The sequence below is a fragment of the Talpa occidentalis genome, unplaced genomic scaffold, assembly GCF_014898055.3.
Source record: "Talpa occidentalis isolate TD23 unplaced genomic scaffold, MPIMG_talOcc4v2.1, whole genome shotgun sequence".
In the NCBI taxonomy this organism is placed as follows: Eukaryota; Metazoa; Chordata; class Mammalia; order Eulipotyphla; family Talpidae; genus Talpa; species Talpa occidentalis.
In genome coordinates, this window is record NW_026555331.1 from 35,686,152 (window position 1) to 35,830,330 (window position 144,179).

The following is a 144,179-nucleotide window of genomic DNA, read 5'->3' on the forward strand; positions in this document are numbered from 1 at the left end:
TCCAAAATGCTGGAAGATATATTGTCTTTTTTAAACCAGCCAGCTACTGCAGAGCTACTCATAGAAATAACATTTTAAAGAGAGATTGCAGCAGATGTAGCATGCGCTTTAGCTTACAGTTGTCCTTGATAGGATGTTCAAACCACCAGTTTTGACCTCTAGGGTTGTCTCAATAAAGTTCACAACAAATACGATTTTTCCATGAATTTTCACATTTTTAGGAGGGTTAATATTTAAATACAGACTAAATTCATTTAATTGAGTAAGCATTTCAAGATCCATTTTTTTTTTCAGAGGCATGTATTTTTTATTTATTTATTTGTTTGTTTGTTTATACATGCACTGGGTACAGTCAGAAGCTCAGGAGGGTGAGAGAATTCACCAGAGCCAGAGCGGGGAGCAGAGCAGGCAGAAGGACCGAAGTACACTGCTGAGGGGAGCAGCGGGCGGCAGGAGAGGTCTGCACGCCATGTGGGACCCTCCTCTGGTGGCCGGGGAGCAGCCGGGGATCGAACCGGCGCTGCAGAGGCTGAGGGTGGCTTCGCAACCAAGCGCTCAACGGCTGCTCCACCAGGGAGGCCCCTCAAGATCCATTTAAATGTAAACACCAATAATGCAAATTCCCAGGTAGGAGGCTGAAGGGACAGCAGGGATAAAACAGGCATTCTCTGCCCTATAGAAAACTTTGATTTAAAGAAAAAGGAATGGGCTGAACTAAGATTTTTTTTTCCCCCCAAAGACAATCAAAACAGCCAACAGACACATGAAAAGGTGCTTAAGTCACTAATCATGGAAATGCAACTCAACCACAATGAGATGTAACTCACACCTGTTAGGAAAGCTAGCCTCAAGACACACGAGAGCACAGGCACTGGCGGAAATGTAAATTGGTCCAAACACAAATGAAAGCAATACCCAGTATTCTCAAAAAAATTAAAAATTGTTCTATGCTATGATTTAGCAATTCCATTTCTGGATATGTTCCAAAGGAAATGAAAACAGGATTTTCAACTAAATATACGCACTCCCAGGTCTTAGCAGCATTATTCACAATAGTAAGAAAACAACCCAAATGTCAATAAATGAATAAGCAGATTAAAAAAGTGTGGGACATATACACAAAGGAATGTTACACAGCCATGAGAAAGGATATTTTCCCATTTGTAACAACATGAGTAGACCTTGAGCACATTATGCTAGTGACAAGTCAGAGACGAATACTGTGTGGTATCACTTTTTTGTGGCATCTAAAAAAGTTAAAACTGTGAAAACCAGAGTAAAATGGTAGTTTTTTGGATGAGGGCAGGATAAAAGTGATGTTTAAGGGTATAAACTTCTAACAAGTAATAAATAAGTCAGATCAAATGCACAGTATAATGAATAAAGACAACATTGTACTATAATCACATAACATAAATACCAGTTCCTGGTAACCACATCACAGCATATTAATGTATCAAAGCAACACCTATACGCCTTAAACTTACCCAGTGCTACACATCAAATGTAGTCTATAAAAAGTTTAAAAATCAGTCCCACAACAACTATTTAATCTTGCAAAGTTCTATGGTAGAGAGGCAACCAAAAAATTAGCTACTTAAAAGATAAAACAAGGAAATACATATAAGAGCTGCTACTCACCTCCCTCAGGACAGGACTTGTGGACTATGGCTTTTCCGTGCAGACAAAATCCCAATAAGAGGAAGTCTTTGGATCCAAGCTCCGTGACTGGGGGCGGGCCCTCTGCCCAGGGTAGAAGGGTCCCACTAGGATATGCAGGTTGGTGGTTCTCCCCCTTAAATATAAATCTTCATTGACATCACCTGGGCCCTATCCTCAGTGATTCTATTTGAATTGGTCTGGGGTTGGATATAGGGAATCAGGAACATTTCAAAGCTCCCCAGGTGATTTTAATGTGCAAACTCTCTCCTAGACTATCTGTATTTGGGTTTTCAAACTCAGCACGATTGATATTTTGAAATAGATGATTCTTTGTTGTGGGGGCTGTCCTGTGCATTGTAGGATGTTTCCCGGTATCCTGACTTCTACCCAATAGATGTCTCCAGTGACAACTAGTCAGTTGTGTCTCTACATATTGTCAAACGTCGGGGGTGAGGGGGGATGCAAAATCGCCCCTGGTTGAGACTACCATTGTACTTGCAATTAGTTGCCTCCTTCCAGCATAGAAAATTTATCAAAATGCATCCATATTCTACGTCAAATAAACTTAATACATCATTAAAAAGTAAAAGGGAGGTTGTTTAGTGTAGTAATGGAGAAAATGAATTAGCTATCTTTTTTTGAAAAGGGTCAGATAATAAATACCTTAGGTTTTGTGGGTGATATGGCCTCTTATAATACCCAACTCTACTTTTGCAGAATGAGAACAATCCCAGGCAATAGAAAACAATGGACTGGTCAAGTTCCAATAAAACTTCATTTACAAAAACAAGTAGTGTTTTTGTAAGATTTGGTCCATGGGCCGTAACTTGCTGACTCCTGGTTCAGAACAAGGTCTCTGCCATCAGACAGTTTATTTTACAGCTCTCATCTCTAACTGCAGGACTTTAGGCAATCCACTAATTCTTCCAAGGCTTAGATTTCTTAACTATGCTTGGGAATGAGAATAAAAGCTGCCTTGAGGGATTGTTCTAAGACTGAATAAGATGACTTAGAGCAGTGGCTGTATTATGTTAACAATTACCACTAAGCCAGCCATGAGCCCAATTAGAAGGCGTTCTCTGGTGAGGACGTGTGGTGATAACAAGTATAGAAGCAGAGAAAGAGAACCGTAACATAAAGTGTTGTAAACAAGTTCCCTTCAACTTGCACAGGTTCTGGCATAGAGGGATGTGAGGATCAGATAGCCTTCTAAGGCTTTCTCTGACCTCCCCAGACAAATGTGGCTGCCTTTTGCTCTGCTGTCATCATGCCTTGCGCAAACCTTTGTTTAGACTTTGGAGGTACCCATTAGGTAATGATGGTGCATCCCTACTCCATTAGGGGTCCCTTTTTCTGTGATCCCAGGACCTCAAGCAAGACAGGGCTCAAATTAGGGTGATTAGTAAGTATTGTTGTGGAATATTTTTCAGATTTTAGAATTTCATATAGGTAAAGACAACATCTGCTATAACAGCTCTGAACGCCACAAGACCAGTGCAGGTTAGAGGGAATTTTGGAAGGACCCTTCAAAAATTGCTAACATCTTCCATTTTCTGCAGCTCCTAAGCTGGATCTTCACCATTTTCTGCATGTCTGTTACCATTCTTTGTAAGGGTCAAGGATTGATCTCTGTAATGCTTACAGGATGTTCTTGAATAACCAATTGCCCTCTGATTATTGTGTGAATAATCTTTTACTCATAGAAATGGAAAACAAGTTACAATGCCAAATTTGAACCATCTGAGCATGGCAAGTCTATGACAGAAGGAGGCCATGCCACCGTACAGACCCAGATAAACAAAGTGAGTGCAAACCAGACAGCCAGCTTTCCATCACACATCCAGTAGGCACTCTCCAGTGCCTTCCTGGCACAGACCAGGAGGGAAGTGCCAACTGGGGACACGGCTGACATCCACCTCAGTTCTAACAGATGCAGATCAATGGGCCCTGGCACCTGGTTCATCTCTTATTTGAATTGCTTTTGAAAGCCCAGGGTAGAGAAAGCCAACAAACGCTGCAACACAATGTGCTACTGGCCTTAGCCAAATGTGCTTCAGCTGTCTGCCTCTTTATTATGGTGAGTCATTCTAGATGGGGGAGAAGTGAGAAGGAGGCCTCTTTACAAAGAGTTCAGAGGAACTGGGGCCACCACGTACTAGTTCTTTGTACAACCTAGGCATGATTGCTCACTTCTGCCTAACTCACAGGATCAGGAATGTAGCAGAAGGAAAGAATCAGATTCTGGGAGGAGAAGAAAAATTAACAAGTATTGGTGCATGGGCAAGCATAGTACTAGATGCTGTGGCACATTATCACATTAAAATGCTCTTCCTGCCAGAGTACTTCTCTAATCCAAGTTTTAAACAATCTCTGCAAGCCTCCAAGAGATTCTAATGGTCGCTCACGCTGTCTCCAAAAGCAGAAGCACTTACTATGTTGGCTTTCTTCAAATGGCATTCTCTCTTTGCCACTGGACCTTTGCACTTGCTATTCCCTTCATCTGGAGCTCCCTTCTTCCAGTCTACCTCAAGTCTTTTATCTAGACAACTCAATACTTAGATCTCAGTTGCAGTTTCCCTTCATTAGGAAAGACGCCTAACCTTTCAGGGTAGGTCGGTCAAGTATCTTAGTTACAAAGTGCCTCTCTTCTCTTTAAACGCATGTTTATTTAGTGGTTAGTAGTCAATGCAGTGAGTGTTTTGTCCCTATTGTTAGCATAGTGACTGCTTCTGGAGTAGGAGCACTAGAATTTAAATCCTATCTCCGACACCTACCAGCTGTATGGCTATGCGTAAATCAGTGCATCTCTTGAAGCATCAGTTTCTGTAGCTATACAATGGGAATTAGAATGGTGTTGGTGTCACAGAGTTGTTGGGAGGATTAAGCAAGATAATACCTTCTGAGGTGCTCATGCTGCTTCTTCCCTTGCTGTTGATTCTTGATTGGATTTCTAATTTCACACTTTATTTAGCTGCTCTTCACTTCTTGGTTTTACTGTTAGATTGGTTCATTTTTGCTTGGTCAGCCTCTAATTTTTCTCCTTGATCCCTAGCCCTGTTTCCAGCCACAGAGCTAGTGAGGCCATCATTCATCCTGGCTCTAGTCCACACTGTGACCACTGCTCCTGAGGCAGAATTGGATGAATTACCTGGACATAGCACCATCTACTGGCTGGAAGTCAATGACAGCCCATCATCCATACTTGGAAATGCTCCAAAAATCTACCCTTGAAACATTTCCTTTTGTTTTCTCTCTCATTTCCCTCCTCATCTGGGCAGCATTCTGTCAGTGCTTACTTCATTCTTGATTGCTGTCCTTCAGTCCTGAAAAAAAGCACCGAGGAGAATTATGAGGGAGTGTCTTCCATTCTAATCATTCTAATATTGCATTGGGATTGCATGATTAGAGTTTTATTTCATTTAAAATATAAAAGCAACTTTATTTAAAATAATTTTAAAAGCAGTTTAAATTATTAAAAAAAAAATACCATGCACATGGTTTAAAAATAAAAGTGGTTGGAAGGATAAACAAGTCACTAAAAAGTTCTCCAACTTATACTGGCATAGCCCATCTCATGGGGGTGGGGGGAAACAATATCAACACTCTTTTGTATGTCCTTCTAGAAAAAAAATTGCTGAATATACAATTTACACAAAAATGATACATTATACATATTGTCCTGCCCCAGGGAAGTTCTTTTAATGAAACTGTAAATTCATTTTATTTTAAAAGATAAGACTGAGGGAGAAACAGACATTCACTTGTCGATCTGTGCTCATTCTTCTAGTGCTATTAACAATTCATCCCAAGGTAATAAAATTCTATTCAGAAAAGTTTTAAAAATCTTAACTTTAAAATCAAAGGAAAACATTGGTATTAAATAGCTATTTAGAAGTAGGTGTTAGTAAAATGTAACTATTGTTACTGTCATAATTGTTCTCAGTGTAACAGGGTGGTTCCTAGGGAAAGGGGAGGTTCCAGGTTCCCTGCCCCACCCAAGGAAGGGTGGAGCTGAGTAGGGAGGAAGGGAAGCTGAAGAGGAGACTGGGAGAAGGAAGGAGAAGGATGGAGAGCCAGGAGGAGACCTGGAGGAGGCACATGGAGCAAAGAGAAAGATGAGGAATTTGCACTTGCTTCTCAGCCTTGGACTTGTACCAGGGACTTGAGGGGACATGGAAGAAGACACTTGAAACTGATGTGGGTGAGAGACCCATGGGGAGGTTAACAATGGCAGTGTTGATCTTGATCTTGCTCTTTCCTTCTAGAGTTGGCTGACCCCTTCTGCCCCTTTCTTATGGGTCCCCACTAAGAGGTACCTTAGATTTGTGACAGGCTTTCAGGCCTCAATAGCCCTGCTTTGCACTAACTCTGTTTGGCTGGGTAACTTTTGGTGCTTGATTTGGAAACTTCCCTTTATTGCACACTAATTGTATTAAAGTTCCTTTCCAGTACAGGTCTTATGCACTAGAGTATGTTTTGTTTTGATGAGGTGGATGGCAGAATATTTACAGCAGGCAGGTTTGGGGTTCCTGGGGTACCCCTCACCCTGCCCAGTAACATCAGTACTATGCAAGAAGGGAAGGCTGCCCAGAGGAGCTGATTACTCCTTCTTTTGTGCCACTACTGCCCCATAAGCAGACACACGTGTCTATATATGGTGGTCATCCTACTGTTCTAGAATGTATGTTTGTATCTGTGTCCTGTTGAGTCTTACTTCTCTTTCCAACCCCACGAACACAATAATACCTGGATATAAGACATGATTAGTTTTTCAGCTGTCAGTCCCCTAGCAGACATAGCCTTCTCTTAAATATAGACAGGTAACCAGGATCACCAGACTTGAGGGAAGCTATTATAAAGGATGCAGGAAATAAGGGACCCAACACAAGAAGGAGATGAAGAGACTAACCAGGATGATGGTGGGAGTCAGTTCCAAGACAGTATCTCTGCAGCACACCTAGAGTGAAACGCGAGAAGATGCAGTGTCTCCAAGGAAAACGTGTCCTCAATAGGTTCCCTGATGTATTTGAGCATACTTGAGGGAAATTTACAGTTTTGTAAGTGACTGTGGCTATAAATTAATGATAATTACCTTAAAAACTAAGGGAATTCTTTAAAAACAGCATTAATTCTTCACTGCAGGAAAAACAAAAAGTTCTACAGTCTCATTTGCTTTCACAAACTAAATAAACAATGCTTAATTATAAAAATATAAATTCAAAATAGTAATTTAACTAAAAGTTTAAATATATTTGCTTGAGAGTCAAAAGTAAGGAAATTGAGATCCAATGAAGTACAATAAAACTTATTTTCCAGAGTATGAAAGCAACAGATAATATCTATAAAGTAGAAAGGATTACAAAAAGCAAGAAATGTCTGTGAATGCACATTACTTAGATAGTATTGGAGGTTCTTCAAAAAACAAAAATAGAATTACTGTATATTAGTCAGCAATTCCACCCTGCACATATATTCAAAAGAAGTGAAAACAGGACCTCAAAGAGATTATTTGCACACCCATGTTCAGAGCAGCATTACTTATAATAGTCAAGAGATGGAAGTAACCCAAATGTCTATGAATGAATGAATAGATAAGGGAAGTGTCATATATACATACAATGGAACATTTTGAACCTTAAGAAGGAAGGAAAGCCTGTCAATTGCTCCAATCTGGATGGCTGATACTAAGTTAAGCAAGCCAACTACAAAAAGACAAATGCTCTATAACTCTATGAGATATATACAAAGTAGTAAAATTAGTAGAAACAGAAGGCAGAATTTTGGTTGCTAGAAAAGGAGGGGAGAGGAGCAGGAAATGGAGAGTTACTCTATGGGTTATAGAGTCTCAGTTTTGCAAAATGAAAATTTTCTAGAGATCAGCTGCACACCAATGTAAATACAGTTAACACCTCTGAACTATACACTTCAAAATGATTGAGAATAAATTTTATGGGTTTTGCCACAATTTAAAAAAAGATTGAAATGTACAGTTAAAATATGAGCACTTTGTTGTATGTGAATTATATCTTAATAAATTTGAAAGGGCAAAAAATAAGCATACTATTCAGAGAAAACACTAGAAGAGACAGCTCTTTAAAGAAATCTCTAAAGAGGTCACGTCTGGTGATGGGGAGTCATGGGGCAGAGCTACTAGTTCATATAAATTTTTAAATGCTAAATTATGTTCATAAATTACCAAGAAGAAATAAACATTAAATTAGAGAATTCATTCATGTACATCAGAAGACATTAAGGTTTCAAAGAAAAATGGGTCAAGGTTACGATTTAAGAAAGAAATAAAATGAGCAATGAAAATAAGAAAAATGCTGAGGGGTTAGACCTTGACAAAAAGATAGAGACTGGGGCCCTGGGAAATAAAACAGGAGGGATAGGACGGGACTGGGGAGACTGGGAACCCCCTGGAAACTTGGGGCCGCCAGGGAGACATAATGAGAATAGTCAATAAAAAGAAAAAAGTCCACGACACTATCACTGGTTAATCTGTTAGAACATCAGCCAAGGTTGACCAATAAAAAAAAAACTGCACGGGGTCTCCCTGGTGGTGCAAGGGGTTAAGACGCAATGTATGGAGCTATCCACAGCCACTGCAGCACGAGTTTGATCCCTGGCCAGCCAGAGAGCTACCCACATGGTGCAGCAGACCTGTCCTTTTTTGCCTGCTGCTCCACTCAGCATTGTATTTTGTCTGTCTGCCTGTTCTGTTCCCCACTCTGTCTCTGGTGAGTCCTTTCACCCCCCATACCTCTGGCCTGTACCCCAGCTCTTGTATACATAAATAATCTTTAAAAAAAAAAAAAAAAACATTGCACCATCACCACAGCTCATCCCCTAGACCCAAAATATGAACATAGCTATAAAAATCCCAAAGTTGTTTTCAATATCGCAACCAATTTGGGACCCTTCCCGGGTGCATGGGAGCTGTAAAGCATAGAACGTCTGCGCTCTGGTCAGACAGTCTCCTTTTATCTGGGGCCATCCCTGGCTGGGGGTTTCTTGAGTACAAGTTTATCTCAACTTGCAGGCCTCGTTGGAGGCTTGTTGAAGTTCCCCATTGCAGGGCTGGTCTAACAATATTTGGATATTCCCCCAGCCCCTGATACAATGTTCTGCAACAAACACATCTGCCTAAAGAGTAAGTTCAAGTCCATGGCCTCTGTGAGCTGTCTCTTGCTGCTCTCTGGCCTTTGCCCCAGGCTACTAGGTTACTGGTGAAAGCTTTGCTTCATTCGGGTGCAGGCCAGTTTAGGTTTTGGTGCTTTTAAAAAATTTCAAAAACAGAAAATGGACATTGGAGTCATTGCCTCCTTCCCACCCCTGCCACAATGTCTTGTGTGTCTCAGCCCCCTTCACAGAATTGTCACAGATGAGAAGATGTAAAATCAGGCAGGAAGGTAGGGCACCATTTAGAGAACAAGTTTACGTGAAAGACCTTCAAAATATATCTATTTTGAAACACTGAGGCTGCTGCAGGGTTTGAAAGGATGTTGTGCTGGAATGCGCACTTCCTGTGACAAAATAGGAGAAATAATTGCCCTGCGGCTCCCAGCCGGCAGCACTATGGAAACCAGTGACTGGCCACGGATGGCCTATGACTAATGCAAACTGAATTTTAAAAGGCATAATTTTGCCCAAAAAAGCAGGACAATAATAAAATTCATAAACCTTTTTATATGACGTTTATAATGTTTCCCCTCGTGTGCTTAAAATAATTTCTCTCTGCTGAAATCCAGGGCACAGAAGCTAAGATCCCAACTATGCAGAATTGAAGAGCCCAAAGTTTTGGGTTTTTTTCCTTTCCTACCCTCTTTGCATTTCACTCTCCAGGTATCCCCTCTGTAGCCTCATAGAATTGAGGCTACAGTCAGATTTCTTGGTTTTGGTTGATTCAATTTTGTTTGGTTCTTTTATTTCTCTATATTCCACATATGAGTGAAATGACCCAGTATTTATCTTCTTCCTTCTGACTTACTTTGCTTAGCATAATCCCCTCCAGTTTCTTCTGTGTTGTCACAAATGGAAAGATTCCATCATTTTTTTAATAAGGTTTTTTTTTTTTTGTTTGTTTTTAAAGATTTATTTATTTATTTATACAAGCACTGGATACAGTCAGAAGCATGGGAGGGTGAGAGAATTCACCAGAGACAGAGCAGGGAACAGAACAGGCAGACTGATGAAATACACTGCTGAGGGGAGCAGCAGGTGGCAGGAGAGGTCTGCGCGCCATGTGGGACCCTCGTCGAGTGCCAGGGATCGAACGGTGCTGCAGAGGCTGCAGGCAGCTTCGCAGCCCAGCGCCCCACCGTTGTGCCACTGGGGAGGCCCAAGATTCCATCATTTTTTATAACTGAGTGTACTCTATTGTGTATATATACTACATCTTCTTAATGTACTCCTTTGTCTTTGGGAATTTAGGTGGTTTCCACAGCTTGGCTCTTGTGACTAGTGCTGCATTGAACATGGGAGTGCACATATCCCTTTGAATTAGTGTTTTTACATTCTTTGGGTATTGGCTTAGGAGTAGAATTACTGGATTTGATGATAGAGGATCTCAAAATTTGAATATTATTAATAAGTGACAAAAAAGCTGGGCAAAAGTAAAACTTGTAGCTTCACACTGTAACAAAAAATAAAACACAAAGCAACAGTGTTCTTACTAGTGCCTTTCATTAGAGCCTGCCTGCCTGACCATCACAGACACAAACTGGCCAGCACCCTGTGGGGAAAGCCTGGGTGAGTGGCCCGCCCAGACCCGTGGTGCTCCAGTAGGTCCCTCAAGGGTGCCTACGAACTGTCTTCCGCACTAATTTCCTTTGACCTCGCAAGCAATTTGAAAACAGATGATGTTTTGCTATGGAAACTTCTGCTCTTGGAAATATGCCCAAGCTTTTGATATGGGAAAATTTTACATCTATTGCTTAATAATTCCCAACACACATCATAAACCCCCCTCAGTTTAGGGTACTTTAGTTCACCCTACCAAAAATAAATTAATTAATTAAAAACAACAAAGGAAATGTATTTCCCACAGTAAGTTAGAGGGGAAGAAACCAGAAGAGCTTTTTTTCCTTAGGGTGGGATAGAGGTTTTTACTCCTCTCTCCCCATAGGGGAAGGCTTTCGTCTCCCTTCTGTCTTTGCTCCCTGACCTGGCTGGCCAGACTCTAGGACACTGATTGCTTCCACTCACCAGGACAAGGGTTTAGGATTTAATACTCTTTCTCCGTCTGCACGTCACTGAAGCAGTAATTCAGTAATTCAGCAGATGAATACCTGCTCATCTTCCCTTCTCCTCTCTGTAGTAAGAGAGCTGAGGACTTATTCAGGCTCAGAGGAAGTCTGGAAATCTCTCTTCTGAGGGTGCTTCTGTCCTTTGCTGCCAACTAGAGGGTGAGAAGCCTGAGACTTGGATCTGGTCTTTGGAGGAAACTGAGGCTTCCCTTTCAGGCTTAGGCCTTGGCCACCTTCTCCAATCATTTCCACTGTTGTTTTGCACAGAGTAGCGGGTCCCTTGCATTAGCAAGCACCAGAGTCATGTGAGGGGCTGGTTAAAGCACAGGCAGGGGGTTCTGCCAGTGTGTGATTTATCAACAGTGGGTCTGGAGAGGGACCTAAGAATCTGAATTTTCAACTCCAGTTCCGGGCACTGATCAAAAGTGAAGAGCTGGGGGACAACAAGGACGATCCTGGGAACCTACGGAGCAGATAAAACCAAAGAAGGTGGAGAGAAAGGAAACACAGCTCACTATTTGCCTCCTTCACAATTTTGCTTTGGTCAGATCTGTTATTATTAAGATTTGACTGGTTCTTCATTGTATAAAGAAGGATTAATAATACTTCTCTGGCTGGTTCTTCTGAGGGATAAATGAGACAATGTACCTTGTACGCCTGCACACAAGGCAAGGGTTCCCCTCCCCCCCAACCCAGGAAACTTTCCCCTAAGGGGACAAAAAAGGGCTTACCTTATACTCATACCCTTACAAAGTCTTCCTATTACAGGGTGTATCAGAGGCCTCTAAAGGACCACTTCATAGCCTCCCATCCTCATTTGTTTCCCAGGTAACTTGCTGCAGCCCCCGCTCGCTCTGGCTGCCAGCTCTTTGTGGCTCCAGCTGATTTCATGCAAAATTAACATAATTGTCCCACTTCCTCCTGCACCTGCCTTGCACCCACTCGTGTTGCTGGGAGGTTCACTCAGAGGCCACCTTGGAGCATCCAAGAAAGGAAGAAGCAGTATCTCCCCTGGGATGAATTCTGACCACAGGAGACAGGGCAGGTGGAGAAACTCTCCCTCTTCACCCCACCTGTAAATGAAGCAGTTAATCATAAAGCCTCTTGGAAGGTAATTCTGTGAGAGGGGGCACTGATACCGATAGGACAAATAGTTCAGTAATGCCTTCTCATCGCTCTCCCCTCTCCCCTGCCTTGGCATCCCTGACAAAGTGGACGCATAGAAGCCTTTGCCTCAGCCTCCACCTTTGCCTCAGCCTCCGCCTTTGCCACACCCAGGCTGACACCAGGAAATTCTTTCCCTTATTTTAGTTTGATAAAGTACTATTTGAGGAAGACAAATTGCTCTGAAACAGCATTCAGTTGGTGCAGTTTAGGGTGGTTATAGGGGTCGTTTTACACAATGGGTTTTTCAAAGGAGGCAGATTTAGTACAGACGGAGTCACAAATCGAGGCTATGATTTCACAGTAGCGAGCCCTAGATATCATCGCAAACGGGCCTTTTAAGGATCACTCTAAAAGGCAGTATGGATAGACAGCACAAATACATATTTAGAAAGTGAACAAAAAAAAAAAAAAACCCAACAGGACTGTCTTATGAAAATGGATAGTTAGGGCTTAGGGTAAACTTTCAACGACTGCATTTTGTATGGCTTCAAAAATTACTGTATCTCAAAGCACCTTCGTAGAGAGTAAAGTCGATGTGCTTTAGAAAACTGTTAGGGACTCAAAGAGTGACTTAAGTTGTGACAACTAAGACATCCAGGAGTTACATGAAGAGTGTATGTTAAGATTGCCTTGTGAACATGAGATGGAGAATGTTTACAGAATTTCTGAAGTACTAGAATTTTAAAATAAATATCTTACAATCACGATAATCAAAATGTAACAGATATTTGTCTGTTTTAGCCATATTTTTTGTCAATCCTTGAAAGTAGATACTCGGGCCTCCCTGGTGGTGCAGGGGTTAAAGTCTCAGCACTATCAAGCTATTGCCAGCCACTGTGAATGAATTAGATCCCAGCCAGGGAGGTGACCCACATGGTGACCTCTCCTTCCTCGCCCGCTGCTCCCTTCAGCAGTGTATTTCAGTCAGTCCGACTGTTCTGCTCCCCACTCTGTCTGTGGTGAATCCTCTAACCCCCGCACCTCTGACCCCAGTTCTTGTATGCATAAATAAATAAAATAAACCTTTTTTTTTTTAAAAAAGTAGAGACTCATTTCTTGACTGCTAGCTGCATATTTGTATTTTTGTGGTACATAAAGGGTTTGGCACAAAAAAGGGAGTTAACAAATGCTTGCCCCTTTGCCTTTTCCTTCCTAATGCATCGCTTAGTTTCCCTTGCTCCTTGCTGCTCACATTCCACCAGGAGCTAGTTTATTTTGCTGTGTTTGTTTTCTCTAACAGGGGAGCCAGGCATGGGCTGGAGAAGTACCTGGCTCTTTTTACCGTGGTATGTGCTGGTTGTCTTTTTCCCATACAGACGATAGGGTGCACTGGTTAACCTGGACTGATCTAGTTACCGTTGATGAAAATGAAATTTCCTTTTGCCTAGGAGACAAAAGGAGACCCTGCTTCAGGAGACCCTGCTCTGCTTCTCTGCAGCAGCAGGCCACCTGCTGATTGCAAGTCAGGGTCACGCAGAGCAAGGGCGCAGGCAATCTCTTTTGGTCGCCAAGGAGGCATAGTGCTCAGGTGGCTGAAACCAGGCTGACACTAATGTGGCTGCTCTGGGTAAATTGAATCACCAGTCTTTGCCCTTTCTAATGAGGGACGTCGCTTCGAGGGCATCAGGTTGCTTCATTGTTAATTGCCACTTCCATTTCCAGTCTTCTCTATCCCAGCTCCTTCAGTAGCTTGTCACTTGTAGACAGGACCCATCCGTGGGCGCTACAGCATTCTTAGGAACCAGCGGACAGAAAAGTTACCATCTGGGTATCTCCTAACAGCTGAAAAGGGGAAACAGTTGATAATGCAGCTGCTCAGACCAGGTCATGAATCTCTGGGTCACCAGGCAGGTGAGCCAAGAGCAAGGCACTGAAGCCAGCTCCCAAAGACAACAGTGAAGTGGCAGCTGCTTCTTTTTAGCCCAGAGGTCAGTGACGGCAGAGTGGTAAAGGGCTCCTTCGCTTACCACGTGCCCTGGATAGATCAGTTAGCCTTTTCGTTTTCCCTTTCTTTGGTTCCCATAAAGTTGTGAGGATTAAGGAAGATAAATATGGAAAATGATTGGCACATTGTCTAGGACCAAGTACTTCAAACATGTGAACTATCAGGGTTGAGTATATTACAGTCATTTTCCCTAAATAGCATTTGACTGTATGCTACCAATGTGTTTATTAAGTCAGTCCTTTTCTGTCGACACACAAATCGCTGCTCTCAGTACACCAATCTCCTCACCCAACTGTCCCTGACAAACTCTTAGAACTTCCTTCCCTAATTGCTACCCATGAGCAACAAGAAAAATAAACACTAAGTCAGAATTAAACACCAAATACTTCACATGGGCTTAGGGAATGAATTAATCAATGGAAATTGGCTGACAGGAGATTAGATAAGGAGCTCTTGAGAGAAAAACAAAGAATGCTATAAAAAGAGGCAGTTGTTTATTATTGTCCGGTTGCTTTATAGTGATCTGGTGGCAAGGCACTACTCAAAGAGACAATGAGAAAATTTCTTAGATAAGAAAAACACTCGCCTTCATTCCTCTCAGCAAAACAGATCCCACTGCTGAGACTGAAGAAATATTGTTCTAGAGTCTCTCAGTGAGGCCATTAAAAATTGAAATACTATCCTAAAGGACAGCCAAAGAGAGAACCTTTATCCTTTCTTGGATCCCATCCCCAAGCCTTTCAGTTTCTGTCCCAAGTAGCAACCAGAGTTATGGGTTTCTTTTGAATTTTTCTTGATTCTCTGTATAAAACCAAACAAAATCTCCTTTTTTATATAAATACTAACAAGCCAAATGCATTGTTCTGTTTTAATATTCCAGTTAACTTGATAATCATTGGAAAATAAATACATGAGATCTCCCTCATGCTTATTTATGGTTCCACAATCTTCTGTCAGATATATATACCATAATGCATTTCGTGAATCCCCTTTGGGTGGACATTTATGTTCTCTTTTGCTACTACAAAAATCTTTTGTTATGACAAAAATGCTGCAATAAATAACCTTATACTCACAGCATTTCTCACTTGTAGAGAGAGCATCAGCATTTCTTAATCTTTTGGGAGTGGGAGTGACAGACACTCTGAGAATCCTGTGGAAATGACTCATGTTCTGCCTGGAACCCCCCGCCTCCCCCAAAGCCCCTTCACAGGGCCAGTGCACAAAACCCCCAGCAGCTGTGAGTGAGGGCTGGGTTGCTAATGGCTCATCACTGTCCCTATCTCCAGAGAGCAGCCCTATTCAAAAGCTTAGGCAACTCCCAGCTGACCCCCATAAGCCTTGACTGACACGGGGTACAAAACTACCGCCAACTCTGAGGTACAGAGGTCATCTCTATGAGAAGAGCCACCCCTACTCCCACCCACCCACCCAGAATACCTTGCCTAAAATAATCTTTTTCCCCCTAATAACTTGTATCACCTTCTTCGTGATGATAAAAATCTTCCAATGTGTGCAAATTCTCGAAGTTCCTTTCTATTTGCTAGATGGTATGCTGTCAGCTTACAGATGGTCTAATGAGAACAATTAGATCTTTAAAATAAACTGGGTTGGATTCTTGTTATTTAACACAGGTAATCCTGTTCGGGGCCAATTCTGTAGAATTCATATAGAAAACTTCTCAAAGGGAAGTCTTCAAACACAGCATCAGCTGAAAATTTCTTTAAATGTGGATGCTCAGGGGCCTCCCCAGGGGCACAGCGGGTTGAGCGCCACGTTGTGAAACTGTCCGCAGCCTCTGCAGTGTGGGTTTGATTCCCGGCCAGGGAGAATCCCACATGGCGCAGCAAACCTCTCCTGTCTTGCCCGTTGCTCCCCTCAGCAGTGTCTTCTGTCCGTCTGCCTGTTCTGCTCCCCACTCTCTCTGGTGAATTCTCTCACCCTCCTGCACCTCTGACTTGTACCCCAGTTCCTGTATCAATGAATAAAATCTTTAAAAAAAAAAATGTGGATGCTCAGATGCTTACCCTAGGCCTGCAGAAACAGAATCTCCGGGGAGAGGCAGGGGGCAAAAGCTTGTATTTGAAGGAATTCCTCAAGAGATCTGAGCTTCTCCCCACTCCATCTGGGGGGCTTCTCTATGACACTGTTCTTCCAGCAGCATGAGATCTCAGTGGTCTCCTCTCTGCATCTCACTGATCAGTGAGTCCCACGCATCAAAGAGACTTAAGAACTGTTTTCCAAGCACATTTCATCACGAAAACACAAGCAGTGTGTGTCAGCGTTGCCCTAAGAGGCTTTGCTTCGTAGCACGCCTTTGAGGAGTCCTTCAAGGTGGATGTCCATCCACATCCCTAAAGGGCTGTCAACACCATTTTCTGCTTTCATAGTGACTTTGTGAAACATGAGATTTGGGATGCACCTTAACACGCTTTTGTCCATTTTGTCCTGGAAGCCACTCTCATGATTTGTCTCCTTCAAGTATGTGCCGTGGGAAGGAAGGAAGAGGCAGGAGCCCCAGGCACCGTGCCAGGCTCCTCCCAGAGCCTCACAGAAGTGGGTTCAAGGTCAACTTGGCCTTTAGAGTTTACAGTGGTAACTGAATTTTACAGAGAATATTACTCTCTCTATCTTGTTCCCTCACTTGTCTCCCCCAGCTCTTACTGTTACCAGAACCCAGCCACCTTAGCAGCGGGAGCCAGCAGGAGCAGTGCTGTTCTCTCACCCTGCTGCTCCACCACAAGTCAGCTGTGGCAGTTGCTCCTCAGAGCCCAGCAACTGCCATTGTGCCAGTTGTGGCAGTTGCTCCTCAGAGAACTTTTATGTAACAGTGTACTTTCCAGAATGGACCAATCAGGTGCCAGCTATGAGCTGATTGGTGCTAAACGGTCCAGTTAGTCACAGGATTGAAAAATGGTCCAATCAGACTTGTGGGTGGGGTACCCTGAAAGAGGATATAAGAGCCAGAGTCAAAGGGAGCTGAAGGAGAGACGATGCCAGCCCCTGAAGAAGAGGGAGACGAACAGAAGAAACAATGACTGAAGAAAAGCCCCTGAAGAAAAGAAGACGGTTCCAGCCTCCAGAGGAAGAGCAAAGAAGGGGAAGACTGCGTTCCTGGCCTCCGAAGAAGAAAGAAGAAAAGAAGCAGCCAGCAGCCAGCCTCCAACGAGGGAAGAGAAGCCGAAGGACTCACAGAGACTGGGCCTCCAGTCCTGTCTCTGACATCGCCTAAAAGGAGCACCAAAGGCCCTGGGCCTGGTGTCTCAAGAATTGTTTGTTGTTGGTATAACCTAACAACTCACAAAAAGCTGTTAACACTGGGGTCTCTGGCACCGCCTCTGAGGGCTCAGTAGTGGCCATCACATCACTCCTGGCCAGTGCTGTCCAGCACTCCTGGTGACCGGTGGCGACCATCACTGACGCTATCTGCGTGAGATAGCTGCCACTGGTGGCTACAGTAAGCTCTTTGTTTCCCCTTGTTTGTAAAATAAACCCTATGGTTGGTCCTGGAGGCTGAGGTCTCTTGCAATTGTGCACTTGGGTGAGAACCCACAGACAGTGACCTGTGCTCTTATCAGGCACTGTCCTTGGTTAGGTTATAGCCCAGAGGCCCCTACTGTGTGGGTGTTTGTTGTATTGTTGTAGCCCTTGGTTTTGGGTTTTGGTCTTTTGGGGCTTTTTGGCAGCTCTCTGGTCTCAGAGCCCAGGCAGGTGGGCGGCCGGTCCATCCTTCCATCCTGCCTTGTTGCCACTGTCTGTCCCTGTTTCATTACTAGAGCCTCAGAGGTAATATCAAAGAGAAAGCAAAAATGAGATTTTATACATTGGTTTGAATCTCTTGTTACCCATTTGGAATTGTTACCTAGTTACCAGAAGAGTCTGTCTTGGCTTTGAAGAAAATGAGTTTGACACTGAAACTTAAAAATGCCAGGTAGAGTCCAATGTTTGCATAGGCGTGGCAGAGAAACATTGCAGAATCAGAAAATAGTACCAGCATGAACCCACTCAAAATTCACAGACCCTGCACTAGTTTTTCCCCCAACTCTCCTTGTTTTCTTCTCTAAGTCATTGAACCACAGGCGGCAAATGTATGTTTGGCCAAACTTGCACTCAACTGTCAGCGATGACTAAGCATGTCTTTGCCCAAAGGCAATTCTACTTTTCTATGAAATTAAAAACAAAAAATTATAGTCCCTGTTCAAGAAAAGGAGGAAGGGGAATCTAGATGGAATGCACCTACTTTTCTGTTTCTAGAAACGCACAGACAAGAAAGCACTGTCATTTGTAAAGAGGTTTGGTGTGTTTCCCCTGCTAGATCAGTGTTAACACCACAGATGAAATGCCAGCCAGTCTTCCTGGGGTGGGGCCTGAGATTTTGCATTTCCAGCAAGTTCCCAGGTGAGACTGATGCTGCAGGTCTGGGGACCGCACTTGCAGAAACACTAATCGAAGCAATGATTGTCTTATCACTCTGTTCACGCGTGAGAAGCCCCCGGGAGGGGAGGAGAAGTGCTCTAAAAAACTTAATGCCTGAGTCCACACAGAATAAATAATTCCTAAAAGTCACACCAGTATTTTTCAATCACTCCAGGTCCATGGTTCTCAATATTGGCTGCATGTTTCATTACCTGGGGAATATTTTAAAAATCCTGGTGCCCAGGTTCTCTCCCAGATCTGTTCCCAAGCACGGGTAGTCTCCCAGGCTCCCTAGAGGGGGTCCCATATGCAGCCTGCATTGTGAGAGTTACTGGAATTCAGGACCTTTCCTGAAGCAGACGCCATGGCTCTGGGAGGGCCCATGAGGCAGGCTGCCCAGGGAAGGCACAGGATTGCTTCCCTCTGGGAAGGACTGCTCAGGAGATGTGCTACGTGGGCATGGCGCCCTCTGCCCACCCCACCATCTGGATCCCATTCAGACATGCTGCTCATTTGTAATAGCAAAGAAGGAGGGGCACGCTGGGATAAAGGGAAGGGGCCTTGTCACTCTGGAGCGAGTTTGCAGGAACTCTGCTGAACCATAGGTAGCAAGCCTTGACCTCCCTCCCCCATTTGTGTGGCCAAGGGGACCCTAGAATGTTCACAAGCAGTGAGGCAGAAGGACAGGAAGATACACAGATGCATAGAGTGGGGCATGGCCCTGGGAAGCCGGCACCAGAATGTGAGTCTCAGTTCCTGACTCATTTGTGATTCAGTAGTCTTGGACGACTTCTCAGCTCTGGGCTTCCTTCCTCATGAGCAAGAGGGGATTAGAAATAGGGGGTAGTGTTGGTGAGGATGGAAGTGAGTGGCTCACACAGAGCTTGAAGAGGGCTGTTTGGGGTGGGGGGGTGTTTGTGAGCAGTCATTACGGGGTGTCTATTAGTGTCTGGATACCACAACTAGATTTCATGTCTGGAGAGGTCGGGGGGAGGGATGATAAGGTCCCCCTTGAGAACTACTCAGCTCTACCGCAGTTCTTGCCTCCCTTCTTGCCCTTCTTATCTCCCACTGTACCCCTCAAAGAAACTTTGGGAATCCCCAGAGCTTGTACGTGAGGCCACACTCATTTGTAAATGGCCCTTTGTCCCAGGAGGAATGGTACTGAATTCTGAAAAATCTGTAAAAATACATTCCAAGGCTCCCTTTTTTTCAGGTAGGATTGGCACATGAAATTGGCGGACAGAAATCTATTATTTTTTTTTTTTACATGACATACACCTCAGCAACAGCTTTATTTATTTATTTATTTTTCTTCTCTGTACCTTTTTTTTTAATGTATTTATTTATTTTACATCACTGTTCATTTTTAAACAATATTTGCTTCCCCCCACCCCCTCAGGTGTAGGCCCCATAGAGTTTCCTTCACCAATGCACCCGTGCACCATCACCTCAGTCCCCTGTGCTCCTCCCTCCCTCCCTCTGATCCCTCTCCCGCCTCCTCCCCTGCAGTATGTCTCTGATTTATAATTGTCCGGTTTTGCTTTGTTGTGTTTTGTACTGTTATTATTTTACACTGATGTCTGATTGGGTTCCCCTATATTCCTGCTATAAGTGAAACCATGCGATATTTTTCTTTTTCTTCTGGCTTATTTCACTGAACATGATTCCCTCTAGTTCTATCCACGTTGCTGTGAATGGCATGAGTTTATCTTTTTTGATTGAAATCTATTATTGTTATATGTAAACTTTGGTTTCAGAAAAGAAGCCCATGTTTGGGGGCAGGGAGCAAATATCTGAAACCACCTATTGAGTGTTCACTCATTTTATATTTGAGAAAACTCAGCCCAGGGACATGAGATTTCCCTGACATGGTTATTGAACTCGCCTTTTACCAAAGAATAAGTCTTGGATTTCTTGTGAAACAGTTGAAACAGAGAAAGAATTCAGTTGCCATTCCTTCTAGAATAACGTCTAAAATGGTGCTCCCTGGCCCACTCCTTTGTCCTCTTTGAGGACAAAGTGTGGCAATAGTGAGACTTAACATTGTTATTTCAAGGCTATATATAAAGCCAGAACCCGTCCAGCTTCAATCATTCTCCCTGCTGGGCTGTTAGAAGGCCTGGGTCTTAGATGTCTATATGCCACAAGGCAAGGTCTGGTCCTCTGGAATGTAGCTGTTGTTCTTTTTAGACTCTGGAGCAGTTTGTTCAAGATAAGGAGATGACAAATAGGCTGAATTTGGAGTTGCTGATGGAAAGATTGAAAAAGCAATTGAACAGTCTCTACCTGTCCTAGCACAGATGACATAATCCCTGGGGGGGGCGGGCTGGGAGGGAAGGGGCTCTCCCTCTAGACGCCCCTGGTTACCGCCATTCTGAAGAGAAATTGGCCTGATTTGTTTTCTGTCTTTCTCTGGCAATGTCCCTATATGGCTAATCCTTACTCCAGGCAACCGTGGGATGACAGGAACAGAGGCAAAAAGAGTTCAGCTTCAAGCCCAGTTCTCAGTGATCTGGTCATCTCAGGTCTCTGCTTTCTCATCTTTAAATTGAGTGAGAACAAGAGCTCCTTCACATCATAATGACAATTTTAAGCAAGACAACACAACACTTCTGGAAAAACTGTCATCTATTTCAGCTTCCTTGTCCTATTATGTCTCCTCCGACCCCTTCAGCTGCTCTTCTGATTCTCACACACTCCACAGGCTGCCTCCCCCTTTGTCGAGGTCACCAAAAGTCTGTGTGTGGCCTAATTGGAGGTGGGGGGTTGCCTGTCTATGAGCATCTTCCTTGACCTGTCTGTTGTGCTCAACAGCGCTGCTGCTCCCTCCTCCTTGAAGGCCCTTCCCCTCCTACCTGTTCCTCCTGGTCTTTCCTTTTCACTGTCTCTGCTGTCTTCTCCTGCTCCTCTTCCCCTCTCCTCCTCTTCTCCACCCCTCAATGCTGGGTCCTTCTCTCCCTCCTCCTACATCTTCCTCCAAGTGAATTCCATCTAGTCCCAGGGCTTTAAGTATCATCTGGAAGCCAGTGACTCCAAAATCTATATAGCTACCTTTGATCTCCTTCTAGAATTCCATACTTAGATGTACAACTTTTACAAGACATGGTCGCCTCAGTGCCTAATTGTCATTCCACACTTAATTAGGCTAAAACAAGACTCTTAATCAGACTCTCCCACCCCCAAAGGTCCACTTCCTTGGGCTGCCTTTAGGAACTTATTTTGGTTGTCTTTTCTTTCTAATCCCCTTGTCTTCCCCCAAAGCCCCTCTTCCCCTAGCATCATCGTCACATCCACAGCGTGTTCTGTCAACTGCATCTCAAATCCCTCCCTTCCCCACTTCCATTTCCACCACCACCCTAATTCAAGCCTCTTTATCTGATCACCACTGCCATCATCTCCCTGCTGACCTTGGTCCCTACTTTTCATCTTGCTCCCGGTAATCATCCTCCTTACCTTGGGAGGATCTAGCCCTCGCCTACCTCTACCACCTCATCTTGCCCATTTTATTTTTTTTTTAAAGATTTACTTATGCATACAAGAACTGGGGTACAGGCCAGGGGTGTGGGGAGTAAGGGGATTCACCAGAGACAAAGCAGGGAACAGAACAGGTGGATTGACTGAAACACACTGCTGAGGGGAACAGTGGGCAAGTCAGGAGAGATCTGCTGCGCCACCTTACCATTTTCTCTCTCATTTCTGCTGTGGTCACAGTGATTCTATTGCTATTTTTTCTTATACATTCATCCTCACTTCAGAGCATTTGCTCTAGAAATTTCCTCTGTGTGGAATGCTCTCTGCTCTGACAGAGTAAACAACCCCAACCCCTACCCACAAAGCATTCAATATTTGAAGCAAAAGGCACGTGCATTTTAACACTATCAGGCACTTTAAATCATCTACACCATGACAGCATTTCTTCACCAGGGATGATTGGGAGCCAGATGTAATCTCTTTCAAGAGAGAAACACATGCAGGCAAACACCTTTCCTGTTGAAAAGGTGATATGAATCCAAACTGAGTAATTCTATGAGGTCACATGATCCCTGACTCAGAGTGACTCACACCCAGCCCCAAGTTTGCTACAAATCTGATGGGAAATTTCTCTGGGTTATTAAACTAATTGAATCCTTCTACTGTGTCACCACCACATCTCTTCTTGCAAAAATTTATTCCTCCCACAGTCTCAACCACGTCTCCTAAACTCTTAAATTGACAATGTGCAATACCTCTACAACAGGCATTAAGGAAAAGTTAAGGGTTCACAAAGGCTGAATCCAATTCTCTTCTATAAAATGAGACACAAAGGAAATGGCACAAGGGAACCACATTTTCCTGGATGTGACAGGCCTGGTGTTCCACCAAAAGGGCCTTGATAAACACTTTATCCTACCAAGGGGATGGCTGAAGCCAGGTGGGTGCAAATATCTTGGTTGCCATTAGACATCCTGGTGCTTGCTGGTGACATTTGAAGCTTTCTGCTTTTTGGTTCTAGAGGACATGGCTGCCCTTCAGGCTGAGTTGGTGCCAGCTGGGAACATGCCTACCATGCTGAGCTATCCCATTCGGATAGGTGCCTCATTCCACTGAAAGGGGAAGCACAGAAAAGGGAAGGAACTCTGTAGCTCTTGAAAATACTCCACAGCAGGATTCTCTTGTCATTCTTTTATCCAAATGTCTGCGTGTTTCTTTGTTTCAGACATTGAAAAAAACAGCTCAATTTTCCCAAAAAATATTTTTAATAGTCCTTAAAGATAAATCTCTACCTTACACATCTGTTTACAAAGGTGAAAAAAAATGTTAAATTCTGTCTGACTCATAGTAGTAGGACATTCAATACATTTAGTATCTTTAAAATGCTCAGATTAACTGAGGTGATGGGGGAAAGCAAATATTGTTTAAAAATAAAAATAAAAAATTAAATTAAAATAGATAAATAAAATATAAAAAGCTCAGATTGAGAAGGTGCAAAGTATTTCTATTTTCCCCTGTGACTTAGAGTCCAGATTTTCCTTTACTGCTCCCTACATAGATAGTTAGAAGCCTGATGACTCTCTCATCTTTACGATTTTAGTAAAACCTTAAAAGTCTGACCTTAAATCTGATGGGCTTTTGGGTAAAAACAGAATTCTTTCATCTGTAAAGAGGGGGTTCTCACATCAACCATAATGCTTAAGAGAGGATTATGCTGCCAGATGCCAGTTTAAATGAAGGCACTTTGTAAACTGTTTGGAGCTATGGAAACTCTATTTTTTGTGGAGAGCATATGAAAATTTGTTTGGAAACATAGAATTCAAAACTTGGAATTTTCCTAGGAATGTTTACTATTTGTTTTTCTAAATTCTGGGTGCTAAAATTTTTGATGCCTCCTTGCAATTTTACTTCTGCTGAAATAAGCATGGAAACCCAAGATGCGAATTCAGCTTTCTTATAAAAATCATCACCGTTTAAAACACTTTGTTAGGTTAATGAAGAGCAGGTTTAAAAATCAAAATAGCAAGCTAGCTCCCAATGGATTGTTCCTGATGGCTTTGAGATTCTAAATGAAAATAATTGAAGCAGGGCCTGCACAAGGTTCCTCCCAAGGTTTATGGACAGGAACTAAAATACCTCTGCAATTCTGCCTCTGTTTAATTGCTCCATTGTCAGTGACCCCCCACGATGGAAAATGTGAGTCTGAGACAGTGGGAGGGCTCTGAGTGTTCACAGCAGCTGGGCCTGCAGAGCAGAGGAAGTGAGAAGCTTGCTCTCAGAGAGGCACCAGTGCTGGACACATCAGCAGTAATAGCTCTTGAATTAAAAGGTGAAATTGTGACAGGAGACCTGACCACCCACAGATATTTTTAGTATACTGTATGCCCTATGCACATTGCTTTAAATTAATATTTCTTGTCTCAATGTTGACCACAGCTTCTTCCCCCACTAACATATATACGGAGGCACGTGCTTAACTTTCCAAAATAGAACAATTTGTCACAAGAAAGCTTTGGAACATATGTTGTTTAAAACAGCATCCATTTCTTAGAATTAGTACTAATCAAAGCCAACAGTGACTTAATGTTTTAAAACTGCCACAGTAGACATTTCCAAATTCAGTCTACAGGACATTCACATGGTAGAAAATAGAGTCTCCAATTATAACCCAGCTCATCTCAGTAGAAGCGGTATGTTTAATTCAGAGAATTGAATGCATGAACGCAAGCTACATTAGTATCAAATCTTTCCATTTTTCCCTTTGTTTTATATTTTTCAAAAATTGTTCTAAATAATGCTTACATAGTAACCAATATAAATAACTGCCCCCCTTCAGCTGAAAGGCTTCCTACAAGAAAATATGAAAATAAGCACTCAGAGACACTCTTGCTTTCCCTTTTTAACGGCCTCATAGATGTACCTAAATCTAGCGTTTGGCTCATACACAGTGCCCACTCACGATCAAATCTTTCCACCCCTTCTGAAAGAGTTCACAATAAGCTGGGATACCTTTTTGTGAAGAAATGGAGAACAGGGAAGCTCCTTTGCATATCCAAGAGACCAACTTTTTTAGCTTTGGCCAAGTGGATTTAAAGATCTGTGAAAAGATTTAAGGTGAATCTTTATCAGTTTTCTCTGGAAGCCCATTGCCAGTTATCACTGGGGTTCAAACAAGTGTACTGGTGAAAAATCACATAAAGATGAGGGTCAGCAATTCGACCCCCAGGTGTACACCCAATAGAACTGGACACAGGACTGAAACACATACTTGTACATGGTGACCACAGCGGCACTATTCATACCATTCAAATGGTGGAAACAACCCAAAAGTCCATCAGCTGATGAACAGATAAACAAAATGTGGTGATATCTAAATGTAAATATACACAATGTGTTGTGATGGGAACTTTGTTGCCGCTTTGAGGTGGGAACAAGATGAGGGACACAACAGTTGTGGGGCAGATTTGCGAGGCAAGACTCTGTTACTTGAGCAGAAGTCCTTGTGCCATTTACTGAAAGCATGTAGGCTAGTAAAAGCTGATCATGCGACAATGGTCTAAGGAATAAAGTCCAGAGGATGAGACTGGAATGCAGGACAAAGTTCTATGAGGAACAGAGAAGGGGACATCATGACCATGTGTCAAGAGACATTGGCATCAGAAAAGTATTTGATGTTACCATGGCAGAGTTATCCCGAGACCACCGTGGCGATAGTCAAATAATCAGATCAACAGTGGCCTAGGCGTCCCCAGGCTTTCCTCAAGGAATGCTCTGCTGTGACTTGTAGATAGCAAATAGGTCACAGTTGCCCATGAATGGCAGCTAGTAGCCAGCTCATAGGAACCCACATGTTCCCCCTTTCTATTATATTGTCAAGAGGGAGATAGGGGGAAAGATGAAGAGTGGTCTAGCAGATCAGCATGGCTTGCTGGCGGCCACGTGATTGGATTTAGAGGCAGCACCAATGTCCTGTGTCACGGTGGAGGAGAGATGGAGTCCATAGAACTTGTTGAGTTCAGAGTCCAGAGGATTTATTGACGTTAACCAGGCCAGGATATAGCAGTCTCAAGGGCATCAAGTCTTCATAAAAATTTCTGATCAATAGTGGTTTGAGTTATTAATTTTGATGTTCCAGGGGACTGCACAGTCGATGGAAAGGGAGTCTCTCTCTCTCTCTCTCTCTCTCTTTTTTTTGATTTGTATAGTTGGCACCCCAGGTGGTAACTGAATCACTAATAGCTGACAATGGAATATTATTCATCCTTAAAAAGGAGTACATGCTGATATGAGCTACAACATGGATGAACCTCAGAAACATTGTATTCAGTAAAAGAGGTAGACACAAAAGGTCATATGTTGTATTGCTCCATTTATATGACATGTCCAAAATGGATAATTTTTTAGAAACAGGAATCAGATCATCCTGGGGTTAAGAAGAGGCAGGTAAATGGGAAATGATTACTTAATGGGTAAAGATTTCCTTTCAGGGTGAGGAAAATGTTTTGTAATTAGATGGAGATGATGTACATGTACCAAATGCCATTGAATTTCATATTTTAAAATTATTAATTTTATGTCATGTGGATTTTACCACAAAAAAAAAGAAAAGAAAAGAAAAAGAATGCCCAGAATGAGATACATATTTCACCAGAGAGGAAAACATGTTGTTACTGTCTGTCCTGTGTCTCTAGCCCCGGGATCTCTCTGCCTCCCCTCACCCAAGATTTCACTGAGTTGTTATGCACAGGTAGCAATGCCTGGAAAGTTGAGAAATCTCCATGCTACCTGCCCATCCAATCCATCAGTTAGTCCATCAATTAGTTTCCAGTCAGCTGCCGCCCCAAAAGTTGCATTTGCCCTTCACATGTGATGAGAACTTTTGTGCTGGGCTCTCTTCACAGGGAGGGCTTGCCATCACCCATCAGATGGTAGCCAGTGTGGCCCCGGGAAGCTGCCGCTCCATGATGGCCACTTGCTCATCCAGTTTGCCTCAGCAACTTCCAAAGATTCAGGGAGTTAGAAGACTTGGGAAGATTTCATGTGCCCTTCATGTTGCAGAAGTTTCTAACCTATATACAGGGTTTTCTAGAACACGACAGTGTGTCTAGATTCGAGGTAATGGAAATTAGATTGTCATTTTAGCCTGGGCTGCCCAGAAAGCCATACCAGAGACAAATGCATGTACCAGATAGTTTGTGTGGAAAATGATCTCAGGGAGGAATTAAGAATGCCGAGGTGGACCTAGGAAACAGGAAAGAGGAACCAACATCAGGAAGTGTTATCAAATTGGCCGTTGTTATAATAGGGTGACCGCTACTTGATCTTGCCCGAACTTTCTAATTTTTCGCATTGGTTCTTGTTATGCCTTCGAGTGAGTCAGTGAGTGGATGTAGGCACTTACCACACAATTGCCTTCCCATGAGCCTGGAAAGTTGGCCAAATGAAAAAAATGAAGGAAGAGCACTGTAAGTTGAAGGTCTAGGACAATAAAAAGACAAATCATTAAGGCTTAAATGGAAACATGGCTAAAGCTTAAGGTGTGAAGATGTGGATAGCTAAGAGATAAGGAGGAGGCAGGCCACAGAGATCTTTAGCTGTCATGTGAAGGGCAGTATTTTTCAGTCAATGCACACAGTGAATAATTTTGGGAAATGTCAGACGTCTTCTTGTTTCCCATGGTCAAAGTCAGCGCTTGAAAGCTACATTCTGCAATAGAGCATTTGCTATGTATCAATTCTATTACTAAATGTTTGCCATGCCTGAACTCTTACTTGAAGCTTCCCAGCTACTCCCAGATGAGGAAAATGAAGCTTAAAAACATTAAGTCATTTGCCTATAGCCACACAAATAGTAAATGGCAAGTCCAAAATTTGAGCCATCATCTCAATAGCTGTTCATTATTGCCTCCTATTGCCTAACGAAGCCGCAGAGGAAAGGCTCTCCCTGTTGCCCTGCCCCAGCAACCCGATTAAGACATTTCCTCTCATCACTTCTGCCCCTCAGGCACCTACCGGCTGCCTGCTGGGACCTACCTTCTTACTGGGTTACTTCAGGGGATGATGAATTTTGCAGGGTCCCAGCTAACCTGCTCCTTGCTGCCACACGGTGACGCTATCCTAGCCTAGCTTCAGCCTAATCAAATGCTTCATTTGCCCATTTCACAAATGAGATCATTTGAGTTGGGAAAAGACAAGAACACAAAACAATAAATTACAGCATGAAGACTCAAAGTTTAATCTCCTGTCTCTCCAGACACCAACATTTCAGGGCTATATTGCCTTTCTCAATGATCAGTCCCTTGTCCAGGGAGTATTCTATCAGAGGGTGCAGGATCATCTGTAAGAAACTTTCAAGATATGGGTTAATAATTCTGCCTAATGATAGAGCATATAAGATCAAATTGTAAAAAGAGAGAGAGGGCAATGTTGAAAGGCTCATTTTATTAACAACATAACTCACAGCTGTCAACTTTTCATTGTCTTCTTACCAAGAATATAGATAAACTGAACCAAAGGTCAGGAAAAAGACAAAACTAGCAAGCTGACCATATATCTGAGGCATACAGCAAGAGAGGTGGAGGGATGGGGGTCAAACAGGGGAGGAAAATGCACAAGGGTCTATGGTGATGGTTCTTGGGTGCTATGGAGGTTGGACCTGAGGGGAGAAATCAAATACTGTCCAAAAATTAACAATATAAGAAAACAAATAAATTTAATACATAAAAAATTAAAAATAATAAGCTTTGAACTATTTAATAATAAAAAAGGAAGAACAGTAGAAAGTTGAGCGGCCAAGACATGGATTCAGCACTAAATAATCCAAAACAAAGATAAATGAAAGGAAGCCATAAACTGCTGATTCAGTCTTACAGACAAGAATCATGCTGCCAAGTCAGCATCTATTTCCTCTATCTGATAAGATGAAAGCCCATCTTGGAAAAGAGATAGAGCCAGGTGAGGCAAAGCAAGGCCACAAAAGCCTGGTTTGCTGGGAGTGAAGGAGACAGAAGCTGACTTTTACTTCTGTGCCCAATTTGCTAAATTTACCAGGCAGGCAAAAATCAAAAAGCAAATCTTTATTCCACATCTTGCCATTTGTTTCTGTGAATATGTCTGCATACCCCCAACCCCTGGATGGCAGAGTTCCAGCCCATCCTTCTGCTGTTTTGACAGCTTTTCTGCTGTGCCCCATGTGCTGGCAAGCTGGAGAGCTGTGTGCAGTGGCTTGGTCTTAGGATGTTAAACATTTCCAACATGGTGAGATATTTACAAGCTGGAAGTGCAGCAGAGCTTCCAGGAATGGTGTGTTTAGCACAGAGGCTCTGATTAGGAGACACTGTGGATTTCGGCTGCTCCTTCCTGTCTTTGGTTGGGAACACATGAGTTTTTATGACTTTACCCAAGAGTCAGGAGCATGAGCCTGATAAGCAACCAAGATGGGATCTTCATCCAGATTGGTAAGTTCTCTATAATTCTCTCTACTACGGTATCAGAAAGCATTTTTGTAGAAGGCTTTCATAGATGTTAGCAATGACATGATAGAATAGTTACATCCCTAGCATTTCCTATATCATACATATTGCATAATAGCAAAAATAAAGATGAGAGGAGAATACAGTTGATGAACCAAGTTGCTTTTAACAACTATTCATTTACTTGCCAATCATTTCTTGATCACCTATTATATGCCAAGAACACTTACTTGCTAAAAATACAGCAATGATAAGTTCACAACTCTTCTTCAAGAAGGCTCATATTTAATGGGAGAAATAAATATATATGCAAATAATTGTGATCTAGTGGTGATTATGCTGAAGGTACTATGGTAGCATACAGGTAGGATGGATTTGCTGTGAGGCTAAGGGCAGACATCACAAATGAGGTTGCAATGAAGCTGCATCTGGTCTAGAGGAGTTCGTCAGACAGAAGGTTAAGGTGGAGTTCCAGGCACAGGAATTCCACATACTAAGGCAACGACTGAGGAGAGAATCAGTAAGTTTGGAAAATGACAAATCATTTATTATATTCTAGTACCTAAATTTTGAGTAATCAGTGAGAAAAGCCAAAAATCTTCATCAAATCACATAGACACATACTGATGCTAAAAGTTTCAGTCCAAAGTAATTTAGATGGAGCAGCCTGGATCCCAGGATCATGGAAAGAAAGCCATAAAATATAAAGGGTGACATATGATTATTCCAGTGACACTGGACTATGGGTTTTCCTTAAATTCTGATGTGAAATAAATGAATGTTATGTTAAAGTAGAACTTATAACAACATAATCAAGCCATTATGCTGCAAATATTAATTCTGAAATTCAGGATCAGCTATTCTCAGCAGATGCTCTCGCCACGTTTATAATGACATAAAGTGAAATACCTTTCTAGTATTGATAAGGAGAGGTGCATGGACTGGATAAGGAGAGGTGCACTGATATTTGCTAAGTGGATGGACAGGTGCTGTAGCATGGGTCTGCAAAAAGCCTGGCACAGAGTGAGCACTCCGTGAATGGTAGCTCAAAGGTATCATATAAAAACAGGTGAAAATTCACAGGGCAGTCTAAGAAAACCCTGAACCTGCTGTCTAGGATTTTGGGTAGGCAAAATCCAACTAAGGAAAATTGAAAATTGAGGTCTGTGAATGTGCACATCACAATCCAAATCTAGACTTCCATGTGATACCAGAATTCCTGAGAAATTAAAATAAGAAGTATAGAAACATTGAACCCTAGGGCTTCAGCAGATGCGAAGGTCAAACTGATAAGCAGAGACTATTCACAGTCCAATTTCATAGAACCTCTTGGGGTCAGGGGGATCCCTAGTTGAGGGATAAGATCAGAATCAAAGATTGCAAATAACAAGAAAGGACAAACTACCATAGAGAAGAGTTAAGAAATAACAGAATGGTCTAAAAGTGATTTGAGGACATGTTATTGCGGACAATGCAAACAATTACTTCTATAACTTCTACCCACACACTAGACTTCATTGAAAACTATTAATAACAATAAAAGATAACTCCATCTACAAATTCTTGGCATCTTTTGTGCTTCAATCTTGTTTTGTGGACTGACTCAAATATCAAAATCACAAAGTACAAAATCACAAAATATACATCTGATAAATCTACCCAATCTTCGAAAAGCCAGAGAGTTGGATAATGGCAAGCAGTCAAGATAAAACAGGCATGGAGAGAACTTACTTGTGCTGATCCACCCTAAGGCATAGGAATACCATTATAAGTCCTGAGGCCAAGACATTGACATGGTAATCAAGTCCAAGTGACTGTAAGTGGTGTGAACTCTCATGGAAGTTCCTAGTCTTCACCTTTAAGAATATTGAATAGATTTGTTGGCAAGACAGTCCTAACTTTTACGAAATCTGCGGTCTTCATTCTGAAAAAGTTTTGCACAAACAGGGCAAGCAACAAATATTTGTTGACTAAAATTGAAGAATGGAACAAATGAAATTGGACTCAAAGCCAAGGGTTTTCTACCATCTTCAAACTTAAATGATAATAAGATTTAATGATGAGAATTGTACTTTGTACAATTTAATCTTAGTAAATTTAAATGTTAGTACAATTGTAATCTTAGTACTGGTCCTGGGAGAGACAGCTTATTATTTGAGGGGTTAGACTTTGAAAGGAAGATAGGGACTGGGGCCCTGGGAGACATAACAGGCAGGAAAAGCCAGTAATGGGGAAGAAAATCAAAACATTGTGTTGAAAAAAATGACCAGTTTGCCTATATTAGAACATCAGATCCAAACAACCAATCAAGAAACTGTAGGCCCACCACTGCTTTCCTTTAGATTATCAGTAATTTATGCTACTCTTTAAGTCTCTCTACTTCTCATAGTTCAAGATATAATAAAGTCAATCATTATGAGAATTCCAGTAAGTAGATTAATTTAGAGAAAAATATTCTCCAAAATAGCCATTCTGAAAAGAGCATCAACTCAAGTTTCTTACTTGAGTTGAAAGCCACATTCAATTACTTGTTCTGTCTCTCCCTATCCTGTTTATTTTCTCCTAGCTGAAAAATAGTGGAAGGTAAGAACAAAAAAAAAATCCCCTTTCCTTTGCCCACCTCCCCAAGGTGGGCAAAGAATAACAAGAATCTCAAATCATAGGATTGCAAGACCCACATATTAAATCTGGGACCTTCTCCACCTTCCCAAGAGAGACATGGGATCCCAAAGAAAGCCTGTGTCCCCTAGGGAATCATCCAGGACCAACTGAAATTATGCACAGAGATAGCTGGTGTACAATAGTTTGTACCACACCTTGGAACAAACATCCTTGCAGCCAGGGTGACAGAAAAAAAAAAAAAAAAAAAAAAAAACGCCAGATGTGGAGGGGGTGCAGAAGAGTGGGCAAAAGAGGATTAGGTTTGAAAACCTGACCTTCCTCCTGACTTGAAATGTTGAGAAGGCCCTAATTCTGCAGAGATTTATTTGCACCAACAAGCTCTATTTCAAAATGTAATTACCCATGAGATGATTAAGCCCATAGTACTAAAGATTGCATTAAACTCAATTAAGTCTTCTGCAATCAAAATTTTCATACTCTAGTTAAAGAGGGATGAAAAAGAAAATGATCAAGGGCAGTGTTCCCCTAATCTGCTGCATAAGAATCATCAGGAGAGTTTGCTGAAGACACAGATTCCCTCTCCCTTCTCCCTACCGCATCCCCTTTCTGAATCAGGAAAGACTGCTGCCAGTCCAGGGATGAGATCTGAGAAACTACAGGCCTTAGAGACTGGTTTGTTGTCCTGACCGAGTATCAGCTTAATCCTCAGCTTGACAGACACTGAACTTGGTGTTGCACCAGGGTTGATAGGGGCTGATCTGATTATAAAGTTCATAGGAAATTTATGTGTAAATCAGAATGCCAAGTCACTAATGATGAGGCTGGAGCCCTTCTGAGAGCTCAAAATGCTCACGTCTGCCACGGGAAATACCTGGACAGCCACACTTTTAATCTAACAGATACCTGCTATTCACCTATGAAATCAGGTCAAAGGGATGCTCCCAGTGGCATTTTCATTCAGTCTGCTGGGAAGTGCAGCAAATAATCCTTGTACAGCATGCCCCACACTGGATCTCTTTAACCTTGACCAGAGCTCAAGAAACACTGTCAAATTCTTGCCCTCAAGACATTTTTCTGGAGCCATGAAGACTATCATTCGTTTGTGTTTAATGTTTATTCTCCCTTTGAATAGGACTTTTCTTAGTTGAAATAACATTCCATCTGTGCATATCTAGCTAGCTATGTTATACTTCATCTGTCCACATCACCAAGAGCTTGGTGATTCCTTAGAAGGGTAAATTTATTCTGTATCTCATTGCCCTCATATGATGATGCTCAACCTCCTGGAACTTACATTCCAGTGGGAAGGAGACATGTAATAAATATATCTTAAGAATTTTTTTTAAAGCACAAAACTTTAAAAATAAGAAAGTGTGAGTACTCTGAAGAAATAAAATTAGAGCAAGGGGGGAAAATTAGAGCAAGGGGTAGAGAGTGACAGGCTGGGAGCTGGTCAGGGAAGGTTTCTCTGCAGATATGGCATGTGGGGTGACAGCTGGAAACTTGTAATTGTACTCTGGAAGGATATTTATTTCCAAGGTCTCACAGAGCCTTACATCCCCATCATAAATACTGAGAGTGTTTAACTAAAGGAGTCAGTATATGTTTTTGTAAGATTTGTTATGAAGAGCTAAATAGGGAAAATACTCATCCAGATAGTTTTAAAACTCTTCCACTACTAAACACAAGGGATGCTGGATAAGATAGAACTATTTATAAGTATGCTATTTTTAAGTGAAATATATTTTTTATGAAGAGATGAGCTCAAAAATAAGAGAAATCCCCAGTCACCGAAAATAATGAGGGAAATGAAAACCAGCGAGGTCAACTTGAGACTTAAAGCTTCAGCTGCTATAGGGAAGGAGTTTGAATACTAATCCTGTATAGGAACAGGAGATAAAGTCTTAAGCCCTGGGAAGTTGGAACTGGAACCGTGGCTGAAAGCCAAGAAGAGGCAGTACAGCATTAAAAACAAAATGCATTAGCTTGGGGTAGGGGTTCAAAAAAAAAAAGAGAGATCCCTGAGGATTTATAACCATTTAACTATATGGTGTTCAAATTCATGCCATGGGCAAGATCTAGGAAGCTTTAAATTGAGATAATAGCATAAAAAAGTAGAAATATAACTGCAGAATTGCAGTTACTGGAGGGCAGGGGAGTAGCAGAACAGAGGGGGAAGGGGACCCGACAGTCTATGGTAAAGGACTTGCTTTGGTGATGGGTGTGGGTCATAACAAAAATCTCAGGAGGTCTGAACCTATTTCCCTAAATCATATACAGTATTGTAAACAGATGTTACCTGAAATAAAATAAGTAAATAAATACAATTTTAAAGTAATGTTTAGTCAATGATGTTCCTAGCGTGTCTTTCCAAAGCAAGTGCAACCCTCTCTTGAACGACATTCCCCTTAATGTTCCTGCAATCCCCATAGGGATTTCTAAATATTAAATTCCAGTGAAGGCAAGTTTACAATTTAAAATTGTAAAAGACATGAGGAAACGACTATAAAATTTAATGGAATGGTTTAACAACAGAAAGTCACAGAATAAATACAGAATGTGTTCAGCAAACTGAATAGAAGGCAGAATTTGAACTTCACATACTGTAATTTATAACTACTAAAAAAATTTTAAAGAATCAAATATAAAAGAAGGTCTTAAGGCAAAAGTATAAGTATCTGAAAAAAAGGTCAGGCAGACTTTGAAAATAGAACCAAATGGAGGGGCCTCCCTGGTGGTGCAAGGGGTTAAGCACTGTACTATGAAGCAATCCACAGCCTCTGCAGCACGCGTTCGATCCCCAGCCAGCCAGAGAGCACCCCACATGGTGAAGCAGACCTCTCCTGTCTCTCCCGCTGCTCCCCTCAGCAGTGTATTTCAGTCAGTCTGCCTGTTCTGTTCCCCACTCTGAATTTGGTGAATCCTCTCACCCCCCGCATCTCTGGCCTGTACCCCACTTCTTGTATGCATAATAAATAAATCTTTTTTAAAAAAATAGAACCAAATGGAAAACTAGAAATAAAAAATATGGCAATAACATTTAAAAATCATTAGAGAAGAAAATATTTGCATATCAAATATTTAACAGGGAACTTATATCCAGCATATATAAAGAACTCTCTAAATTATTGATATACAAATTTAATCAGATGAATATTAAAGGCATTATATTAAAGGCATTGAAAAAAGTCCAATCTCAAAGAGCTGCAAGCTGTGCAGTTAATTCCATTTCTATAAAATGACAAAATTATAGGGATGGACACAGATTTGTGGTTGTCCACAGTTAGGAGAAGGTGAAAAGAATGTGTGACTACAAAAAGGTAGCATGATGGAGTTCCTTTGTGGAAACAGAACAATCCTGTATGTTAATAGTGGTGGTGATACACTTGTGATAAAATGTCATAAAATTATACATAAAGACATAAAAATGTGAGCACATGCACTGTTACATAGTCGATAGTATTATGCTGATTCATTTCTCAATTTCATAATATACTCAGTCTGTAAGCATGGGGGAGGGGAGACCAAGTGATGGTATATATGAGCTCTCTACCATTTTTGCAACTTACTATGATATTTTTAAAATGAAAGTTATTTCATATTTTTAAAACTGTGGGGTGTGTGTGTCCGTGTGTGTGTTTACAAACTCAATGGAATGGTTAACAACAGAGAGTCACAGAAAAAATACAGAATTAGCAAACTGGAAGATTGATCTGAGGAAATCACACAAAGCCAGCTAGCCTAGGAAGATGGAGATGAAAAATTTTTAGACATTAAGAATCATGGCAGGCCAAATAAGCTATCTCATATAAATCTAAAGGGAATTGCACAAAATTGCTGAAAGCCTTTCCAAAATTACCCTTAAATAGAAACAATGAGGAAATGGAAAAAGATAGCCATACTCAGGCTAGGAAATGACTGGAAATTCTGACAATCTGAAATAAATATACATGTTTTACCTTCACTATACATCATACCAGTAAACCCAGCTGGCTGACATCACACCTGCTTTTGAAAAGTAAAGAGTGTGACAACAAATGTTCCCAGATGTCATGAAGGATTTTCATTCCTTAAATTTCCTACTCAGATGGTATGTGTGATCTGTGATATGAAGTTGGTTTTTTCAGTTGTTCCAAATATTAAATTATTCTACCAGGTTATATCTTTCATTTCCACAAACCTCAAGGCTCTGTTCATTTCAATACTCCTTGCAGCTGTTACTTAGATTTTTGCTACATAATTACTGTTTATTCAAAATCTCTCACTTGTTAGGGGATTTATCCACAGAGCTCTCACATTCAGTTTTCAAAATGTAATGATTCTTAAGTTCTTTGTGCTAAATATTGGAGGCAGCGTTTAGTCCCAACCAAAATATTTGCACAATGCTAATTATATTTCTGTGGACCATCAAAATAATGTCTGGATAAGAATAAATGCAAAAGTGCATCTAATTTCACAACTGCAATCTCAAATATTTCAGAACAAAGCACTTTAAAATTGGAAGAAGCACAAATACAGATACCATCTTGCTTATGGACAGTAATGGTAAAAACAGCTGAGAAATACGGAGCAATCTCCATGGGCCAGACCTGCTTTGAGAGCCTTTCACATGTAATCTGCAAACAACCATATAAGGTGGGTAGTATCATCAACCCATTTTATAGATGAGAAAACTGAGGCACAGAGTCACTTGCTCAAGGTCTTTTAGCTAGTAAGTAAAAAGTAACCTGAATTTAAACCTGGGCATTCTGACTCTAGAACCCACACTTGAACCACTACACCATACTCTTGTGAAAGCTATTTCATATTAGTATGTATTTTCAAGAAGTTCAACATACTGGATACAAAATAAAGAAGAAAGGAAGGAGCCTCCTTCCCTTGCACTGATCCTGTTTCACCCTTGCAACACATCAACTCCTCACCACACCAAACAAAATGAGAGAAGCCTCCATAGGGTAAACTTCCAGTTCTATGACAGCTGCCTTTTCTGTTAAAGGTTATTTATAAGATCTGGTCTCTGTCTTTTAAAAATGTATAATACAAACCCAGAACAATATAAAGAGGCATATCACACGACCATACAGGCATGGGGGAGGGGCAAAAAGGAGGGTATGAAAAACAAATGAGACAAACTTTATACCAAGTCTGACAGTAAAGCAATGAGATCTGAAGTGTGTAGCTAATGAGCAGCTTCTGAAAGCAATTCCAGATTCTAACAGGGTTCCTGCCAGTTCGTTGTAATAGCTGTGAAATGGCAGCCCACACTTAGAATATTCGTGCAAAAGAATCTCATTATTTTACACATTGTGCCTTGTTTATCAAATGGCTTTCACCTCTCTTTTCACCTCTTCACCTTCTCTTAGTATCTCCCCTTCTTCCTTTCTGCCTGCTTTCGTTTGTTCTGTCATTTACAGCTCCTAGGCGTGCTTGTCTTAGAAGACCTTGTTGCAGGCACTCTGAGGGCTACCAAAAGAAAGCAAAAGGCGTTCTCTTTTCAACAGGCTTACTTGCCACAGGACCATGTTTTAAAAAAGCAAATCTGATCCCGCCCATAACATTAAAAAGCATCCAAAAGCTTTCTATCACTCAGCCAATAAAGAATAAAATCTACCACAGGGCCTCCCTAAAGCCCGTAGTGGACAGCCCTGCCTCCTCTCCCACAGCATCCCCCACACTACCCCCTCCACTCACATCTCTCCAACTTGTCACCTCCTTGAATGTGCCCAAGAGAGCTGTCAGTTTTATGATCTGATAGCATCTTCTTTTGTCTTTCAGAGTCCTCAGTATGATTCACAGATGTGTGTTCCTGTGATGACTGGCTGGTGTCTCTCTCCCCCGCTGGACCATAAATTGCAGGGACTTGGGGAAGAGGCTAGAGCTTCCCAAAGAGATAAGACAGAAATGTCAGCTAAAGTGGGATTGTGAAGAATCGCTGAGGTGCCAGGTGAGGAAATTGGACATTACTTTGCATGCTTTGGGGAGCTATTACTTATTTTTGTGCAAGGAAGCAAGGTGATCATGGGTGTGCTTTAGGAATAGGCTGAGTCTCACAGCAATAAGGGAGAAGGGATGGAGGAAAACAGAGCACAGTCCATTTAGAGGCATGAGAGGTAGCACAGGATAATGAGAAGCGAGGGAGAGGAAGATTCAGAAGATCTGGCCAAAGCAACACTGGATACTTGTTTGGATGTGAGAACTGAGGGACAGGGAAAATCCAAAAGATCCCAAGTTGTCCAGTAGGAGTGTTTAAGTGATTATATGAAGAGAAACAGAAAAGAGGAGGAAGCCCTTTGAGAAAGAGATGACAGAATCAGAATCTAACACTGTCCAACTGGAACCATCTGAGTGCTGGACACAAGGGCTGGAACACAGGAAAGTATGTCTTGGCCCTGAAGATGTGGGTGCACTGAGATGGTCCTGTATTTACAGGGAAGGAGAGGAAGAGAGAAATGAGCTGGGAAGTAGGAAAAGCACCCCCAGGGAGAAAGAACATAGAATTAAGGAAGCTGAGGGAGGGAGGGGTTCAAAGAGACCATGATCAGTAGGAAAATTTCTCTGCCAAGAGATGTGGAAGAGGATGAAAGGAGCTGATTGAGATCGCCAGTTCTGGGAGGTCTGAGAGAGTAGTTTCTGAAAGTGGAGTTTGTGAATAAAAGGCAAATTGCAGGAATTTTGTTAGGGCTACAGAGGTCATCAGGGATTCTACTGCCCCCTGCTGCTGGACTCGATGTAATTAAAAAGAACGAACAACAGTATTTACTTGACACCTGAACCAGGTGTTTAATGCTGTTTTGTTTTTCACCAGAGTTCTCTAAAGAAAATATCTTGATTCCTTTCGGCACATTAGCATCATTTATTGCATACAGTTAAACATGGAGGGCCTCCCTGGTGGCGCAGGGGTTGGGAAGTAACCTATGAAGCAATCCGCAGCAACTGCAGCATGAGTTCGATTCCCGGACGGCTAGGAAGCAGTCCACATGGTGCAGCAGACCTCTCCTGTCTCGCCTGCTGCTCCCCTCAGCAGTGTATTTTGGTCAATCTGCCTGTTCTGTTCCCCACTCTGTCTCTGGTGAGTCCTCTCACCCACCACACCTCTGGCCTGTACCCCAGCTCTTATATGCATAAATAAATAAATCTTTAAAAAAAAAAAAAAAACATGGAGCTCCAGCAAGTTCTGTAACATAACTAAGGACATCCAGAGAATAGTCACTAGACTGTAAGTTCCACAGGGCAGTGTTATTCACCATCATTCATACCTAGGAAGCAATGCTTGGCACATAGGATGATTTGTTGGATGAGTGAATGAATGAATGAATGAATGAAGCTCAGAATCAAAATTAAGTCTAATTCCACAGTTCATAAGCCTTCCCACTGCTATTTATGTACACTTCTTCCAATAGAAAGGATTGTCCTATTGCCAATTTCTTTAAAAGTTTCTTCAGAAATAACAGGGAAAAGCTGATTTTGTGAGAGGTGTTTACTTTGCAAATTACCCCACTGATAAATCAATGAAACAATAAAGTCAATCAAAGCTAAATTGATCTTCAAGGCAATTTTGCTTTCTAGATGATATGTATGCAAAACTAGCAGGCAAGTAAATACATATGAAAATTTAAGAAACAGATTTTAGGAAGGAAGCATTCTTTTCCCATTGCAAAAAAAATTAAACATGGACCATATTGTTTTAAATTTAGGAGATAAATTGCCACTTTTTTTAGTCTATTTTTTTTAAAGATTTATTTATTTATTTATACAAGAACCGGGGTACAGGTCAGATGCGCGGGAGGGTGAGAGGATTCACCAGAAACAGAGTGGGGAACAGAACAGGCAGACTGATGAAATACACTGCTGAGGGGAGCAGCGGGTGAGGCAGGACAGGTCTGCCGCGCCAAGTGGGACCCTCGCGGGCCGGCGGGGATCAAACTGGCGCTGTAGTGGCTGCAGACAGCTTCACAGCGCTGCACTCAACCGCCTGCACCACCAGGGGAGGCCCTGTCACATGTTTTTTGAGACAATTATTTTCCTAAGGTGATATTTCTTCATATTTGTTTCAGAAGATAAATTCATGGGTAATAATATATTTGAATAATATATATTTGAAACAAATTATTGGAATATAAAAGAGACTCAAATTTCATTTTTACAAAATATATTTTTAAAATATTTTTTTTATATTTTTAATGAAAATATTTGGAAAAGGCATTTGCTAAGAAGGAAGGTTTGGCACATGGGATGAATGATGAATGAATGAAAGAATGAAGTTCAACTATCTGTTTCTGTTATTGAGACTGGTATCATGTTGATTTTCAGCTTCTTTCATTTAGTCTAAATTCAGCCTGGAAGTTGGGAGCCTGAATGGCCCATTAAATAGTACTCTAGTTGGAAATAAATTCCAGGTCTTCCTCTGAATTAAATGAAGGCCGGATAATCAACTAGACCTCCTAAATCTCAGTTTTCCCATCTGTAAAATGAGATTAAAAGTGTCTGGTCTACCTAATTTACAGAGTTGTTTTATAGATAAAAGCAGGCGATGTGAAAATTAAATTAATAAGAAATGTCAGAGCACTATACAAATGCACTATCATTGCCTCCTCCTGAAAAGATGCTTCTAATCCTTTCCCATTCAAACAGAAGAAACAGTTTTAAGTAGTGGTATTAGTTGACAGGTTTTCTTTGTGTCGTTGTTTTATGAAACACAAAACAGTGGTTTTTCACTGATTCTCCAGGTAAGGCTACTCTTAAGAAGCCTTCTCAGCCTTTTGGCTAATATCAGTTCTTACCAGTGCAATATCTGATGTGTTCTCTAACAGGAACAATATATTAAATCGATTTTTTGGCACAGAGAGATGGAGTAGGAGCTTATTCTGTTCACTCCATGCACTGACTTGGTATTGAAGTGTTTCTGGAATGGGGTGCACACATGAAAAAAGAACCCAGGAAAAAAATTGTCTTTCCTCACCTCACAAAGTTCTCAGAGTTCCAGGTATATGTTCTCCTGGGAGCTTCTAGATAATCCTGAAGTCTTGAACCTCCATGAAGTTTCCAGGTCATTGCTTCCCCTGTGGATTTGAGTTTTTGATCCTCTAATCCTGAGGTGGAAATTCCCATAGTGTCTTTCCCAAAGTGAAATTCAAGGTAATAAGTCAGGATTAGCTCTGTGAGTATTTTTCAAACCAGGAAGGCCTCTGACACCTGGAGTTTGGTCTGTGGTTCCTTTCCAAGTGCTTAACTGAGACTGCAATGTTCTTTTGGGCTAAGGAGATGGCTGGAAACAGGCCTGGCCACTTGCTTCTTACTGACTGAGCACCGAGGCTGCCATCTCTCCTGTTGCTAGAAGCAAGGTCTCCAGCCTTGGACTAAAGTGGATAATGACCTCTGATCAGCAGTTTCTAAATCAGGAAACTTCTTGAGTGGCTGTGAACAAAAACTTGGATGGTTAGAGGGTGAGTAGGAGAGGACAAACACAGCACAGGCAGCCACTACAAAGTCCTGTGGAAGTCCATGGGGTCAGGCCCCAGGTTCACATCTGAGGAGGACCTCGAGTATGGTAACAGAGAGGCAGTGGCACACTTGCCAACAAAAATAATAGTTACTACACAGTTACTCAATACTTCTAGGCCAGAAACTTTAGATATATTATCTCATTTAACCTTTGCTGCAGACAGGACCGCCAACAAAGTTCTCTGCCATTAACAAAGACTTGGAATCTAAATGAATTTGCAGTGGAGGGAGGCTGGAGAGAAAGCCATTGAGAGCAGCTCTGCCTTTCACTCTCCCAGCCCAAGTTTTTATTAAAGATATAAACAAAGGAATAAGAAAATAACGTGCAGTTGTGTTTTTGCTTATACAGATTAATAAGTTACTGCTGAAAACAAGTTTTCCTGGTTAGTAGGGAACATGTGCACAAGCCAGCACGTCCTCAGAGAACAGGAGTCAATTCTGGGAAGAAGTTCTAACGTCTTGGAACTTCTAACATCCTGGAACCCGTATGCAGAGTAAACAGGTGTACTCCAAAAACTCCAGCTCCCTTCAGGGCAGAAGGCTCCCAACAAACCTTCATAACAGTTCATCCTAGTAGGTAGATATTATGCTACCTCTTTTACAGATGGGTAAATTGAGGCATAGAGTCTCACCCAAAATATTTATATTATTTTTCAGACATGAGAATATAGCAAGTAATATGGTACATCGTTGCCACAGAACTTATGACCAAGAAGAGGTCAAATAACTTGTTTAGTACATTGTTACTGACAGAAATTAGAGGCTAGAATTTAAATGTAGCTCTGTTCAGCTCACATCCTCCTATCTGGCTTTCAATCAAGTGGCCTTTATTCATTTATTTCTTCTTTTATTCAGACAATAGTAATGACAACCTACTAAGTGCTAGACATTATGCCAAGGATAGAAAAGATAAAATGATGAATTAAATCTGGAGGAGTCGGTTCCTGCTCTCACGGAACCTGAACCCTGTTGTGCTGGCCCAAGGACCTTCCAGCCAGGGAAACCGGCTGCCCCGCCTCTCCCCAGAAGCTGCGGCCCAGCCACCCATTCAGGCTGGTCCTCCCAGCCTCACCACCATGAGGACATTTCTAGCTGATTTTTCTTTCCGTTTCTGAACAGAAACACTTTCCTTATTTGAAATAATGCCAATTCTGGAGAGAGATTGGTATAATTAAGTGGATTGTAGGCAAATGAAAAAAAAGTAAAGGATTTCTTGTGGAAGCACAGCAGGTACCCCTTGAGGTCCCAACTCTGGTTCTCAGGACCCGGATCCTCAGGCTTTGTTCTGGGTCTGCGTCAGAGCCTTCAGACGATCCACACCACATCACTGTGCCGTCAGCAGCCCACACGTTACTCCAGTTGGAAACGTATTTCTCTGATCACGATTAACAGGACTGTGTGTGGTGTGCGTGCGTATATATCTGATTAGCCTGTAACTGACGGCACTGGTTCCCTCACAGGCAGGAAGCAGATTTCTGCCAACGTCCTGCTCCCTGCTGAGAGCAAAAGGGTTAGCAGCCCCTCAGCTCCATCTGTTGACTACTTCAGGCAACTGTCATCTCCTCCCAAGAGTCCTCGTGTCCCAGGCACTCTGATTTTTTGTTCCACTTTCCTTTAGCTTTTTGGCCTCTGGATTAATTTTAGGACTAAATTGTATATGACTAACCACACTGCAGACAGACTAATTTCATAATTGCCTTTAGGATGGAGAAAGTAACCTGTTGCTGGCATTAGTTCCTGTTCACATTAAAGAAGTGGACTGATGTTTGTGTGGGTCAAACTCCTGATGGGGAAATTGCAGTCGTTACCCTGCCTGTTATTTTTGTCAACTCTTTCACCTGCTTCTCCTAGGGACTTGTCCTATTTTCAGGTTTCACCCACCTTTCTAGTATCCCTACAAAGTCCCTTCAACCCCCTCCCAGCCCCAGGGATGGCAGACCTTTTTTCCTGGGTTTGTCTCACCACAGCATTGAAATGTTTTCTTCACTGTTTACTCAGCTCTTTTTGTTAACTCTCCCAGTTTTTGTTCTGTATGTCACATCTCAAGCCAATCGGTTATTTTGAAGCATGGGTGAATCATTATCTACCTACTTCAGCCACTGCTATTCCACAAAAACAGGTACAAATTATGAAGACTGAAATTTTTCCTAAACTGCTTTAAGAACAAATTTAGTATTGTTAGACTGAGTTATCAGATTTAGGCTTGATAACATAAAGGAAAATTCTTAAGTCTATTTCCTGGCACATAAAGAAATTTAATAAATGTGTATTTCCTTCCTTCTTTAGAAGTCATTCAGCCTGTACTGTTTCAGCCTCTAAATTATGTGAGAGCTGCACCCAAGGTCAGAGAAATCAGAGCTCAAGAAACTTCCACCTTTCCAAAGAACAATTCTGATAAGTCAATATAGCAGAATTTGTGAGATAATTGAATCCTGGAGCTAAAATGGCCCTTAGAGATCATCTCTATTGACTCTTAAACAATTTGACTGACTTTAAATAGATTAGGAAATTTTAAAAAAAGCAGACAACAGGTCTGATTACTGGAAGATCTCAGCTTGACTTTTTCTTGAATATGAGCTCCAGTAAGCTGATGATATTGGCTTATTATGCTTCTTCTCCCAGGAAATAATCCTCTTCTCTTGGGTTCAGGTGCTTTGATATATTTGTTGCTTTAAAATCATAACCACTGACTTTTAGGGTGGTCCTTAAAGAGATCCTGCAGGTGCCTGTGAGAGCCGGTCACTGTACACTGGGATGACTTCCTTCTGAAATGACAGCACATCAAAACAGGTCGGCTGAAAGGAAGTGGCTGGGTCTGGGAACAGAGCACAGGCTTTGAAGTCAGACCTTCTTGGATTTGAGTCCAGAGTCTGGCACTTTCTGGTTGTGGGACACAGTGTCAGGAAGTCAGTAATTAAGTGCACTTGTAAGTAATTATTCAATGTGCATCTGCATTCTCTCCTGCCCTCCTACACCAGCTGTGTGGGTAAAATCTACTAGTAGGGTAAAATCTATTAGCCAGAAAAATATATCAGTACGAGAATCCTGTCTGTCATGTTCATTGCTAATTATAAATATGGGGTAAATGAATGAATGAATGAATAGGTGAAAATATTATAAAAGCATATAATACAAAGCTGTATTATATAAGTGTAGTTTTTCTTCCTGAAGATCATAAGCTTGACATCTAGGCATGTAGCATTTCCCCTCCTATGGAAAAATCAACATGCATCTCAAGAGGATTGAAATTTAATGATCTCTAAGGACACAGAAAAAAGCTTTTCGTCCTTTGGAGTGCTTGGAAAATTCTGACTTCTTTAGAAGGAAAAGGCAATGGTTTTGTAGTCAACATCTTTTTTAAAGTTCTTGTAAATCTTGTTTTTTGGTGCCTGGAAAGCTATTTCTGCAATATTGGAATATCTTGCCTTATTGATGATGGTCTAAAAGTGGCTGTTTTGCAAACAGATTGGAAAATCCCTCCCCCTACTTCCATTTGTCTTTTGTTGTTGTTGTTCTTTATAACAAAAACCAGAAGGGGATTTCACGAGAACAGCAAAACCAAACATAGCTGTGCAGCATTCATGGGAGTTTGTTTTACAAACTCATATTTCAAATGCTAAATTAACTGCAGGCACAAAAGAGTGAAAAAGAGAAACTTCTTAGAAAGGGGGGTATGGGGAGGGGGAGAGTAAGCCAGGGAAATTGATCAATATGCATTTCTTTTGATGTTCTTTTCCATGAAAACAGAACAGGATGTGAGGCACAGGAAAACTGGGACTTTTTCAGCCAGAACAGGGCTGAAAAATCTGGTTTTAACCTATGAGTCATTTGATGAGCAGATGCCAAATCTGGGGCCTCCCTGAGTGCTGCCCATCTCCCCCGCTTTCATCTGTCTGAGCAGCTGAGCTGGGCCCAGGCAGAGCACAAGCAGAAATCAGATTATCCATCATCCCTGAATTATGTCTCTTGTACTCCTCTATATATTAATCATGCTAAGGTGCCAGGATGTTTGCAAATGTTTCTAAGAGTAAAGGAATATCTACTGGCAATAATTGCTCATTGTGATATATTTTTTTAAAGCACAGTAAGAAAGAACTCTGAGTTGCTTCAAATTCCTGTGTATGTGGGGGGGATACACACATATCTATATGTATATATATATATGTACACCTACATATGTATACATTTGTGTATGTATATACACACATATACACACATATGTTACAAGTTATATACATGTATACATATGCATATATATAACTTTTTTCTTTAACAGAATGAATAATCTTGAAATAGAAGAATGCAGGTAAGCATGGATTCTTAGCCTCATAAATCAAACACCAGCATCTCAGAGCTGAGAGTAGCATGTTTTTTATTTGGATTTTGAGAACTGAGTTCAGCATTTATTCATTATAAATACCTATAAAAAAAGTCTCCAGACAACCATCTTGAAATAAAGGCTACTCATTCTGAAGAGCAGAATGACTTTCACTTTTTTCTTTTTTGGGGGGGCAACTCAGAAAGTATCTCCAGCTCTATGCCCAACAGCTCCACACACATTCCTCTATAAAACAGTAGTTGTTTATAGGTGTTTTCACCACCAAACAGGGGACATTTTCTTGAGCCTCAACTAATTTAAGAGGCAAATGCCTTCATAAAATTCCATCAGAGAGCACCTTCAATTGGTGTGTCTTTCCAACTAAAGCAAAAATTAAAGTGCACAGGAGCCTTCCTGGACTCTAGCAGCATTTGCCTCTGCATAGGATGCTTCCATTGCTGTGCTGTTGCCTGGCAACCTGCCACAGTCAATCCCACTCCTACCTGCTCAGTGCCTTGCATTGGTCCACACAGATTTTTTTCCCTGCTTATTTTCCCTGCAGTTAGCAACTGACTACCCAAAACTTACAAGGGTAGCTAGAAGTTGCTTAGGATAATTTCATGTCCTGGCCAAGTTGTGGGGTCTCATTTCGGGAGGTGTTGGGGAGTCACTGCCAATTTTTTTTTTAGTCTAACATTTGATATATTTTTTAATTATTTTTTTTTTATTTTTTACATCATTGTTCATTTTAGTCACTATCATTTTGAAGCAGTGACAGCTCAGAGCTTGCTCCTGCTTAGGAATTTATGAAGTAACAGACCCTAACGATGACCATGAAATGGAAAAGAGGGAGAGCCAAGTGGCTGCAGTGGAAGCAGCATAAGACTCAGGGCCCTGGAGATACAAAAGGTGCCAGCAAGGCTTCGGGTTTGGGGGTGGGACATCTACAGAAGCAGAGAGTCAGGAATATGTATGGAGAGAAGTGTAAATGTCATGCTGGACATAATGAATCAGAGTGTCAGGGGAACCGAGGCCAAGATGCCTCTCTGTTTCTCCTTAGTGGCCTGTCACCAAATGTACTATTCCAGGAGCTGGTGTTTTACTAAACACCTTCCTTCAAATCACAAAGTTACTTCAAGGAAGTAGACACATTGGGAGAGTTCTTAGTGATTCCCTTTTAAGTTCTGGTATGTTACTGCCTACCCACAAGGCTATCCCATCACCCCTGCTGAACCAAGCATATCACCTGCCCTCCTGCTAGTCCCATGATTGGGCCAAGCTGGTCAGCAGTCCTTGGCTAAGGGAGAAAATTCCCTAGACAAGTCTTTATGTTATAGGTCCACCTCATGAAGGGAGGTGCCTCTTCCTCACCCCCACTTATATGCAGCTGTCTTGGATTATAGGTCCTCGCATGACAGGAACCAGACTTCTGAGTGGGGAACTACTAGGAACTTGAGGTGGAACTGAGTGGACACGTGGACCTACATGACAGAGGAGATAGGTGGGCCTGCTCTTCTTTTTATGACTCCTGACTTGCACCTAAGGACTGGAAGGAGACACATGGAGGAAAGACACACAGCGACACTACAAGAGGTACTTGGAAGAGACAATAGCAGCTACTATCTTGGTTTGTATATAATTTTGAATTTTGATTCTCTCCTTCTGCCTCAGCTCTCTGAAACCTGCCTAACCCCTTTCTTGTGATTCACCATCAAAAAGTACCTTAGATTAGTGGCAAGTTTTTGGGTCTCAGTGGTTCCACTTCAGGCTGAGCCTGTTTGGCTGGCATTCGCCCATTAGAGTATAGGTAACTTGTGGTGTTTTACTAGAAATATCCTTTATTTTCTTCTCTCTTTATACACACTAAATCTATTAAAGCTCTTTCATACTAAGAGTATGCTTTTGTGCAGTGGATGGCCAGACCCCTTTTAGAAGGTTGTACCCCTTTATAATGTGAGGTTCCTGTGTGCCATCAGTCACATCCTAACATTGAATGGAAATAACAAACCTGTCTGCAAAGATCATAGTCAAGTACATATTCCCTGTTACCGAATGCAGCACATATTTGGAAAAGAATAAAATCAATTTTCAGAGGTAGGCAAAGATTACCTCTTGACAGAGAGCCCTGATGGTGATCTAGTCCCTGAATCCAGCTGGTTCTGAGGCTAGTTTTTCCATGATTAGGTTTCATTTGCTTATAGAGTTTCTTTTTCGGATTAAACAAGTTCAAGTTGGGTTTCTATTATTGCAACTTAAGGACTCTTAAGTGGTATACTGCCACCTGAGCTTTACAGACAAGAAAACTGATGTTCAGAAAATGTGACATGGTGATTTGTGGTAAGAAGCAGATCTTTAGTTTTTTTTTTTCCCAGCAACATAATCTCCTGTGGTGTTTTCACCCTTCTGTTTTTACCCCTCTCTACCCCTTCTCCTAGATGTCTCATATCTATGGTCAGCTTTCAAGGTTTGTCTTTGTCTGTCCCTTTTTGTGGTTTTTCTATATTCCACATATAAATGAAACCATCTAATATTTACCCTTTTCCTCCTGATTTATTTCACTTAGCATCAATGCTTCCAGCTCCATCCATGTTGCTGCAAATGGCATGAGTTTATCTTTTTTTGATTGCTGAGTAGTATTCTGTTATGTATATGTACCACATCTTCTTGATTCAGTCTTCTGTTTTGGGGAATTTAAGTTGCTTCCATATCTTGGCTACTGTAAATAGTGCTGTGATAAACATAGGGTTGCAGGTTTTCTTTTATATTAGTGATTTAAGTTCTTTGGGTAGATTCCTAGGAGTGCAATAGGTAGGTCACATGGAAAATATGTGTGTTGAGGAAACTCCATACAGTTTCCATAGTGGCTGGAGCAGTTTACAGTTCCACCAGCAGTGTAAGAGGGTTCCTTTTTTCTCTATATCCCATAATTGAATAAACCAAGGATGGAGAGATTGAGCAACTTGCAAGGTTACATGCTGGACTTGAATCTAGACACTGACTCCAGAGGCTCTTGCCTTACCAGTATTTCACTCAGTAACAGGGGTGGCGCATTTTGGGTTATGCTTTTACAGAGACCCATTTGCCATCATATCAATAGATTATGGTCCAACCTGTGGTGGTATTTGTTTTATGTTTTGTTGTTTTACTATTTGGCAAAACACATCCAAGGATTATTTTAAACAGAATTATTTAGAAATCCTTCCCTGTGAAGGCTGACCTATGTTCTTACATATGAAACTGTCCACATCTTGGGGACTACAACGGCCTTTCTCATAATGATAATACCAATTACATCCCATAATACACAATCAGTCTGCCCCACATATGTGTGTTCCACTGTGTCATCTGGGAGTAGGGCTTGTCCAAAGGGCACTCAATTGCGTATTCACATCACTAGCCTGTCGTCTGTAGAGGATGGTGTGGTGCATCCTTGTTGGGGGTTTGTGGTTATTAGAAGTTACTGCTTTTGTTGCTTTGAGTTTTTCCTCTGGCATTCTTCTTATGAGTTCAAATGCCATTTACTTGTTGAACTGGAACTTAAGTTATGTTCGTATATATCTGCAAGGAGAGTCTTTAGCCAACAAGCATGAATTTTTATGCATGCATCCGGAGTGAGGAATGGGGCTGGAGGGCTAAGCAGCCTCCTGTGCAGGTGGGTTTTCAAGCAGATCAACCGCCAGAGGGAGCTATATTAGACTGTCTTCGGGATAGGGAGCAATTCATTGTATTGACAATTTCACATGATTCAATGAATAAGATTTTTATCCATGAAGGAACATGGTCTGGGGCGACGTTTCTGTCATGTGAAAGATTTGCCATCTACTCCCTGCATGTTTGCCTAGTTATAGTTTCTCAGCTCCTCTTAATTACACAGACCAGATGCTTTATGACTAGAAATAAAACACAAAAAGAGAAAGAGCATCAAAGACAAATTGTCTTTCACAAAGAATCATAAAATGAAAGAAACTTAATTTGTAAATTTTCTAGTACTGTAATTAAGTAGTCTGGTCACTGGCACACTTCACTTGCCACAGTCCAATTAGTTTTAGTACCAAGTGCATTTAGTACCAAGTACCAAGTAAGCATTTTTTAAAATTAGCATTTTGGTTAATTTCTTTTTTTTGAATGAGCAGTAAAGGAAAACATCAATGCTGATTTCCAAATCTCTTAATGGAAAAGTTCATCAACTGGAGAATGTGCCACGGAAAATCCTTTGGTAGTGCTCACTTAAAAAATATCTTTTTTTAACTATACAAGTAACACATAATACATTCTCTTTGTCGAAAAATGAAATTTTTCAAACCCGTTTTGAAAAATAACGTCAGGCTCCCACTACCATCTATATGACCAAAGATAATCATGATTTCTAGAGCTTTCTTTGTTTATGTAGGTAATGATACTCCCTCTGAAGGACATGTTTCTCTTTTACCCTTCAAGTAGTCAAAGCATATGTCAGGTCTTATAGAATACCATAAAGAGCACTGGACCTGCATTTAGTAGGCCTGCATTTGAATCTCAACTCTATCCCCTGTAATGGGCTTGACTTTGCAGAGCCACAAAAATGTTCTGCACATGGAGCTAGCAAAACCGATCTCAGACATTGATTCATTCATTTATCCTACAGGTATTTACGGAATTCCTTCTAAGTGCTAGGTACCTAGAAAGATGTCTTACAAAAAAGTAAACAATTACAATACAGTATGCTAAGGAGCATGATAGAGAAATATGAGGCGCTCTGGCATCATAGCACCCAGGAGTCAGGGAATATTTCCTGGAGGAGATCATGACTAAACTGGATTCTGAGAACAACAACAACAACAACAAAAAACCAAATTAAATGGGCAAATAGGGGCTCAGGGTGTGAGTCAATGTGTAGAAGGTTTGCAGAAGTTGAAGCAATTTTCCAGAGAAAACATTATGTCTGAAGGTTCGTTGGCTAAAGAAAATTGAAGTATATTTTAGTTGTTTTTTTTTTTAAAGTTCAGATGAAGTATAGTTGAAATAGAGAAATTAAAGGGCGTATAACTAGAGATGAGGTGAGAAGTCAGCACTGGATCCCACCGACTATAAACAGCTCAATTTAAACAGGTGCATGCTATGTTCAGATTTGCCCTGGAAATGATAACTGATAAAAATCTTATCTATTATTAACACACTATTCCTTTAGCCAACAGCGTCAGCACCCTCATCAACAGTGATTGCTATCTAAAAAGCAATTTCCAAGGGGAACAAATAAAGAGAAGGCTGGCTGGGGTAGGTGGTGGGACAACTGACAATGGTGATCTGGAATCAATACTCCTTTACGCCTAACCCTTTGTCCTTTTGTAGTCTGAATGTGGCTCATCTTTTCTCTTCCCTAAAACCAGACACCTGAAAAATGAGTGAAGAAAAATAAACAGGAAAATTCACCCAAAATCCAGAGTCTTGGGATTCTAGATCATCACTGGCCCTATTCTGTTATGTGAATTTCTATTGTTTAGCTGGACCCCTGAAGTCTGGACCCCTGAGTGGAAGCATCAGGCTAGAGAGCCAGACTCCATCAAGCTCGCACGTGATGCCCAAAGCCTTTCTGTTCTCAGGATCTATTTCAGCAAAGGAACAGGAAATGAGAAGTGAGCAAAGGCTCCCCGTTTCTTAAATTTTCATCATTAAAGTAGAAGGGGTATGAGGGCATGAAGAAAATGGTAGACATTATCACCTTCTCTAGCTCACGCATTCACTGATTCCTACATTTGATGAACCTGTTCAAAAACAGCTCAGTAGGTGCCAGTTTCTCTTCAATTCCCTCAGGGAAAATCACTGCATTTGTAGGGGGTGGAAAGGGCACTGCACCCATCCCAGCTGAATGTCCACCTGGGGATGAAGCCACAGAAGCAACCAGCAGTAGGGCACAGATGAAAGTGTCATGGGACGTTTTGAAATATAAATTGATCCTTTTTCCTCTCTCATTATTAAAACCAGACAAGACATACTATGCCAGGAAATGAAAGATACAAGTGAGCCTCATGAGAACAGCTCCACTCTTGGCTTTGAGTTCCAAAAGTCATGAAGTCATGGATTTGCAAGAATCTAGCAACAGGCTGGGAGTTGGGAAGGATCAATTTCTTTGGCTTCAAGAAGCTTAGCTTTAAATATTTGGTACTAAGCCTAAAGGATTCAGAGCCTAGACAGGGGCTGGTAAATTTTCTCTAAAAGCACCAAATAGTCCTTTCTCAACTCTGCCATTGTAGCAGGCAGTTCACAGAGGATAACTAAAATAAAATAAAATAAAATAAAAAATGAGTGGAACTATGTTCTAATACAATTCATTTACAAATACAGGCTGTAACCAGTTCTGCCTCAGGAACTATACTTTGCTAATTCGGCCTAGAGTATATTTTGGGAAATTAAGAGGGCAGGAAAGAATAAGATCCTTTGTGGTATGGAGAAAACATTTTAAAAGGGATTGGAAAAGGAAAGCAAGAAAATTTAAATATTATTGTGTCATTAATCTCTTTGCCTCATCTCAGAGCTGAACCTGAGTGGAAGAGGAAGTTGCAAATAAAATCCTGGGAAGGGTTGGAATTTGGGAATAGAGAACCTTATACCCAGAACAATCTCCCTGATCATAGGAAGAGACAGTCCCGAATAATACTGAACTTTCCACACACCCAAGTGGGGTATGGAAAGTGACTCTGGTGGTTTCACTATCCTTGGCTGGTCCACAGAATAGTGAAGAATGAGGTGAGTGGATCCCAGGCAGAGCCAGAAGGTGGATAGCACAGAGAGAAATCACCATTGGTTGGAGTCTAGTGGATGCCTGGTTGGCAGAACCATCATTAAGACTGGCCTCACCAGATTAGACAAAGACATCAGTTGAGCATATGCAAGGAGAAAAGCTTGTAGAGGATGACACCATCATACATCTGATGAAACTTCTCAATGCTTGGATTCCTGCTGAGCAGGAGGAAAGAAGGGAAAAGAGAATGTAGAGACCATCTAAGTACTGAATCCAGAGAGACATATAGTCTAAACCGGAAGCAACAGAATTACCTTGAATTGTGAAGGTTAGTTTTTCTATCACAGCCAAAAAAAAAGGTATTTGAGAACTAAGCAAAGTTCAAGTGTGAGAAAATAAAATCATATTTGTGAGCATCAGACTTTGTGATTGTGTACCTGAATCTATCTATTTAGGATAAAAAGGGAGAAATCAAAGAATGAGCATGAAAAAAGGGCAGTGTTTGAACCTCAGAAAAGTACATCCAAGTCTGTTCTGGCTCGGAAGAGTTTGAAAAGGGTACAGTTTGGGTAGGCTATTTCCTAAACCCGTGGGTGTATCTTCCCTAAACTGACTGGAGTGCTTAGCCTATGTAGTTGTCATAGTTCCAAAGCAAGTGTTGACATCTCGGGACAGAGGTGGGAAAGTCCTGGGCATCTGTGGTCTACTGTTCCCTACACATCTCTTTTCACAACTTCTTATTACTTACAGGGTAAGTGATTATCCAGTATCTGGTGCAGTGCTTGCATGTAGTAGTTTGAACTAACTAATCAGTTACTGAGTGCCTCTACTATTTCCTCCTTGTTCAGTTACTTGCTCATCTCATCACTGTCCACAGCAATTATCATGCTGCATTGTAATTATTTGTTGAGTTGTTTGTGTCCCGTGATGAATGCAAGAGCAAGGAATAGGTCTTCTTAATTTTTATGCCTTCAAATTTATGTAAATAGATAAAATGGATTTTAAGGTACTTGATCACTGTTTCCCAGAGAGGTTGAAAGAGGAATTCAATTCTAAGGGAAAGAATAAGTTTGTTTTTTTTTCTGGATCCTTAGATTGGCCTTAGATTGGGCTTAGATTGGGCTCCTTAGATTGGATTTTAAAGTACTTGATCACTGTTTCCCAAGAGAGGTTGAAAGAGGTATTTGATTTTAAGGGAAAGAATGATTTTTTTTCCTGGCTTCTTAGATTGGCCGGAAACTGAACTAAATTTTTTTTAGACTTGCTGGGCTCATGGGCATGGGGTTATGCCTAGAGGTTAAGAAACAGAGAGATTATGGATGCACTGCACAAAGTCTAAGCTATTTCAGGGCTCAGGTAATAAAGTGGTAGGAACTGGGGAGGAGGTTGTTCTCCTTCATTGAACAAGCACTGCTCTAGTACCAAATAAGAAGTGGGAATTTTTGGAAGATCTATAGGGATAAAATTGATATAAATATTGGCACCTCTTGTGAGCAAGAAGAGCTCTCATTCAGGTGACTTTTGGAGGCTGCAGACTGGGAGAAATAGGAGTCACAGAAGAAAAGTGGGAGGATCCTGGATGGTTACAGCTGGATATGATTTGATTGGAAATTCATACAATCCCTACCCTTTGGGCTTCCAGATGCCAATGGGATATACTTCTAATTTCTAGTACTGCAGGTCTGTAGGAAACCAATACACTGGTTCTAAAATTCATATGGTAATTCAAAAGGTCAAGAATGGCAGAGGTAATCTTAATCAAAAGGCAGAAGTCTGGAGACTTAACACTCCTCCCCCACCCCAAACACCCACACACCAAGACCTATTATAAAGCTGTTAAGACAGTGTGGTCTTTCTATAAGTTACCAAGTAGACCAATGGAGCAGAAAATAGGCTTATACAAGAACAGAAACCTCCTAATTTGTGACAAATGGGATAGTGCAATATCCTTTTCAGATGGAAAAAAGGAATGATCTTTTCAATAAATGGTGCTGAGTTAAAAAAGGATGGGGAAAAAATATCTTAATTCCTACCTCACATCATAACAAAAATGAATTTCAGATGAATCACAAATGTAAATGTGAAAGGTGAAATAATAAAGGTTCAAGAAGATAACATAGAATGTCCTCAAGCCCTTAGATTAGACAAAAATTTCATAAACAAGATACAAGACACCATAAAAAACTAAAATTTTATTATGTTAAAATTAATAACTGCTTATCAAAAGATACCTTTAATAGAGCAAAAACAACCACAAAGTAGAAGACACTTGCAATCTATCTATCCAACAAGGACATATATCCAGAATACAAAACACAAAAAGAAAAAACACAGATGATCCAATAAAAGAAAGTATGCACAAGATTTTAACAGAAAAATACAAAACAAAATATTCAAATGCTCAATAAACATATGAGAAGGTGCTTACTTTCTTTAGACACAAAGGAAATGGCCTCTGAAACCATTATGAGATGGCATTATACATTCATCAGAATGCAAAAATGAAAATACCAAGTATTAAGGAGGATGTGGAATAAGCAGAATTCTCAGGCTATTGTTTGATGTAGAAATAAGTTCCAAGCATTGTGGAAAATTGTTTGATATCTTAAAAGAAACAATCTAGAACTAAAAGAAACACTGTGGGTCCCCCTAAAGCCCACCACCATCCCTTAATGTCCTAAGAAGTACTCACTCAGAAACTGTTCCTCATTTGTGCTTTCTCAAGGAAGCATGCAAGAAAAAATGAGGCAGCGTTTGAAGTAGAACTGAATCTGCCACATTGGGGCAGTGTAACTACATCCTGCTGCAATCCTCAATCTCCTGGGCTTCCAGGGGCCCAGCTAGATTCCCCAAGGAGGAGACCTGCTGTAACATAAAGCAGGCAAAGAGGGAGAGGGAGACAGAGGGCAAAGGATACATTTGTGACATCATAGTCTCTAGCTTAGGACAAAAATTGAACTTGAAAGATAGAGCCACGTTTTAAGAAAGAATTGTAAGGAAGGTTCAAGAACAGAGGAAAATATATTAGCAAGTGTTTTTCCTTTGGGAGTTAAAAAAATGGGTAATTTTCCTTTATGAGTTAACCAGGTAAACAACTTGTCACTAATTCTGTTGTGCTTTGGAAACAAAGTGAAGTTTGTTATTAGGAAGAAAACCCAATTTCTTTTTTCCACTTTAATAGAGCGAGAACTGAAAAAATAGATGTAAATCTACAAAAAGGTCATTTCCCAAAAGTATACTATTAGGCCAAGTTTTTGGAAGTGAGAATGCATTATTGTTGCTCAGAATCAAAGTGATGCTGAGAATTACATTTTCATGAACATGTCAAAAGAACTTAGCTAGTCCATAAGGATAGGAAAATATTACTTTTGCAATCAAGAATGGAAATAATGCTGTCCTTAGAATAACTAAGAAAACAACTGACAAACTGAATTATTAAATAGTAATTATCAAGTATTTGTTTTGTACAAGATGCTGTCAAAGAGAATTTGATGTTTAGAGGTCTGTGAAAGCAGGTTTAGTGGTGTGAGAAGAACAAAAGGCCTGATGAAAGTATTGAAGAAGGAAGAAGAGGCAAGAAAGAAGAGTCATGGCAGATTATTTTTTCTAGGACCTTGATTGAGGATAAAGGAGAATGTCGTCATGACAGCTAAAGAAGGATTCGAGATCAAGGAGCTAAGCTATTGGAGCTTTTGTATGTGCTGTTTAAGCTGTAATTATGCCAAGACAGAGGGAGAGGCAGCAAAAGACACTAAGGGAAAATATCTATATGGTCTCTGCTCCCAGTCCCTGGTACAGAGCCCCTAAAGTCCTTCTTATTTCCTAAGCGATAAGAGCCCAAGAAACATCTTTCATTCTAATATTTGGTCTTTGACTCTGGTTCCTATACAAAGTTAGTTCCTAAATTCTTTAGAATTTCCTGGGTGATGGGAATGTCCTTTATCCTAATAAGGTGACTCTTGGTGGCTCCTGGATAGGGGAAGGTCACCAGAAAGATCAGTCATGATTAGAAGCTTGGAATCTTCAGCTCCACTTTTGATTCTCCAGAAACGGGAGAGTTGTAATAATTCATGTCTAAGTGTTGGAGCCTCCATAAAAATACCTGGAGTATGTGATTTGGAGAACTTTTGGGGTGGTAAACCTGTGGAAGTGTTGGGAGACAGTGTCCTGAAAGAGGGCATGGAATCTCAGAGCACCTTCCCAAAGACCTTATCTTAGACATCGCTTCCATTGTATGCCCATTTGTATCCTGTATCATATATTTTTATAATAAGCTATCAAATGGTAAGTAACATTTTTTTTTAGATGGTTGCAAATGCAAGACCCATCTGTTTTTTTTTTTTTAACCCCCCATTCTGACCCCAATCCCTCCCCTCCCGCCCCCCACCCCCCAAAAAGTGTCTCTGGTTCATAGTTTTTTGTTGATTTTGATTTTCACTTTCTTATATTCATTTTCCTGGTCCCTTATTTAAGTTTTCTAGGTAAGTAACATTTTTCCTGAGTACTATGAGCTGTTATACCAAATTAACTGAACGAGAAAGGGAGTCTATTTATAGCCCATCGGTCAGAGGCTCAGTTAACAGCCTGAACCTGTGATTGGCATCTGAAGTCAGAGTTGGTGGGGGCAAGTCTTGTGGGACTGAGTCCTTAATGTGTGGAATCTCATATTAAGATAGACTCAGAATTGAGTAAAATTGTTAGGATACTATGCTGGTGTGACAGGATTGCTTGATGTGGAAAAAAACAACAACCCACATATCTGGTGTCAGAAGTGTGAGTATGACAGTAGTGTGAGAGTAAAGGAGAAACAGGGATGGTGCAGATTTCCTTTGACGGGGCATAATTAGTGTATCTGTGTTCTTGTGGCAAAGACAGTTGCTCTCTGCGATTTGATCTCTGCCTCCTTATCTTAGTAAGAGAGCCCCAATTATAATCTGGGTACCAATGCACTTAGCTAAAAGACTGCGTTCTCGGGCCTTCCTTGCAGCTAAGTGTACAAGGAAGATGGCCAATGAGATATGAGGGGAAAATTTAGGTGGGACATTTAGGGAGACTGCTGACTCAGCTGGTAGAAAGTCCTTTGTCCTTTGTATTGTCAAAACATATAAATGTTAAAAATGTAATTCTCCCACATTATCTGAGCACTTCAAAGTGTAATTGATTCATTAATGAGGGGAGCCAGCAAGATGACAAAGTTGTCTCAGGAAGGGAAAAGAAGTTCTGAAATAGGACTGCTAAGTTAGATACAAAAGTGACAAATGTTCTTTTAGGTAATAAAACCATCTCTCCAGAGAAAAATTCGTTTGCATCTTACTGGTTTTTTTTTTTTACAAGTTGACATACAATTTTAGAGTCTGAAAACTAATCAAAAGTAAGGAAAAAATCATTCTCCAAGTGTGATAGCCCTTGGGGGGAACTTGATAACACTCTAGTATGACAATGGCAGAATACACCATCTTCCTTGTGGTTTATTTTCCTGAATACCACCTTCTTTCTGCCTGCTCTCTGGATTGTAGAGGCAGTGCCTGGAACTGTAGCAGTAATGAGAATGGAAGCCTGAAGTAGGCTGGCAGGGTACAAAGGGAGAGGGAGCTGAGTCTGTCCTGATGTATAGTGAATCACCCAAACAGTCCAATACAACCCACTTCTATATTTCTTTTAATGAGAGAGGGAATTGGGAAGGAGGGGAGGGGAAAGAGTGAGAGAAAGAAACTTTTCTTTTTGAAGTCACTACATTTTGGATTATGTGGCCAAGCTTAATCTTCTAATGGAAAGAGGAAACAGACAGAGAAAGAAATGATTATTTAAATAATTCTGGAAGGACTTCCTGGTGGCGCAGTGGGTTGAGTGCAGTGCTGTGAAGCTGTCCACAGCCTCTGCAGTGCGGGTTCGATTCCTGGCTGGCCAGGGAGATACCCACATGGTGCTGCAGACCTCTTCTGTCTCACCCACTGCTCCCCTCATCAGTGTATTTCATTGGATCCGCCTGTTCTGTTCCCCGCTCTGTCTCTGGTGAATCCTTTCACCACCCCCCACACTTCTGGCCTGTACCCCAGTTCTTGTATAAATACATAAATCTTTTTTAAAAATAAATAAATAATTCTGGAATACCAGTGGATCACCGCACTTAATGAGTTAGGAAAGACTCTTAATGAAATCTTTCCAAGAAGGTATGAATGACTTAGGGAACTCCAGACACATATACAGAGTGAAATGCATTGTTGAGTAGGGATGACAATAATGGAATCTTGAAGAAGAAACTGAAGAACTAAGGACTAGAGAGAAAATGATGAAGTTATCTACAAAAACTTAGGATGGTGACACCAAGGGGAAGTCAGAATATTTACACATTTGCTAAAGTGTTCTAAAAAGCTTACTTAATTCATTTTCTCAATGTAATCCCTCTTTAGAATTACATGCTATACCTTACCATATACCTTGCACAGTGTGACCCTGACACCTCACTTATATATTACTTTTGTCCAATTCACAAGCACCTATATATTACTTTACACAACTATACTCCTAGAGTCATATTTGATCAACAGTTGTAGGTGATTTCAGAAATCTATTGGACTAATTTTGACCATGTGTGACTTTTACCTATGCACTGATCTAAGACTCTATCCTCCACCTTAAGACATGATTCCAAGAGACTAGCTGATCAACAAGGCTGATGGAGATATAAGCCTTAAAGCCAGAGGAGAGAGGTATAGAAGCAGATAAATTTGTCAGCTAGGAATTAAGATTAAGCAACTTCTCGCCTGATTAATGTTCTCAGCGTGAGACAAGCCATCTGCTGAGAGTGGATGAGGAATGGAAAAGGATGTTATAAAGGTTTACAAGGAAATGACAGAATAGTTACTCCAGAGAGTAGGTCTGGGAACTGACCAAGGACTTGCAAATTGACAAGCAAAGGAATATGCTTGAGCTTCATAGATGATTTGACTCCAAATTGACATCGTCTTCCTCTTTGTCTGTTTCCAGTACCCGTCAGGGGACCAGGGGGATACGGAGAGAAATTATCAAGCAGTTATCTATTAATCCTGTCTACTCAGAGTAAATATTTTCCAATCAGTAGATAATATCTAGCAAGTCGTGCAGTTTGTTTGCATTTAGCTAAAATAAGTTAAACATATTTTAGAATTAAATTCTGTTCATGCTATATTGAAGGCACTTAATAAATGTTGAATGATTGATCAAATATATGTCATCATTTTGTAACTGTCTAAGTTATACAGAAGTCATTGTTTTGAAGAAAAACTCTTAAGAACCCCTTAAATTTCAGACTTTACCTGCTACTGCTGCTGTTCCTTCTCTCTCCTTGAGGGTATACAATCTTCTTTCTTAAGCAATACTCCTTGTAAGTCAAAAAGAACCAGAGAAAGTCATCCTGAGAGAAAAGGATTAATCATGAATGTTAGAATAGTAAATAAAATATATTTAATACCATAATTTAAACCCAATATTGTGTTCTCTTAGTATCTATATATTTATTCTTGAGATACCATATTTTAAAATTGTATGCTGTGCTGAAATGCATTCCCTGTCTGATACACCCTGGAACTCTGATATCACCCAAACAGTTGGTTGTGTTTGTGTATCTGGAGTTCACAAATGCAAATGAAACAATGTAACATCAGTTGTGAAGAGACAGTAGGAAGCACCATTTGCCTTCACCTGGGTTTTAGACAACAAATCACTTCTCATAAAGATGGAGCTCAAGGGCCTCCCTGGTGGCAATGGTGGTTGAGCGCAGCGCCCTGAAGCGATCCACAGCCTCTGCAGCGCCGGTTCCATCCCTGCCAGCCTCGGAGCAACCCACATGGTGAGCAGACCTCTCCTGTCTCGCCCGCTGCTCCCCTCAGCAGTGTATTTTGTCAGTCCGCCTGTTCTGCACCCCGCTCTGTCTCTGGTGAATCCTCTCACCCTCCCGCACATCTGGCCTGTACCCCGGTTCTTGTATAAATAAATCTTTAAAAAAAAAAAAAAGATGGAGCTCAATTCCTTAGTGACTGATGGAAGTCTAAGTCAATTTGCCATAAGAAGGGAGTCACTTTTTTCTACAGAAAGTAAAGTCTGCTAACTAAAGGAATTTAGCTGGGCCAAAACAAGGAAATATTTCCTTTTCAAAATACAGCCAAAGGTCACCTTGAACAGAGAATAGAGTGGATTTAGGACAGAGACGCCAGATCCAATCAACTTAGATTGAACTCTATCCCAAAGTGACCAAATTGAACTTTGTACCCAGTTTGTATGATGGTGGCCAGCTTTCACCAATGCTACCTCCTCTGACGTTGTAAGAGAGCCAATGATGCAACAAAGAGATTGGTGATTTTGTTTTTCCAAATCCAAAATGTCCTTCCTCTTTCTACAAGACTGGTACTTTAGTTTTGTTGTTTTGTTGTTGTTGTTAAAAAAGAAAGTATACAAGTCAGCTTTTTTAGTATATTCAGTCAGTATGAGTACTGAATATAATATATTCACCATCAATTTTTGACCATTTTCATCAACACCCAGTCCTTCCCAAAAAGACCCATACCCATTAGCAGTCACACAGCAGTTCCCCCAAATCCTCTCTCCAGACCTAGGTAATCATTACTTTCTGTCTGTATAGATTTCCTTACTCTGAACATTTCCTTTAAGTAGAATTATATAACGTATGACCTTTTATACCTGACTTCTTTCACTTAGCATCATATTTTCAAGGTTCATCTGTGTTGTAGTATATAACAGTATTTCATTCTTTCTTATTACCAAATGTTATTGCAGTGCATGGATGTAGCACATTTGATGTACATATTCATCAGCTGATGAACATCTGGGTCATTTCTACTTTTTTGGTTACTGTGAATGCTGCTATGAACACTGGTGTACAAATTCTTGTGTGGACATATATGTTCATTTCTCTTGGGTATATACTTAAAAGTTGGGTGAGATACTTCCAGATGGTTTTCCAAAATGGCTGCCCCATTTTACATTTCTACCAACTATGTATCAAGGTTCCAGTTTCCCTGTCTTTTTATTATAAGCCACTGGCTTATGGTTAATTCTCATTTGGGTTTTTTGTTTTTTTTTTTAATCTTAAATTTTATTTTTATATTCCCCCATACAATTGCAAACGCCCCATTCTGACCCCAATCCTTCCCCTCCCGCCCCCCACCCCCCAAAAAGTGTCTCTGGTTCATAGTTTTTTGTTGATTTTGATTTTCACTTTCTTATATTCATTTTCCTGGTCCCTTATTTAAGTTTTCTAGATTCCTGCTATGAGTGAGACCATCCGGTATTTTTCTTTTTCTTTTTGGCTTATTTCGCTGAGCATGATCCCTTCCAGCGCCATCCATGTTGCTGCAAATTGCATGTGTTTATCTTTTTTGAATGCTGAGTAATATTCCATGGTATATATGTACCACATCTTCTTGATCCAGTCATCTACTTTTGGGCATTTGGGTTGTTTCCAAAGCTTAGCTATTGTAAACAGTGCTGCTATAAACATAGGGGTGCAGGTGCTCTTTGTAATTGATGTTTCTGTGTCCTTTGGGTAAATACCTAGGAGTGGAATTGCTGGATCATATGGAAGCTCTATGTTTAGTAGGTCCAGAAATCTCCACACAGCTCTCCATAGTGGTTGGACCAGTTTGCACTCCCACCAACAGTGCAGAAGAGTTCCTTTTTCTCCACATCCTCGCCAACATTTGTTGTTGCTAGTTTTTTTAATATGTGCCATTCTCACTGGTGTGAGATGGTATCTCATGGTAGTTTTGATTTGCATTTCCCTGATTGCAAGTGATGTTGAACATTTTTTCATATGTCTGTTGGCCATTTGCATTTCCTCTTCAGAGAAGTTTCTTTTTAGCTCTTCTGCCCATTTTTTGACTGGATTATTTTCTTTGTTGTTGCTGAGTCTCATCAGCTCTTTGCAGATTTTTGTGATCAGTCCTTTATCATTAGTGTTGTGTGCAAAAATGTTCTCCCAGTTGGTGGGGTTTCTCTTTGTTTTTGTTATTGTCTCTTTTGCTGTGCAGAAGCTTTTTAATTTGATGTAGTCCCAGCTGTTTATCTTTCTCTTCACTATCACTGCTTTGGGTGATGTGTCTGTAAAGATGTCTTTGATGTGCAAATCCCGTAGTGTTTCGCCTATATTTCCTTCTATGTATTTTATGGTTTCAGGTCTTATGTCTAGTTCTTTAATCCATTTTGAGTTGATTTTTGTGTATGGTGTGAGGTAGTGGTCAAGCTTCATTCTTTTGCATGTAGCGACCCAGTTTTCCCAGCACCATTTATTGAACAAACTTTCTTTGCTCCAATGCATAGTCTCTGCTCCTTTGTCAAAGATTAGTTGACCATAAATCTGTGGGTTTATTTCTGGATTTTCTATTCGATTCCATTGGTCTGTATGTCTGTTCTTGTTCCAATACCATGCAGTTTTGATGATTATGGCTTTGTAGTATAGTTTGAAGTCTGGGAGTTTGATGCCTCCTTTCCCTTCTTTTTTTTTCAGCAGAGCTTTGGCTATTTGGGGTTTTTGGTGATTCCATATGAATTTCATCAATAATTGTTCTATTTCTTTGAAGAATGCCATTGAGATTTTGATTGGAATAGCATTGAATCTGTATATCGCTTTTGGTAGGATGGCCATTTTAATAATGTTTATTCTTCCAATCCATGAGCAGGGGATGTCTTTCCATTTCTTTGTGTCTTCTTCTATTTCTTTTAACAGTGTTTTATAGTTTTCTTTGTATAGGTCCTTTACCTCTTTTGTTAGATTTATTCCCAAATATTTGATTTTTTTTGTTTCAATAATAAAAGGGGTGGTTTTTTTGATTTCTTCTTCTTCAGATTTATTGTTTGTGTATAGGAAGGCTACTGACTTTTGCGTGTTGATTTTGTATCCTGCCACTTTACTGAACTGACTGATGAGTTGAAGTAGTTTTTCTGTGGAGATTTTGGGGTTCTCTATGTATATTATCATATCATCTGCAAATAGTGATAGTTTGACTTCTTCTTTTCCTATTTGGATTCCTTGGATGTCTTTCTCTTGTCTTATTGCTCTGGCTAGGACTTCCAGTATTATATTGAAAAGCAGTGGTGAGAGTGGACATCCTTGTCTTGTTCCAGATCTTAATGGAATTGCTTTCAGCTTTTCACCATTGAGAATGATACTGGCTGTTGGCTTGTCATAGATGGCCTTTATGATGTTGAGGTATGTTCCTTGTATCCCAAGAATTTCAAGGGCTTTTATCATGAATGGGTGTTGCACTTTGTCGAAAGCTTTCTCAGCATCTATTGATATTATCATATGGTTTTTATATTTCTTTTTGTTGATGTGTTGGATAACGTTGATTGATTTTCGGATGTTAAACCATCCTTGTGCCCCTGGAATGAATCCAACTTGGTCGTGGTGAATTATCTTATGGATACATTGTTGGATTCTGATAGCTAAAATTTTATTGAGGATTTTTGCATCAGTGTTCATTAGGGAGATTGGCCTATAGTTTTCCTTTTTTGTGTTGTCCTTATTCGGTTTTGGTATTAGTGTAATATTGGCTTCATAGAACGTGTTTGGTATTGTCCCTTCCTTCTCAATTTTTTGGAAGAGTTTGTGAAGGATAGGCACTAATTCGTCTCTGAATGTTTGGTAGAATTCATTTGTAAATCCATCAGGCCCTGGGCTTTTGTTTTTGGGGAGTTTTTTGATTACCATTTCAATTTCGCTGCTTGTAATTGGTCTGTTTAGGTGTTCTATTTCTTCTTTATCTAGCTTTGGGTGATTGTAGAGTTGTAGGAATTTGTCCATCTCCTCTAGATTGTTGAACTTGTTTCCATATAACTGTTCATAGTAGTTACTGATTATTCTTTTGATTTCTGCTGTGTCCGTTGTGATTTCTCCTCTTTCATTTATGATCCTGTGTATTTGTGCTTTCTCCCTTTTTTCCTTTGTGAGCCTGGCTAGGGGTTTGTCTATTTTATTTATTTTTTCAAAGAACCAGCTCTTGGTTTCATTGATCTTTTGGATTGTTTTTTTAGTTTCAATTTCATTTATTTCTGCTTTGGTTTTTATTATTTCTTTTCTTCTACTGGATTTGGGGTTTTTTTGTTGTTCTTTTTCTAGATCTTTGAGCTTCGAGATTAGGTTGTTTCTTTGAGTTCTTTCTTGTTTTTTGATGTGAGCTTCTATTGCTATATATTTTCCTCTTATTACTGCTTTTGCTGCATCCCATACATTTAGGATATTGGTGTCCTCCTTGTCATTCAATTCAAAGAATTTTTTAATTTCTTCTTTGATCTCCTCATTAGTCCAGTGGTCTTCCAGTAGTGTGGCTTTTAATCTCCATGAGGTAGGATAGTTCCTTGCCTTCTTTTTATGATTTATTTCTAGTTTGATGCCTTCGTGGTCAGAAAAGATGGTTGGTATGATTTCAATCTTGGTGTATCTGTTGATGTTTGTCTTGTGCCCCAGTATGTGATCGATCCTGGAGAATGATCCGTGTGCGCTTGAGAAAAATGTGTACTCCGTTTTTTTTGGGTTTAGTGTTCTATAGATGTCTGTTAAGCCCAAATGCTCTAGGTCCTTATTTAGAGCTTTAGTTTCTTTACTTATTTTTTGTCTTGTTGATCGATCCATTGTTGATAGTGGTGTGTTGAAGTCTCCCACTACGTATGTGTTTTCTCTGATGTCTGTTTTCAGAGAGGACAACAGTTGTCTGATATATTTTGGTGCTCTTTCGTTTGGTGAGTATATGTTAATGAGTGTTATTTCTTCTTGAAGTATTGTCCCCTTAATCATAATGTAGTGACCATTGGGGTCTCTTTTTATTTTTTTGAGTTTGTAGTCTGTTTTATCTGATATAAGTATAGCTGTTCCTGCTTTCTTTTTTGGCCCATTTGCTTGTAGGATTGTTTTCCATCCTTTGACTTTGAGCCTATTTTTATCTTTTGTAGCTAAATGTGTTTCCTGGAGACAGCAAAAGGTTGGGTTTTGTTTCTTAATCCAGGCTGCAACTCTGTGTCTTTTTATTGAAGAGTTTAGTCCATTTACATTTAGAGTTAATATTGATATGTTAGCATCTGTATTTGCCATTATGTTTGTCTTTCCTTTGATTTTATTTATTCTTTTAATAACTTTTTTTTTTTTTTTTTGGTCTTCTTTCGTTGTTATTCGTCCCTCTGAGGTTCTGGCTTTAGGATTCCTTGTAGTATTTTTTGGAGTGGGGGTTTATTCGTAATGAAATTCCGGAGTTTCTCTTTGTCTGGGAAGGTCCATATTCTTTCTTCATGGAGGAAAGAGAGCTTTGCGGGATAGAGTATTCTTGGTTGGCATCTGTTTTCTTGGAGTCTGTTGACTATGTCCCTCCACTCTCTCCTTGCCCGTAGTGTTTCTTCAGAGAAGTCTGATGTCAGCCTGATTGGTTTTCCTTTGAATGTTATCTGTTTCTTCCCTCTTGTCAGCTTCATTATTTTTTCCTTGTCCTGGATTCTTGGGAGCTTTACTATTATGTGTCTTGCTGTGTTTTTCCTTTCGTCGTGGAAGTTTGGTGTTCTTCTTGCTTCTTGTATATCAATTTTCAGCTCCTTCTTCGCATTTGGGAAGTTCTCTTCAATTATCTCCTGGAATATTTTCTCTGTTCCTACATCTCTCTCCTCTCCTTCTGGAATTCCTATAACTCTTATATTTCCTTTCCTCATGGAGTCAGATAGTTCTCGAAGTCTTTCTTCATTCTTTTTCCTTCGTACTTCTCTTTCCTTTTCTGTTTTGGTTCTTTTTATTTCTGTGTCTTCAAGAGAACTTATTCGTTCTTCCATTTCATCTATTCTGCTTTCCTTGCTTTTCCCGGAGTTCTTTAGTTCCTCCATTAATTCTTTGATCTCCTGCATTTCTTTTACTTCCCTCTTTAGGGACTCAATTTCATTCTTCTGACCATTGTTTTCCCTCTTTAGGGACTCAATTTCCTTCTTCTGATCTATCACTTTTTTAATCATGGCAATTTTAAATTCTCTTTCTGGAAGGCTCAGAAGTTCTTCCAAGTTGCTGTCGTTGCAATCTGGGGAGTGGTTTTCTTTTTGTGGTGTGCTTCTTTCCTGAGGAGTTGTTAGGTTGCGTGTGGTTCTTCTACTCCCTACTGTCTGTTTTCTAATTTGTCGTATGCGTTGGGACACTGTGATGCTCGGACTGACTGGCATCTTGGGTGAACTTCTCCGCTCCCCTCTGGCTCTTCCAGGAGCCATCTCTGCCTTCTGGGGGAGCTTTCTGCTGGTTTTAGGCAGTTTTTACTGAAGAAATGTCCCTGTTCTCAAATGGCGAAGCGGGATGCAGTCCCTGCGCCTCCGGTTTCAGGCACACTCTTCTGCGCCCCCGGTCTGCCCCGGACGTGGGTGCCTGCTCCCTCTGTGGGCTCAGACTGCTGGTCGGAAGGGGCCTGGCGTGGAATAACTTCCCGGCTGGCCACTGCAGAAGCCTTCTGCCCTTTTCAAGCAGTCTTAAGAAATTTCCTGTTCTATGGGGTGTTAGTGACTTTTTTTTTCCTGGTCACTAGGTGGCGCCAGAGATCTCTCCTATTGTCCTTGGGGGGCTGTTTTTCGTCCCCCCCACCCCGTGGGACAGGGAACAGAGCGGGAATGGTAGGGTAACCTCAACAGCTTTGGGGTGCTGTGTCTGCCTTGTGCCCCACCGTCGTGGAGAACCCACGCCCCGAATTTTCGTGCCCCGGGTCTCAGTTCAAAGCCCTCAGTTCCAGGACGCGGGCTGTAGCCCAGTTCAGTGGCGCAGGAATGGCGCCTTTTGCACCGCTCCCGTGCCCGGGTGCCTGGTTCCTGCTCACTCAGGGAGGGACCTTCACCTCAGTGAGGACCTCCGCGCGTCTCCCCGCAAGCCTAGGTCGTCTCCCCGCAAGCCTAGGTCGCAGGCGCGGGTGCCTGGGCAGCCGCGATTCCGGTCTGCACTTGCTTTTCAAGCTCCCCGAGCGCGCCGCGTTTCCGCGCAAGCTTACCGGCAGCCCGGGCTGTGTGCGCGTCTCCCGGGGTCTTTGTTCTTCTCTAATGGCGCCTGGAGCCGTTCGCTCACCACCGCGGCGAATCCTGCAGGGTTCGCCTCAGCTCCCGTTCACGGGGTGTGGTGGCTGCAATAGTTCCTTTCCACTCACGGTCCCGCTTGCTGCGTAGTTTGTTCTTGTTGGCCGTTTTGGTTTGTTGTTTTCCTCCTCTCTGCCGGTCGGAGAGTGCCGCCTCTGTGGGTGGGGGAGGGGAGCAGGGTTCTGCGCTTCCCTCCCTTCTAGTCCTCTTTTATGGCCACTTTCTTCTTCGGGTAGTTTGCTGGAGTCACCTGTTTATCTTCCGTGTCCCAGTTCTCACTGGGACCTGCCGCTTTTCCTCCCTATTAACTTTTTTTAATGGGAGATCTTACTCGCAGCGTCTCCTCGCCGCCATGTTGCTCCGCCCCCTCTCATTTGGGTTTTGATTGGCATTTCTCTGATACTAATTATGTTGAGATTTTTTTTCATGTGCTTATTTACATGTCTTTCATATGGAGAAGTATCATATATGGATGCTGGATCTTGCACAATTATTTTTCTCCATTATCAAGATGATTATTGGAATTTTATCCTTCATTTTTTTATATGATATATCACATCAATTGATTTGTGTATGTTACATCCTTAAATAAATCCCACCTGATGAGGGTGTCTCATCCTTTCAGGATCTTTTGTGGTTCTGTATGATTTTGGTGAGTGTTTTTTCTGTTCTATGAAAAATGTCATTGGAATTTTATAGGTGTTGCATTCATCTGTAGTTCTCTTTGTGTAGTATGGACATTTTAACAATAATAATTCTTATAGTCTATGAACATGGTATATCTAAAAAGGCATTTGTCACATATTATTAAGTGGGCTAATCAAGTTACAAATCCATATTCACAATACAATCTGATTTTAAATTCATATATACATATCAAAGAATCTAGAAGGGTATTATTAAGACTATTATTGAAAGCACTTTATATACATTAGTCTATAGAATCCTTACCAAAAAATCCTATCAAGAAGGAATCATTGTTATCTCCATTTTAGGGATGAGGAATCTGAGTCACCAAGAGGTAAAATAATTTCTAGGAAGGGGTCCACTTGGGACACACTTTTCATGTAGCCATCTCATTAAGGCTGCTCACAGAATAAGTGATTTTAGAGAGTGAGAGCCACTAAGACAGCAGCTGTAACATCTAATAAGCTAATCTCAGGGGAGACATGCCATTACATCCGTGGTGTTCTACTGAATGAGGAAGTTAGGAAATGGGTACAGGTAGTTAGTTAGGATCAGTGTTTCCCAGGCCCCCAAGCCCATTTATCAAACTGAATAAGGAACAATCGTTTGGAACGAGGAGGGTGCCCCCAAGCCCCGGTGTCCCAAGTCCATCTATCAATTTGAATGAGAAACAATCAATTGGAGTCAGGGTACCCTAACTCAGTAAAAATTGAATGTTCAGAACAATAACACAATGCTAAAGCAATGGACCAAAGCTGTTTTGGGAAAGCTGGCCAGGTAACCTGGGAGACTCAGTGGGCCTCAGTAACCTTGGATACCCCATGGTCCTCAACCAATTAGCAAAAGACACAACTTTGAGACACCCAATGGCGGAACGCTGCCCCCACTCCTTGCCCACTGTATCCACATAATCACCTACTTCTTGCCTTCTCAGCAGCAACCCATTCCGGACTTCTCTCTGCTCAGTGTGCCAATAAACTTCTTGCTTTTTTTGCCTAACTTTGGCCTTGATGTTGAACTCCTTCTGCACAGAAACAAGAAGTGAGAGCCCTTTGAGGTCCAGCTTCAACACCCAGACTCCCAGGCCTGATTCACTACTGGTTGCAGAAATCAATTCTGGGATTAGATAACACAGGAGGCAGGGATCACTGGGAACTATTTTTGGCTAGTGATCACGAAGTCTACATACCTAAAACAAGGAGGAAGCAAGGCTGGAATGAACAACCTGGTGGCTAGCAATTCAATCCAGGTATAATGACCCAAGACTTTGAAGGATGACTGCTTAGGTGACCCAAGTCAAGTTGTCAAGTTGCCCCATACCTCAGAGAGTTCAGTGATCACGCACTATGGTAACCAGGAAATTGAAAGGAACGAAAATATGACTGTGTTTGAACTAAGTATATTAGGTTTACATACCAGGTGACTAAATGTGCCTACAGACACATGAATGACTAATGGCAACACGTAAGTCACACAGACATTCTCTTGCTTAACTACCAATCCTTTCTCATTTTGATTTAGTCAAGTCTTCCACCTACAAGTGGCTAGAAGCCAGATCTCAGCCCGGCATGACTCTGGCTGACCTTGTTTTGTACTTCTCCTACCCCCACCAACTCTTGCATTCCTTGATTGTCTTGGCTGTCTTTTGCCTTCTCATGTACTTCGATCTCTGAAGGCATGCTGGCTGCAGGCTGCTGCCTTAACGATGTGTGTACATATAGCCTTTTTCTGCAGTTCCTACCTTTATACCTCATCTCCTCCCTCACAGTGCATGGGTTCAGTCATAGAACTAGAGACGTCAGAGATCCTCAAATACACAGTACGGTTTGTGGTGTTTCTGTGCCTTGACACATGCTCTCCTTCCAGAAATGTGATTCCTGGGTCTTTTCAGCAAACAAATTCTTTTCTACTTTTCATCTCTCTCCTCAAAATTTCCAAAAAATTTCCCTGATTTTCCAGGGTCTGCGCTATAACTGTGGCACACCATTTTTTTTTTTTTAATTGTTGGAACTTGTTTCAATTTTGAACCATCTTAAGGGTATCTTTTTACATGTGTATGGTCCCAAACTGTGAGCACCTTGAAAGCAGACTCTACATTTTGCCCCTAGCACCTATCCTCATTGCTTAGATTATAATAAATTTCTCTGAATATTTCAACAAATGAGGTGGGGAACTGAGAAATCACGTATCTAGGTAATGCAGTGCATTGCCAATAGAGACTCCGTTGGTTCTTGCTCCTAAAGCGACAATCCTGAGTATGTCTTCAGCTGGTGTACTCTATCCATCTCTAGATAGCTCCATTCTGTATGTGCTAGACTAACTTCTGGGCTATATGAATCTTTGCTGCTGCTTCTGAGGAGCTTTGTCACTGTTTCTCAAGGGGTCACTTACCTATTGGCCATTTGACAGTTCTACGTCAGTTCTAAAGAAATCATTCTGGTTACACAGAGGGGCTGAGCAGTGTGATGTAGTGTCTAAGCATGCAGGCTTTGACATACTTGGGTTTGTTTGATGTGTGATGTAGGACAAGTTAGCTAGGCTCTCTGTGCTTGGTAAAAAAGGGGAAATAGTACTGGAGCTTCTTTTGAGGGTTGTATTGGTCAGGTCCCGGCAGACCTGATTTCAAATAAACTGTTTACAGAGGTGTGAACAAAGATAAAGGAGTCAGGCAGAGGCTAGCAACAGTAGGAAGCCAATTATGATCTGTAAGTCTGAAAGGACAAAGAGATGAATAGTGTTACTTGAGCCCACAGAAAACTGTGTCCAAGATAGGGGGGGAATAAGGGTGGACCCAAGGGCACTGTAGAGTGGAGAGACACAGCTAAGGCTGGAGATGCAGCCCAGAGCGTGAAGGAAATGAGGATGGATGGATGTATCCTAGTGTTTCTCTTGTCCCACTCTCGAATTGCCTGCTGCTGCTCTCCATTGGTTGAACAGAAACAGCAGTCAGGATGCAAATAAGCCTGGAAGGTGAAGTCTAGGATTCCACTTCCTGGTACACAGAAAAGAGCAGAGGTGATTTTAGAGAAGGGGTTGAAGGGCCTAAGAGACTAGTAAGCACAAGGATCAAAAGAGAAAATGTAGTTTTTTACAGGACCAGGCACAAGTAAATGCTTCAGGAACAGTCACTACCAGTCTGTATTGCCATGGCTGTAAGGTCAGTGAGTATTTGGCTATACCTGATGCACCTTAGTCCCTTTAAGCAAAAGCCACAGGAATCTGACTTGGTCACAAGACCTTCCTTTAGGAATGCGCCCTCTGTGGTCTGCTCAGTCTCACAGCTGTTTCTCCTAATACTGGGGCTTTATGACCCAGTCCGTTTTCACCAGGCTAAATTAGTTTAACCCGTTACCAGGGGTGGAGCAAGTAAAAGAATTTCTAAGCTAAGTACTTTTGAGAAAAGTGTCCATCTGGGCATCCCAAATCCTTTTCCATATGGGTATTTTCCTTTCCTCTCATGTGAGGAGCTCAGACAAAAGGAGGTGCTAATGGAAACCGTCTTGCATTCCAACTGCTGCCCTTAGCATAAAATACATTTCACAGGGGCTTAAAAAATGTTTTCTAAAATACTTTACTACGCCAATATTCAGCTCCCTGCAGTCTTTCCTCTGCTGTGCTTTCATCTGTCACTGTTCCAAAGCGCCAGAGGGGCTGATGCTCCCTGTCCCCGTGACTGCCTGAATGCCGGCAGTCACCACAGAGATTGCCAGAGACTTTCTCTTCCTTGCCTCTCCTCTTGGGTCTCCTGTCCCCTTTCCCATTCTGAGTTTTCAAGCAAGAAGCTGGCCTCTTAGTCAACACTGCCAGCCCATCAAACTGTTCCTGTCCGTCAAGGCAACTAACAGATTAACCACCACAGGCGACATAAAATCACTGGTTCTTTGACTCTCCTGGGCTGCCTGTTTGTGGATTAGTGCCCAGGGTATGGGGCTTCTGAAAGGCTAAATGTGATCACTAACTTCCTTGCACTGCAGTAAAATTTGTGCAGTTTGGTGGAGGAAAAGTCAGTCAGTGATTGGGTATGTCTTAGAAAAGCAGAGCAGTGTGACTCCGGGACAGGGTCTTATATGGAAAACTCTCCCCCCATCACCCTTGGGGACAGTAAGATGAACCTTTTGGAGTTAGATGTGAGATACTTCCAAATAGCAGTTAACAGTTCTTAGAAGGCCCTCAAAGGAACACATCTGCCATGCATAAGAAACCTCAAGATAGATGGGGACCATTTAGCAAAGTTCTATTGGGTGAACTAAATTGACTTTTTGGGTCCAATTGACTCACTTGACAATTGAATTTTTAGGTCTCTCCTAATGAATTTAGCAAGCCATCTTCTCTACAGGTCAATTTGTAGATGGCACTTTTAACTTTCCCTTTTAAATTAGTTTACAATAGGAAACTAGTTCAAACTTTAGAGCTCATTTTATCTTTACTACAAAATGAAACTATAGCAACATTAATTTTCTGCATCTGGATTGAGATTTTAACTTCTAACAGAAGACAGAGAAAATATATCTTTAAATTTCAATTAGGTTTTTTTTTAAAAAAAGATTGTATAAGGGAAAGTAAATGATTGTATAAGGGAAAGTAAAAGATTGTATAAGAGAAAGTAAATGCTTAACATTTTTTATTCAGTAATTGTTGACTCAAAGATAGAACTGAAATCCATGGGCTTTACCCTCAAAAAACTGAACATCTTAGATAAACAAGATAAAGTAAAAATTATCAGAACAATTTAACATCAACATGTGCATACTTTATGAACCTAAAGATTGTGTTGTCCCTTAAAATATGAGCATTGGATTATTAATAGCACACGAAATGCATAAATTTCATCATTCTTAATATATTCACTTTGGAGACTTGTAATTTGAGAGCTATTTAGAAAACAATGTTGTATGTTGTTAGGATTTAATCCAAGGTATAAATTTTGTCATGAGAACCATGCAGACAGGATTTAATAGGATTAAGCTTGGCTTCCAAAGTAAATACTTAAAGAAACAAAGGAAATGACCTTCATACTGTAACAAGTCAATTCAAACACCATTAATGTCTTCACTTATTGTCCAAGACTGAAAAATTCTATTTTTTTTTTTTTTTTTTTATGAAATAGGTCAGAGTTAGGTATGTTAATCTAAGGCTAAGGAGTGCATATCACCTAGGCCCTCTTGCTATACCCAAGGACAAAGTTAATAACCCATATTCACACATCTGCTTGATTAGCGAATAGGGAAGTTCATTCTAGGCAGTGTTAATATTGTTTAATAAAAACAGAAATACTCAAGTCAGTCAGCCATCCTATCCTGCTTAAAGAGTCAGCATTTAATCCACTTCCTTCCTCTTATCATGGCAGATGGAGTGATAAACTAAGACCATCAAAAACCAAGTTGTAGTCTGTCTTTTTCTTGTAAGATATTCATCGTTGATCTAGCGATCTTAATTATTTAACAAAATTCTCAGTGACATACTGAGAACTACTTCATAAACTCTCCAAATTTTCACCATAAAAATTTATTACTTGTTTAAACAATTCCGGCCATTAAAAAAATCCTGCCATAAATTATAGAACATAAAACTCACCTGTAATTGTATTTGCAAAGTGAAAGATACTCTACAAGTAGTATTCCTGAGAATTGCTAATCTAAGATAGTTATCTTTAAAAGACAAAAGGGAGGGGGCTAATGACAATGCCCACCAACAATGGATGAATTGTATATTCAAGGAATACTACTTGGTAATAATAGACTTAGGATACACTCAATAACAAATGAAATATCAACAAATTGAATAGTCAGACACAAAAAGGGACATATTTTACTTTCACTTTTATGACTTTCTAGAAAAAGTAACACCAATGGAGACAGATGTCAGACAAGTTATGTGGAGAAAGGAGCATGAGGGAATTTTCTGAAGCAATAGAAATGTTCTGTATCTTTATTTGAGTTGTGTTTACCAAATTTCAATCTCTACCAAAAATTCAAACTACATGTTTAAAATCTATGCATTTCACTGAATGTATATCTCAGCTTAAGAGAAAAAAAAGTGAGCTTATCTACTGGAGCCTAAAGTTAAGTATATTTTATCACTACAGAAAGAGTTTGTTGACTCTTGGCACTATTAAAAACCAACACAGGTCATTCAGAAAGCAGATATGAAGCTTTAATTCACTGTGGATGTTTCTCTTACCATTCACTATATATTATAATAAACTTTTTATGTTTTCATATAGATTCATCTTTATAAGACACAGGTTTCCTCCAAGAACTGTGTGCCATACTACTGTTCCATTAACCAGTTAATGGCATAAATATCATGATCTACTGATTAAATATAAATACAGAGGTTGATACATATTAGAAAGTTTAAACATTTTTTAAAAGCTTAAGAAAGGCTAAATACCATGAAAGTTTACATGTATTCTTTAATTCTAGATATCACATTACAGTGACAACCAATTACATACAATAAAATCACAACTGCATTCAGATAATACATTCAAATTTCTAACATCCAATTATTTTTATTCCCACAATGTCAACTCCACACTAGATTTTCACTTCCAGAGAGAATATATCAGCTTTCAAACTGTAGACAAACTTTCTTGTGTAATAATAAGAGTTACTAACTTGTTCATGATTACAGGAAACTATATACTGTACTACATAGAAATTTTATAAATATAGAATATGGAGCTTTTCAGTGGTAGTGTTGAAGAGAAATTCAAATTGTAGCCTGAAAATGGGTTTTGTTATTGTGGTTTATATATATTTCATTTAAAAATGAAGCCTCTGTCAAAACATTTATAAATAAATACATAGTATAGCCTTTCCCTTTCCAAAATACTGCCTGGAAGAAAGTTTCAAGCTGACTCAAGGAAAAAAAATTAAAACAAAAAACTAGACCTCAGAAAAAAATACTATATGATGTTCTGAGCTGCAATTTTCCTGTGTCTATTTTCAAATGAAACAGATTTTACAGCCAATTCTACAGTGCTTCTGTGTCCACAGTCCAGGGGGAGTGCTTGAATACCTAGTTCACATCCCACAGAAATCTGAAAGGATTCCTAATAACCCTCAACTAAACAAAGGAAAACTGATCATGTGTAGTATTAAAATCTATACAAATAGCAAACAGAGTCATTCTTTTAACAGTGATACTAGAATAAGTGACAAAAAGATATGCACAGCTGTACACAGGAAAAAAATACCATTTGATGCATATCAAATAAGCTTTCAAAAAGCCAATATGAATATATTTTCATTTACTTTGATACAGCATATAATTATGGAAACTGCTGCAAACAACACGATACTACTAAGTGTTCTATTAAGCATCAGGCATGCACCATAGTTACCTTTAAATTTTTCTCATACATATATATTTATATCTTAACGTTCATACTTATAAACTACAAGGTATCTAAAGCACTTCATAATTTTTAAAACAAGTATTTTAACTGACCTATGTTTAAGTGGGGAAAAACAAAAACTTCCTCCCCTGTCTGAACACCCAAAAGGTAATATTAAGCTTTATTTCCCAGTTTGATATTTAAACTTATTTTATGTATGTCATCTTAAAATTTCAAGAGTGATGAAATACTTATCACTACAAAATTAGAAGTATGAGTTTCTGGCAGCAGTCTACTCACCACACACTCAGAGCATGCGAACCCTTTGGGGATTACATAAGAGTGATGTGCTGGTGGCTATAGATGGCAATAAGTGAATATGTCAGTCTCTTTTTTTTAGTCTGGTTTTTATTTCAAACTAAATAAATAAAGCTTTTTATTAATACAGGCTAAAAAAATTCTTTTTTCCCTCTCTTTAGTATCAATATAAGAGTAAACTAAAAACCTTTATTGTCTTCAAGTGTGTGGCAAAATAGGAAATGTTTCAATTAGGCAGTCAGGAGCAGGGATGGGAATAGTTTGTTTTTCCACTTAACAACCATTCCAGTCAAATAAATACAATACATATTTAGATTGCTTGGTTCTCGGTCATTTATGGCTTAAAGTCTAGGATTTGGAAACCACTTCAGGTTAAAATAATTTTATATGAATAATGCATAGATTGTATATCTAGGAAATCATGCAATAAAGGTCCTCATGTACACTGGAATCTTGGTGATGATAGGGTGGCATGAACAGTAATATTTCTTCCCTTTTACCGAAAGAATATGCCCAGCAAGATCCTTGCTTTTGGCTCATTCAAGATCCTGTTTGCCAGGTCATCCTGATTTTCTCAAAGTGATAATAAAAGTCAATGTCACAAGACAACAGCAATAAGGAACTGACTTGCCTCAAGTGCAGGTGCTATGAGGTCCTACTCAGGCAGAATGAGACTTTCAGGATCCTGCCATTCTGCTGCAAAGTCAATACGAAATACTTGACTAGCTAGAGTAGCAAATGGGTAAATGCTTAGAATGACCCACTGGCAATGTTTATTATGTTACTATCTTTTAAAAATCAATATGCCCTTTAAATCTTTTGAGAATTGCTAGGGTAAGATCCACTCACTATTCCTGGTTTTGATATGCCCCTACAACATGAGAATTGAACTGAACTACAATGATTGTAATATCATCTCTGTACATCCGAGCAAGCTCTTCAGGAAGACTAAGCATTTTAGAGAGGCGTTCATGATCGACAGCCCCAAACTCATTGTTGCCCACAGCATGGCGAATGAGGTGGGTTGCTGCGTTCTGATCCTCGAATACTGAGGACATCTTGGCTCTCCTTTCTGTTAAGAGACCATGCATCTGTCCCAGAGTCACCTTGTAACCACCAACAGCTATTGGTTGTTGGTGATGCATGCCCGTAAGGTACTCACCCACAATCCTAACCACATCCTGCCTATGCATTGTCTCCCATAACCCATCAGTAGCCAACACCAGAAACTTATCCTGTGGCCTTAAGCGGTGGTAAGTTACCTCTGGCTCAGCTGTGAGATAAGGAGGTGTATAATAATTAGGAGGAATAAACTTGGTGTATTCATTGTCATTTAACTGGTCTGGACCAGATTCTATCACCCTCTTTTGCAGGTCAATGCTCCATTTGAATTTAACGTCTCCAAAAGCCCTAAAAGGCATCAGCAAGCCAAGAAGTCGATCCTGTTTCACCACACTCTTGGCCTCATTCTTTGGGTGTTCCAATTTCAGCCGTTCAAGTTCTCTTTCATTCTGAGCATTGTGGTCATTAGAGAGAGTAAGTGCTGACCAAGAACCATCCTCTTCCTGAACACCAAGCATGGCTCTGCTATCACCAGTATTGGCTACATGAAGGTCAACACCATCCACATGGGCCACACAAGCGGTGGCCCCAGAAAATGCCACTCGAAGCACCAGATAGTTGAGGAAAGAATTGGGATCACCGACTTGCGCCTCCAAGGAGATGTCATTATCTAGCCTCTTGAAAGCATTAATCAAAGCCTCTTTAACATCAATATCAGTTGACTCCCCAGTGTTGAGGTCTATAAGCTCTTGCCAGTAAGTCCTCAAGCTGTTGAAGTACAGCTTGGATGCCTCCTTACTGAAGTAATCGTTGGGGTGCTTGTGCCACTGGAGAATGGGCAGTAGTGCCCGGCCACTCTCCACAGCATTTTCAATCTCTAGCAAAGTTTCATGGGGCAACAAAGAGACAGCAATATAATAAAAGAGTCTTTCACTGACTGCCTGGGAACAAGCACAGCCTGCATGGCCATCAAAAACTCCCAAAAGCATCCCTCTGGTCTGCAAGCAGGTTGCCGCACTTCTCCGGTCCTCGATGGGTGCATTTGCAGGTAGTTGATTGCTGTCAAATCCAAGAACAGAACTGACATTTTTGCCATCAAATTCTGGCACTTTGAAACTGTACTCATTAGCTTTCAGGATGCTGTTGACTTGTGGAGGTGTGAGGTAAAATTTCTGTGGTGTGGAAGCATATCGCCTTCCTTGCGTGTACTGCCACCAGTTCTCCTTCGGCCTGCAGAAGGTAGCATATGCCGGATGGGGTGTATATCTCAAACGACTCTGGGGAATGTAAGGGGGTGAGCAGCAGAGATGTTTGTGGTGGCAGTAACACGCAGTGCCATAGATTCTGCTCAGTTCACAGTTACGGATCAGAGGGAAAAACAGTTGAGTTGGTGCTGGCATGGCATCAGAGAAGAGCGGCAGGCTGGAACTTCTGACTGGGATTCCTAGACAGCAAATTACATAGATACATACACAATAAGAGTTACATTTCATATTACTTAATCTATCTTTGCCTTTGTGACAAATACTCAGCAGGTTAATCTACATGCTAAATAAACTCTGTGCTGTGAGGTACTACATTTTATGCAGGTATCAGGTACTACCCCCACAGTGCATAGTCAATTACCAACCATCTATGGAGCCAGGGCTGACCTATAGTCTAGCTTTACTTTTCTTTCTTCACATTTTTCTGTACAGCACAAACTGCAGAATGTAGAACAGATTTGGCTGGGGAAAGCTGAGATGAAGATGATTATATAACATGATGCAGTGGCAGTCTACCTGGCCAATCACTCTCCCTCTATATGCCTTAAAAAGGATACTTCCCCTATTTATGAAAATCCTAGACCTGTGGTTTCTAGACTTGTGGTCAATTGTTAGCACTTGATTGTAGATGGCTATCACCAAAAAACTGTTATGATGCAGTGTTATGTATATTTTATATATACATTAAATATGTATATTCATGAATTATTGGTAAATTATATAGACACTACTGTATTAATATAATGCTCATTATAACATATACAGAAAAGTTATATAACAAAAACAAGAACTCCAATATTCCCTTTCCTGCACTCCAGTGGATGGTATTATAAACAATATTCTCTAAACACTATGTAAAGCTGGTGAGCTTAGAAATATAGGTCCAGCCACCAAGTTGCCAAATAATCCTGGAAAAGTAGTTTACCTCTTTGGACCTCCCTATCTTAAGCTGTAAGTGAACACGCTGAAGCAGATGCTATCGAAGTCCTCTTAGAGACCTTTGTGTTTATTGAAGTGAGGCTTTGAAATCAAATGCAAGTTTCATTTATTCACTGTTTAACTTTACCGTGCCTTTTACAATAAAAATGTAAGTATCCTAGTAGCTTTAAAACTTTGTTAGTAGCATAAATGGTTTCAGTTCTGGAATTTAATTTACTTGCTAACATTTTCTCTGCTTATCAATCATAAGGGAGAGTTAAAGAAATATTATTTCATGGATTTTATGGATCCCAAGTAGAATTTACAACTAAAAAATATTTTACATTTTTTTAAAGATTTATTTATTTATGCATACAAGAGCTGAGGTGCAGGCCAGAGGTGTGTGTGTGTGGGGGGGAGGATTCACCAGAGACAGAGTGGGGAGCAGAACAGGACGACTGACTGAAATCCACTGCTGAGGGGAGAAGGGGGCAAGACAGGAGAGGTCTGCCCCATGTGGGTCACCTCCTGGCCAGGGTTGGAACTAGTGCTGCAGTGGCTGCAGATAGCTTCATAGTGTGGCGTATTAACCCCTTGCGCCACCAGGGAGGCCCCCCCAAAAAAATATTTTACATTTAAAAAAGTATCTACTTGCTCTTAGAAAACAATAAAGAATAGTGAAATAGTGGTCCAACAGTACAGGGTTTGGATAGAAATGATACATTATGATCATGAATAAAAGTCATTATCACTCACTATGACAATGAAAATATTTTGCTGGGCATTTATCTAGAAAATTTAATGAACGTGTATTACTTCCAAGATAATTTATCCAAGAAAAAAAATACCTCTTTTTCCTCAGTAAGATATATTTCCCATGAATTATCAGTTATTGTTTCAAAGTATTCAATTTGCCCTATAAGGAAACAGCATTGAGAAATACTTTAAATAACAAATGTAGTAAACAAAAAGGAGTTAAGGAAATAAAACCACTTGAGTCTTAATATAAGCTATTCCTTCCAAAAGGATGAACCCATTAAGAAAAAAATTTACAAATAGTGAGAGTTAGCTATATTTTCACATACTCCCTTTTGAAGAGAAATTTGGAAAGTGATAGTGGGATGTGAGAAATTTGGAAAGTGATAGAAGAGAAAACCTAATACCAAATACCTGCTTCTTGTTTGCTTCTGTCACAAAGCACTGCGTAAGCCAATTATAAAGAACCCCTTTTACAAATGACAAGAAGCACCAATATTTTAAATACATTATTTAAGAAGGGACTTGATTACAAAATTGAAGACAAGATTAAACAATAGAAGGCAGTGATTTGAATTGTGGAAATGAGATCAATAACTGAATTAGTATTCTGAAATGCAGTAATGAAAAATAAAAATTCTAGAATAACAGGAATGTATAAAGACTAGCCACTTAAATAACAGCACTGCAAACTGAATACCTGAAAGTCATCCAAAGGTTAAGTGTACATGACTGAGCCAGGAGATGTGCTCAAATGTTGGGTCACATGGTGTTGGCTTCCAGACAAATCACATCTCTCGTTAGTTTTGCATGTAACAAGCACATTACTCATTTCATGCTTATCAAGATTCTATTAAAAATATAAACAAATGTCAATTTTTATAAAAAGAATTTTTCCCTGTTATTTGTACTTACTTTTAAACTTAAGTCTCTTACAGGGGAAAAAAATGTGCTTCTGTATGGAACATAGATTGAATCAAAGTACTACTCTGTGTGTGTGTGTGTGTGTGTGTGTGTGTGTGTGTGGAGGGGCTGGTTTGGTTATATGATATCTAATCAAGGAATAAACAGTCTAGGGAATGTCCATTTTCCTTCCAGTCCTTTTGTTTGACTATCTTTCTGCTTTTGTCGTGGACTGAAAAACCAATGAAAATTTGTGGCAAAAGAACTGATGGTTCATGCAGCAGACATTTGAAAATCAAATTCAAACAGGAAACATACTAAAATATTCATTATATTCTACACTTTTCTTTCAAGGAAAATTCTTGAGATTAAAAACAAAAAAGAATGAATTTTGCCAACAGTATCTTTTAGTTATTTAGGAGCTTAACAACCGGACTGAGAACTTATCCCAATACCACAACTCCCAACGTGTCAAAAGACACATTCTAAAGAAGGTGAAATTTATGAAAACCTGCTCTGTGATTAACAGGTGTTCTATCATCACAAACAAATACCCATAATAAATTACGTTCATGGGGTCAGACACCCTTAGAAGTCAAAGTACTTTTCAAACACTTTCATTCAAATGCTTTGAATGCTCACTACAAGTGAATGCTCAGCATTCAAAAACTCTTGAGACTCTTTCTGAATATTCTGTGATTCAACAACAAAACCCCATGTAATCAAAACTTCTGCTAATAAACTAGCTAAATGAATGACATGAAAAGCTCTTAATTAGACAGTAAGGACAGCAACAAGGTACAGTTATTGGAAAACTGGAGTAGTGTCAAATTTTCAAGTTATTTCTGGCCACAATATCACTGAAAGTTCCTATCCTATGATTCAGACCAATATGTTATATGCAGCATCTTACTCCTAGGCAGATTTGGCCGATTTTGCCAATGACTAATAAGGAAAGATGTCCTGCAACACGAAATAGGAAAGAGAACCATTCATTCTTAGGGATGGGCTTGGCAGAGCCTGTGCCAAGAAATGATTCCACTTCATCAATAAACCCACAAACAAATTAATTAGAAAATACCGTTACTGCACTGATTAAAGAGCTCTTGCGATTTGCAATGTTTTGGGTGAAAACGAAAAAAAAAAAAATGCTACACTGGTCATTAAAAATGTCAACCTCAGTTTATGTAATCCGGTTGCATTAAACACGCTGCATACAGACTCTTTGCAATTTTTCAGCATTTTCTGGAAATGCCCAGCCATTTCACAGCTCCCGTTATCTCTATATGAAGGAAGAAACAAAGCCCCAAGCCAGCACTTGTTTGATTAGTTTCCTTTGTCCCTATCTGAAAATTGCACTCGCTAAGGCATCAAAGCTATCCCAGTCCAGGATGCCTTTCTCCCCTTTTCCTAGCTACCTCATCCCCTATTTCCACGCAGACCCACTAAAGACATCCACACACAAAAATCAGTCACCATCATTCCCGGGTACCCAACGCAGGTAGTTAAGTGAATACCTACCAATCCGTCTGGGCCCGGGACACACACACATTCTCCTGTCATCACAACACGGAGCCGACAACATCCACAACCCGCGCGGGCAGCAGCAGCGGCAGCAGCACCGGCCCATCGAAAGCAAGGCGGAGATGCTCATTAGAGGAGGCGGAGGCGGGGAGGCGGGAGCGGAGGAGGGGCGAGGGCTCGCTCCAGCAGGGTGAATGGAGCTGGGAGGAGGGAAGCGGACGGAGAGAGAGAAAGGGGTGGGGAGAAGAAGGAAACCAAACAAACCCACCCCGCGGGAGAGACCGAGGCAGAGCCTCCGTCCGCGGAGACGCGAGCTGAGACGCCCCCGGCCCCGGCCCCGGCCTCCAGCCCGGGCGCGCAGCCCACAGGCGCGCGGCATCCTCCGCCAGCCGTGCGCCCCGCCCGGCCCCACGCGGCGCGGCTTCAGTTCAGAAAGCCGGGGGGCGGGCGCGCACCGGCTGCCTGTGGGGGGACCCCGGACCCCAGGGCAGAGAAGGCAGAGGGCGGAGACGCCGCGCCGCACCCCCCGCGGGTCCTCCCCGCGCCCCGGTGCTGACAGCCAGCGCCCCGGGTCCGCCCCCCAAGCCGAGCCCGCCGCCCGCCGAGAGCGGCCGCCCGCCGGCCCACAGCCCCCGCGCCCCCGCGCGCACCTGGCGCTCCCGGGCGCGTCCCTCGCCCGCCGCCGGCCCGCCCACCGCCCTCTGCCCTCCGCCCGCCCGCGGCCGCCGTTCCTCGCGCGCCGGGCCCCCCTCACAACTTCGGGCGGGTGGAGACGGATTCCCGACTGGGCGGTTAGGGGCCGGGAGAGGGGAATACAAACCGGGCAGGGCAGGGAAGGAGCCGCTGCGTCCCGACGAGGCGGCGGCGGCACCGCCCGGCGCTCCCTCCTCGCAGCCCGGCGCTACTCCCCGGAGCGCGGCCCCCGGCTCGGGCCGGCCCACTCGGCTTCCCTATCCCGCCCCGCCGCCACCCAGCCCCGCCCGCAGATTCGGGGTGGAGAGCTCCGCGCCTCCCGATTGGCTGCACAAAGGCCAGTGGGCGGGGAGAAAGAAAGCGGTCCTTGGGGGCGGGGGCGGAAGAGCGGCGTGCTCGCCGCCAATTTTGTGACGTCATAGAGGTCAGACAATCCCTTCCATTCGGTGCGCGTCGCTCATTGGCCCCTCCGTCCTACCTCACGTGACCGCGCCTAGTAGCGCGTGGAAGGTGGGGTTCCGCGGCGCTGGGGAGCCGCGGCGGGCGGGGCTGGCGGTTATTGACTGGGTTGGCGGCCGGCAGGGGCGGCAGGAAGCGCCTGGACCCGCCCCAGCATCCCCACACGGTTGGGGCCTCGGGCACCAGCTGCTCCCGGCTGGGTGGGCCTCCGCGAGTCCCTGGCGTTTCGGCGGGTGCTGGCCTTGGCGCGGCCCGTCCGGGTGGCGGATTCTCCCCTCCACGCGCCTCTGGGGGGCCCGGGCTGCTTCGCGGCTCCGAGCCCAACGGAAAACTAAAATCGCCCGCGTTTGGCGCCACCCTGGAATAGAAGGCAGAGCCACCCGAGAGTGTCTGTGGCCTCATTCATTTGATACTTTACAAGCTATGAACATTGACTTGGGGAATGTTTTCTGTTGTTTCCTGGACACCTCTCAGGCCCCAAGGTGAGGAAGTTGGGATGGAGGAATTGTTGCCCCTGTAGAGTAGTTGTGTGCTTACTTCTCTGAGGCTTTGAAATGAGTGTTATCTCCTTTTCCCCCAATGGAAAGCTGGAAGGAGGCAGCCTAGAGAAAGTGGGGTGAGCACTGGACCGTCATCCTAGTCCTATCCCCAGGGAAACAGTTTGTGCTTTTGTGAGATGAGATTAGGGTTGGGGCGGCACTAGCATTTTAGGTTAAACCGGGTTTCTTGTCTCTGCCCTTTTTCAGGAGCTGAATCGTTGATAGACGCTTCTGAAAGCTTCCTAGGAGGTGATAGTAGATCGCTGCATTTATCCTGCCCGGTGTTAGTGAGTTCACTTTGAGTTAAAGCATATCTACAAATCTCACAGAGTGATGAGAGCTGGATGCAAAACCCATGTCAACAGTTCTTTGGTTTTAATTTTTGTTAACCTTGCATTCTCTGACTTTTCTGTAATAAAGGAAAAACTATGTAGAACATGAAAAAGTTCAGAAACTGTCTTCTTAACTCCTGGATCTTTATTTTCTCAATAAATTAAAGGGTGTTTTTATTTAATCCAACTCTAGTCTGCCTGTTCTGGCCTTCAGGGTAGCTTACACTGGGTCCAACCCCTCCCACCTTTTTACTTCTCAAATAAGCTTCCCATAAAATGTGTAAATATGCTCCATGGTCCTTTTTCCTGTTGCATAACTGGTTTATATATCTGGATTTCTGCATAGGGTGGTGTAGGGGCAGGAAGGCACAGAGCAGGATTTCTATGATCCAGGCAGACCGGTAAAGGAGAGTCAACAGCCCTCGGTGGCTTTTCAGGCTTTTATTGAGCTTCTACCAGGTACACTGGAGGGGATGGTGGCCAGGAGGCATCACCCTACTCGGCCTTACTCGACTGCAACTCCACACCATGCTGTCCTCGGCCATCTTTATAAACCCAGTCTTAGCCCAGGTGTGCCCACCTATGCATACCCACACCCTACTCCATCACGCATGCATGTGGGATTACAGGGATCCATCATTAATGCTAATGGCGGGAGGGCAGAAAAGCTTGATAGTTTTTCGCTTACCCTACAGGTGGTACAGCAGAAAAGAAGAGTACAGCTGCTGGGGACTGCCTGGATTCCAACCCGTGGACTGCCTGGATTCCAACCCCAGCTCTGCAGTTCACTGAGTGGTCTTGGGCAATGTCTTTCTTGTTCAGTTCTGTCAGGGTTGTATTGAGTGAGTTGATATAGATATCATGTATAGCATGATAAGTACATAACAACTAGCAAGGGCTATGTAATAACTATTACCAATATTATAGATATCAGGCCAGTGTGTCCGTTTTAGACCAAGCACTCCTAGAAATTAGGAGACCCCCCAAGTATAATATGTTCTGCAATTAGATACTAGTAAGTTATTAATAGGCCAGAGAGTCTTAAAACCTTACGGTATCAGTTTAAAGTAATTTCATGATGGATATCACTACCTCCTAGCCGGTCACAGAAATGAAGTTTATACTACGCTTGTCTGTTGTCTGCAGACATTTTCCTAATGATTGTGCAAATAAAATAATGTGACTCCAGATCACACACATCTTTATGGATGACCTCTTCCAAGTGTCACCTTGGTGGCATCTCTCCTCACTTCACCCCAGCAGCCATTCAGAGTACTTTTAAAATTACTTCTCAAATTGTTTTTGGCTCTGCACAGGAAACTCCAACTTGTTTATCTATGGCTACCACCTTGGTTTCTATACCAAAATAGTATTGATTTCCCCCATCTTATTCTTAGTTTTGAATAACCTGGTTATTTCTGAAAATACCCACTCTCAAAAAACTTATTTGTCATCATTAAATATAGCAAAAAGAACTTGTCTGGTATAAATGGCCATGCCAGGGTATTTCTGGAATTGGTATAAAATCTCCCCAAAGTAATAGTCTTGAAATAAACTTATTTAGAGGTGTGCATTTTTTTTTTTTAGCTGCAAAGTTGTGTGATTCAGTGACATAAGGTCATAACTCCTTCTGAAGTGGAACCAACTGCTTGTACCTGCAATGAAATTCTTTAGTATCGCAATCTTGATTCCCCTCTGGCCTGCTTCTTCCTGTCTTTAGTTGGGACTCCATTTGCCCAATCAAAAGACTTGTTTTAAATGTCCTGTTTGTTATCACATGGTCCTCTGGCCAGGGCAGGAGTAGGTCTTTAGTTTTGTTGCTCTGACCCCACAGGCTGTTTTGGACACCAGAATACCTGTTGATACTTTGACATTAGAAGGTATAGAAAAGTCGCACTGCAACCACTCAGGATTATTGTAGAGAAGGGTGGCAAGGAGAGAAGGGGCTTCAAAAATAGTAAGGTACAAAAAAATGCTGTGCAAAAATACCTATTTTGTCCACACACATGTTTTCTGTGATACCAAATCTGCAAAGGCAGTTCCTGGATGAGACCCTTAATACTTAGTTGATTTCTTGCCCTAGAATAAACCAGGAAAGGAGCAAGTGCTTAACCAGATTAGCTTGGTGTTCTTGTGGGCGGATAATAAACCCTTGGGGGTATTGGAGGTTAGCTGTGACAACAGAGTCCAGCAGTATCAGTGGTGCAAGCCAGAAAGCTTAAAATAGATCTGGATGTGGGACTGAGATGCTTTGGGTCTGATGGTTAGTGATTTACCATGCTAACCATGCCAAAATCAGCAATCAGAGGGAAGAGAGGCTGGCTCACGCTCCTCTTTAGCGCCTACTTCCCCACAGGATAGGAAATCAGGTAATTATAAAGTTCCTAAGCAACAGATACAGGTTTTGTTACCATCCCAGTATTGAGATTGCTTCTTTGAAATTAATTTACTTGGAATTAGTAGGATCAATAAATTATAAGGAAGAAACAGAATTGACATTGAGGCTCATCTGTGGGTCAGAGGCTGTTAAAGGTGCTTTGACATTTGTCTCTTAATTCTTTTTTCCCGTTTAACACTGTAAATATAATCCATTCTCATTTGAATTCATGAGAATAGATTGTCCAAGGAAGAAAGAAAATAAAACTTCATTCTTTTGCAAAATTATGTACAAGAGTCTTCTGGTTAGTAAGCAACTAGTTTCTGTGCATTAAATTAAAATAAATTGTAATTTTGGGGACAATATGGATGGATCTTGAGGTGTCTGTTAAGTGAAATAAGTCAGCAAGTGAAAGAAAATTATTGGATGTTTATACTCTTGTGGAATATAAATAAAGTGGGAAAACATAACAAAATAACTCTTAGACTCAGGAAAATACTATGATTAGCAGAGGAGAGAAGGAAGGGTAGAGGGGCTTTCTTGATAGTGCACTGGCACTAGAGCTTGGAGGCCCAGGGAAACATGTACACACACTGAGGCATGATCCTGTGCTCCTGAAATTATGTAGTTGTAGATAAAAGATAAATCAATAAAATTTGATAGAAAAAAACTGGCAGAGTAACATCTTCAGATCTCTGATTTCTTCTACCTGCCCTTTTGAAAGAAGCCTTGTAATAGTGTTAGACACCCTGTAATAATCCTGGCTAGTCTCTCTATTTTAAAGTCAGATAATTAGCAATCTTAATTCCACCTGCAACCTTAATTCCCCTCCTACCAGGTAACAAGGCATAGTCACAGGGGGTCATGTGATGGAGATGTTTTTTTGGGAGGGGCATTATATAATAACACTTTTTTCCCTTAACATATGTTCATTCATTCACATACTTATTAAAGGAAAGTATGAATAAAAAAAGTATATTTACCTGCAGGAAACCTTTTCATGTAGAGAGCTCAGATTTATAAAAATTAACTGATAACACAAGATGTATGCAATAAACACTGACAGGAGCCATTCAAATTTGTGCTACAAGCTCTTGGAGGAGGGATTACTTAGGGGTGTGAGAAAGAAAAAAAGAATCATTGGAAATTTTATTAAGAGTGCCCCCTTCTCACCCAAAGGTAAATATGATCTTAGGTTGTATTAATACAAGAACAAAGAGAGTGATATCAACCTCCAGAATCATCATCAGATTTTGAAGGTATAAAAAGTGTTCAATGGAGGGGCCTCCCTGGTGGCACAAGGGGTTAAGCACAGCACTGTGAAGCTATCTGCAGCCGCTGCAGCTCAAGTTTGATCCCCGGCCAGGGAGGTGACCCACATGGCGCAGCAGACCTCTCCTGTCTTGCCCACTGCTCCATTCGGCAGTGTTTTCAGGCAGTCTACCTGTTCTGTTCCCCACTCTGTCTCTGGTGAATCCTCTCACCCCACCACACACACCTCTGGTCTGTACCCCAGTTCTTGTATGCATAAATAAATAAACCTTTTTTTAAAAGTCTGCAATGGAATTCAGAGGAGGTATCCAGTTTTTTTCTTATTGAGATGGGAGGAACATGAGAAAATATTCTGAATATCTAAGTTTTCCAAAACTGTTTCTATTATGCTCATAGCTGAGTATGGGCTAATTAGGAGGATAGGAAGTCAAGAATACTCATCTGTGAAGGGAAAACTCTCTTTTTAGATGTGAGCTGTAATAGTGGTAAGACATTACCCTAGGTGGTGGCCATAAGAGTAGGACCTATTGGATGAGGCCATTATATGCATAGTATGAGCCCTGACATGCATCATCCCATTTCATTCAATCACCCTTGAACATGAAGGCCTCAGCATGCACTCCACAAAGGTCTGCTTTAGGGCAACACCCAAGGAAATTCTTGCCCATGATAATACGAAGGATAATGATATGTTTAGTAAGTGATTGGATTCTCTTTAAATTTTGGCCCTGAGCTGAATGAACACCTGACTATGTCTCCGAGTATGGAGCGGAGTTGGGGGAGGAGGCTGGAGAAGTCCAGGCAAGTGTCAGCCAGAATCTTTGCTCAGTTATAGGGTGTGTGTAATAAATTATTTTTTAAGCCTCTTTCCTGTTTCTTTTTTTGCAGCCTCCCTCTGCTTTTAATTTTTGCTGTTTTGTACATTATAACCCTTAAAGTATTCCTAAATTCATTCTGGAACAAAGAAGACTAAGTATAAATTATTTCTATTTACATGAATTTCCACTTTATTGATGAAGCAAAGGTTCAATTAATATCTCTGACCTAACCAAGATCCCAGTGGGTATATTAATTATCTTTGGTTGGGTAACAAATCACTCCAAAAATTAACACTGTGAAACAACAAACATCTTTGGAGGGGCAGGAATCTGGGATCTGACTGGGTGGTCCTACCTCAGGGTTCAGAGGAGGCTGAGTCAAATTGTCCCTGGGGTTTCAGTCACCTGAAGGCTCTGTTATAGGACAGGGAGAGGGGTAGCCCAAACCCCGCAAACCTGCCTATTCTAAATGGGTTCTGCCATCCGCCGCATCAACACAAAACATAGGAAACTTTAGTGGGAAAAAACTTTAATAAAACTAGGAAACAATACAGGTAAGGCAAAGAGTCTAGTTTCTAAATAAAGCACCCAAAGTTACCCAACCCCTTGTGGGTAAAAGTCCATCCATATGGGATCGGCCCAAAGCAAGGCCCCAAAGCCTGCCACAAGTCTAAAGCATCTTCCAGTGGGGACCCACAGCAAAGGGTCAAAAACAACCAGACAAGCCCAAAAGGAAAAGAGCAAAATCAACATCAAAATAAAAGCTGCCATTGTCACCTCCCCACGGGTCTCACCCACATCTGTGTCACCCAGTCCACGACCAAAAGACAAGCACAGTTTCTTCACGTGTCTCTAGGCTCCATGCGCCTCCTCCAGGTCTCCTGGCTCCATCCTGCTTCCTTCCTCAGTCTCTTCTGCAACTTCTCCTCTTCCTGCTCAGCTCCAACCTCCCTTGGGTGGGGCAGGGAACCTCCCCCTTTCCTGGGGACCACCCTGTTACAGCTTGACCAGAACTGGAGAACCACTTTCCAACTGCACATAGGCTGCTGGTGGGACATTTCAGTCCCCTGCCTCCTGGACCCTCTATAGAGCTACTTTCTGCAAAGTGATGGATCTGAGACACAAAGAGAGACACCAAGACAAAAGCTGCAGTATGTTTTGTAACTCAATTTCAGTGTTACAACTTTGTATACTCTCTTGGTCATATTGTAACAGGGTGGTCCCCAGGAAAGGGGGAGGTTCCAGGTTCCCTGCCCCACCCAAAGGAGGGTGGAGCTGAGCAGGAAGAGAAGAAGCTGCAGAAGAGACTGAGGAAGGAAGCAGGATGGAGCCAGAAGGAGACCTGGAGGAGGCACATGGAGCCTAGAGACATGTGAAGAAACTGCGCTTGTCCTTTGGTCGTGGACTGGGTGACACAGATGTGGGTGAGACCCGTGGGGAGGTGACAATGGCAGCTTTTATCTTGATGTTGATTTTGCTCTTTTCCTTCCGGGCTTGTCTGGTTATTTCTGACCCTTTTCTGTGGGTCCCCACTGGAAGATGCTTTAGACTTGTGGCAGGCTTTGGGGCTTTGCTCTGGGCCAATCCCATATGGATGGAGTTTTACCCACGAGGGGACGGATAACTTTGGGTGCTTCATTTAGAAACTAGACTCTTTGCCTTACCTGTATTGTTTCCTAGTTTTATTAAAGTTCCTTCCCATTAAAGTCTCATGTGTTTTGTGTTGATGCGGCGGATGGCCGAACCCATTTAAAATAGGCAGGTTTGCAGGGTTTGGGCTGCCCCTCTCCCTGTCCTATAACAATATAACCAACGCTGATAAATTTGAGGGTATGAAATCCAGGAGCCAAGACCACAGGGGCCATCATGGGGGCTGCCAGCCACAATGAGTAAATAATGAAGCAGTCTGCATGATGCTGCTTTGGAAATGCATTGGATCCAAACATGCTCAGATTTGGCTCTAGAGCGGTTTCCATTCCTTTTATGTTGAGATTAGGTGAATGAGCGTTGGCAGCAGTGATATTCCACGTTTCCAGCTTTCTTCGTGTTCTTCCTGTTCACAACTACCACTGCTACCACGATTTCACACAGAAAGCTGTGTGGCCTCATAACTCTACTTAATCACTATTAAAATCAATCCCCATCAAGACAACATTTAAATGGTTTAACTTTTGGATGCCACTAAGGGTTAAAATTACAACTAACATATCTCTACAAATGCTTACATTCTTGTAATTTGGTAGTGCAAGAAATGGTTATAGTTTTAATTTCTTTTACTTTTTACATTATTTGCTTCATGGGAAATAAACGCATATAAAGGATAAAAATTTTTGGTGATTCCACCTTTTGTAAAGCAATTCCACCCCTCATTTGTCAATGTAATGAGAAAATCCATAAAGATATTTTTATGGAACATATTTTTACTGCATTGCTGAGCTGTAGCCAAATTTTGTCAGGGAAATAAATTAGGACGTGTTGTTTTCCTGGATTCAGGGAACTTCTGGTTCAATGTTCAGTACTCAGACCACAGATCCATGACTGGCCAAGAAAACACCTAGATAAATGAACATAGAGGATCTCATTTGCTGCTAGTTGTTGCACACGCTACCTTTAGATGATTCTTGCTCTATTCTGCATCTGGAGATCCCATTTTCTTTTTAAGTATCTATAAATATTGTCACCATCAAGGTTTAAAAACAACCCCAAGCAAATTTCTTAGCCTGGATTGTTTTTCAGAACAATGGGGTTGACTGATTATTTGAACTTGAATTTAAATTTGTAAACCATTGCTGCGTGCAAGTGGCTTTTAGGGTTCTTTCTTTACTTCTCCTCCTCTCTGCGGGTCGGAGAGTCTTTTTTTTCTTTACTTCTCTGGACCACTCTTCGGGATGTGTTGGGGAATGCCAGTTGCAGATAAGATGATCAGTTTTGTCCAGAGAGAGAACTTTGTATTTGACTTATATATAAATTAATGTGATTAATTCTCTTAGAATGCTCACTGTATCCCAGACTTTACTCTGCTCTGTAATGGATGAAAGGGTAAGACTGTTATAGGACAGGGAGAGGGGTAGCCCAAGCCCCGCAAACCAACAAGACCATAATCATTGTGCCTTTAAGAACTTGTGGTCTAGTTCCAAGATAAACATTAACAGGAATAATGATGAAACCATGTGCTATAACAGAAGTATTCTTGAAATGTTAGAGGAGAAAAGAGAAGGGGATTAGTTCTGCCAGGTGGTAGAGGGAGGAGATATTAGAAAAGATATTTCCTATCAGTGGTCCCCAAATCTGGCCCAAGGACTAGGGCTAGTCTCAAATAGGATTGTCACTGACTTGCAGGAGAGTGAGGGAGAAAAATGCAGTTATTTTTTCTGTAAATAAATTCCATAAACGAAATTTGTGATTCAAAAATTTTCTTTAACTTGAAATTGTGTACTTCTGTATGGGTTGTTTTTTTTTTTTTTTTTTTTTGTTATATTGTCCTCTTTATGAAGTCAGGATGATAACATGTATTAATATTTGTTTTCTTTAATCGCAAATGAACTTTGGCAACCAGACACCAGTTCTATTTTCATGTAAGTTTAGGAGTCCTTGCTATATTTGAGCTGGGTTAGAAAAGAAATATGTTCCTACATGAAGAAGTTTCTGCTATTTGCCTGCCAGCATTTTAACCACATCTGCATTAAGGGTAAATTAATTTGCAAGAAAGAAAAAGTAAATGCTTGCTTTTAAAAGCTGGCTTTGAATGTTTTCTTGTATGAGTCTGGGGGTGTGGACACAGTGCACGGTGGTGTAGAATTTGAACTGCAACGTTGAAAATAGCTCTGTTGCCAACAGGAATACTATTGATAGTTTTAGAAAGATTTCCCTTTGCCATAAAATTTTTATGAAGTTTAGATAAAATTACGCTTGATGAATGTAAACCGAATTCTCTCTAGGTATTGGGTTGAAAACTAAGAACCTTTATATATAAGTACATATATTCCCCCTAATTTTTCACAGGGGAAAAAAAGAAGAGCGAACCAATGATCTGTGGGTAAGCAGGTCAGTGGTAATAATGTCTTTAAGGCTGGCTGGGCTCAGTGTCCATTGTTCATCTCAGCTATAGTAGCAATACTCACTTCTCATATATTTGCAAATAGATGCCTCTCAGGAATTGAGGTACATCCATAATTTTAGGGAATGTGTCATCTTTTAAGAGAGTTTCAAGGAGAATGGCAAGATGATAAAAGGACTGAATAATATCAAAAGATGCTTAAAAAGAGAACAGGGATTCCCCTCTCTCAACTCTGGGGCCATGATCTTACAGGAACTTATCTGCTCTGAGTTCCTTTCAGTATTAGCACTTTAAGGAATGATCAAAGATCTTCTTGTAAACTTGCCAGACAATACTGGTAAATAACAGGCTTCCACTCTGCCACAGTCTTAGAAGCAATCCTGTGTATGACAAAGTTAGAGGGCTTGGAGGTGGGAGGCGATCCATTCAAATCCTGCTCCACCCCTTATTGTTTTTTTTTTTTTTTAATAGAGGCATGTTTTATTTATTTATTTGTTTGTTTGTTTGGTTGGTTGGTTTATACACGGGAGGATGAGAGAATTCACCAGAGCCAGAGCGGGGAGCAGAGCAGGCAGAAGGACCGAAGTACACCGCTGAGGGGAGCAGCGGGCAGCAGGAGAGGTCTGCGCGCCATGTGGGACCCTCCTCCGGTGGCCGGGGAACAGCCGGGGATCGAACCGGCGCCGCAGAGGCCACGGGCAGCTTCGCAACCCAGCACTCAACCGCTGTGCCACCGGGGAGGCCCACCACCCCTTATTGTTGTCAAGTCAAAACCTTGGGAAACCTCTATTTCCTCCTCTGTGTAATGGGGATAACAGTTCCTTCATCATTAAGCTGTTATAAACAGAAGTGATGAGCATGAAATAAGCCCAAACTAATACTATTCTTCTAGCTAAATTTTTATTATTGCTATTTTCTTCTGGGAGAAGAGCCTCTCTCCTGTCCCCTCTCTCCTCTCTAGTGTGCATTATCAACTATTTCTGCATTTGGAGTGTCCTGATTCAATTGAACAAGCATACTAGTTAATTCTTTCAGGTTCCTTAAATCGAAAGCATTTGCACATGAGAAGAAAAATACTCTAATATTTATAGGGAAGATCACTCATTTTGGTGAACTGTCATATCTTTAAACAAATTAACCAAGGCCTCCCTGTTGGTGCAAGGGGTTAAGCACAGCACTGTGACGCTACCCACAGTCTCTTCAGCATGAGTTGGATCCCCAGCCAGCCAGGGAGCAGCAGACCTCTCCTGTCTCACCCACTGCTCCCCTTAACAGTGTATTTCAGTCAGTCTTCCTGTTCTATTCCCCACTCTGTCTCTGGTGAATCCTCTTGCCCCCCATACCTCTGGCCTGTACCCCAATTCTTGTATGCATAAATAAGTCTTTAAAAAGAAACTTATAAAAAAATTAACCAAAATTTAATCACAATATTTCTAGGCAAAATCATGTTGAGAAAAAAATGTTGAAGTATTTAAGCAAATTATACTTTCTACCAGCAATTTTTATTTATTTATTTTTTAAAGATTTATTTATTCATGCATTCAAGAACCGGGATACAGGCCAGATGCACGGGAGGGTGAGAGGATTCACCAGAGAAAGAGCAAGGAACAGAACAAGCAGACTGACTGAAATACTCTGCTGAGGGGAGCAGCGGGCGAGACAGGAGAGGTCTGCCGTGCTGTGTGGGATTCTTACCAGCAGGCCAGGATCGAACTCGCAAAGGCTGCAGACAGCTTCACAGTGCTATGCTCAACCACCTGCGCCACCAGGGAGGCCCCAACTACCAGCAATTTTTAGACTTCTCTCTCTCTCCATGAACTGTAGCAACATAATAATGGGAATATTAGAAGGGGGTAAACACACCATTGATGATGGAATAATGGACTATTTCATGTCCCACCTGATTCCTGCTTTGCAAAAAAAGAAAAAAAAAAAAGACATAAAAGAACTACATGGCTGCAAAGCATTAGAATCATGACCAAGTCTGGAACATAGAGGTGGCCATGAAGCCTGTTTGCCTTGCATTGACTCATAAGGTGTTGGAGGTTAAGATAGAGAAGTTCAGAAGACCCCTTTACTCACAAATTCCTAAGAAAAAAGCTTTGTAATTAAATTAAAATAGGATAGAAAGGTTATGAGATTACATCTCTTTCTTAGAGATGTAACCTAATCTTGAAGAACACTATTTTGAGTCATTAATTCATGCACTCAGTAATTATTGGACACCCAATGTATGCCTGACACTGTTCTAAACACTGGAAGTCAAACAAGATCACGTCCCCATTCTCATAGAACATGCAATATAATGGGGGAAACACCCATAAGAATACTGAGGGTGAGCTGGGTGTCTTAAGCCTCATAACAACTTGCTTAATTTAATTCATACCCAAAGCAGGAACTTCCAATTAAACAGCATGTAATTTGATCTTTCAGAAATGATTGACATGGCTTTGCAGATCTATTTTTATCCAGCTTTCTCAAGTTCATGTTCTTTGTGGTGGCCAACAAGGCAAATACCACCCTGTTCTAGTGTAATAGTGGAGGTTCCATGTTATTTGTGATCTTGAGCTATTGGTGACATTGACATGCTGAGAAACAAACCTTACATTTACCTAATGTAAATCTGTGCTTTAAGCATTGAGGCTACTTGCCTAAAGTTTTACTCTTTGGTATATTTAACTTTTGGGTTTTGGGGGGCATGTCTGTGCATTTTAATGTAACTTTTAATAAGCATCAGAAATCTTGGCTGAGGCCAAAACTTGGATACTATTATATATGCCAATAAAGCCATGAGAATCACCTAGATTTTTGAAGGCTGGTGGTTTGGTTTGAAATGGAGGGCAGTTAGTTTTAACCTTAAGAACCTTCCTGCCCTTATTAAAAAACATGTGTAATAGCAAGCAGGGCATGTTAGGTGTGGCATTTCAGCTATGGAGTGACATTCAATATCAAGTCAACACTTGTTTATAATTCTGGATGTACTGTATTAAGTAGCTAAGAATAAGTCTTCTCTCAAAAATCCCCCACAGATAGATTATTCATTAATTACAACAGGAAAAAAAGGTAGTTTTACAATGGGAAGTCTGGCAGACACCAACGTCATGAATGAATTAAACATCAACAATGGTGATTATTGGCTGACATTATGTTCTTCCTGGTGAGAAGCAATGAAAAATATACAGCATCAGCTTGGTAATATTCTTACCAAAGCATGCTTAACCTGAACCAGAATTGAACCATGAGTAAACAAGCAGACAATCCAAACGATGGGACATTCTGCAATTACAAGGCAATTGACTTGGACTCTTCAAAAATGGTGATGCTATGAAAGACAAAAAAAGAAAAAAATAAACCTGAGTGAATGCTACAGATTAAAAGAGGCATGGCAACTGAGTGAGGGGGTGCTGGATCCATAATTAAGGAAGGAACAGAGGAGGAAGCAAGAAAATATCTATAAAGGATATTGGGGGGATTTGGAAAAATCTGCATTCATATTTTTATAAATATTTTGCAGGAACAAGAGGGGTGGGGGTGGGGAAGAAAGGGTGGCAGTTTTAAGTCTCTGCGTGGACTTCTGTGAGCACACAGGAAAATGGTGGGGAGTTCCCGCAGGCTGAAATGGTGTCTGCAAAATTCCTCGACTCTAAAGCTCGTCTTGCTCACCACAAACTTAGATCAACACATAGATGTACTCTTGTTTTTTGACATAAAATATTCTTTGCAAATATTTTTATCAGGTAGTTGCTTTTGAAGACTATTAAAGTACAAAGCTCTGGATAATTCTGGGTTTCAGTTATATCCTGAACCCTGGTTTATGTCTCAGCCATGTTTTGCGATCAAACAGTTTTTGAATTTCATCTTACAGGCAGAGATAACTTCTAGATGTGATTTGCAGGGATTTGAAAGTTTATTCTTCAGTAACATTTTACTGAATATTTACTACCACAGTAAATATTTTGTAGCATTTAGCTTGCTACACAAAGTGAATAAATAATGATTGAAGTCTTTTTCAATAGACAAAAATAAAAAGATAATTCTTTTGTGATGATGTTAAATTCCTTGAATCTGATTGTTATGAAGGAGAATGTCTTTGCTCTTAGAAAATAAAATTTAGGTGTGAAATTGAACTATCACTAGGTCTGCAAGTTTCAAACGGTTCAAGACAAAAGTAAGCATGGAGGGGGGTGCAGAGAGAGAGAGAGAAGTATGGCAAAGGTTAATTAGTAAATATAAGTGAAGGGACTCTGTGCTTTCTTTGTATTAGTCTTTCAATTTATCTGTAGGTCTTGAAAATTTCAAAATTAAAAGGAGGAAGACAAGAAAAGTCTATTTGAAAGAAATTATAAAAATCCAGAACAAAAACAAGAAGATGTAAGCAAACCCACATGCATACAAATTAGGTATGCTGGCTCCGAGGAACAAGGCGCAGGACAATGGAAGCAGCTCTGGAGTGGGCCTCACAGGATTGTGTCCTCTGTCATCACCAGCTGTGAGAGAAAGACAGAGAGAGACAGAGAGAGACAGAGAGAGAGAAGATAGAACACGTGCTTGCCTAAACCTTGTGTATTCCCTAGGGCAGCTGTAACAAAGAACTATGTGACTTAAAACAACAAAAATGTATTGTCTCACACTTCAGGAGGCCAGAAGTCCAAGATGAAGAGGTTGGCAGAACCATGTTCCCTCTGAACCCCAGGGGGAGAATCCTTTCTTGCCTCCTCCTTGCTTCTGGTGGTTTGCCAGCAACTTTGGCTTTCCTCCGCTTGCAGCTGCAACACTTCGTTCTCCTCCCTGTCTTTACACGGCCTCTCCCCTCCTGTGGCCCTCCTAGCGTCTCTTCTCCTTTTCCAAGGACTACAGCTGTATATTGGATGAGGGTCCACCTTAATCTCATATAAAGCTTGATTACATCCATGGAGACCCTATTTCCAAATAAGAGTGCGTTCATAGGCACCGGTCATTAGGGCTCCAATTATTTCTTTGAGGGACACAATTTAGCCCCTAACACTCTCCAGTCTTGATTCTTTCAGTGCCAAAGAGGAGCAGGCGACATGGGGGAGCTGATGGAACTAAATGGAGCCAGAGACCACTTCCTCTCTGAGGGTCCGAGACACTGAGCGCCGGCCTTCTGTATTGAGGCATTAGTTAGCCTTGAGGAGCCAAGCAGTCGAAGGGAGATTGGAGAGGAGGAGATTCTGGTCATTGCAAAACAGATAAGAAATGTGGCTCTGGAAAACAAATGCTTGTACATTCTTGTCACAACGAGCTGCTGCTTTATCTAATTTGTCACTTCATCCTCTTTGTCCTCATTTTTAACTCCATGATTGTGGAAAAAGTTTTCTAAGCTGAGTTCCCATCCTGTTACCCATAAAATAAGATGCTAGTGTTTAAAAATATGTAATTGTCACATCACAAGTGATTTCAGATGTGGGATAGACTGCCAGCTGGAGCAGATTGACAAGGAAAATCAAGACTCCTCTCTCTGCCTTTGTCCTTCAAGCTAAAAAAAGGCCAGATGAGAAGAGAGGACATGCTGTAATGCTTAAGGGCAGCTGCCCCTTCAAACCATCCCTGCTGCTCCTGCTGGGTCAGTTCTGGGTACCTGGGGGAGGAGACCCTTTGAGGCCCTTGGGGCATTGCCAGGGAAGGAGGCAGGGAGCAGCATAAATGGAAATGAACACTGTCCACACTCTTTCTTGATGTCCCTGAGCTTCAAAGAGAAAAGTGTGTCAAAGCCAGGGCAGCGGAAAGCATTGAACACCAAGTTGAAAGAGGACATTTTCCTAGAACTCCAGGCCTAGTCTTCAGTGCGACATGTTGTGTATGAAGGTATGCCTGCCTCCCACCTCCATCTTCCTCTGTGTGACCTTAAGTGGACACCAGGTGTGTAAACCAGGACAGGGTAGAGTCCCATCTGGGAAGTCTCTGGTTGTGGTTAGAAAGTTAAAACCTCAATGAAATTGAATCTGATCCAAAATTAAACAGTGCTTATTTTCCCTGACTTTCAGAAATTATTTAGGTAAATAATTGGTGATCTAATTATAAGGTTGTCATGATGAAAGTCTGTTCTGTCACTTGCTGCCAACGCTTGGTAAAAACACTGGGAACTCAAATTGTGTCATTATTTTCATCTTTCTCTGTCATTCCGTCAGTAGTGGGAGTTATGGGTTTGCCAGCCTTTCTATTATTACCTTTTATTTCCAAGTCCTCTGTCTTAGTTGCTGAAAATTGCATTGTACTGGATGGAAGCCTAGAGGTAATTTCCTTCAGAGTTATAGCAGCTGCATCCTTTTATGGTTGTGTGTGACTTTGCAAGTAATTCCAGTATCTTTTGATTAAAAAATTAATTTATATATAGGTCTCTTGGGGGGGTATTTATAGCTCTTATTCAACATTTGGGGTATGAATCACAAAGTTCAAAATGACAAAATTCATCAACAGTACACAACTCAAGAAAGTCACCACCTTGGCTTCCACAGAGCCAGGCATGGCTAGGAAGTTATAAGACCGATGTGGTAATTAGTCATAATTCTATTTTTTCCTTGTTAAAATATTTTTATTATCTTTTTTCATTAATTTGTTAGTCATTTACATTTCTATATAGCTTCGGGGGTACATTTTCACATTTCCATATGTGCATATGTCACTCACCCTCCACCAAAACACCTGTGCCATGTCTCATGTCTTTCCTTCCCCATCTGCTTCTCTGCCCCCATGCAGTCATAATTCTTTATGGCCACACAATGCATGTCTCCGGAATTTATGATATAAAACAAAGGGTACAAGGAGATAAGGCTTTAAATTATAAATTTAAATTTGTATTATTCATTGAATCATAGAATTTCAGAACCTGAAGAAAAGCCGAGTTCTTATCTACCAATTATGGACACGTATCCTCTGCATCACACGTGCCATCTTCCATCATTCTAACAATGTTATTTGTTGCTGTGTAACAAAATCAAAATTTTGTGACTCAAAAATTAAAAAAAAAAAACCCCACCATCTCAGAAGTTCAGTTTTTGAGTATTGGTCATTTGACCTAAACTCAGCAAGGAGGTTCTCCACTACTGCCTCCTGGAGGGGATTGCAAGGCTGCAGTCAGCTGGAGGTGCTCCCCAAGCTGAGGGAATGTGGATAGCGCACGCACACATCTGGTGCTTGAGCAGAGGCAACTGAGTCTGCAGCATTTAGCAGGTCTTTTCGCTGGTCACTAGATGCCAAAAGCAGCAAGAGAGCAGAGCCCAACGCAAAAATGCTTTTCCCAACCTGTTCTGCACATTTGCTAATATGTCATGGGCCAGTCACATGGCCAAATGCATTCTAAGAGGTAAGAGGAATGACTGTCTCTGGGCAGTAGGAACAGCAACATAAATAAATGGAAGCATGAACTTATTTGTCTTTATTTAGAAACCAGGGTTCCATCCCAATAACCTTACCTGGGATCTCCCAAGTCTTCGGTCTTGAAAAAACAAACAAAATATGAATAAATAAAAACAGAAGGGGAGATAGCTACAGACCTACGTGGGTGTAGGCCTCCTAAGGGAAGTGAAAGAAGGAAAGCCAGAAAGGAAGGTCACAGATTGAGTCAGCGATGGGGGCAGTACCCTGCAGCTTAGCTGTGTGTGCTGCCAGTCACTCAGATGACCCAGACCCTACTCTCAAACTCTGCCCCTAAGACCTGAAAATAAAAGGCTACAATAAAAGGACAAAACAGGTATCAGTGATCCTTCTAGGGAAGTCCTGGGCATTTAAAGGGTGAAGGAAGCATTCCTCATTTGTGTCTCCTTGAGCAGAAGTGGGAGGTGGGGCCTGAACCAGCCAGTCTCTGCACAAAGTTAATGTGTGTGGAGAGGAATTGCCCTGAGGCAAACATCCAGGACTCTGGGCCAGGAGACATGAAATGTGCAGGAGGAACTGCCTCAGCACACACTAGATACCCCTTTAGTCTTCCCAGTTGAACAGAGACACTAGGGGATCTGAGGTTCCTATAGAGCAAACAAGCCTGGAGCTCAAGAAGCACTTTTAAGACACTGTTACCTTGACCCTATTTCTAGTTGCTGGCCATTCCAGCAATGTGAGGTAGTTCCCTACTAGGAGCCCAGATTTTTTAGTTTGACCCAGGCAAAACTCTACATTGTAACTTATTTTGGATACATCAATGCTCCCACATAAGTTCTCTGTTCTCTTTCTTGTTCTTATCTTCATTTTATTTACCATTAAAATAAAAAAGACTGGGCCTCCCTGGTGGCACAAGGGGTTAAGACACAACCTATGAAGCTATCTGCAGCCACTGCAGCATGAGTTTGATCCCCAGCCAGGAAGCAACCCACATGGCACAGCAGACCTCTTCTGTCTCGCCCACTGCTCCCCTCAGCAGTGTACTTCAGTCAATCTGCCTGTTCTGTTTGCTACTCTGTCTCTGGTGAATCCTTTCACCCCTCACACCTCTGGCCTATACCCCAGATCTTGTATGCAGAAATAAATCTTTTAAAAAAAACAAAAGACTTTTTCCTCATTTGTTCTTTGACAAGTAATTCCTCCAGGCTCTTAAATCAATTCTCTGATCTGGGTATATTTGCATATTGATAGAAGATTTCTGATGAATCAAACTCTCTCTGGATGGAAAGGAATAAACCTTTAATAGGAACATTCAGTTGTAACAGGAAGAAGGAGGCAGGGAGATGCTGAGCAGAGAAGAAGGCCTTGTGGAGTCCCCCAAACTGCACCCCAAGGGTAGCTGGAGTCACAAGACAGTCTCTGTGCCTTTAGGAACTATGAAGACCAAAGGAATTAGGGAAGATGTATCAGTTTTGGAATATGGGCAAAGCAAACTGGCTTTTATTCAATATTTTATGAAAATTTTCAAATGTACAGAAAATTTGGGAGAATTTATTCTAATGTCCTTGTACTCATTACCTACATGATATCATAGTATGTTAATATGCTTGCTTTATTATATATCCGTCTACCACCCCTATATATTCATCAATCAACCTGCTTTTTTATATAATCACTATAAGTTGCAGACATCATTTCCTCTTAAATAGTTCAGCATGTGTTATTTCACTAACTAGAGCTAAATTGTATTTACAGTTGTTTATAGTATGTACAAAGACATGCACAATTTGAAGCGAACATTCTGAGTTTTGACAAATGTGTATGCTTGTGTAACTGAGGTTCCTGTCAAACTTCACCCTAATGTGTCTTACACCCCTTCTCAGTCAATCCCCGTGCTTACTCCCGGTCCCCTACCCCAGACTGCCTCTTGCCCACTGTACTGGATGTTCATGTTGGCAACTTGGTAGTTTCTATTCCTCTGTATGAGGAGCTACATGCAAAACAGAATTATAATCAGGAGATGGCATCTAATCAGATCAAGGAGTATCATTGATATAAATGGAAAGACTAATGGCATTAAGACCCACAGTAATGTCAAAATGTGTCCAGTGCAATGAGGATCCTGGACTCTTTTCCCTGGGCACTGCCAATGGCTGTTTCTCTGTGCTTGTGTTTATTTTCTTTTTAATTGTTTCTGAGATGGCAGTTCCTGATCCATTGATACCTTTTTTTTTTTTTTTTTTTGACTGAGTAATCCCTACAGTCACATTCTTGCTCTTCCTGTTTTGAGTCTAGGAAGTATTTTCTGTTCAAGTTGACTGATCTACTGCACCCCACTGGCAGCAGACTTGATTAACTAATTAACTACAGTATCAGAGCTCTGACTGCCCACACTCCATCTTCCCTTCCCTTCTCATGTCTATTCCAAGTACTAAGATTTTTCAGCCACCACCACCACCTCTATCATAAACTTTAATCTAAACTGACCTGGATTGAAACAATGGACCTGCTTGATCTTCCTGCTGGCAATGTCCAACCTCCATGATTTCAAAATAGGCTCCTTATTGTATACTTTAGTTCCCAATCTTCTCAGCCGCCCATCCTCTGCCCAGGTTAGTCCTGACATCAGGAATGCCTTTTCTCCTACCTATATCCATAGCCCTATCTCCAAGACTATCCGTTCTTACAGGGCCACCTCCCCCATCAAAATTACTCTCTTTCCTCCAGTGTATACCAAGTGCCAGAGCAGGACACAGTCGCTCTGATGTATGTTTAGTTCCCTGGTGAAGGAAAAACCATGGATCTGGAGTTCTGCCACCGGGGTGCCCCTCAGAACCCTGGCTGCCTGTTGGATATCTTTAGCCCACTATTCCATAGTTAACCATTCACTGGCCTTTCTCCCCATTTGACTTTGCCCCACTCTCAGGCTTGTGTTTGATCACCCTGATATCTTCAACTCCTAGACAGGTTGATGGTGCCAGAAGCACCCAGTAAATGTTTGGTCCAGGAGTCAGGGACGGGGTTAATTTATCCCAGTTGCTTTTCTTCCAAATGGAACTTGGAGTATGTGTTATATATTTGGGGAATTTGCATAATCTCTGTGACTTTTCTTCCTTATAAAATGGGGTAAAAACACCTGTTTGTGAAGGCTATTGGGATACTACATAGAGATATATATGGAAACTGTTAAGTGGGGGCCAGTGAGAAAGTGAATCTGAGTGGTAAGGAATAAACCACATAATAAAGTAACATTATAAGCATTTTAGGCCATTATCTCATTAATTGCTTCCAACTCTTTGAGGAAGGGATTATTGTACCCAGCACACAGATAACAAAACTGAGACTCAGGAAGGGAAGCTCTAGCCAGGTAGTGGAGCTTAGAACCAGAGCAGGCACAGAGACTAAGCATGGGCATTTCAGTGCCCTGCAGGGGAGAGCTGGTAGCCGGCTTCAGGGAGGCCTCAGCAGAAGACCTGGTCTAGGCTGTCCTCATTTAACCTCTATTCTTCATAACATGGAAGGGAGCAGGCACATCGTGAGTGCTTCAAAGAGCAGAGAAGAAAACAAAGTGACATCCAAGAGAACTGGTGCCCAGCAGGAGAGAGGAAATGGGATTTGATTTGAGGATGTACAAACCAAACTAGCCACAGGGAGTTAATCCACAGAGAGGGTAGAAAGGGCAGGAGAGAAAGGAAGGAGAGTTGGACAACTGAACAGCCGTGAGGCCAGTGATGGACAGTAACGGAGAGGCTGCTCTGTAATGCGATGAGGCTACCATGAGGCCAAGGCTATTCTGGGCAGTGCTCACGGAGCAGCGATTGAAATACAGAGAAGGCCAGCCTGCTTCTGTGGGTTCATAGAGGTGAGTCCACAGGACAGGCACGTGTGCACCCCCCAAACACACATTGATACTGAGCCCCATTTCTCTCTCTTTTGCTCCCCCTACCCACACACACACACAGAGAGAGAGATACCAAATCCCATGACACGGTGAATCTTTTTAACTTTCTTCCTTTCTAAGTGTTGCCTGTAAACTTCCTATCTCTAGGAGAAGATGTGTGGTCATCACACTCATGGAATACAGGCTTTAGATCAGAGTGGATGGGGAGGCAGCAAGTAAGGAACTGGATAAATAAGGCACTCAGCCATGCTGAGCTAAGCCCTGAGCTCCAGAAGCTTTGTCTTTAGTGGGATGTTCTGTTTCTTCTAGTCCTTCTAGAAGCAATGGTTAAAGGCAGGAACCTGGTCACATATGTCTCCATCTTTTACTATTTATATAAACTTAATTATTTTACTGTATCTATGCCTATTTTCTCAACTGGGAAGTGGGAATGATAAAACCACTTACCTCAGGGGTTGTGGAGAAGGTTAAATTCAAAAGGACTGTTTCTGTGTTAGGACAGTCTTTGGTAAGTGACATTATTATTCTCTTTAAACCTGTTCAGAGGTTAATAGTGGTGTGTTCACAATTTGTCTGTAGGCTTCTTCTTCAGGTGCCTTTGGATTTTGAAAAACCAGGCTTTGCCAGGTTGAATCCCACTGAAACCCAAGAGTCCATTTGAAGACTTTATTCTAGAACTGAAAGTGATCCCAATCTTTGGGAAGCTGCTTAAGTGGGCTCAGGGACAGATCAGATTTTAGAGCCCACTCTGGGCACGTCTAGGCCTGGTACCTTGCAGAACAGGCCTGTTCTATGAGGGCACATTGGCAAACAATGCGCTGCAGTGATCCTGCCATTCCCAAACCTCCTGCCTGCTGAGCCTCCTTGACTTGGGCTGCAGTTCACATATCACGTTATGCTCTCTCCCAGCATACATATCAAGGTGTGGGCCTGCCCATGACAATGAGGGGGAAACTGGGTGAGGGTTTCCAGAGTTTCAGCCTTCTCTCCCTTTATTTGGGGGACAAATACAGTACCTGCTAGAAGCCAAAGGCCCAGCTGGGCACACTCAACTGTTTCCCAGGAGGGCTGAGGGGCATCTCTGACCTTCCAGATGGAAGGTCCCTCTGGGGTCATCCAGTCTAGCCCTCAAAGGCTTGAGATCCAACATTGCTTGTTTGCAATCCCTTAAGTGTGATAGGCGAGCCCCACCTAATACCCTTAAGAGACCCCCAGCCCAGGCTCTCCACTACAATGTCCTGAGTGAACACAGTACATCCAGGGATGAGAGACAGCAATCATAGGGGATCCTTACTTTTCATGGAGACAGGCAAGATCAAAGAAAGGCTTTAGGCAAACTTGCTGAGAGAGCAAGTTATATGCTATTATCTTTCTATGTGCAGAACTAACTAAATAAAGCTATGAGCAAACCCAGCTTCATCATTTTCTGGCTTCATGAATCTGAATGTGTTCTTGTAGCATTTGATTAATTCAATTAATTAAATGCATACATGCTGGTTTTCCTTTATAATACATACATTTCTCCATAAAATGCCCTAAATGACTATGCTTCTGAATTGTGTAATTTTCATGGGTCATTTTTGTGTATATTAGAATTTGAATAGTTTGGCAGCCCTTTTCAAAGCGTTTGTTATAAGGATTATAATGGTATGTCTCAAGAGACATTGAGGGTAAAGTCGCCTCTCCTCTTGCCCCTTACATTTACCCATAAAGTCTACTTGAGAAGCTGACCTTGTAGACTCTTTCAAAACTTCTTTACTTAGGGCCTCCCCGGTGGCGCAGCGGTTGAGCGCTGGGTTACGAAGCTGCCCGCGGCCTCTGCGGCGCCGGATCGATCCCCGGCTGCTCCCCGGCCACCTGAGGAGGGTCCCACATGGCACGCAGACCTCTCCTGCCGCCCGCTGCTCCCCTCAGCAGTGTACTTCGGTCCTTCTGCCTGCTCTGCTCCCCGCTTTGGCTCTGGTGAATTCTCTCACCCTCCCGCGCTTCTGACTGTACCCAGTGCATGTGTAAACAGAACAAACAAATAAATAAATAAACATGCCTCTATAAAAAAAAAAAACAAAAAACTTCTTTACTTAGTTTTATCTGATGGAAATGCTGAAAATGTTTTTGGCAGTTTCCAAGGAAACCAGTGGAGAAGAGAAAATTGCTCTACTTAGATGCAATGTGAGGTGTTGAGATTCCCAGCTAACTAATGAGCCAGGATTCTTTGGGGTAGCACATGCCTTGGTGACTCGTGTAATCCCAGGTAAGTCACACAACGTCTCTAGAAACCTGCTTCCTTATTTCAGCAATAAGAACATTAGTAACTGCCCTACCCACCTCATGTGGCTACTGTGGGGGTGAAATGACATAATACAAATGGCTTTGAGATAGCAATGAACCACGTGGACACAGGGGTAATTACTGTACTGTTGTGGCTGCCTTCCCTTAGCTGCAGTCAGCCTGGAGAGCTATGTTTCCCCAGGTATTAACTTCTCTGTCTCCAAGCTCAAAATGGTTACATTCCATCAAGGACTGCGGAACAAAGCATTGATCTTCTGTTCTCACTGACAATGGAACAATATCTCTTGCAGACAAATCTGAATGTTATTTGTGTAACCACTAGTACCAAAAAATTTTTTTAGACATTATGTCCTTGGATTTTGAGATCATTACTCAAAAAAGTCTTTTCCTCTGCAATCTGCAGTGCTGTTCTGTACCCACAAAAAGCTGGCCAGCATGGAGCTCAAAGAACTCTGTGGAACTCCAGACACAAGACTCGCTTGCGGTTGAAGAATATTTCAGGAAAGATGCAGACACTCCAGGGGATGGATCTAAAAGGACTTCACTATACTAACCAGTTTATTCATAGAATCATAAGTACTAAAGTTGGAAAGTTATCTGGGCCAAATCCTCATTTTAAAACAAGAAGAAAAAAAAAAACACCAAAAAACCAACCATGGCTCAAAATAGGTTAAGGAACTAAAATGGGTGCAAAAATTATAGATTAACTAGTTATTTTTGGAAAACTGACTTTTTCTGATTCCCAGGCCAAGGTTCTTCCCATTACATCATTAATAACATAAACAACATAAACAACCACAATTACTGATATTGTTTATTGAAAAATGAGTATGGGATAGACATTGTTGTAAACTATTGCATTCTATTCACTCACTTCACTCCTGCAACAAAGTGAACCTATATTGTTCCCATTTTACAGATGAGGAAAATGAAGCTCAGAAATACTAAATAATTGTCCAAGGTCAGGGTATGATCTTTATATCTATTCACAGCAGAGAGAGCAAGAAATGGCATGTGGGTTGTGCTCACTGCTATTGTTTACATAATGTCTTCATTATTTTAAATTTAGAGTGAAAAATAACTCCTTATACCCCAAATATCAAGGACCCTAAAAAACATACTCTGAACCGAACTGTCACATGAAGCTCACCTTGAAGGGCAGATGGACTTTATATTGACAGGATTAATTGGAAGTGAGGGTGCAGAGGGTCCACCTTCCTCATGCCAGACTTTTAGAATCCAGCCATCAGATGAGTCATAAGAGAAATGGGAAGGCTTTTAGCAACAATGAAAATACTCATTTCCTCACTTGTTGAGCAGCAAAACCTTGAGGCTAACTGGTTTTACATACTAGGAATGTTAAAAGCATTGTTCAGTTGCTTAAAATAATTGAACCAACCTCTGCTGTGGTTTCATTCTAAAGATCCCACACACATGCTTTTTTCCTCTTGCTTTATAAGAATTGTGATAAGAAACTCACTAGGTCAACAATCTTAAATTGCCCCGATAAATTTGCTCCTTAATCTCAACATCATATTTTTCCAACTTCCTTTAAAATGCATAACTTCTCTATGAAGTTTTCCCACACTCTGGCATGCAATATAGAGCTTGAATTCTAAAACTCTGAATATGTATTTAATTATAACTCAAAAGATCAAAACATTTTCCAGAAATTCTGTTTTCCCTAAAATGTTAACTTTACATGAAAACAATACTGAACAAATGTCCTAAAAGCACCAGACTAGGCTCCTGAAATTTCTTCAATAAAAATGAGGCATAATAAGAGAGGCAGACTGTAGTCTCTGAAATCAGCTAAGGTTCTTCATATCCAAATAGAAATGGGATGAAACTTGACAAAAATAAAAGAAAAAAAAAATCATGAAAACAACCCTGGAGTTGATTATCGGCAGATATTGGAATATAATGTGTATCTGTTACAGGGCAGGGAGAGGAGCAGCCCAGACCCCGCAAACCTGCCTGCTCTAAATAGGTTCTGCCATCTGCCTCATCAACACAAAACATATGAGACTTTAATGGGAAGGAACTTCAATATAATTAGGAAACAATACAGGAAAGGCAAAGAATATAGTTTCTAAATCAAGCACCCAAAGTTACCCGTCCCCTTGTGGGTAAAAGTCCACCCAAGCAGGATTGGCCTAAAGGCCCCAAAACCTGCCACAAGTCTAAAGCACCTTCCAGTGGGGACCCACAGAAAAGGATCAGAAACCACCAGACAAGTCTCGGAGGAAAAGAGAGAAATTAAAATCAAGACAAAAACTGCCATTGTCACCTCCCCACAGGTCTCTCACCCACGTCTGTGTCACCCAGTCCACGACAAAAGGCAAGCACAGTTTCTTCATGTGTCTCTCCGCTCCATGTGACTCCTCCAGGTCTCCTTCTGGCTCTCCATCCTGCTTCCTTCCTTCCTCAGTCTCCTCTGCAGCTTTTTCTCTTCCCTGCTCAGCTCCACCCTCCCTTGGGTGGGGCAGGAAACCTGGAACCTCCCCCTTTCCTGGGGACCACCCTGTTACATAACATTGATGGGAAAGAGGATCAATATGCTCATTTAACAAAGAGGAGAATGACCAGTGGTAACTGGGGGGTCTACACTGCTGCTTTCTCCGTATCGTCCATCCACTTATACATGTGTTCATGTATCTGCCCAGGCCCCACATTTCAGCAGGTAGGAAATTGAGTCCTATTACATACTAGGCCTTTAGGGTCTAAAACTTAAGCTGTTATGGTCTATGTCTTTGCGAGGCCCTATTTCAATTAGTATTTAGAACTAGACACTACAAGAACCACTAAGATGAGACAGACCACCTGCCAGAGAGGCGTGAAATGGAATGGGGCTTGGGATGCTTACTTTTGGACAGTCAGGTTAAGCTAGACCTTCAGTGTTAACTAGTGGGTAGTCAGCCAGGGGAAGAAAGGTAAAGGGACACTCCAGTCAATGAAAACAGCAGGTTCAAGAGGTATGAACTCAGGAAAGATTATGATGAGTTTACAATGGTGATACTGGTACTGGGGAAAGAAAGGCAGGCAGGCTGAACCAGTAGGTTGGGGCCAGATTTTGAAGGACTTTATACTCCAGAGTAGGAATTGGGAATTATAGATAACTGAGAACTAGAGAAAAATACCTAGGAGGAGCCTGGCCTGTTCAGATGTTGTGTTAGAAAGTTAACTTCACTAGAAATATCAAGGATAAGTGGAAAGGAGGGAAACCAAGAAGCAGAGAAACAGACCCCATAGGGTGAGTGTGTGTGAAAACATTTATTATAAGGAATTGGCTCATGTGGTTATGGAGGTTGAGAAGTCCAAACCCAGAAAAGCTGATGGTCCAAGTCCAAAGGTCTAGGAACCAGGGGAGGTGATGATGTCAGTTCTGACCCAAGTCCCAACCCAAAGCAAAGGGGGAGGGGCCCAATGGTCTAAGATTATGGGTGCTTTGGTGATGGACATGGTATAGTAACATGCATACCTCTAATCATATCCAGTGCTGTAAACCAAAGTTATATATAATATATAGTGTTATATATTACATATATTTATATGTATTAAATATTACATATATCATATATAACATAGATATTATTATATCACAAAAAAATAACAACAGTAAGAGAAGACCTACCTCCCAGCTCAAATACAAGCAGGGAGAATTCTTTTTTATTCAGTCTTTTATTCTATCAGATCTTCAACAGATTGGATAATCCCCATTTATATTAGGAAAGACAATGTGCTTTCCCAGCTCATCCAGACATTTCCTTACCAGACACTTACTGACCCACTTCCCTTTCACCCACACCCTAGTCACACCACACAGATTACTCCAGAAAGGGCCATGGGCTCTCTTTTCCACTGGCAGCCCTCTCTTGCTGAAACCTTTACCCTCGCTTTCCACTTCTTCTCCCTCCCCTGGCTAACTCCTAATTAATCTTCAAGACTCATTTTACACCTTTCTTCTGGTCTAGAAAGCTTTCCCTGATTGTCTCCCTCCCTAGGCTCTGTCAAGAATTAATTACATATTCCAAAGCTTCCTTTTGCATGCCCATGTGTGGCTCTTGCCCTGCTGTAATGTGAGAGTAACAGAATGCTCAGCATTACTGAATATTCATCAGCTGCTATCACTCTCTGCATTACCTCCTAGAATCCTTGCAACAGCCTTTAGTGGCAGGTGCTTCCATGAATCCCTATTACTGGCAGAGATTAATGACCTGCCCAAAGCCACACCTAGTAAGTAGGAGAGACGTAATTCAAAGCCAGCTAGTTGGACTCCTAAACCTGTGCTCTTAACAGCTGAGTTATACAGCTTGAGCTTCTAGCGCCTAGACCAAGTGCATTTTCAGGAAAGGAATGCAACCTGTCTTTGTACTCATAGCATCTAGCACATTGCTGGATCTGTATCTTCTTTTAAGTTGTTGAATAAATGCCGTGGGATGAGTGAGTGGTGGAGACAAGGAGTGAAAGAATGGTCAGAGTAAAGCCTTTGTGGATTTTAGCTAAGTAGGGAGAGAGATAGAACCAATGAGCAGTGGCTAGAAGGCCAAACAAAACTGAGGTAGGCATGTGATGTGTGTATATGTGTGGGGCCTGAGGGTTGTGTGATGTGTATACATACACATGCATGTATTTGTGCCTGGAAGGGATTTTACCATACCTCTAACCAGAAGAAAAGCTGCCTGTGAAAACAGAAAGACTGAAGACAGAAGAGAAAGGAAACCCAGGCTGGAGCAGGTTCCCAGAGCTCACACAAACGGGAGGGGATCAAGCAAGGAGCTTGGGTAATGTGGGGATTGTTTGCATTCTAAGTTCTAATTTTACCTTATAATATTTCTTGAAGTATATATCTCCTTAAGCCTTCCATTTCAAAAGTGTTTAAAAACATCATTGATGGTTGCATAAATGAAATAAAATCATGTTAATCTAGTTAACCTGTTACACCCACCTTTGGAGCTGCTCTAAAGGTTAAGTCTCAAACTGCTAAGTAACAAGACTAGGCAGAACACAGGACATGAGAAAATAAGGAGGTCCAGGAGAACGGGTAGTCCAAAACCCTCACCGTGCAAAGGAGGAATTTCGAGCCTCCCTGGTGATGCAGTGATTAAGACGCAACCTATAAAGCTATCCGCAGCAACTGCAGCACAAGTTCGATCCCCGGCCAGGGAGTTACCCACATGGTGCAGCAGACCTCTCCTGTCTACCCCCTGCTCCCCTTAGCAGTGTATTTTAGTCAGTCCTCCTGTTCTGCTCCCCACTCTGTCTCTGGTGAATCCTTTCACCACTACCCCCACACCTCTGGCCTGTACCCCAGTTCTTGTATGCATAAAAAGATAAATCTTTAAAAAAAAAAAAAAAAAAAAAGGAGGCAACTGAGGCCCAGAGAGGATGGGTAAGTGACCTGGACTAAGCTCCTGAGCTGCAGTACTGTTGCACCTTGGGCCTGGATCTCTGGCCTCTTAGGCTGTACCATGAGCCCCAATAGATTCAGGTGGAACAGAAAGTAGCCGTTAGCTTTGTGACTCATCTTAAAAGGCATCATGATAATTTAGAGATAGTGGGTGTCAAGCACTTCACAAATTATCTGGCACATAGGAGGTGCTCCAAAGGTAGCAGTCCACCGCATGACTGCATCAAATCAATCTGATAAAGGTGTGCTTGTGCCTGTGTGTTCACTTGCATCAAACTGATGGAGGACAAGAATAGAAAAAAAAAAAAAAAAAACTGAAAAGGAGCTAGCCACAAGACCAGAAACCTGGCTCACAATGAGTTGGGGGTAGAAGAAATGAACATAGCCATTGACACAGCTATGGAAACCAAGATCCTCAGGCGCAGACACAGTCGCGGAAACTAGTATCCTTAGGTGCAGACTAGTATCCTTAGGCGTGGACCCCTAGATTACAAAGCATAACATCCAAGCAGGTATCCGAGGGCGAGGGTGCATCCAAAGGTAAAGATATGGAGATTGAGCCCATTGTAGAATCTCTGGTCCCTTCAGATTCTGCATAGTTATCCAAAATTAGCAATCAACTGATAGCTCACAAGGAGTGAGCCCCTCCCAAACAGAAGAAGACTATATCAGTTCAGTGTTTGCACAAGCTGGGGGCAGCACTCCCACTGGCCCCCTGTGACTATGCAAGTGCCTCTTTTCACCAACTCTTTTTCTCTGCAGGGCAGCAGAGTCCTGCCTGCCTGTGACCTGTCAAGGCTGCCCTCCTGCAACCATGCAGGCCTCTCTTAGCAAACCTGTCCCTTCTAAGGCAGCTCTTCCTGTCCGCTGCTATCTATGCAAGTGTCCTTCATTCTTCTGTCCTTTCCCTAATAAACCTGCCCTTTAAATATAACTAACGTCTCTGTCTCATGGAGAAACTCACCTGAGAAACTCGCCACGTGTCGCTGAAAGGGGAGCGCTGGTGAAACCTTTCCCAGAGTGAATCCAAGGACCCCTCATTGACTCAAACCTCATCAGTAGGGTCTTTGGTTGCTTTAAAAATAAGTCTAGCAGCTGCAGATTGAGTGAATGATACCAGAAACAGGTAAGCTGCAATGCTCCTTTTGGGAACATCTATGAATTTGCTGACAAAATCCATTATCTGCATCTGTAAGAGCAAAGGCTGAGATCCTGTGTGAGGCTGGTATTCACCAGTGTAGTCTGAAGCCCATGGAGACACTGCCGTGGGCCAGGCAAATTCAGCAAAGTTAGAAACACTGTGTGCCTGGGTCCTGCCCTCCAGCCCTCGTATCCGCCAGCCCAAGGAGGCCTTGGAGAGGTGAGCCTGTACTGGAGCTTCTCCATCTTCTCTGTGATGGACCATCTGCAATCTCCTTGGAAATGACAGGAAGAGAGACTTGAAGAGGGCGAAGAGAGGGCATGGCAAGCGAGCTCACCTGTGAGACCAGGGTGGGGTGTTGGGGCCTCACTAGCTTAAGAGGTTCAGGCAGGTGTTTGTTCACACCCCTTGGGTGCTAATGTGCATGGTCTAAGGACTCCCTGTGTTTCTGTCCTCACTGCACCCCCCTCACCGCCCATGCTTCGTACAAACCACTGGACAGGTCTTTCCCTGTTTCAGGAAAGGACATGCTCCAAGCTGACTTCTCCCGTCTTATTCCTGCTTCAACCTCCTTGTCTCAGGACTTCCCAAGTTAGCCTCCTGGGCTCACTCCCAGACTCTTCTTTCTGGCTTCCATTAACATCTCTTCAATGAAGTATCTTTGGACCAATCCCCTCAGCACTGTGCTGACAGCCTAAGGGCAACTGAGTCCCGCTCTTGGAGTCAATGTTTGAACAGACTTCAGAGGATGGGTCTGTGTGTGTAAGATTATGGGTGCTTTGGTGGTGGACATGGTATGGCGACATGCATACCCCTAATCATAACCAGTGTTGTAAACGAATGTTAGCTTTATAATAATAAAAATAAGTATATAATAAGAAAAAATAACAACAGCAAGAGAAGACCTACCTCTCAGCTCAAATACTGTCAGAGCAAGAGAATTTTTTTATTCAGGCTTTTATTCTATCAGGCCTTCAACAGATTGGATAAGACCCATTCATATTAGAAAGACAATCTGCTTTCCCAACACAAATGTTAATCTCAGCCATAAATTCCCTCACCAGACACACTCAGAAATAATGTCCAAACAAATAATTGGACCCCCTGTGACCAAGCTTGTGATAATATCTAAGCTTGTTTCTGCAGAAGACAGTTATTACCCTCTCTCACCCCAATCCCAGTATCCCTTGGAACCTAAATATCTGCATCTCTATGCCTGCAGGTTTTGGTCCCCAACTTTGCTCAGAAGCAAAACAGTCCCCAGAAATTCTCAGTGAAGACTGACTGGAGGCAATGCACAGACACCCTGGTCCTCCAACCCCCAGATGCTGTGATTCCAGGGAGTGTGTTTAACATCATGTTTTCCCCACAAGTCAGGGGGTGCAGTCATCCACTGGGGTCGCTAGTGTAATACTGTTACCAAGCAATAGGCCCACATAGAAGCCAGATTATTATGACATGAGGGTTTTGAGAGAAGAAAGAAGCTTTATTGCAAATCAGTTGGCAGGAGACAGAAGGACAATTCAAAAATGCCTCCCCAATTAAGAAAGAGAATTTATATAGGTTCTGTTATAGGACAGGGAGAGGGTCAGCCCAAACCCCGCAAACCTGCCTATTCTAAATGGGTTCTGCCATCCGCCGCATCAACACAAAACACATGAGACTAATGGGAAGGATCTTTAATAAAACTAGGAAACAATACAGGTAAGGCAAAGAGTCTAGTTTCTAAATGAAGCACCCAAAGTTACCCGTCCCCTCATGGGTAAAAGTCCATTCAAATGGGATTGGCCCAGAGCAAGGCCCCAAAGCCTGCCACAAGTCTAAAGCATCTTCCAGTGGGGACCCACAGCAAAGGGTCAGAAATAACCAGACAAGCCCGGAAGGAAAAGAGCAAAATCAACATCAAGATAAAAACTGCCGTTGTCACCTCCCCATGGGTCTCACCCACATCTGTGTCACCCAGTCCACGACCAAAAGACAAGTACAGTTTCTTTACATGTCTCTAGGCTCCATGCACCTTCTCCAGGTCTCCTTCTGGCTCCATCTTGCTTCCTTCCTCAGTCTCCTCTGCAGCTTCTCCTCTTCCTGCTCAGCTCCACCCTCCCTTGGGTGGGGCAGGGAACCTCCCCCTTTCCTGGGACCACCCTGTTACAGTTTGAGGGACCAGGGTTGAGAAGAAAGGAGTTAAATTCTATTGGCTAAGGGCAAAGAAATGTGGACATGGTTGGTTGGCTAGTTACAGGCAACTCATGCATGGAGAAATATTTTCTTTTTCAAATAACTGAAGCTTTGAATTTTTATCAGTGGATTCCTCGCCTCTTAGTAGATCCCTCTACCCTCCCACCACATGTGTAGCCTCCTGGTTCTAGCTGTCCTTGAGTCTCAACTCAAGGTTAGTTGCTTCTATGCACTCAGACTCTGTCATCTATAGATTAGAGCCAGGCTCTGCTATCTGTGAAAGCAAACTTCAAGGAGAAAGTTAGGTACATTTTCCCCCCATTTTGTGCAATTTAACCATTTAACCTCAGTTACAATAGTTCACACATTATTGGATGCTTCTTCTCTATCACTTTTCCACACCCCTGCCAGAGGTTCCTGTATTGCCCAAATAATCTGTGTAAACCTAAAAATCAAAGAGGCAGTGAAAAAAGCTAAGTGTGTTTATTTGGGACCAAGGGATTGTAATTCAGGGCACACAAATTATGGTAGAAAACCTAAATGTGCCCCAGTGTAGGATAAAGTTGGGGTTTTACGGGAAGAGAAAGATGAGGTAAGTGGTTAAAGAGCTGTTTAGCATTAGCAAGCTTATGCTATTCTGACTATGGATTAATGGTTATTTATTCTCTAGAAAAGATATAAAGAGAACTGACTGACTCCATTCAGACTAAAAGTCCATAATCATAAGTTCTTTTTATCCGGATGACTCATCAAACAATTGTTTGCTTGATGATTTCTTAGTACAATAGTTTTGACCCGGCCAAAGTTATCTGATCCAGTCCAAAGGTCTTTTATCTAGTTCAAATGAGACAGGCAATGCAATTACTCTATAATGGCTCTCCGGACCCATTTTTAAAAACAGCTTCAATTTTCACAGCTACTTATATTCAAATCTCTGTCTCAGCACCTGCTTCTTGGAGAACCCCAATTAAGATAGTTTCGAATTTCTTCCTTGGTAGAAACTGAGAGTCAGATCTAACTAGAAAGCAGGGCAACTAGAGCATAGCATTTAAGTGGGTACTTAATGGAAGTCCTCTAAGTGGTGACCCTGCACCCCCATGATGCCAGATGCCGCTTTGTGAGCCCTAGGAAACTTATTGGCCCTGCATGGGAAGTGGCATCTGGGAGAACTATCTCCTATTATTTGCAGTAGTCTCATCAGAGGCTAGAGCTGCTTAGTCATTTCACAACCCTATATGTGTTATTTATTGAAGTATCTTCCATTTTTAAATGTAAACTGAGAGGGCCCGGGTAGATTAGAATTGCTTTTAGATTATGCTATGTGAAAAAAATTAACACTATCACCTTCATTCATTTTTAGAAATATTTATGGAAGGATATAATGACCATCTGAGAAACATAAAAACAAATAATTTTCCCAGTCTCATTCAAGGTCTATGTCATTATCATTATTATTTTAAAACACTTAAGACTTCTCACAACTTGCATTTCCTTAGGAAAGCATCAGTGCTGATGGGACCTGGCTCCTGGCCCCTTTCCTGATTCTTCATTCCCCTCTATTTACTATGTGTTGTAGCCATACAGGAAAATTGGTGACTCTTTCCTTAATTTGTGATTTTACCTAGTCTGGCTAGATATCCTACTTACTCACCCAGATTCAGGATAAATGGCACTACTTCCCTGAAACATTTTAGACTCTTCCCAGCAGTATTAATTGCTCTCTTGTCCTGATGACACATTTGCACCTGTCATAGTATGTACTGTATCTCACAGTTTAATTTTTACACATCTCCTTCCAGATCTAGACCCTTGGTCCCTCCAGGGACTTTTCTTCTTTAATACCTTCTAGCACCAAGTACAGCGAACTCTTCAGGGTAGACACTAAATAAATGTGAAGGGATGAATGATTTCTTGGGGAACATGAAATCTACCAGGATAAATCACCCACAAAGTTATTTCTTCAGTCAGACAGCCATTATTCATTTTTTAAATAAATATTTTAAGAGAAAATAGTGCATAAATATTTCTATTTCTCAACAGGACTACAAATCATATGGATTTCTAAACATATTGTGGTGAGGCCTGAGCCAAGGTACAAACCCCTACCTTAACCTTAAATCTAGCAGAGTAGAATCCCACAGTCCTTTGGGCCAGGTAATGGGTTGCTTAATTCTTAACAATATATTTTGTTTCTTCTGGAGATGCTGATAAAATCAATGCTTGACCTACTCCTTCAGGTCATATAAACTGATAATACCGAGCAACTATTCTAGGACGTCATTGATGATCCTTTGCCTGTTGATCTGAGCATGAAGAAATCTTCTCCACGCCTCTTACTTTCTTTCCTATTGTATATCACTTTCCTTCACTCTCCACTCAAAGAGATGGTCTCTTTAGAGCACTAACTGCTATCTCCTGTGGTGGTGCTGAAGGAGAAAAGTCAGTAAGATAGGCATGTGGGTAGTTAAAATAGAGCCACTAGGACCCCGAAGCCCCGAGACAGCATTCTGAAACATGCTAAAATCCAGTCATTCTATAAGCTGCCCCACACCATAAAGCAACACCATGAGGGCCAAGGCCGGCCCTGTGCGCACATTCCAAGAGACAGATATCCTCTGGCCAAGAAAACCCTGGCTCCTGGACTCCACAGAGGGCTGGAATCAACTTGATAAGAACCTGTGCAAGAAGACACATTGCAGAGTACTAACTGCACCGCTCCCACCATGAGAACACTAACCCCCTTTATCTCAAATAAAATATATGAATCTACTCTTCTTGTCCCTTAGCAGTTACCCACTTGGGACCTCACTCTGCTCAGAGAGATCTCCTATCTGACAGTAAAATTCTTGCTTTTCTACCTAACTCTGGACTCGGCATTGAATTCTTTCCTCTCTGAGACAAGGACTGAGAAGAAGCCACCTTGGTGTCCACTTCTTGGACCCAGGCCTGAGTCAGTGCCCCACATTAGTAAAGGACTTTGTGGAAACAACCTCTGGATTTAGAGTCTGACTTCCTGAGCATGAATAATGTGATCTGGTTAGGTTTGTAACAAATTTGGGGGGCTCACTTGGGATCCCCTTTTGCTCAGGGCCCAGGAACCATCCTTTGGGACTGGGAGGAACCAGCCTCCTACTGGCAGCTGCCTGAGTGCTTTTCTCAGGGGGCTTAGCCTGGGTGACTGTCAGCTATAACCACATCTTTCAATTTTCACAAGGGAATTAATGCCTGCACAGCAATCCATATTGGTGAGTAACTGAAAGTGGGGGGCATCATTTCTTCTAGGGTGGTGTTTAGAGACTACCATCAGTTCACAGATAATCTGCTTTTTGTTGAGTCCCCCTGGGGGTAAGCGCCAGATACGAAATCTTTGGAGATGCTCTGATTCCTGACTGACCTGTCTGTTTCCCTTGAGCTCAGTCAAGTAAGTGGACTTTTTCAGATCCCCTTGAGCTAATCTTGTTAGTGAATGAGGAACACCATACTGGCTGAAAGTTCCCTAGGATGCATCCTGAAGAACAAGACTATAGTTATGAGCCTATGTAATGGAAGAAAATGATCTTCCTCTGAAACAACACACAGCCACCAGCAAACAGCTCTTACAGGATTCCAATTTGAATTCTCGCTGTGATTACCTCATAAACTCTTTGTTTAACTATCATTGAGACTTAGTTTTCAGCTAACAATGTTCATTAGGAATAAGTCTAAAGAAGATAGAAGTTGCTTACTCATATAGAGGAGCTCAGAGGCAGGATCCAAAGCTGATATGACCAAACTATGATCCCCAAAGACTCTAACTCTTTCTCCCTTGCCTTTTTTTTTTTTTTAATAGAGGCATGTTTTATTTATTTATTTATTTGTTTATACATGCACTGGGTACAGTCAGAAGCGCGGGAGGGTGAGAGAATTCACCAGAGCCAGAGCGGGGAGCAGAGCAGGCAGAAGGACCGAAGTACACTGCTGAGGGGAGCAGCGGGCGGCAGGAGAGGTCTGCACACCATGTGAGACCCTCCTCCGGAGGCCAGGGAGCAGCCGGGGATTGAACCGGCCCAGCAGAGGCTGCGGGCAGCTTTGCAACCCAGCGCTCAACTGCTGCGCCACCGGGGAGGCCCTTTCTCCCTTGCCTTTTTTGGCCATCTGACAAGGCTGTCATGTCTACCTTCCAGTTACCTTGAAGGAGGAAGAGCTAAAAAGGGCATACATGCTGTTCCCTAATCCTCACACTTTGGAAGTGGTATACCACACTTTCACTTGCGTTTCTTTAGTCAGAACTTAGTCACTGGACCGTATACAGCTACAAAAGAAGTCAGGAAAATATAGCCTTTATTGTTGGGTAGCCACAATACCCAATACCAGAATATTAAGTTTCCCATTAATAGGATAAGGGAGGAAATGGATTTGAGACAGACAATTGGCAATCTCTGCAGTACTCAACTTACATATTGCCTGGACCTTGTTTGTTTAGGTAAATAAATACTATTGTGCAATGTAGTATATTCAATGCCATTTATGCAGCTAGTTCAGCAAAACAATACATTTCATGAGAAAATGAGGGCCTCCCTGGTGGCATAAGGGTTTAAAACGCAACCTGTGAAGCTATCTGCAGCCACTGCAGCACGAGTTCAATCACCGGCCAGGGAGGTGACCCACATGGCGCAGCAGACCTCTCCTGACTCGCCCACTGCTCCCCTAAGCAGTGTATCAGTCCATCTGCCTGTTCTGTTCCCCACTCTGTCTCTGGTGATGCCTTTCACTCCTGCCCACACCTCTGGCCTGTACCCAGTTCTTGTATGCATAAATAAATAAATCTTTTTAAAAAAAAGAAAATGAGCTTGATATTTGGTCCTCTAGAATGAACATGGCATGTAATAAGTAAGAGGAGGAACACCTCAACTTGCTTTGGACACAGTATCTTCCTGATGAACCTTGAAGTGTTCTCCATAAAAGTCAGTTTTATCATTCAGAAGGAAAAATTTGAGGCACATTTTCCACTAACATGAAATGCCTGCAGCTATCTTACTACTGAGTTTGTTGTTGTCGTTAGCGACATGGACCAGCACTTTGGTGGAAAATAGCAATGCAGCATACAGCTGAAGCAGCAAGCTAGCAACCTCAGGCTACGTAGGAGATAGCAATCCCAGCATGTTCTCTTTTATAAATTGGGAAGAAATGATTCCTTCCTCCCAGAGAATTTATGAGGACTAAATTAAGTGTATGTGTGTGGCGGAAGTGGGGGGGAGGTGGGGTGAGGGAGAGCTTTCAATTTACAAAATATACCACTGTTGTAAGACTTTTAGGCAGTAAGCAGCTATCCAACCATTTAATATAAAAGGTAAAGTAAAACACAAGAGCAGGCGTGCTCCAGCTAACAGAGCCAGAGCTTTAAAAATAGAAGGGCCTCTCACCCCTTGTTTGACTCGTGAGATTGGACAACCTTCTCAGAGTAGTGCATTTCTTGCATACCAGGCCATGGGGCAGAGTTTCTGGGAGTTCTACACCACCCTGTTACTCTCAGAGACAACCTGTGTCCACCTCCCACTCTGGAGGAAGGAGAGGGGAAGGCAGAGATGGTAGGGGCTGGGTTGTTCAACTTCTGACTCAACGACCCCTAGACTGGGTTTGTGCTGTGGAAGCTGAGGCTGGGATTGGCTACCTGGCCAAACCATTGTATCAGAGAGAAAGCCCGGACCCAAAGTCAGGAAGTATATTATATGTGCCTATACCAAGTTGAGAGGGGCTAGGAGTGGGGACAAGTATAAGGGGTCACATTAAGAGCTGGAAATTGAAGAAGAACAAAATCAAAGCAAAAGGAGAACAAGAATTGGGAAGTTAAGAGGCCAGCCCAATTCTGAGGGATCTGCTCCAATAGCTTGAGGGTGTACAGAGTACACAGGAGTGTCCTGGCCCACAAAGTCCTCTGGCCAATGCAAAAAAAAAATTCTAAGTGAAAATTTCAAATCTTGCTAGGAGTGGCTAAACACAGGTGAAATTATCGCCAAAATGGACTACTTGAAAAATGAATTTACAGTCACTATCATGAACAATAAATCACGCTGTAAGGGAATATTATGCCTGGAGATATTAGTCTGTGCTAGTATTAAGCCATCATGACTATCAAAACATTTAAAAACTAAGCATGCAGAACATTACTAACAATAGCAATGAGAACAAAGGGGTGGATAACAATAAAATAAAATGTAAGATCATTTTAAAAGCATTCTATATTTCATCTATGTCTCACCATTGTTGTTTTTGTACTTATTTTATGGTCCATGTATAGAATTGTATATACCTCATATAACTCATTATTGATAGGAGTACCCAGTGTTACATAGGATAGGACAGTAGGACTGCACCCTGGTGGTCATGCTGGTAATCAAACGTGTGATTTCATGTGCATCCATACATAAGAGAGAAAAAAAGTTTACTTAGCATAAAGCCAGGCATCTGGGAGATGAGTTCCTATCACTGGAGCTGTTCAAACACAGACCAGAGAGATGATTATTTGTAGAGGGGATTCAAATAGCATTTGGAGAATTAGAACAGATAGATGGTTTTTAAAGACTTAAACCCCACATTCTATATTCCCATGCTCGTTCTGTTTCTCATGTATTTTAGTGCAACTTCTTTCCTGGAGTTTATCTCATTCTGCTTTTTATTATATTGATTTATGGTATGTGTTTGTTCTGGTAGATTAAATTCTTCAAAGGCACAGATTATGTTATATTTCTCTTTGTATCCCCAAGTTACATGAAACTATGTTTTGCACATTGGAGACACTCTATACATGCTTTTTAACTTAAATAGTAATTTCAATAGTTAATCTATTAAATAGTAGCAGTATTAAAGCAGAAATTATTTGGGGAACAAAATAAACCAAGTACTAAAAAAAGCGGCAGAGGAAGTTGTTCAGAGGCCTCAGATCATGTTTGATTTGAGCACAGCTCCTTTCTAGTACTGACTACATCACCACTAATTAAAACATTGACCTTGTGCAGAGAGGATCAAGCTACCTCTTCACAAACAGGTCATGGCACTGCATGGGGTTGGGGTCTCCCAACGACGACCCACCCACGTGAATCTGCTGAGCAGTAATCTTGTGTTAAGTGCTGTGCATTTGACAGTTACACACTGAAGGCTACAACAAATATGGCATCTGTTCTCAAAGAAGCCAGAATTCAATTCAGGAGACAAAGGAGAAGGCCTGTTCAGGAAACAGGGAATGCTGACATACCAGAAACTACCTCATTATACACTGGTCCCACTAAATGTTCTAGAGGCCTGGGCACAAGAGGATCCCTGTGGGTTGGAGTGGCTGGGCAAGGTTTCTTAGGAAAGAAAAACTTTCGAGCAGAACTGTGAAAGAACCTCCTGTGCCAGTATTGGTGAGAATGGCATCCCATGTCAGGGATCGGCCCCTCTTGGTGATCAGTTCCAGACATTTGCCCTTAGGAATCAGGGTAATGTCAGAGAACTTCGGTCATCCGCCATGTGACACTAACAATACCCTTTGTCTGCTGCCATAATAAAGCCCCCAACTCAGTAAATGTTGAATTGTGTTTGATAAGATGTTGATAGTTATTTCCAGTTATAAAAAAATTTGTAATTATATAAGCAAAGATAATTTACTGAAGGAAGGATAATTTACTGAAGATCCGGGGAAGCTGGTCTTGCGAGGTTGTCTATCTAGGCACTGTCTGAAGAAAGGAGCATAGCGTTGGGAGCATGTGGCAGACACAGTTGGGTAAGGTAGCAAAAGTACTGCACTTGGTCTTTACCTGTGACCTGAGCTACCAAGTGGCCCTAGGCCCCTTGTCCTTTCCTCCCAGTCCTGACCATGCAGAGGGCATCTCCAGCATGGTGACCCTGCTGAGGCTGTTTAGCATGTTTGTCCTCACTAACCTGGCCAGGTTGTCACTGGGCTCCACCGGAGCTGCAGAGAACTGGTTTGGTTTCATCCTTAGGGCAAATCCTTATCAGCTGCTAAGCACAGAGCTCAGCTCTGTGACCAGAGAGACTCACAAATGACAGTTTCTGGAGGGAGACTTTGCTATTAATGGGTCAAGAGAGCAAGTGACTTTGGGCACAGCAGACACAGGACAAGTGGAACTCAGACAAGTATCGTTTTCTATTTGTTGTCATCAGAGATGAGGACCACGTGGGAAATCAGCAATCAGAGACATTTGCATTTGCTAATTCTTTTTCCATTCAGCAAGTAAAAATTGAGCTGTATCGCTTCATTTTTTTAAGGATTTATTTATTTATGCATACAAGTACTGGGGTGCAGGCCAGAGGTGTGTGTGGGGTGTGTGTGTGTGAGAGAGGATTCACCAGAGAGAAGAACAGGAAGATTGACTGAAAAACACTGCTGAGGGAAGCAGCAGGAGAGGTCTGCTACACCATGTGGGTAGTTCCCTGGCCGGGATCCAACTGCAATGGCTGTGAACAGCTTCACAGTTTGTGTTTTAACCCTTTGCGCCACCAGGGAAGCCCTGTATCTCTTCATTTTTGTAACTGTTTCACCAACTCATTCATTCAGCAAATTTCTATGGATGCTTAAATATATCAGGCCCTGTTCTGTGGGTGTACCATGTAGAGACCTGTCCTGCCGCCCGGGAGCTAAGCCGTTCTTGGAAAAAGCAGGAGAGACAGCAACAGGTACAATGTGACTGTGGATGTTGAGGGGACACAGAGTGGATGTGGTAGTTCATGACAGGGAACTGAGGAAAATTCCAGGGATTAGAAGCATTTGTTAAATCCAAAAATAGTGAGAGGTGGGATAGGAGAAGAAAACCCAGACAAAAGGACCTGCTTAAGCAAAGGCAGAGGGAAAAATATGATCAGTTCTCCTAAAAAAATACGATCAGTTCTCCTGAAAGTTCATTCACTCAACAAATATCTACTGACCCTCTATTATGTGCCAGGTACTGGGGTATAGCACAAAACCCAACAAACTAAGGCCCCTGTCTTTGTGGAGGTGTTATGCTAGCAAGACAGACAAACAAGAAATAATAGACATAATATTCATAATTAAAGCATGTGACAAGCACCGCCCAGGGTAGTTTAATGCTTCCAAAGGGCAGGTGCAGTAGGGGAGCTGGGGGATGACTTGGAGTTACTTTTCCCCAGCCCATTACCAAATTTTTGCCCAAGTGATCATCCTGAAGTCCTTCCTGTCATTCCTCTGGTTAGATCATTCAGTGGCTGCCACTCTGAACACAGGTCCAACTCTGAACCCTTAGCATGCCTTAAGTGTTCTACATCTGCCTACACCAAGCTTCACTTCTGGGGTTGTGGATGCCCATCAAATGTCTCTCCACTACCTACTCACCCTTCAACTTTCCCTCAGTCGATCTCCAAGAAGAAGCCCGTCCACATGTCCTGCATGCCAGCCAGAATAACTGATTGTAAGGGCATCAGCTCTACATCGATCAAATGAGGCTTGGACCTGGTATGTTGTGGTAAAGGGCTTTTCTCTTTGACTGCACCACATGGTCTGCAGACATAAGATCTCAAACTGGGAAAGACATTTTTGCTCATATGGGCAAAATCAGCCTGAAGAGAAATCGGAAGATGGAGGTTCGAAGAAGGGCCTGATGCGATCTGGAACCTGAGCTCTGATAACAGAAATGACACAATCCTGCCCTGGTGGGTCCCGATGCCACCTCAGCACCACATTACAATGGGCTGGAGATGCAATTTCTCAGCCCCACCCCAGACCTACTGAATCAGAAACTATAGTCCCACCATACATGTTTTTTTTATTTTTTATTTTTTTTTTAAGATTTATTTATTTATTTATACAAGCACTGGGTATAGTCAGAGGGGTGGGAGGGTGAGAGGATTCACCAGAGCCAAAGCAGGGAACAGAACAGGCAGACTGACGATGTACACTGCTGAGGGGAGCAGCAGGTGGCAGGAGAGGTCTGCACGCCATGTGGGACCCTCCTCCGGTGGCCGGGGAGCAGCCGGGGATCGAACTGGCACTGCAGAGGCTGCAGGCAGCTTTGCAACCCAGCTCTCTGCTGCACCACCGGGGAGGCCCACCATACATGTTTTAACAAACCCTGCATGTGATTACCGTGCTCCTAAAAGTTTGAGAACCAATAACCTAGAGCAGTTACCTAAGCCAACGAACTGCTTTTCATTTTTAGTCAGGGGGAGTTGGGACTTTGGCTGCTTGCATCATCTGCACTTTGAAGCAGCAGGACTCAGTTCATGTAACGATGAATGTGACTTCATTTGTATCCCTTGCTGCCCCTGGAAATCAGCGCAGTGTGAGCAGTCCTCTTGCCACTAGGTGAAAATTTAGAAAGGCCCCATAACTTCAATTCTTTCTCTTTCCTCTCTCTATTTTTTTTATTGTGGTAAAATATACATAATACAAGGAAACATAAAATGTACCATTTTAACTGTTTTTAAGTGTGGTCTGTGACATTATTTTGATATGTGTTATAAACAATCACCACCACCATCTACTTCCAAAGCTTTCACATCTTCCCCAACTGGAACTCTATACCTATTAAACTTTCTCTGCTCATTCCTCCTACCACAATTCTGATTTCCTTGAAATGACTTTCTGTCTCATAAACTTGCCTGTTCTCAATACCACAGGTAAGTGCCATCACATAATATTTGTCTTTTCATGACTGGGTTATTTTATTTAGCACAATGTCTTCTAGGTGCATCCTTGTAGTATAACTTAGAATAGTGTAGACTTCTACTTGCTTTAGGCTGAGTGAGTTCCATAGTACGTACATGCTACATTAAAAAAATTTATGTGTGGGTCAACCGACACCTGGGTTGCTTTCACCTTTGGGTTACTGTGAATAACCTGTGAGTAACATTTAGGTTACTGTGAATAACCTGTGAGTAACCTTTGGGTTACTGTGAATAGTGGGTGTATGAATAGCTGCTCGAGTCCTTGCTTTAACTTTAGAGACCTTTCTTATCACAAACCCGCTGTCCTTTCTTGGCCTTTGGGATGAGGGGATGTAGTGTTCTGTAACTGGTTCTGGATATTTGGAATACTTTCTCTTGTGCCTCAAAGCCTCCGTTGAGACATGCAGCTCAATGTCCTGTTATACAACTGAAAACACATGCATGGTTGTTAATCTCTTGTGATCATTCTTCAAGTATGAGTCATAGCCCTGCCTCAAAGTGAAAGCGAAGCTCACAAGTACTTAGAGACTAGCAAGAGCTGGGTCACAGAAAAGTTTTCACATTTTTAGGTCATTTAATCTGTGTAATGACCCTACCAAATGAGGTTCTTCTGTCCTTTCCAGCTGAGAAGACTCAGCATCAGAGAAGACAATGGCCTGTCTGTGGTCCCACACCCAGAAAAAAGAATCCAGACATGAGTCTATTGGTCTGCTAAGATCTTCTGCCATCTTTTCATCCTCTATTCACCTCTAACTGGAGAAACAAAAATGTGAAAAAGTAAATTATAAAGTACTGATGTTATATGTCAAATTTCAAAAAAGGGAAATACCAGTGTGGACTACACTGATTAAAGAGTAATCTATGTTAAGATCAAACTTGGGGCCTCCTTGGTGGAGCAGGAGGTTGAGACATAGCGCTGTGAAGCTAGCTACCTGCAGCCACTGCGGAACAAATTCAATTCACGGCCAGGGAGGTGACCCACATTGCACTGCAGACCTCTCTTGATTCGCCCGCAGCTCCCCTCAGCAGTGCATTTCAGTCAATCCATCTGTTTTGTTCCCCACTCTGTCTGTGGTGAATCCTCTCATCCCCCATACCTCTGGCCTGTACTCCAGTACATGTATGCATAAATAAACAAATCTTTGGGAAAAAAAAAAGATCAAACTTGATCGGGGCTGGGGAATGAGTAATATTTAGATGAACAGGAGCTAGAAGGGAGGGCATTCCTGGGGTATTAGGCAGTGGGAAGGAGCTGGGAGTTAGTGTGGAATATGTGAAAGGCACAGGCTGGACCTTCCTAGTGGAGTAGAGGGTGCCTATCAGACAGCAGGAGAGGTTAGACCAGAAGGACTTCATGCACATCAGAACAGAAATGGAAATCCACATGAGCTTTTTGAAAGCAGCATGGTAAAGCATGTACTGCTGGGGTTAGATTTGATCTTGACTCTCTGCCATGTCCCATGGTTCCTGTTTCCTTACTGATACAATAGGGATGATAATACATACTCTGTGGATATTAGTAGTAATACCCACATTATTAGTATTATACACATAGTGTATTACGAACACTGTATGTATAAAGTACGTGGTAGCAGTTGTTACTATCATCACCTCATCAGTGTGTTCACCAGTAGAGATGTACCTGGGGTTCCTAAATAGAGTGGTTGAGCAGAGGGGCTGTTTTCAAAAGACATATGTAGCAACAGGACACAGTCTGGATTGCTGAGGGTAATAACAGAGGCCAAGGGGCGAGGTGGGGTCCCTCAGGTTACTGAGATGTGAAACCAGGGGCTAGAACATGGTGGAAGAGCTAGAATGGAGAGGGAAGAGCAAACTAAACTTCTTTGAAGGGAGAGATGGCAGAGCTCAGGGAAGCAGGGAAATAAAGTACCAAGGAGAGAAAGAGTCAAAAATAATACTAAGTTTTCCAGTAAAAGAGATGAGGAGGAGGCTGGGAACATCGGTGTCACTGATGAAAAACTGGGGAGCAGAGATGCCATGGGGAAGCTGCTGTGTTCATTTCTGGGCACTTAGAGTTTGAAATGATGATAAGTCACTAAAATAAGAGCAAACCATTTGTTTCAACAAAATGGAACTGATACCAGAGAAAGTGGGTGGGGGGGGGGATCAGTGCCTGAGAGAGCAAAGCAAGAGTAGAGTTGGGTTGAATGAACTGGTAAAGTCCTCATTATATAAAGAATTCTCATGTAAAGCAAGTAACAGAAAATAGGGCTATATATAGAGAGAGAGAACGCGCGCACTATTTATATATATTATATATATATAAATTATATATAACACTATTCCTCCACAGGAATATATAACGTATATAATATATATTATATATATATAATATATATATACACGCATATATATTCCTGTGGAGGCTGCCACACAGACCTAGGACCTCGAGGGCCGCATGCATGTCCTTTGCTTACTTAGCCCGTGGGTGCCACCATGCTGGGCAAAGAGGCAGTGGTGAGTGCTATGGCGGGAGATGGAAAAGGCAATGTTGTGGAAAGTTGCATGTTTCTACTGCTGGGGAACTCTGATCCTTTGTCTGCATATAGCTCATGTGCCCGTAATAAATAATAAAGTAATAAAGGGAAAGCATCAGCATTGACCCTAATGATAGCATACTGACATTCAGATCATATTCTATTGGATTTTCCCTTCACACTCCTAGGTTGCTAGGATACCATTCAGAACCATTCCAGCATAGATTTCTTGAAAGTGATGAAATTTGAATCCCCCAATATTTTAACTGTGAGTCATTATTTTTAAAAACTAAAATGAAATGCATTTGATTTAGCAATGGTCACAGGGTTGTATTCTTCTTTAGATTTTTTTTAAAAAATCTTATTTTGTCAAAAATTACCTAATCCAAGAGCTTTTCTCAGAATGATGAGTTTCTCTTGATTTTGAATCACCAGATTATTTCTATGTAAATCACAGTGTACGTAATTTCTCCAAGGAACCAAAGCATCAGAACATCTGTTATTTACATTTGTTATGTACATTTGTTATTTGAAAGAAATGGCATGCATCATTAGTTGAATCTTTAATATGGGTTCCGTCTTATTGTTATTCTGAATTCACGCAGATAGTAAATGAAAGTCTTTAAAATTTACATAAGCAGTACTAGGTCATTAAAAGTAACCTCAGGGTAGGAAAGAGGTTAGAAAGAGAAGATTTTATTCTTGCTTTTGCTGCAGGACCAGACAGCTGCCCAAAGCCAACTTGAGAGTTTGTATGTGCAGATGGCAAACCTCAAACTTGAAATTTTCTCATCACTATCTTTTCTGTTTGGCAAACGTTAACATGAGCTGGTAGCTCTGGTAAAACCAACAGCCAACCATATGGAGATTGTTTCGATGACCTCTGCTCCCCCCCATTTCTTTCAAATAACAAATGCTCCCCTTCTATAATACTCCTATTTCCCCCAACATTCTCTAACATAGAAACACTGAGGTGTGTTTGTTCACCCCTTTTCCCTGAATTGTGGGTTTTATGAGAAAGAGACACATCTGCCTTATTCACCATCATGTTCCCAGTGTAGTTTCTGTGTCAAATTGTAATAGCATGCACTACATATTTGAATATGTAAATCCAGGAATGACAGCATTAAGCTGGTTCATTCAACCAGTTATGTGAAATACTGAGATAAATTTCTTGATTATGTCAATATAATATTTTACGTCACCTATTGTTTTATCTAAGAATCATAGAAACTTGGAGTTACAAAGGCCTTGTAAGTCATTTAGTGCAAAGCTTTTCAACTTTAGATACACACTGGCATCATCTGCAAAATCCTGATGTTCCTAGGAGGAGCAGATTCTCATGCATTGGTCTGGGGTGTGGCCCAAGCACTGGAAGTCTTAAAAATAACTCAGGTAATCCTTATGTGCAGCCAAAGCTGAAAAGCACTGATTTACTGCAACTTTTACAGGTAAGAAAGTTGAGGCCCAGAGGTTTATTGACTTGCAACATGTCATACAGATGTTAGTGGCAAAGAACACTCTAGTGTCCTGGCTCTCAGACCATTGCTCTGTTCCCAGTATCTGTGTTGTTCAGTCCTTACTCATTCACAAACCACTTACTCTATCAGTCAGTATTCCTCTCAATATCAGCTCTCTTTTCAAAACTTAACATATCTACTTGAAAATTAACTTTTGTCTCATATGATAGCTGGAATAATCTTTCACCTGTTATCCAGAGGTGAGAACTAAAAATCAGGAAAATAAAATGTTGCTACTGAGTTTGACCTAGATAAAACTGTCTGCTGGAGATTCTAAGTCTGAAATTCATTCTCTTGCTAAAAAGAACAGCAGGTGACAAAGTTGTATGGACACACAACTATCATTATACTGAGGCTTTCTCCTTGTCAAGAGAATTGAGAACTGAAGTGGAGTGATGTTTTCATTGTATGAGTCAAATAAGAAATTTCAGAAGAATTAAATAATGATTTTTTATTAATGAACATATTTTATGTCTACACAGCATCTCTAATTACCTAGAATGCCAAGGTGCTGGAAGCTCACACTTTGTAAAATGCTCCTCTGCCTGCATAATTGAAGGCATGACTATTTCACTGATATCTCTGCAATGACCATATAATCAAAATGATTAAAGGTCAAAATACACAAATTGTATAATTCTGGCATAGAAAGAACTGGACATAATGAGGAAGAGAAGAAAAAACAGAACTTTCTTTTGATATGCCAAAAAGAGGAGAAATTCAGCATGAACATCTTTTCTAGAGCTCTTGACAAATTATGTAATTGAGTTCTGATGCCGGTTATAAACCAATACATATTCAGAGTGTTTTCTCCAAGTAGAAAATGCAAAAACACTGAGGGGAATGAAAATAAAAGGTACTAAGGGAAGGAAGACCTTGCTGAGACTATCAGCAAAATCAAATTCAACTAGACCACATTTTCTAATGCAAATTTCTATTTCTGAGGGAAAATTTTTCTTACCAGTGACAGGTACCAGTAGATTAAGAGCCATTTTTTATATCACCCCCAATTATGAGAAAACCAACCTAATATGTTTCCTCAAGCATTACTCCATAATGAGAAAACATTAGCTGGGACAATTGTTATAGTAGTTACCATAAAATGCAGACTTATTGACACTCAAATTTTTTTTTTAGGCTGAAAATGTCTTTGTCTACTTTGTGCTGTTTAAAGTTTGCCTAATCAATGCTGGTCTAGTGCTCTGTCCTTCCTGGAAAAAAAAAAAAATGCCAGCTGAGATCTTTGGTTCTAACAAGGGAGAAGTCACGATACATTCCTTTTCCTTTCAACACATTGACTAGGAAGGTTCCCCTGCCAGGAACTAAAAGGCTTTAATTTTATGATCCATCAAAGCTTTTTCTTATACATGATGTAGAATAAGCTTTTCTTTTCAGAAGGTCTAATCCAATAGCCTCCCAGACCTCAGGATGTCACCCAATGGCAGGTGTGTGATGTGGAAGAAGAACAAGGGAGAAAACTATTCAAAGCTGAGCTGCATGTTGCATAACACCCTGTGTTAGAAAATCTCGATCCATAAAACGCTTACCTACTTTGTGGAGTTTAAAGCAGAATGGTGTTCCTTTTTAAAGAATTGCTTTAGAGTTATCTTCCTGTCAGCATTCCAATTATTCTATGACTCAGTGGGTGTATATCTAGCTTTTTTAAAATTCTTTTTTTGGGTAAGAATGTTGAAGAAGTTTTTATGAGAAGTTTGTAAAGGAAAAGTTTATATAATAATGCTGAACTACATCAAATACATTTCAGGATTTGAGATAAAATGTTTAAAAAACAGTGTTTTGAGAATGGAGCCTTAACTATAAAGCATTTTCCTTGGTGCGTCTGAACATATGTTAATCCTCTCCTGCGGAGGAATTAACTGATATTTATGGCAGGATAGAGGGTATTCAATATTCACCTCTCTCAGGTTTAGGGATTGGGACTTTCATCAAAGAGGAAGGGCGGTCAGTTTGCATTTTTATACACAAGGGATTCATCTCTCCTAATTTTTACAGAACCTGAGTGTAGGCATTTTCTGTTTCATCTGTAGTGGAGACTGGCTCACTGCTCACCATATCCACTTCCACCTTCTCCTGAGGTAGATCATTCCCAGGCCCTCAGGCATATTCGTGAGAATCTGTGACTAGTTCTGGCAAACGGAACCGGTGCAGACACATGTTGTCATCTTCAGAGCTGGCCCAGAAACATGCTCTGGTCCCCACTTCCTGAGTTGCTCTGCAATGGCAAAGCATCCAGGTGAGGACCCTGAGGCCAAGTCACAAGATGAAGAAGGGCCACAAACATCCCAACACTGAACTTTGAAGAGGTATGAAAGAAACTTTCACTGTCTTGAATCACTAAGATGTTGTAGTTGTTTCCATTTTGGTGATTTTTAACAATAGCTACTAATACATCATTACACAACTTACATAACATTCAGTAGGCTACTAATATACCCAATGCTTGCTTCTCTCTTTTGGTCTCCTGCCTTCCTCTTTTCCTTGCTCCTATTGTCTTTTTCATGTGATTAAGTCCTTCTAATTAGCAAACCAAAATGCTCTTATTGGATTTAGTATTAAGGCCTTAATAATGTAGAAATGATAAGCTGACCCAATTAATTTAATTAGGAGAAAAAGTCCAATCAGTTCAATTTTTTTAAAAGTTCCCAAGTTAAATATCTAAAGATTTTTTATTAAACAATTGAATAAACTGGTAGCATTTATCTACAAGAATCTCCTGGTAACTGTACAAGTGAGGTTATCTCAGTGCTAATGACTCAGCAGCTGTGCACACAATAGCCTTCTTCTGATGAAGGAAACCAAGTGCACAGACTTGAAAATAGATCTAAACTCTGAACCATCTATCTTTAAGTGATCAGCACTGTGGTTTCCAGCGGGTAGCCGCTGACATTGTAACACAGTGCCAGGCAGAAAAAGTATCCTCAGTGCTAGTGGCTGGGGAAGGCTTGGGGAAGGTTTCCAAAAGAAGTAAGAGTTTCAACGTGGCTTTCAAATATCTGAAACTAAATTCCAATCTGATTTTGTGTGAGCTGTTTTCTCACAGACTCAGCATGGCAATTCACCTTTCTGCTTCTCTTTTTGCTCCAAGTTTGTGGTTCTCAAACTGGGCTCAGGAAGTGCCTTCAGAGGCCTTCTCAAGAAATGTACTCCAGTTAACTTACCCCAGAAGTGACCAGGAAATTTTCATTTCCTTCCATTTTGCAAATTGGGCTTTTGCATAAGCATCTATTTTTTTTTTCATGGAGAAGGTTCCTTGGTGTAAAAGATGTAGAAACCATCGCTTTATGTGATCTACCTGGACATCAGATCTATTCTCATAGCTTTCATTACACAAATAGCCAACTATGTCCAAATGAGAATCTACAGCACACCTCTTTCCTAAGGCCCCCATTCACAGTCCCACTCATATTTCACCATCTCTACTTGCTGGCTGCCTCAGAGCCACCTCTTCACAATATTCCTGAAATAGATGGCATTACCCTGCCTACCCTCTTCCTGCAGAAATGACATCACCATTCACCTGATGACTCAGCAGAAAATGGAATCATCCTGATCCCGTTCCTTTCCCTCCCCAAGTCCTATCAGTTACTTAATCCAGTTTTTAAAGTGTCCTAATTACCCATTAAATATGTCCTGCCTCTTCAACTTCATTTCCGCTACCTTAGAATAGTGTAGGCCCTTGTCATCCTCCTTCATTCTCATTATATATCATATTATTCTGGCCAGGCCTGCCATGATTTTTCTAAAATACAGAAGAAATCATCAAAACTCTCTATTTATGTATTGCTGTTGTGTACATTATCACCTGCAAGTCTCACAGCATTCCAGAACAAGAAGACATTGTTATTATTTTAATTCAGAACAAGAATTTGATGCTTCAGAAAATTACCTTGATCAGGCATCCTTACAGTCATAGAGCTGTGTTTGAATCCCAATATGCTGAAATTTATGCTGTTGATCACCATATTATCAAACACATCCATCTTTGATTTAAGATCTTCAATTCCTCAATATTGCCAACAGGAGAAAATTCTGATATTTTAGCATGCCATGAAGGACTTATTATAGTTGTGCCTGAAGGGACTTTAGCAGTTAACAGTAATGGCTAATTTAGTAGTTAATAGTCCAGCTCCGAAGTCTGGAGCCACATTCTAGTGTAAAATCTTGGATAACTTACCTGGGGCAGGTAACCTCTCTAAACTTCCTATTCTTCATACTCAAAATGAAGATAGCAATAGAGTCCATCTCACAAAGCTGTGGTGGGGCTTAAATAAGCTTGTACACATCAAGAGCTTCACCCCCCTGCTGGCCCCATAGGAAGTGCTCAATGAATGTTGAACCTTGGCATCAATTCACTAGACTCATTCTGCACTATTTGCTTTCTTTCAAGCAGTCGCACTCCCTGTTACCTCCCCTGTAAAATTCCAGTTGAAGATTCCCCCTACCACTTAGTGTAGGCTTCTATAGTTAGACTCTTGTTTGGGTAACACAGCCCTAAGACAGCAGGGGGAATGCCTGTGGGGTTGGTCACTATGTCTTGGAGACAGTCCCCACTGCAATTGCAAGCACTTCCCAATTGTTCTGCTTTAAGATTCTCTTTCCTTAATTGGCCTCTCCCCTCACTCTTGCCACTTCAGATGTCAGATTTGTCCTCCAGGTTTGTCCTTGTCCCAACCTGCCAGCCCTGTGCCCAAATCCAGCGATTTGACGATTGTCTCACCTCAGCTCCATGCCAGCGCCGCGTCCTTTTAGTGCAAGGCTCTGGCATCTGGGCCACGCTTTCTCTGCCATGTGACCTCAGTCGTCTCAGTTCCTCTCTCTTCTAAAGCTGACAACTCTTAGGCTAACAGTGGCTTAGAAAGGACATTCACAGATCTTATCAAGCTGTTATGTTATTTGTCTTTCTTGTCCATTTGATTGAACTCTTTCAGGACAGAAAGATGTTGGCTTTGATCTTGATAGATCCTCCCGAGCACCTGGTTTAGAATAAAACCTTAATGGGCGCTTGTGAATTGAATAGACTATTTTTCCCCAAACAAGTAACTGTGAGTCTTGGGGGGCCTTGTATATAATAACTTAAATCACACAGAAGTATCTAGTAGTCTACCAGATCTTCTGAAACTTCTCTTATATAGCCATATTCACATCAGTGGGACATATATGTAGCTTTGGTCATATGTATTTTTCCCCCCAGTAGAATATAAAAGCATCCCACCTATAGTGGTTTTTTTTCTTTCATTTGTGATGATAGGTTTTTAAAAATTTGCCTATATCACCAACAGTCTATTCATTTATATCTTCATTCCATACATTTTCAAGGTTATCTCTTTGCTATTCATCAAAAACTTAGTTATCAGTGATTCCCTCACTATTGTAAATTCCTTGAAAGATGTCTGATCTTTACTTTTTTGATGGTTTTACTGTTTTGGCGGCATCTTGAGGAAATTGATGCAACATGTATGCTATAAAATTTTGCTTAAATTGAAATAGATAACTGTCCAAGTTTTACAGTAAAATAATATTTTGTGTTTGAATCAATAATCATGGCTTTCATTTGGATAAAAATTTTTTACCATTGGAAATACATATATTCTGCAAAACATATATTCTGCAAAATGACAAGTTTGTCTAGATGATCACTGTCTCTTTTCAGTTCTGAGTATCTGTAATGTATGGTTCCGCGATTCAGTGAAAATCCCGCAGTCTCTGTGTCTCAGAATTAAAATTCTGGTGTCTGTCTAAAACGAAATCCTAAAATTCAATTTTGTAACTAAAAAGAAAATTACACTTTGAAATCATTAAAATTTTATACATATGTTTTAGGGAAATGCTAACAAATGTAATGAGGAGAAATCACTTTTTACCTACTAAAAATCGATTACCACTGGTGCTGGGAGTACTGGACGCCCTGGTGAAAGCACAATATGGTACTTTTAAGGAGAGTGATTTGACAGTGTGTATCACCTGACTTAAAAACACATATTTTAAAAATGCATGTAAACTTTGAACCAGTGATTATTCGTCTAAAAGGTTCTCCTAAAGAAATAATGGAAGGTAGATACAAGTTTAGTTAAATGGTGATTCTTCTCAGCATTTAGTTTAGAAAAGAAGAAATTCATTACATATTTGTGTCTAAATGAGCGCCACTTCTCAAACAAGTCAGATGAATCTTTAGGACTACAGCACTCTAAAAATTGTGAGCTGGGTGCACTAAAGGGAAACAACCCCAATCCACTCCTTTTTGTGACTCCTTCTGTGGATGAATCATTTTTCTGTTAAACCTACAGGGCCACTTTCCTTTATTCCTTCCCAACTTCATTAGGGAATTGAGCTTCACCAGATAATTGAGACAATTCAAAATATGAGACAAAGTCGTTTGAAGGGAGAGAATCTGCATGGGATAAAGGAGCTGAGAAGAGGTCTAAATACATGCATACATACATGTGCATACACACATGTACATACACACACATACATGCACATACATACATAAGGTAAATATCTACAAGAGGCAAAAGACGAGGCTAGAATGGAGCTTCTCTCCAAGCCCTCTGCGGGTCGGGCAACACTGATGACGCGTTTAGAAAAGGAAAGAGCTCTCCTGCGCCGCCTGCTGATATGAACGTGTATATGCACCAGACAGAAAGATCGTGTTACTAGACCCCTAGTCACGCTCCTAAATGGTTAGGTCCTATAAATCTGGGTTTACAATAGGAAATAGCCTAAAAGTCCAACGATGGAAGATGGGTTGAGAACATTTTTTATAGAAAACTATTGTATGGGAGGAAAAATTATTTTCCTTCTGCTCTTCTAAGTTCTTGTCCTGAAAGACAAAGTAACTGATAAAACATGCAGAATTTTAGGAACATGTATAACTTATGTGCACATGGGAGACCCCCAGGCAAAACTAAGTAACTCTGCCTGTTGGCTTAGAATTCAGGAGTGAATATGTAGGAAATGTAGACTCCTTAGGGGACAGTAAATGATTTTAGGAAAGGTAAATGAACACTTAGAAGAATCGATGTGAGGTGTGATAGTTTGTGACAAAGTTTGTCTGGGTGTGGTGTCTAGTCTAAGTCTCTCCTGCAATAAGATTCAGTCAATCTTCTTGGGCTGATAAAACTCCCAAGATCAATGATAAATGAGTCTGACCCAAGGAAAGGGGAAGTGAGGATGCGGCACTGTTTAGAAAAGGGACACCTTACCTGCCTGTGGAGGACCAGGACAAGCTTTCTGAGGAGGGAAGTCCAAGCTGACAGTTGAAAAATGAGGTAGGCTTTAGCTGAAATAACGGAGAGCTTTCCACAAAGAGACCAAGGCATGTTTGGAAGCCTCAAGGGAAGGTGGGAGAAAAGACAGACATATTGATTGAATGACAAAGAATTCATTCCAAGAACTTAGTCTGGAGTCACTGGTACTTCAAAGTTGGGCCTGGATGGAGCAAGAAGTTGGAGGAGCAAAGAAGAATAGAAGATGCAACCTCCTTAAGAAGTTTTTGGACTTGATCTTGAATGACCTCTCAAAGGTCATCATGAGAAATTCAAGGAGCAGTCACTGGGGTGGGGTTAGTCCTATTGTGTACCTCTTTAGGAAGAAACCATTTTTAAAATATTTTTAAAATCAATGTCTGAGGAATACTTAATCATTAGGGAACATGCTTATTTTGTGTAGTTTTTTTTAATCAGGCTACAAAGCAATTTACAGTATATTATACCATTATGGAAGCAAGTATAACTATGGCATATATTATTTTAAATGTAAAAAAAAAGGGGGGGAGAAATGACCTAATGTCCAAATATAGTAGCTATTCTAGTGATAGAATTACAAATAGTTTTTGCTTTCTTTATGCTTTTCTGTATTTTCCAGAATTTCTACAAGGAATATGTATTATTGTTATGGTCAGAAAAAAAAATCAAATGCAGAAGAAATGTGCATTAGAGACAGCAGTTTTCTAAGGGTCAGAAGTCACCAAGGATCCCAATGATGTAAAAAAAAAAAAATAGCTATTTGGTGGGGAAAAAACCAGACTCAATGCTGAGGCCTGATGGAACTCAAGGGCCATGACATTGCATTCTCATTCTTCTATAGTAATTTGAATTGTAATCTGAGCAACGCCAAAGGTCACCCTGTTTATCTTTTGACATACAACATAAATTTCCCTACTGGCAGATAAGTTTCACCTGTACAGCTAATATATGCACATATTTTTACATGTCTAATTATGTTATTTGCATAGGATTTCAATCCATAAGTCATGGTTGTAAGAATTCTAAGCCATAGTGCTTGCACTGGACAAACAAGGTGAACAACCAAAATTATATCTTGTCTTGATATAACTATTTTCAGAGCAGCAGTGGTGTCCTGAGGACGATTTAATCTTCAGTTCTCCATTGAGGACTTTGCCAGCAACCTACCATAGAACTGCTTCTGGCCTTAGTTTTCTGATCCACAGGTATGAGAAGGAAGCTAATGTTGCTAAGGTCTATGATTTGGGATTTCTTTTTGCCCATGGTAAAATCTGACAACATCCTAAAAATACAATCAAGACTAAACACTTTGAATACTAGTAATCTTTATTCTACAACTTTTACACGTAAGGAATAATTTCTATTTTTTTTTAAAGATTTATTTATTTATTTATACATACAAGCACTGGGTACAGTCAGAAGCGCGGGAGGGTGATAGAATTCACCAGAGCCAGAGCAGGGAGCAGAGCAGGCAGAAGGACCGAAGTACACTGCTGAGGGGAGCAGCGGGCGGCAGGAGGTCTGCGCACCATGTGGGACCCTCCTCTGGTGGCCGGGGAGCAGCCGGGGATCGAACCGGCGTCGCAGAGGCCGCAGGCAGCTTCGCAACCCAGCGCTCAACTGCTGCGCCACCAGGGAGGCCCAATAATTGCTATTTTAAAAAGAAATGTCTGAAGCTGCTTTTGCATTCTGGAAGGTGAAAGAGATAAGGGTGATATTTAAGAAATACCTGCAGAGGGCTTTTGGTTATAATATGCAAGGCATATTCTAGAAAGAAGTAATTTGTGACAGAGAACCAAATTGTTCTGTAGGTAAAGTAGAGAGAGGGTGGATTTTCAGTGTCAAAATAAGTAGTGACTAGATCAGTAGGAGTGGTCTTAGTTCTTTATAATCTCCCACGATGTACTCCAAGTAACACGCAATGTAAATAAAAGCCTCCAAAGAAAGAAGGCTATTAAAACCAAGGATAAATGGTCAAAATGTTCTCAGACCTTGAAGTACAAGATAGAAAAAGAAAAACTTATCTAAACTTTGTTCTGAGAGTTGCTTTTATGGACACAGCAGAGACTGGAGGCTTGTTGACAACCTTGAGCTGAGCTGCAAGTCTGAGATCACAGAGGTGGAGAGGTGCCCCAACAGAAATCCAAAATTCCAGTTCTCTGAAGAAAACCTCTTTATACGTTATGTATGAAGTGCCCTGTAACTAGCCAATGAACTTCAGTCAAGTCCAAATTTCTTTGCCCCTAACTTGCTTCTTAGCCAATAAAGTTTAACTCGTTTGTTTTCAAAGGAGTTTGAAACTTTGTTTTCAAACTCTGGTCCCCCAAACCTATATAACCTCGTTTTCTTTCTTGATCAGGGAGGTAGATTTGATCAGGTAGGTATCTCCTACCTCTTTGCCAACTGACTAACAAATGAAGTTGATTTCTCTCTTCAAATACCTGACGTCATCTTGTTTTGCACAAATAGGGTAGAGAACCCCATTGCTTGATCACACTTCGAGGAAAATCCTTTAGCTCCAATCTTCAATCAGTTGTTCTGCCCAAGGCCATTTTTCTGTACAGATTGAGAATCACCACTGGCAAAGGAGGAAGGCTTAGAAATCCTGGGGATACCAGGAGGAGCCATGAGGGTGAGGGGAGGCTGATGTCCCTGGAGCACACAGCAGTCAGGGTCTAAAACACAAGACAATGTAAATTCCCCAAAGTGAAGACTGACTCTGGAAACAGCAAAGTTAAAGTTGTTTTCTGACCTGTGTGTGCTGTTATCCCAGAGGAGGGGCTACAGCCTACAGTTGCTTAAGCATTCAATTATCTCATAAGTAATGCTTTGAGGAGGAGCGGGGCCCTCATAGGAGTGAAGTGGTTGAAGTTACAGGAGGTAAGGTAAGAAATGGGAATTCAACCAAACCACTCAGAATGAGAGGCAATTTGAAGAACATTAAGTCAACACACCTCTACACACTCTGGTCTTCTGCTATGACACAGGTCACACACATCTGCACACATGCGCACACGCACACTCCTACACACTCTTGTACGAATCCTCAGAAATCCTGGAAGGAACCAGGACTTCTTACAATATTTGGGTTGAGGGCTGGAAGCTCATCATTTCATCTGGACGTTAAAGGACAAGATAGTCTCAAAAGGCTGGAAGGCTGGTGAATGGTTTTCTTTGAAGGGTATGATTTTTAATAGAGTACACATTCTTGTCATCTTAGTAAAATTTAACTTCAATTGGCTGAATATTTTTTCTTTAAAAGGGAGTGGCAGCTTCCCTTGTAGTCATTTGTTGGTAAAATTTTCGACAAATTTGATTTCTATTTTAACCTGATTAGCTAGTTGAGCTCTACTCACACTCATCCTCACATGTGCTCTCAGCCTGGCCATTCAATCAGTTCCAAAGATGTGTCTATCCTAGGTCCCCCCTAAGATCCTTTCACCTAAGAGGGCCAGAAGAAATGCTGATCCAACACATGAGCCACCTTGTTATTAGGTTTTGTTTCCCTCCCATTTAAATAATGGAGTTTTAGTATCAGATGGTATGTATAGTCCCTCACTTGGATGCATAAAACTGGGAATACTTAATGGGTAACTGCCTGACCTTTCAAGGTTATTATCTATTATTTTAAAATATGTAAAATTAAATTTACATTCAATGACTTGTCCAAGGACAAGTGAGCTCATTATGAAAATTACCTTCATCCAGAAACTTACATGCAGAAAGCTATGAATTATAGCTCTTGGATTTAGAGATAGAAGAAGTCCTAGAGATTACTGCAGTTCTACATGATGGAACAGAAGCTTTGAAGGCATAACTGACTTAGCCAAGGTCTAATTACCAAGAGTGACAGGACTAAAACCAAAACCTTTTCACTTCTAGTCTATCATATGTCTATTAATGAGTTGTACCACTTTTACTTCATGTCCAACCATTTTGTGTTCTTTCCCAAGCCACTTTTTATTTGGAGAACCTTCAGGCCAACCTTAATAACAAAGCTTGTTATTTTATGGATATAGATACACATGTATGGGAAAAATTATATTTTCCAAAATGATAGAAATACATACATAAGAGTCTGTTATGATCCAGTTAGCTTCTGACCCTTCAATTTATGCTGTGTGCTAGGCAACTTGCTTGGAAGGTTCTTTAGCATTTCATGTGATAAGGTTCACTATCCCAGAAGGCCAAATAGGCACCCTCCGTTTATGAGATTTTGTCTGAGATGTCTTTGTGTGCATACCCAAATAACACCAAGCAATCTATGTGGTCCATCCTTTCTCCCAAAGAAGGTAACACCTCTGCATTCCAGACTGATTGCTGGGAGGCATCTATAGAAGGACCTGCATGACGAGGAGTCTCTATCATTCTAGCAGCTCTAAGTTATTTGCAAGTTCTGCCCTATCTTGAACTGAAATCCATAGGAATATGGTTACAAATAATTGATTCTTGCTCTTGGGAGTTATGTGGATGTCAGTTCCTTTCATGGAACAAATATTTGAAGCCATCATGGTCCTGCTAATCTTTTTTCCAGTTCCTTTTTTATTCTTCCAAGGGGCATCTCAACATTCTTCACCATTCTGATCACCACCCTCCAATTAAAAGCCAATCCGTGAAGACCCTAGAGCCAGATGCATTCAAAACTAGACATAATACCACACATAAGATGTGTAAGGCCACTTCTTCCTTTATTTTGGATACTCAATTAATACGGTCTTAAATTGCATTAGCCTCACCCAACTGTTGTTCCATATTGAGCTTGTTGGTCAGTTGAAACTGTGACTTTTTCTAGAGCACTGTTTTCAGGCCAGGTCTCCTCTGGGCTACCATATCTATACCGAACTCAGATATGCCATAAAAGTATTCAATAAATATCACATTAATTTGTTTTGTGGTTGGCATAATAATTCAATCACAATGATGTATTCATTGTACACCTGCCTTTTCCAGACACTGCTAACAGCTCTATGTCTGAGTCTTTCAACAACCCTCTTGAGACAGATTTAACCAGTTTTATAGATGAACAGGCTAAGAAAGGATGAAGAGTACACTTATAACCAAAAGCAAATAAAATAGGGAAGTGGAGAATTCAGATGCTGATCTCAGAATGCAATACTTTTCTTCTTAGCTACCATAATACTCTGCCTCTTTACTGCATAAGCATTAAAAAAACAAAAATAAAAAAGTGGCCAAATTGAGACTTTCCATGCAGCTTAATCATACTCAGGGGCAGCAGACAGAATAAATGGATTTTGAGTTTCAGTTTGGTTTATGTGGGACAGAGATTCTGGTGCATTCAATCTTTAGAAGGTAACCCTTTACTTTCTGAAGGTTAGCGCTAAATTGGGTTGGTAAGTGATCATTTGCTTTGGCAGCTGGCATTACTGTGCTCCTATGACAATTAGGCAGTTAAAGAGGATACATGGAGGGTCTCCCCGGTGGCGCAGCGGTTGAGCACTGGGTTACGAAGCTGCCTGCAGCCTCTGTGGCGCCGGTTTGATCCCCGGCCACTGGGCGTGGGTCCCACACACCGGTTGATCCCCGGCCGCCGGTGAGGGTCCCACAAGGCGTGCAGACCTCTCCTGCCGTCTGCCGCTCCCTTCAGCAGTGTATTTCGTCAGTCTGCCTGTTCTGCTCTCCGCTCTGTCTCTGGTGAATTCTCTCACCCTCTCGCGCTTCTGACTGTACCCAGTGCTTGTATAAATAAATAAATTAATTAATTAAAAAAAAAAGAGAGAGAGAGAGGAGAGAGGATACATGGAATGACATCCAAATATTTATTAAAATATTGGGAATCAAATTGCCATGCAAACACCAGCTACAGTTATTTCCAAGCTGACTTGAAAGTAGTTCAGTAGTGATGTAATTGGAAAACAGCTCAGTGATTCATTTTATGTTTTTTAAAAATTTATTTATGCATATAGGACCAGGGTAAAGGCCAGAGGTGTGGGGGGTGAGAGGATTCACCAGAGACAGAGTGGGGTACAGAACAGGCAGATCGACTGAAATACACTGCTGAGGGGAGCAGCGGGCAAGCCAGGAGAGGTCTGCTGCGCCATGTGGGTAGCTCCCTGTCTGAGGATTGAATTTGTGCTGAAGTGGCTGTGGATAGCCTTGCAGGTTGCGTCTTAACCCCTTGCGCTACTAGGGAGGCCCAGTGATTCATTTTAAAATTGCTCTTTATATGCGTTGGTCTAATAACAGCTGTTTGTTTCCTGCTCTGTCAGTTCTGTCCTTCAGTTCCTCATGAGGAGAGTGGTAGCCAAAGAAAACCGCTAACAGGGAAACATGATCAGAATAACAGCCACTCCCAGCAAGGAGCAGACCAATTCTCAAATAGGATTAGGCCACTGACTTTGCCTTTGAGCTTGGAGCTTGTGCTACAACAATCCTTTGGAACTCTGTGTAATAATGATGGCTTTGAGAGAGGCTCCAGAAAATAAGAAATGTTCAGTGAATAAAAATGCATTTAGCTACCTAAAGCAATGGGAAAGGCCAGAAAGATAGACTAGTTGGAATTAAGAGCTTAGTTTGTTTACCTGTTTATACATTATATGCTTGACACTAAGCAAGTCCTTTCTCTGCTGTTGGTCAGTTCTGTGAAATGGCAGATCCAGTCTTCATAAACAGGGTTGCTCGCCCTTAGGGCCCTTGCGCATTCTGCTCCTGACGTCTGGAAATTTTCACCCTCATTTCTTTTTCTTTTTTTTTTTTTTTAACTTTATTCCTGAGTTTCTTTTTTTTTTCCTAAGATTTTATTTATTTATACAAGAACTGTGGTACAGGTCAGAGGCATGGGAGGGTGCGGGAATTCACCAGAGACAGAGTGGGGAGCAAAACAGGCAGATGGGCCAAAGACACTGCTGATGGGAGCAGCAGGCGAGGCAGGAGTAGAGGTCGGCCACGCCATGTGGGTTTCTACCAGGCCAGCTGGGAATTGAACCTGCGCTGCAAAAGCTGCGGACAGCTTCACAGCTTGGTGCTCAACCCACTGCGCCACTGGGAAGGCCCTTCACCCTCATTTCTAAAGCATCATCCTAGCTGATTTTT

General features: G+C 41.4%; 1 protein-coding gene and 1 pseudogene across 12 annotated transcripts; one reads left to right on the plus strand and one right to left on the minus strand.

Moving 5' to 3' along the window:
- Positions 1-3,817: 3,817 nt before the first annotated feature.
- On the minus strand, positions 3,818-83,287 carry PDP1 (pyruvate dehydrogenase phosphatase catalytic subunit 1). 12 transcript variants are annotated; one of them, XR_008550608.1, is made up of 8 exons: positions 83,207-83,239; positions 82,384-82,418; positions 77,221-78,464; positions 69,218-69,322; positions 59,838-59,935; positions 37,697-37,883; positions 37,351-37,468; positions 28,133-28,248 (listed from the first exon to the last, which is right to left on the minus strand). XR_008550608.1 is itself a non-coding variant. In XM_054692111.1 (6 exons), the coding sequence occupies exons 2-6, from the start codon at positions 82,412-82,414 to the stop codon at positions 4,955-4,957; spliced, it is 1,509 nt and encodes a 502-aa protein (XP_054548086.1). In that variant the 5' UTR covers positions 82,415-82,418; positions 83,207-83,239; the 3' UTR covers positions 3,818-4,954. The 12 variants fall into 12 exon arrangements, 9 of the variants coding, with proteins under 9 accessions (XP_054548086.1, XP_037360065.2, XP_037360063.1 ...); XR_008550607.1 differs by lacking the exon at positions 28,133-28,248 and having other exon boundaries at positions 37,295-37,468; XM_054692111.1 differs by lacking the exons at positions 28,133-28,248; positions 37,351-37,468; positions 37,697-37,883 and adding an exon at positions 3,818-4,985.
- LOC119252115 (U2 spliceosomal RNA) lies at positions 40,749-40,928 on the plus strand (annotated as a pseudogene).
- Positions 83,288-144,179: the final 60,892 nt, after the last annotated feature.

Bases quoted from the DNA above. Each gene is read 5' to 3' on its own strand.
- PDP1 (XM_037504169.2), bottom strand. From the start codon at position 82,516: ATGAGCATCTCCGCCTTGCTTTCGATGGGCCGGTGCTGCTGCCGCTGC. The intron at 78,465-82,383 runs GTAGGTATTCAC...TTTGCTGTCTAG, and splicing joins TCCCGGGCCCAGACGGATTG to GAATCCCAGTCAGAAGTTCC.